Source organism: Stegastes partitus, unplaced genomic scaffold (genome assembly GCF_000690725.1).
Source record: "Stegastes partitus isolate 25-593 unplaced genomic scaffold, Stegastes_partitus-1.0.2 Scaffold161, whole genome shotgun sequence".
NCBI classification, from domain to species: Eukaryota; Metazoa; Chordata; class Actinopteri; family Pomacentridae; genus Stegastes; species Stegastes partitus.
This window is the reverse complement of record NW_007577892.1, coordinates 152,515-273,537: the sequence shown is the minus strand read 5'-3', so window position 1 is coordinate 273,537 and position 121,023 is coordinate 152,515. Positions and strand designations below refer to the sequence as shown.

At 41.2% G+C, this 121,023-nt stretch overlaps 2 protein-coding genes across 2 annotated transcripts; both read right to left on the bottom strand.

The window, feature by feature from the left end:
* Nucleotides 1-25,478: 25,478 nt before the first annotated feature.
* On the bottom strand, nucleotides 25,479-86,035 carry LOC103355637 (low density lipoprotein receptor adapter protein 1). Its single transcript, XM_008279505.1, has 10 exons — nucleotides 85,884-86,035; nucleotides 58,473-58,615; nucleotides 56,217-56,329; nucleotides 42,373-42,487; nucleotides 41,856-41,928; nucleotides 41,419-41,505; nucleotides 38,168-38,295; nucleotides 37,200-37,234; nucleotides 26,768-26,796; nucleotides 25,479-25,591 (listed from the first exon to the last, which is right to left on the bottom strand). Exons 1-10 carry the CDS (start codon nucleotides 85,966-85,968, stop codon nucleotides 25,545-25,547), a joined length of 855 nt encoding a protein of 284 aa, XP_008277727.1. The 5' UTR covers nucleotides 85,969-86,035; the 3' UTR covers nucleotides 25,479-25,544.
* Nucleotides 86,036-87,486: 1,451 nt separating this feature from the next.
* LOC103355636 (E3 ubiquitin-protein ligase RNF19A) lies at nucleotides 87,487-112,465 on the bottom strand. Its single transcript, XM_008279504.1, has 10 exons — nucleotides 112,281-112,465; nucleotides 104,851-105,417; nucleotides 103,857-104,338; nucleotides 101,615-101,820; nucleotides 100,348-100,495; nucleotides 96,881-97,043; nucleotides 96,219-96,333; nucleotides 92,192-92,323; nucleotides 90,266-90,536; nucleotides 87,487-89,174 (listed from the first exon to the last, which is right to left on the bottom strand). The coding sequence occupies exons 2-10, from the start codon at nucleotides 105,001-105,003 to the stop codon at nucleotides 88,874-88,876; spliced, it is 1,971 nt and encodes a 656-aa protein (XP_008277726.1). The 5' UTR covers nucleotides 105,004-105,417; nucleotides 112,281-112,465; the 3' UTR covers nucleotides 87,487-88,873.
* Nucleotides 112,466-121,023: the final 8,558 nt, after the last annotated feature.

Genomic DNA, 121,023 nt, shown 5'->3' with positions numbered 1-121,023 from the left:
TTTTTTCCATAATATACACACTCTTCAGTCTCTGCCTCCATTGGGATATGTCTGGTGGTTTAGCAGTCTTCCAGTTCGCTGAGATCATTTTCTTTGCAATCAGTGAAAGAATTCTAAATACATATTGTTCATCTGGATTATATTGTTCTTTGGATATGGCACCTAACAAAAACAGCTCTGGTTCCAGTGGGACCTCCACATTCAGGATATTTTCTATTTCTATTTTGACATTCTCCCAATATTCTTTAATAACTGAACAATCCCAAAAAATATGTGAGGTATCACCTATTTTTCCACAGTTTCGCCAACATAGTGCCACCGTAGGATCTTTTACAAGTGATGATATAATAAACGGAGTGCTAAAGTACCTAACCTTTATTTTCCAATCAAATTCTTTCCACAATTGACTTTTTATTCCTTTACGGCATCCTGCCAATATGTCCACCCATACAGCATCTTCAATTATTGCCAATTTTTTAATTTCAATTTCCAGTTCTTGTTGTTTAGCGAGCCTTTGTTTCTTTACTCTGGATCCTATAGAAATTATCCTTCCTCTTACTGTGGCCTTACCAGCATCCCATAAAATTGAGGGTGAAACAGAACCACTATCATTTATATCGAAATAGTCGAACAAAACTCCTCCTATTTCTTTTTTAACATTTGCGTCTGTTAATAAAGAGACATTCAGTCTCCAGTACCTGAAATGATTGTCAAATCCTAAGTTAATTTTCATACTGACTGGGCCATGATCTGAGATGGTGATTGGCTCGATTTTGCTTTCTTTTATTCTATTTAATTCATTTTTTGATAGTAACAATAGGTCTATTCTTGAATAGCTCCCATGTACTTGGGACATGAAAGTGAAGTCTCTCTCATTAGGATGGAAGTGCTGCCATACATCCACTAGCACAAGCTCTTTCATCATGTTAGATAACCCCTTTGACATTTTAGATTGGGATTTTGTTATTGCAGGTAGTCTGTCTAGTTTTGAATTTAATGTGCAGTTACAGTCACCCCCCATAAGTATTATTCCTTCACTTTTATCTGCCAGTAAGGCTGCCACTTTTTTGAAGAAATCTGGACAATCTTCGTTAGGGGCATAAACATTTAATATTTAAATTTAATTATTTTTATTCCACCTATTGTGCCAATCACCATCACATAACGACCTTCATTATCCTGATATATTTTCTCATTATTGTAATATATTGATTTGTTAAACAAAATGGCAACCCCTCTTTTCTTTTTCCCCTGAAATGATGAACTATAAACCTGTTCAACCCATTCACCCTTCAGTTTTAAATGCTCACTCTCAGATAAATGTGTTTCCTGAATCAGAGCCACAGAACAATTCATTTTCTTTAGTTGATTAAGAATTTTCTTTCTTTTAATTGGGTTATTAATTCCTTTTATATTATAACTAATCAAATTCAAATCAGCCATCATCTTTATGTGATGTCATATCGTAGCTCCATGCCTGTTTCAGCCTAAGTACCTGACTGTATAAAGGTGTCAACAATAAATCCCCCTTAACATATATGAAAAGAAAATAACACTTAACACAATTTACACAAAACCCAACTCCCACCTCACCAATCTGACACAAAAGCTGAGCTCCAGTTATGTCAAATCCTTGCTGGTGCTGAGGCAGATAGGTGTGACCTGCCCTCTCTGTGGGAAAAAGCACACATAGTGCAGATGCGACCAATATTACACTTATATGCAAAAAAGGTCTAGTTGAGTGCATTTCACTCATTCAATTTACGCATAGCCTCCGTCTGGACTGTATAGTAACTTTATTTTCTAATACGTTTGTGACATCAAAATAAACTGAGTATATTTTGAACTCCGATTGGTTTTATGGCATAAATGTTTAACATTCATAACATTCCCGCATTCATAAACTGAAAATTCACATCTCTATTTGCCGCTAGCAACTTAGCATCGTGCGTCTCTATTAGCCATTAGCTAATATCCCTATAACACAGTACAGCAACTCACCGGAGTCTTCATTCATGAACAACAAAAAAAAAAACATTCGCTCTGTCTACAGTCTTGTCTGCACTTCCTTGGGAAACTCAAAAGCATACAGTGTTGTAGCTATGAAAAATAAAGTGTACTCTTTCACAAAGCATTGGCAATTCATTTCTTCCCGTCTTCTTCCCAAAATGCAATGCACGTATGGCTAAATTCCCTCCATTCAGCAGAACATAAAGCTCCCTCCTCTGGTAACACAAAACAATTACAACCATGCCTCCTTCATGAATTTACACAAAAATGAACTGTTTAACATGAATTCAACCGAAATACATTTAATTAACCCACTGTATTTTTAAAGGAGTTACATTCCTCAAACATTTCTGGTTGTCAGTACCCTCTTTCCCTGATTTCTGAATCCAAGTACCCCCTTTCCCCGACTAGGATACAACATTTTACCTCGAAAACTGGAATAAAACTGATCAAACCATAGCTAGCATATGAAATGAATAATTCAATTCAGCTTTGGTTTTGGTTTTGTATTGTATAGTGACAACAGCAGATCTGCAAGCTGCTGGTGGATCATGAGGTTGTAGATCTATTTGGGGCTTCAGTGGTTAAACATAACACATACTATTAAGTTATTGTTATTGTGTCTTTTAACATTACTAAGTTGATATTTTTAATGAAATAATTAAAAAATTAGTAATACAGATGTTTAGTCTGCTTCTGTAAAGGCTGTGGCACATTTTGTGACACATACTAATTTGCTGTCTTACAGATATGACGAATACATGATGAGCAAAGGCATCACAACAGCCTTCAGTCTCATAGTTCCTGCTCATCCGTTTAGGCAGTATTCCATGAATCATCCACAGCAGAAAGATATTACCAGTGGAATACTGGAAAAATTGGCGATTGAATGCAATGTGTCCCTGTCTGTCGTGGAACACAAGCGTTTTCAGGATATCCTGAAAATCGTCCATCCTAAATACAGCCCAGTGTGCTGCAGAACATTTTGAGGCCATATGTCCATGGCCATATGAGTATGACATTAAAGGTAACTGGACTATGTTATTACTGACAATGCAGCCAACATGCGGAAGGCATTCACAGTGTGCTTCCCCAGTGAAGAAGGTGAAGTACAATCACCTTGATGACCCAGAGCTATGGCATGACCTCAGTCCAGACCATCAGGAGGCAGTAGATGCTGCTATGGCACGAAAACAGCGCTTGCAGTGTTTTGCACACACTCTTCAGCTGGTGGTGGGAGGCGGGTTGAAAGACACAAAGGTGACAACATCTTCTCTGTCAAAGTTGTCAAAACTCAGCTCACTCCTTCACATGAGCACAACATTCAAAGAGGAGTTTGAGGCTGCATATGGAGACGGAAACAGCATCTCTGCTGCTGTCAACACCAGATGAAACTCAACAATGCGGCAAGTGAAGGTAGCTCTGAAATGCGATCATCTAAAGCTCTCCAATGTCCTCGAAAAAGTGACACAGGGAATTCACAGGTCTTGCGAAGTGTTGTTAAGGTAATAAAAAAGTGCAGAAGAAAAGATTAGTGCCAAATTAAAGTTCAGTATCTGAGCATTAGATAAATGTAAACAATAAAAAATTTTTGATGAGGGATTTACAAAAAATGCATTTTGAAAATTATGGGTCTTTGCACCCAAATAAGGCAGTTTTGAGGTCATTGCAAAGGCAGAGTATTGTAAATTGTGGACCAAAATGGCATTTAAGACATGAAAATGGATGTTTTAAGGGCCACTTAGTGTAAATATTCTCAAAAGTGTTTGACTGGATTTAGTTCAGAGGAGTTTCATACCTCCTTAAGCCTATCTACCACATCAAGGTATCAAGGTACCAATCACAGACAGGGTTTTGTTTTGGTTTTATTTATTTTTTGGTTTTTCTATGTATTTTAAAAATTCTTAAACATGAAAAGAAACCAGAACAAAATTCTAACCAACAATAAAAAAATCACAAAAAGACAAGAAAATTCTCACACATAGGCTACAAAAAATTACTGGTGTCGTGAGTTGTAGGTTACAACACACTTGTGCAGTTGACTATTATAGTCCTTGTGGCTCGTGGCTCTGAAGCTGGAACACTTTCATCCAGAAAAATTGATAGCATTCATGGATGAGCCTTTCTTAAAGCAGACAAGGCAAACAAAAGATCGATTGACTTCATGAATTTTTGCTGGAGGCATGCTGAGTTCAGCTAAAGTGTCACTATTTACCTCACCTTTGGAAAGAGAAGCTTTTGAAAGAGTTAATAATGATTTCCTAATGGATACACCAAATGCTTTTGAAAGAGTTGATCGGTATGTAGCAACATCTACCTGTTCGATTACCAACATCTGTATATTGGTACAATACATTTGAAGCACATAAAATATCCCATGAGACAAAGACAGCCCAAAAATCATAATTTTCATGTCCTATAATGCCCCTTGATTTCAAAATTTGCAATAATGTACTTTGCAAAGACCTCAAAATCGCATTATTTGGATGAAAATAACCATAACTTTCAAAATGAAATATGTTAAGAATCCCTCATCAAAAAATGTATTGTTTTACATTTTTCAAATCCTCAAATACTGAATTTTAATTTGGCACTAATCTTTTCTGCTGCACTTTTTTATTACCTAAACAGTACTTTGCAAGACCTGTGAGTTGACATTCACAGCACAGGAGTGGAGTATGTTGAAGGAGCTGGTAGACATCCTGAAGTCATTTGCAGAAGCAACAGATTTGACACGGGGAGAAGTTGGTTACCATCAGTTATGTTGTTCCTTCAGATCTGGCCCTCAATCACCACCTTGACAAGATGATGCCTCGAGTTGGTTTCCTGGGCAGTCTGGTCAGAAGTCTCCAGGAATCCATGAAGAAAAGATTTCTCAGAATCACTGTCACTCTGGTCCTCTTTACCTGTTTACAGCTATTGCAGACAGCTATGACAATCAGCTCACCTGAGCCTGATCACGACAGTTCCATTAAAAACCAACTAATTTCACCAAGACCTGCCAGACCATAGACTTTCATTGCCTGTGTTTCTGTCAGTCACTGTTCTGTCTCCTGCCTGCCGTCTCTGAGCCACTACAACCTAAACCCCCTTGCATCAGCTATACACTCTCTACCCGGATCCTCACTGCAGCCAGCCTTCTCCTGCCACTGGTCCCCAACCTGCTTCCAGCCTGCATTCCCTGAGTCTGTCTGCCCCACTTCAGTTTTGTACTCTGTTCTCCTGCTCATACCTGCCACCAACTCCGCTCCTGCTTTTCCCCAGCCCTCACCAGACCCCGGATTCCCTGAGCCTGTTTTCCCTCCTCAGTTTTCTCCCCTTTTCTGTGAGTATCCCTGTTTTGTTAGTTTTAGCTTAGTTAATACATAGCAGTTTTCCTTAGGCTTCCCCCTACGTGTTAATTTTGAGTATTTCCTGGTTTTTGTAGTTTTGCCCCTTTTTGTATTAAGTTTGGTTAGTCCTCAGTTCTTCTCTGTTCTCTCAGCTAGTTATCTCCACTTTTGTTTGCATTCCTCCGCTCAGTTTTATTAGCCTTCCTTCTTGTTAGATCTGACCACTGTTATCTGCACATTTAAGTTTGTTAGTCAGTTCGGTTATTTTCCCTAAGTTCAGTTTCCCCCATCCTGAAGTCCTAAATCCTATAGTTTCAGTTTAATTTTCATTTTTTCAGTTTCATTCCTTTGTTTAATAAAATCTTTAATCCTGAAATACCTGTTTGATCTGTGTCCGCACCTGGGTTCCCAGGTGTTTTGCCAGAACTGGTCCTGTGCGATGCAGTGGAGGCTGACCAACCTGTGTCTCATGAGGAGGAAGATGAGGACCTTGAAGAAGTAGGTCTGTTTGTTGCATACTGTAAGAGACAGAGGAAGGATGCTAGCACCACTCCAACATTACAGCTAAGTCACTGTCTCGACTTGTGTGAAGGACAGAGTGTGCTGTCATTCTGAGCAATGCACATGTAGGCTCTTCCTTCAGTATTTTGAGTTGCCATCAGGGTCTTAGCAGTTCCTGCTACCAGTACCAGTTTTCAGCCATGGTGGCATCATAATGCAGCCCCATCAGAATTTTGGATAGTCTGTAGTCAAGCTCCACTACCATCAATATTGTCATTGCTGTTGGACCACAACCATTTACACCTTGAGGCTCATGAGTGCTGGGTTGTCGATGGGCCATTACCCATATGAGCTGTAGAGAGTATGAACATCTGAAACTCACCATCAGTCAGTTAGTCATGAAGAAGCTTCTCAAACACAAAGTGAAACATCTTTAAGAACCAACAAGTAAAGTTCAGTTGCTTTTTACTGAAGCTCCTAGGATTACCATCACCAGAGGGGTGCACTACGAAGCAAGTTTGACATAGCCAGGCTTTCTCTGTGTAAGCCGAATCGACAAAACCGAAAGCAGCCACAGACTATGCGTATCATGAAGGTGGTTCTAAACTTTCTTTGTCAACTCAGACTTTCTGCTTCAGACTCTGTGCACGTTCACATAAAAAGGGACGTTTAACGCGTCACGTGTCTTCTTCTGCACAAAATGAAACAATTGTGTGCAGCTGCTTCAGTCAACACGTTGTTTTAATGGAGAACAATGAGGAATATATATATTTTTAAAAATATGACGGTAAAAAGCACCGCTATTGCAAATGGTGCAAGACGGGAATGCTGATTGAAAACTGTTTAACATGTTAATATATAATATTTTACCGATGCAGCCAATTATTTCCCACTGGCAGCTGCACGCTAAAATTAAACTTTAAACTTCATACTTTTAAACATGATCTTGTATTGAAGTACATTTAGGTCTGACACTGTCTCATAATGCAGGATATCACTTTAATTTTTGGCCAAATCAGAGCGAAACTAATGTTTTTGATTGAATATTCTCTGTAATAAATACCAGTAGAATAATCTATTTTCTCATCTGTGTTCTATCAGCTGCAGTACCAGCAATTTAAACAGACTTCACAGCAAACAATGCCAAGAACCGTGACATCGCCTGGTATGGCGCAGCCGGGGCCTCACCCTGGAGCAAGGCCTGGGGTTGGGGCTCGTAGGCAAGCGCCTGGTGGTTGGGCCTTTGCCCACGGGGCCCGGCCGGGCACGGCCCGAAAGGACGACCTGGGCCCACCCTCCTGTGGACTCACCGGCCATAGAGGGAGTCATAGGGATCGGGTGCTGAGTGGACTGGGTGGCGGTTGAGGAGGGCTGCCTCGATGGCCTGGTCTGCATACATAGCCTCTGGTTGTCGGGAGTGGAACGTCACCTCACTAGGGGGGATGGAGCCTCAGCTTGTGCGGGAGGTTGAGCGATATCAGCTAGATATAGTTGGCCTCACCTCCACGCACAGCCTGGGCTCTGGAACCCAACTCCTGGAGAGAGGCTGGATGCTCCATTTCTCTGGCGTTGCCCGTGGGGTGAGGCGGCGGGCTGGAGTGGGCCTGCTCATTGCCCCCCAGCTTAGCCGCCACGTGTTGGAGTTCACCCCAGTGAATGAGAGGGTCGTGTCCCTACGCCTTTGGGTTGGGGACAGGTCTCTCACTGTTGTCTCGGCCTACGGGCCCAACAGCAGTGCAGAGTACCTGCCCTTTTTGGAGTCCCTGGGATGGGTTCTAGATAGTGCCCGGACTGGGGACTCCTTTGTTCTGCTGGGGGACTTCAACGCCCACGTGGGCAGTGACAGTGAGACCTGGAGAGGGGTGATCGGGAGGAACGGCCTCCCCGCTCTGAACCTGAGTGGTGTTCTGTTGTTGGACTTCTGTGCTAGTCACAGTTTGTCCATCACGAAAACCATGTTCAAGCACAAGGGTGTCCACATGCGCACCGGGCACCAGGACACCCTAGGCCAGAGGTCGATGATCGACCTCCGGCCGTGTGTCTCGGACACTCGGGTAAAGACAGGAGCAGAGCTGTCCACAACTCACCACCTGGTGGTGAGTTGGATCCGCTGGCAGGGGAAGAAGCTGGTCAGACCTGGCAGACCTAAGCGTATCGTGAAGGTCTGTTGGGAACGTCTGGCGGAACCCTCTGTCAGCGGGGTTTTCAACTCCCACCTCCAGGAGAGCTTCTCCCAGATTCTGAGGGAGGGTGGAGACATGGAGGCCGAGTGGTCCATGTTCTCCTCTTCCATTGTCACTGCGGCCGCTCGTAGCTGTGGTTGTAAGGTCTCTGGTGCCTGTCGCGGTGGCAATCCCCGAACCTGGTGGTGGCAGCCAGAAGTAAGGGATGCCGTCAAGTTGAAGAAGGAGTCCTACCTTTCATTTTTAGCTTGTGGGACTCCTGAGGCAGCTGGCAGGTACCAGCAGGCCAAGCGTGCGGCAGCTCGTGCGGTCGCAGAGGCAAAAACTCGAGTCTGGGGGGAGGACATGGAGGAGGACTATCGGTCAGACTGTCCGGCGCCTCAAGAGGGGAAAGCAGCTCTCCACCAACGCTGTCTACAGTGCGGGTGGGGACCTCCTGACCTCGACTGAGGAGGTTGTCGGGCGGTGGAAGGAATACTTCGAGGGTCTCCTCAATCCCGCTATCACGTCTTCCGAAGAGGAAGCAGAGACTGTGGACTCAGAGGCGGACTCGTCCATCAAAGCTCCACGGGTGGATGATGTCCGTCTTGAATACCTTAAGTCTCTGGATGTTGTGGGACTGTCCTGGTTGACATGTCTCTGCAACATCGTGTGGGGGTCGGGTACAGTGCCTCTGGATTGGCAGACCGGGATGGTGGTCCCTCTGTTTAAGAAGGGGGACCGGAGGGTGTGTTCCAACTGCAGAGGGATCACACTCCTCAGCCTCCCCGGTAAGGTCTATTCCAGGGTACTGGAGAGGAGGATCCGACCGATAGTCAAACCTCAGATTCAGGAGGAGCAGTCTGGTGTTCGTCTCGGTCACAGCACACTGGACCAGCTCTATACCCTCCATTGGGTGCTCGAGGGCTCATGGGAGTGCGTCCAACCTGTCCACATGTGTTTTGTGGATCTGGAGAAGGCGTTCGACCGTGTTACTTGTGGCATCCTGTGGGGGGTGCTTCAGGAGTATGGAGTCTTGGGCCCTCTGTTAAGGGCTGTCCATTCCCTTTACGGCTGCAGCAGGAGCATGGTTCGCATTGCCGGTAGTAAGTCAGACCTGTTCCCAGTGCACGGTGGTCTCCACCAGGGCTGGCCTTTGTCACCCATTCTGTTCATTATTTTTATGGACAGAATTTCTCGCCGCAGCCAGGGAGCAGAAGGGGTTTGGTTTGGGAACCCCAGAATTTCATCTCTGCTGTTTGCAGATGATGTTGTTCTGTTGGGTTCATTAAATCAGGACCTTCAGCGTGCACTGGGGCGGTTTGCAGCCGAGTGTGAGGATCAACACTTCCAAATATGAGGCCATGGTTCCGGAAAAAGGTGGCTTGCCCTCTCTGGGGCGGTGGAGAGTCCTTGCCTCAGGGGGAGGAGTTCAAGTATCTCGGGGTCTTGTTCACGAGTGAGGGGCGGATGAAGCGTGAGATTGACAGACAGATTGGTGCAGTGTCTGCAGTGTTGTGGTCGCTGTACTGGACCATTGTGGTGAAGAGAGAGCTGAGCAAGGGGGCAAAGCTCTTGATTTACCGAAGAGCTGGAGGAGGTGTGTGCGGATCGGGAAGTCTGGCCGGCTTTGCTAAGGCTGCTGCCTCCGCGACCCGACTCCAGATAAAGTGGAAGAAGATGGATGGATGGATGGATGGATGGATGGATGGACAGCAAATCAGAGCTAAACATAAAAATACATTTATGTGATTTCTGCATCGCCAACTTAAGATGTGGGGTTCCCATGGCAACGTGAGATTTACAGTAGGGCTGGACCCGAACATCCAAAAATCCGAATATTCTGTCATTGTCGTGGTATATGATATATTCGGCCACAATCTGCTCCAGCCTGCACACCCCCCGCCGCCACCACTGCTGCCGCCAATGGTGGCAATAGAATTGTGACCACCAACCTAAACTGGCATCAGCAGCCAAGTACTGCCTGTGCGGAGCGCTTGGTCTCCGTCTCCGCTGACTTTGCGGTATTGTAACTACATGGCTTCATTCAGTGATATAAGTAACGCACAACTCTGCATGTTTACAGATAAAACACATTTTCTCAGCTGAGAATTTGCATCGCTCATAAATAATAGTCAGAAATGATCTGGTTAAAGGGAGACGCTCTTTCCAGCTGATTTAAATCTGAAAGTCTGAACATAACCTGCTCCTGACCAGGTTAGCTCCACAGCACAAGTTACCATGGAGATTTTGCCAGGTAAAAAGAAAGCCACCTTCGTGATACTGAAAACTCCGGCTTTAAGCTCAACATACCTCGCTAACCCACTAATCTCGCTTCGTAGTACAGCACTCAGGATGACTGAAAATCTACACAAACAGGAAGTGCTTCAACACAAATAATAGACTTCAGCATGTGAATATCTCTATTTTGCAATATAGTACCAGTTCAACACAGTGAAATATTTGTACAAAGTCCTTTATTATGCATTAATATGTAGGAAACCAAAAGACTTAAAAAAATTTTGTACAACTTTTGACACAGATTAAAACAACTGATTATGTTTTGTACATGAACTGCCATTATTGTAATATCACAACACTGTAGGTCACCCACTAATTGCATAGACAGAAAATAAGCACCTTGTTAATGTAAACTGATACTGTAAACGTCGGGGATTCTTTTAGACAATACTAGCTTAGCAGAAAATTCTTGTTTTCTCAAATTTTTCTGCACATAAAACGTCACAGGCTGAATCATAGTCAGTGTGCTCATTTGCACATTATACCTCCAAGAGCTTGCCTTTCCAGCCTTCCATGCAAAATGCTGATCTTCTGTAATCTATCCATCCAATGTCTATACAATGCTTAGTACTCTGTAGGACGACTCCTCTGACTTATGCTGTGTTCACACCAGATGCAAATTCATCGCGCTTTTTGCGTAATTCGCGTGTATTTGGATGTGTGTATGCACAGAGTTTTCTCGCTTCATTCGCACGAATAATAAGCGTGATTTGTGCATTAAATGCGGAGAGATTCGTGTTTGAATTTGCGTCATTCACGCGACTCAAGCTAATCCACACACCGCCGTGTGGCAGGCGCTCACTAAGATAGAGCGATGTTTTTTCTGCGCCACATACAATAATAACACAGACGAGCGGCTGCCAGTGATGAGGAGCCAGCAGAGGTTTATCCCGCTAGCATTGTGATAGCGAGCAACTCAGCTCGCTAGCTTGCTAAGTTGAAGAGGTGGCATTCTTGTGTGTGGATTGGAGAAGAGGGACAGCCAGTTTGCTAAGCACTGAGATCTGCCTTGGCTAGTAATGCAGCTACTTATCTTCTGGGGTGAGTAAATCAATCAATATTAACGGTGTAGTTGCAAAAAAAAAAAAAAGAATGAATCATGTTCTTGACATCACCAGTGAATCTCAACACTGATTGGCCATCGCGGCATGAAAGATTGCTAAAGTTCAGATTTTTCAACTTGCGCGTCCAACGTGAATTCACATTCGCACGTTTCGCGCAGTGAGAATCACATCATTCACGCAAATAACTCGTTCATTTGCGTCATTCGTGCCGCAGGATGTTTACTCGCGGTTAATCGCATCTTCACATTGACTTTACGTGTAAATCATCACGCGAATGATTTTACTTGCATGTGGTGTGAACACAGCATTAGGGTGAAGGCAGGATACACCCTTGTCACCAGTCCATTACAAGGCCACACAAAGAGTTGCCAAACCTCAGCATGTTTTTGGACTGTGGGAGGAAGCTGGATCACCCAATGAGAACCAATGTAGGCAGAAATTAAAGTAAACTGAAGCAGATGTGAGACACCTCAAGATTTTAAGCACTAGAGATAGAAGGAAGACCACTCCTGATCTTCAGACAGAGATAATTGCTTCTACATCAGAGTCTGAGAAAGTCTCCAGAATGCCCATAAGCAGACGACTGATGGAACAAGGCTTAAAGGGAATAATAGAACTGGTTGTGGATCTGAGGAGGCCCAAGGTGCCAGTGACCCCTGTCTCCATCCAGGGGGTCAGTGTGGACATTGTGGAGGATTACAAGTATCTGGGGGTCCACATTGACAATAAACTGGACTGGGCAAAGAACACAGACGCACTCTACAGGAAGGGCCAGAGTTGTCTCTATCTTCTGAGGCAACTGAGGTCCTTCAACATCTGCCGGACTATGCTCAGGATGTTTTATGAATCTGTGGTAGCCAGCGCTACCCTGTATGCTGTGATGTGCTGGGGCAGCAGGCTGAGGGTAGCTGACAGCAAAAGACTGATTCGCAAGGCCAGTGACGTTGTGGGAGTGAAGCTGGACTCTCTGACGGAGGTGTCGGAAAGGAGGATGCTGTCCAAGCTGCATGACATCTTGGACAGTGTGTCACACCCACTCCATGACGTGCTGGTCAGCTACAGGAGTACTTTCAGTACAAGACTGATTTCACCAAAATGCACCCACAGAGCGCCACAGGAAATCATTCCTGCCTGTGACCATCAGATTGTACAACTCTTCACTCTGAGTGGCAGACACTCTGAGTGAATAGGTTTACCTTGGACTTTAGACTGTTTAACAATGTGCAATAACCATTCTATGTGCAATAATCCAAATGGTAGTACTAATATTATTACATTGTATATACACTTACAACAGTAGAATGTATATTTATTTTTGTGTTATATTTTCTTTTATTTTCACATGAATACTTTGTATTTTATTATATATATTTATACTTTTCTACTTCTTTTAAGACTTTGATTTTGAGCATCTCTAACTAAAAGCAATTCCCCCTAGGGGATCAATAAAATATTTCTGATTTTGATTCTGATTTTGAATAGCTGCTAAGAAGACACTATTGAGGCCTGCAAACATCCAGAAACACCTCAGATTTGCAGGGAGCACAAACACTGGACTGTTGATGACTGGAAGAAGATACTTTGGATGGACAAGTCCAAGTTTGAGCTCTTTGGTCAGCATTGTCATGTTTATGTTTGCATAAAAGCTGGAGAACATTTTGATGCGAGATGCATCTCACCCACAGTGAAACACAGTGGAGATTCCATTATGGTATGGGGTTCTGCTTGTGGAAACAGCGTGGGCACATCAACGGTATCGTGAACAACTACCACAATATCTTATTGCATCATGGAATCCCTTTTGGGCTGAATCTGATTGGTCATGGGTTCACATACCAACAAGACAATGAGCCCAAGCATACTTCAAAGCTGTGCAGAGACTATTTGACCAAGAAAAAAGAATCTGAAGTACTAGAACTGATGGACTGGCCCAGTCAAAGTCCGAATTTGAATCCTATTGAACTATTTTGGGATACAGTACACTCAAAAATTGATCGCACAAAGTTTAATCTAAAGCAAATCTGTGGGAACAGCTTAAACGTCGAAAAGTACATGAAAATGATGCCAGCAAGACTGCAAACTGTTATCAAGGCCAAAGGAGGCCATACAAAATAAGTTAACGGTTGTTTTTTTTGGTTGTTATGTGTATAAAAGGACATATTTAGTTATTTTAGCTTGTTATTTTCTGAATAAATAACAATAACATTTTTAGTTTTAAAGAAGTTTTTTGAAAGACTTCTAAAATATTTATGTTGTTATCATTTTTATGACAGGTAGTCTTATAAATTTGTAAAATACTGTATAACTTATACATGACTTGATTAATTCTTAATCCATCCATCCACTGCTTTATTCTCTGTAGGGCTGTGGGTAGGGGCTGAGCCTATCCTAGCTGACTAAAGCTGAAGGCAGGGTACATTCCGGACAAGCCACACAGACATTCATTCTTAATAACAATGCAAAAATAAATAAAATAAAATTAAAACAATTTAGATCCAGAGGGGCTTGGCTGCAAAATCAAATTACACTGCTTTATTTTTATTCTTTTTTCTTTCTTTCTTTTTTTTTTTTAAATGAATATCAATTAAAAGGAGCATAGACTTGTTTGAAACAACAATTGTATTTAGCTGATTGCGCCTCTCATAGGTCATTTGTACCATTCTTCAGCTCCTTACCATATCTTAACAGTGATGCCTCTTGTAAGAAAGCTGTGCAAAGATAAGTAAATTTACTTAAAACCTATCGTTTTGTTGGTCATTATTTAAAAAAAACCAAAAACAATACAAATCTGAGACTTCAGGACACCAGGTCATCTAAAAATATCCCTCCATTGCACTCAGTCAGCAGATACAAAACTATCTACAGAAGAATCAATTAGTTGAATAATTGTTGAGCTGAAAAGGTGTCATTCAAGAGAAAAGTCAATTGAAATGTCATGAATACAAAGAGGAAGACCACCTCAGCCAGACTGGGACACAGTATAACGTCCTTTTGACAATGAAATCCATCTCAGAAGAGGGTTAAAAAAAAAAAAAATCTGGACAGTCTAAGCAGAGGAACAATAGTTTCTTGATGGCTATTCCAAAAAAAATAAATCAATTCTTGCAGTAGTAAAATATAAATTAAATGTAAAACTGTACAAATTATTTAGCCTACTAAAAAACATACAAGCATGTAGACATTCTGATCTCAGCAAGAGTGATACATACTTAAAAAACAAAACAAAAAAACAACCCTGTGTGAAGCCCTAATTCTAGTCATCCTGCTTTATCTCCAGATCAACGCAGTGAAACCCAAGGAACTGGTGGTTGATTGTAGCAGGAACAGACACACTTCTCCTTCACCAGTGAACATCCAGGGAACAGACACTGAGATTGTTGACTCTGACAAATACCTGGGTGTTCACTTGAACAATAAACTGGACTGGACTGCTAACACCAATGCACTCTACAAGAAAGGTCTGAACAGACTGCACCTGCTCTGGAAACTGAGGTCTTTCAGGGTGCAGGGAGCACTCCTGAGGACCTTCTATGACTCTGTGGTAGCATCAGCCATCCTGTATGGAGTGACCTGCTGGAGCAGCAGCATCCTGGCTGCAGACAGAAAGAGACTAAATAAACTAATCAAGAAAGCCAGCTCTGTCCTGGGCTGCCCCCTTGATCCTGTGGAGGTGGTGAGAGAAAGAAGTATGATGACAAAACTTTTGTCCATCATGGAGGACACTTCCCACCCCCTGCAGGAAACAGTAAGATCGTTGGACAGCTCCTTCAGTGACAGAACGCTTCACCCGCGGTGTCTAAAGGAGAGATACCACAGGTCCTTTCTTCCTGCTGCAGTCAGACTGTTCAATCAAGCCTACTCCCAGTAGCTCAGTCACCCACCGTGCAATAATAATGCAAATAATGTAAATAAGGATACTGTGCAATTTCACAGAATTTTTTCTGTCAATCACTTATAATTCTCATAAAAGGAGAAAGTAAGCTGCTTTTGTGTCTTGTATCATTGTGTGCTGCTCTGTTTTTCCCCCTGTACTGTGTGTTATTTTGTATTTGCTGCTGTAACACTTAAAATTTCCCAGCTGCTGGATCAATAAAGGTTTACTCTATCTATCTATCTATCTATCTATCTATCTATCTATCTATCTATCTATCTATCTATCTATCTATCTATCTATACTTATCTGTAACGATACAATATCCATCCGTCCATTATCATTACGGGCGACCTTGCTGCGAGGCAACGGTGCTAACCACCGAGCCACCTTGCAGCCCAATGATACAATATGCATCCATTCATCCACTATCTATACACCGCTTAATCCTCACTAGAGTCACGGGGGGCTGGAGCCTATCCCAGCTGACTTATGGCGAAGGCAGGGGACACACTGAACAGGTCGCCAGTCTATCACAGGGCTACACTTACAGACAGACAACCAAGCACACTCACATTCACACCTACGGATTGACAATCAGTCAGTTAACCTCAACATGTTTTTGGACTGTGTGGGAGGAAGCCGGAGAACCCGGAGAGAACCCACGCTGCACGGGAAGAACATGCAAACTCCACGCAGAAAGATCCCGGTGCCCCCACCGGGACGCGAACCGGCAACCTTCTTGCTGCGAGGCAACAGTGCTACCAACTGCGCCAACTTGCAGACCTACAATATGCATAAATATAGTAAATGCATACAGCTTTGATACTGAAAAAATACAGCATAAGGAAATATGTTTATTCTATCTCTGAGTTTGGCCTTAAAATAAATTTCGCATAACATAACATCATTGTTACTCTTTAAAAGTGACATCATCCGTATGTACAGTGACAACTGATTGGGGAGATGATGATGTAAAATAGTCATTACAAATCAGCAATTTTCCAGTAAGATAGTGCTGAATCTGATTGTTAGATAAATGTCAGTCCGTTTCTGTAACATAGACTGTAGAAAAGATGGACGTAGCAACCGGCCCTGAAAAATGAATCCATGAAGTGTCAAAAACCTACGTCCGCTAGCTGCTGGCTCCAAAAAGACCTGGCTCCCATAGACTTGAATTGGAAATGAAGTGATCACAGATCATGAAATACTGCATTCCTACAGCTCAGGATTTTTTTCTTATTAGTTTTCATAGTCAAATTCAGGGATCAGGTGGCCAATCTGAAAATAAATCAATACAGAATTTTTAACAAATCGTCAACATTTTGTGGGGCAAGGGGCGGGGCTGGCTTGATTGACAGTCGGCAGCGACGATGCAGACGAAGTGAGCAGAAGGTGGTGAATGTGGGCGGGCAGAGAGGGCCTGCCTCTCAATCCGTCTGACCAATCGTTGCTCTTATGGTTCCGCCCCCCTCTGACGATTTTTGCATCACTGGCTCCAAAAATCCAAGATGTCAACCAGGAAGTAGTAAAACCCTAGCTTCATTTTCTGAAACCAGAAAACCATCGGGTGACGTCACGGTAGCTACGTCCATCTTTTATACAGTCTATGTTCTGTAAGAGAACATTTTGTAACATTTTGTGGTGAACACAAAATCTCTTGAAAAAGGACATCCTACTTGTATGGTTTACAAACAGCAAACAAACCAAATGAATATTATTTAATGGTTAATCTTGATTACTGATTCATCTGCAACAGTAATGCTGTGCTTACATTTAATTGTTAAAACCAGATTAAGTTTAGTTTATCTTAACTGGACACTTGTGCACATAAAGTTGAACATATTTGTCATGATAACTAGTGCTCAGGCTGTAAAAACTTGGGTCATTCACTTTGGATTGGACAATACAAACTGTTAATATGTAATACAAACTGGAAGTATGGTCAAATACAAGGGTGTTTACCAGGCAGGTAGCGACTAATAAAATATATCTTGCATTATGAGTGATAGGATCCAGGATTTTTAGAGCTTGCGCATTCCAGAGAAAGCAAAAGTTTTCTACTACAAAGCCAAATTCAGACATAACCTACATGGAGCCCATATCCCATCCATTAGGAATTTAAGGGTTAATTTTTTGGGGATGAACGTTACATGAACTCCTCTTTGAGAAACATTTTCTTGTTCCCAAAGGTTGACTGCAGTGTATCTTAACATATAAAAGGATGTCACAAGGATATGTTTGTATGCATCTGTTTCTACTTACCACATCACATGATGTTTAATTTTCCAAAGTAATCATTCATGATTAATTACTAAAGATATACAGTATGTGGTTCAAATACAGGTGAGGCACAGGTGAGGTACAGGTACTTTCTGTTTGAAGACAAACAACAGGTATTTATGTGGAATGTATACTTATCCATTTCAGTATTAATTATATTGAAAATGTAAACCCCACCCCTCATAATTTATGAAGAAGATTTAGATAAGCATCATGTGGTCCTATTAAACAGCAATGCATTACATGTTATTCTCAGCTAGGTTAGGTTTTTCAGTAATAATGAATACATTTTTGTTGATCTTATAAACCTGTATAGACATGATAATAAATTTATAATGAAGGGCTGTGTTTCATATCATATTTTGTTTTGTTGTAAATGTTCTCTATGATGATGATAACGGGAGAACACAAGCAGAGGTGGTGGCAGGAAGAAGTGCGCCTTGGTTCAAAATTGCTGACTGCCCATGATGCTTCCTCCTGTCCTTGGGAGTTTGTACTTTTGAGTTGCACTTGCCAAGTAACGCAAGTCTATACATAGCATACTTGGTACTGAGAAACTGCCTCTCTCTCTGTAGTCACTCTGTGGTTTCAAGCAATGTCACATCACTATCTGATTGGGTGCATGTCAGGAGTAACAGCCAATCACTGAGAGCTGTTGTTTACAAAGAGGGACAGAGAGTGCCATTGCAGAGCAGAGTGGCTCCAGTAAGTTAGCTGAGGTCTTTGGGAGGTGAAGTAATGCTCTAACATCATCACTCACTATTTCTATTGTATATATTAGATCCATTATCTATACGCCACCTTATCCTCTGTAGGGTTGTGGGGCAGCTGGAGCATATCCCAGCTGACTTAAGACAAAGGCAGGGGAAACCCTGGACAGGTGGCCAGATGATCACATAGGCTCTATCACGGGGCAAGCACAGAGAGGCAGACAACCAAGCACACTCACATTCACAATTTAGAATCACCAATTAGCCTAAGCTTGTGTTTTAACTGTGGGAGGAAGAAAAATTGTGAAAACCTACACAAGAACAATGACAACATGCAAACTCAACAAAGAAAGATCCCAGGCCAAGATCTGACCCAGGACTGTTTAACTGAGAGGCAACAGTGCTAATCACTGCACAACCACTCCACCCTTGTTATATATATGTAATTATAATAATCCTTATAAATAAAGTAACTGGTTCTGAAGTACAGGTTTCCTGTTGCCACATGCTGTCATTATATAACATCTAATTTGTAATTTATTTTACACAAGTATAAAATTGAATAATCATTAGTTAACATAGTCATGAATGATAGGTTCACTGCTATCACATGCTGTTAATATACAGTTCTGTGAAAAAGTATTTACCCTCTTCCTGATGTAATTAGTTTTTTTCATATTTCTAACGATTAAATATTCCAGATCGTCAAGGTAGTTTTAATGTTAGACAGAGATAACCCACAAAACACAAAGTGCAGTTTTAAAAATAAAATAAATAAATAAATAAATAAATGCAATTATTGAAGATTTATTGAAAACCTACATCAGCCCTGTGAAAATGTAATTGTCTCCCTAAACCTGATAACTGGTTGGGCCATCCTTGGCAGCAACAACTGCAATTAAATGTTTGTGATAGCTTGTTATCAGTCTTTTACATCACCATGAAGGAATTTTGGCCCACTCTTCTCTGCAAAATAGTTTTAATTTGGACACATTACATGGTGTTTCATGAACTGCCCTCTCATAGTCTTGCCACAGCATCTCAGTTGGATTCAAGTCCGGACTTTGACACTGCCACTCCAAAATCTTAATTTTGCTTTTTTAAATTTTTTATTTTTTTTTAACCATTTAGAGGTGGACTTGCTTGTGTGCTTTGACCGTTGTCATGCCGCATAACCTATTTGCGCTTGGACTTTAGGTCATGAACTGATGGGCGGATATTCTCCAAGACGATTTCCTGATAGGCTCCATCAGCAACTTTGTTTTGTAGCTATTCCTAAAACTCTTGTGATTCTTCATCATGTGATGCTTTTTGAGACCATTTAGCTACTTCACATTATGCCAGACAAGTTCTATTGAAGTGATGTTTAGATTCAACAAGCCTGACAGTAATCACAGGTGGGTGTAGCCGGTGAAGTTGTATCCAGTTATTAAATGAATCTGGTCATTTGGTAGATTGGTCGCTAAGTGGTGATTTTTTTTTTCACATTGAGCAAAGTGGGGCTGGATTACATTTTTTCTTGAATAAATAAAATAACCAAAGAAGATGGTGGCGCGTCCAGACGCAGTGGCTTGGCGTTCTCCATTTTTTTGTTTTTATTGTTTGGTTTGTGTGTTTCATGTGTCGTGATCGAGGCTCACAAACAGTAGGAGGGAGCTGAGATCCTTAGTCTGGGAAGCACAGTATTGGCAACATAACTCCACCGAAACACCGGACTTAATATCCCATCGGAGATCCTGCGCTCCAGAAACATCATTCTCATTGCACCTCTGAGGTGCTGCAGATAGCGCCTACACTGTCGCCAGAAGTGAGGGAAGAGAGCTAGCTAGGCTAAGAACTAACCTGCACAACCAGCGCTGCTGAATTTCTTCCTGTCCAACTGCCAGTCACACATCAACAAAATTGACGGGATAAGGCTGAGGCTACTCTGCAATAAAAACCTATATCTGCACCACGGTATTCACAGAGACTTGGCTGGACAATGGCATTCCTGGTGAGAGTATTGGGTTAGCCAGTTGTGCTGTTTACGGGGCAGACAGGACTGCATGCTCCAGTAAGAGCAGAGGCAGAGGTTTGTGTGTATATATAAACAACAACTGGTGTACAGCTATAAACATCATTGGGACTCATTGCTGTCCAATCTGGAGTATCTGGCTGTAAAATGCAGGCCATTTTACCGACAAAGAGAATTCTCTATCGTCCTCATCACAGCTGGTTACATCCCACCACACATTAATGCTAAGCGAGCCCTGGAGGAGCTGCACAGCACTGTAAACACTCAGCTAAATACCTGTCCAGAGGGAGTTGTGATTGTAGCAGGAGACCTCAACCACATCGAGCTCAAGACAGTGCTGCCCAAGCTTCATAAACACGTCAACTTCCCCACAAGAGACAATAAATTTTTGGACCAGGTGTACACAAACATCAGGGGAGCTTAAAATGCTGCAGCAGCCCCACACCGCGGCCTTTCAGACCACATCTCCCTGCTACTGACACCAGCCTACAGACCAGTAGTGTACAACAGAAGCAGACCCACCACAAAGGCTGTGCAGGTATGGAGTGAGGAGGTCACACCATCTCTAGAGCACTGCTTCGACATCACAGATCGGAATGTTTTCTCTGAGGGATCTGATCTGGAGGGTTACACCTCTGCTATCCTGGACTATATAAATATTTGTACTGAGGCTGTACTGCCCACCAAAACAACCAGGGTATTCACAAATCAGAAGCCCTGGTTTAATGGAAATGTACAGTCGCTGCTCAAAGCGAGGTACGTCGCCTACAGGTCAGGAGACCAGCTGGACTACAAAACTGCCAGAAAAAACTTGGCCAAGGGCATCAGAGCAGCCAAGAGCAAATAAAGGCAGCACATAAAGGGACACTTTGAGAACAATGACCCCCGCAGCATGTGGCAGGGTATTAAATCCCTGACTGACTACAAAAACAACATACAGGACAGCAAGGACAGAGATCTCCCCGACACCCTGACCCTTTTCTTTGCTCGCCTAAAGAACCCAGCACAGGGGGGGAGCCTGCACTGGGGTAACCAGATGTCCCACTTTGTGCAGGACAGTCACGCATTTCCATTACTTTTCACACGTCCCGCAAATTGAGACATTGTCCCGCATTGTTATTGACAGTCAGACTTGAAATGCTTGTTTTACAATCTGGCATTTATCAAATGGCTGTGTAGAGAAAGCAGTGAGGGCTGTCATCAGGGAGCTGAGCGGGCTGTTTAATTGTGTCAATCAAACTGGAATGCGGACGCAAGTAAAGGGCACGCCCACTAACAAGAAACAATGCAAATCAGATCAGAACTGCAGCGGTATGCAGCACAACACATGGAGGAAAGGGAGGCAAGGACGACTTATATGGCCAAGAAAAGGAAATGCAGCTACAACAAAGACTGGGACACTATCTATCCCTGGGTGAAACAAGTGCAAGATGAGTCTGGAAAAGTTTAGTGTGAAATTTGCTTGAGTCATTTTAGAGGAAAATGGCCTGCAAATGGACTTTCAGCTTACACTGCTGATAATGCTAGTGTCAACTATGGGATAAACAATTCTGTTTTCCAAAAGCTAAAGGCAGACAACAGTGGCATCATCAAGGCACACTGTATGGCCCACATAGTACATAACTGTGCAAAGCATGCTGGAGACATGTTGACACTGATTCTGATTTTGTAGTGAACAAAATATTCAATCACTTTTCAGTATCTGCACAGCACACAGAGGAATTGAAAGCAGTGTTCACCTTTGTGGAGGAAGATAATCATGTTGTATGGAGACATGTACCCACAAGATGGTTGAGTCTGTGGTCTGCTGTCCAGAGGCTACATGACAGCTGGGCTTCTATCAAGAGCTACTTCTTGTCACTGGGAGAGAATCAGTGCCCAAAATCACTGTGGCAGCTGTTCAAAACAGATCAGGATGGTGAGGGGCAACCCACTGAGCTACAGGCCTACCTGGCTTTCTTCAAGAACATACTGAAGATCTTCCATGATGCTGTGCTGCTGTTGGGGGGACAGGATGAGACCATCTTTGAGCTATATGATGTAATGCTCACTCTCATGCTAAGCTCCAACAGCAAAAAAATTATTCTTTCTTTGGAATGGAGACCAGTGCTATTCTTCAACAGTTTTCTGACCAAAAGGCAAAAAATCAAACATGATGTTTCCAACTTCTATAAGACTGCACTCAACAACCTGGAAAAATGGTATGACTTCACAGACAACAACTACCAGAAGAATGTTGCACGCTTGGCCCTGAAGAGCAGCTTCATATTTTCCAGCTCAGTGATGCCGTGGAGGTCCTACAGATAGGGGAGAAATTGGACATGGATGAACTGTATGAGGAGTACTGTGTGACTCTGCCACACCAGCAGGAAATTGTGGAGAGAAGTGCTCCTGTTGTGGAGAAGTGGTCGATCTTGCTTAAAAGTGCAAAGACACCAAATCTGACTGCTGTTGCATCTTTTCTCTTCAGCATCCCCTTTACCAATGCTTCTGTAGAGAGAATGTTTTCCCTCATGACTGCAGCCTGGAGTGACCAGAGGAACCGTTGCTCTGTGGAGCTTATCAAGAGTGAAATTCAAGTCAAGACCAACTTTGAATACAGTTGGAAGGAATTCTACAGCTATGCACTTCAGCTAAAGGCCTTATTAGAAGCTGCATGCTCAAGCAAAAAGTATAACGCAAAGAGGAACCTCTAAGGGAAGATAAATATTATCTAAGCTATAGATTAGAATACTGTGAGCACTGAGCCAGCGTGGTGCTAGATTTTAAGACAGTGCTCTATTCTTGTGTTTCACCGGCAGGTGCTTTCTGTGGTGCTGAAAGTGCATTGTCTGTGTGGGCTCAGCCTGCCTGCAGTTGTTGCTGTGATGGAGAGAACTGAAAGACTTTTGATGGACAAAACTTTTAGCCAGGTGCTGTCCTTGATGCTGGAGGATCATTGATTGTGTTACTACGATGGACAAAACTGAAAAAATATTGTTCTTTTTAATACACATTTTTGGTTCCTGCTGACCAGTTTTGATATGTATTTCTGGTTTTATGTAGTGCCTAGTTGTATACCCAGTGGTGCCTTTAGGTGGCATTGTCCAGTAAATGCAGATAATTTTAAAATGCATTTCTTTTGTGTAGTTAATCTATGTGATTCTGAGCTGAGTGAGTTTTATTTTGTTAAGATAATCAGCGTATGTACTCCATGTAGCCTAATCCATACATATTCTACTTGAATATGTGGTTCAGTATATTTTTCTACTAGAGCAAACACTTCAATGTGGTGTTTGGAGTTGTGCTGGAGTTGTGTTGTTGCTCTCTGTTGTTGGAGAAAATACAGGCAAGCCATACCCTTGTAAGGCACATTAAAACACTATACTTGAAAGAACAATTGTAGCCTTGACTGTCTGTTCTGTTGGATTGTTCACAGTCAAGTGTGTTAACTTGAGAGGCACTGTGAAATAGCATGAACGCTCCATACTTACTATGTTTTCTCAGGTGAGAGAACTTGGGGAAGTTCTATTTAAATAAGATATATTTGTTAAGTTTTTATTTACAGTCTGTTATGTGCTACCGAATCAACCAGATGGCAAAGCATAATAATGTTATAAGCTAAGGGGCAGAATGGAATTTTTATTTTATTTTATTTTATTTTTTAAAGTTATTTTAGACTACCTCGATGCATTGGTATCCCACATTGTCCTACACAAACGTAGTCTTTGTCCCACATCTGGTGAATTGGGATCTGGTCACCCTATAGCCTACACTCACCTTCCAGCAGCACCAGGTGAGATCCACCCTAATCCACCACAAAAGCAGCAGGACTGGATGGAGTGACAGGCCGCCTACTAAGGACCTATGCTGACCAGCTGGTTGAGGTGTTCAGAACAATCTTTAACTTCTCCCTACAACAAGCTGCAGTCCCCACCTGCCTCAACTCGACCACCATCGTCCTTGTGCCCAAATAGTCTGCTATTACAACCCTCAGTAACTACTGCCCAGTTGCCCTCACCCCAGTCATTATGAAGTGCTTCGAGAGGATGGTGCACATCAAGAGAAGAGATCAGATCTGGACAGTCATCAGTTTGCACAGATCTACAGAGGATGCTGTCTCAGTTGCATTCATACAGCCCTAACCCACCTGGAAGAGCCAAACACCTACAACAGGATGCTCTTTTTTTTAGCAGTGCCTTCAACACTGTAATCCCCCATAAACTGGTACACAAACTCACCAACCTTGGACCACACTATGCTCATGGATTATGGACTTTGTGACCAGCAGGCCTCAGAATGTCAGGATGGGGAACCTGACATCCAGCACTATAACCATGAACAAGGGCACCCTGCAGAGGTGTGTACTTAGTCCGGCATTCTTCACCCTCTTCACCCTCTTCACCCTCTTCACCATGGACTGTGTCCCCACCCACTCCTGTCAGACTGACTGACAGACCATAAACATGTTAATGTGCAATAACAATCTCAACCTAAGCCTTTTTTTTTTTAACACTTTGAAGCAGACATTGCACCATTACCCAAATTTCCCCAAGGGATTCATAAAGTATCTATCTATCTATCTATCTATCTATCTATCTATCTATCTATCTATCTATCTATCTATTACACTTTTTTGCACTTTTTTAAATACTTGTTTTTATTTTTTAATACTTGTTTTTTAAAGCTGTTTGTTGTTGTTTGTTATACTCTGTGTTGTTTTTCAAAAGTGCCAACAACGTTTCGTTAAAGAAATGCAATGACCATAAAAATCCTTGATCCTTTGATCCTCAAAAGTAGAAGGTATCTGTAAGGGGGCCAATACTTTTTCACAGCACTGTTTACCATTTAATGTACATTAGTTCCAAATATCATTTATCTGTCTTTCTTCATTAAAACAATCATACCAGCCATATCAAAAAATCCCTCCCATTTTGCACCCTATATGCCTCTTATTTCATCTGGCAATTTAAATATGGCATTAAACATCACACAGAGTGGAGTACGTATGTTGACTGGCAGGCAGTTACTGAAATTTTGTAGCATTTCGTGTCAGGGTTTTCAACTTGGCTTCTCTACAGCAGTCACAAAATATCAAACACAGCCTCCTTTGACTCAGTTTGTGCACCAGAGAGCATGGTTTGTTTTTCTGTATGATCTGATGGTGCATTTTGTTTGCTGTTGGTCTTGGGGAGTTGAGTATGCTTTCTGTTTAATTTTTGTATTGCTGAACATTAGGCATCTAAAGCCACTATGTGTTGTGCAAACTCATTGTTGCAATTAAGCAAACAACTCTCAGTGGAGACCTCCGAGGCCCTCAAAGCTGCATTGTCAAAGACGAGTTTGGAGCATGACTTGGCCAGTCTGACAAAAATAGAAAGAGAAAAAAAAGAAGACAGAATATTATTGGAGAGGACATTCAATACTTATTATGAGACAGGATTTTGAGAAAAGGTTCACAGGATATCTGGAGATTAAAAAAAAAAAAAAAAAGAAAGAAAGAAAGAAAGAAAGAAAGAAAGAATAAAATGTAGCAAACAAGTGCACACAGAGAATGTCAATCAGAATGAGTGAAATGACAAAAGGAGTGGGAGGGCAAATGTATAGAGTGCCATATGAAGGGTCATCAGTGGCAGACAAATAGTAGTAGTAGTGCTACTTCCCTTTACAATATATAAGTTGACTTAAGGATTTCTTTGTAATAGGAAAAATTTTATAAAGTTGTTAGCTAGGAGCACCAGCTGATAAAGACATGTCACACACGTCAGATGACACTTCTGAAGAAGGCGACAGATAAGACGCCAAAACATGTCAAGGTCCAGCTAACAACTTTATACCATTTGTCCTATTACAATGAAATCCTTAAGTCTATTTGTACATTGAAGACAAAATGAACATCTTTGCTACAATATATAAGTTGGTTCATACTGTATTTCCATTAACAATGGAATATGCATTACATAACTGCCGTGGCTATAATGCACAGTTGACTGAATAAAGTTAAGCCAAATAAACTTACTTAATTAAAAAGGAAAAAAAAAAAACTTTTGATTTGCAGTGACATTAATAAAGATTCAAAATGTATGTATGTATGTATGTATGTATGTATGTATGTATGTATGTATGCATGAATGCATGTATGCATGTATGCATGCATGTATGAGTTTATTATACTGTAAACTTCAACTAAACTACAGAATTTCATTCGAACAAAACCACTCAATACTATACTGTAATTTAGTTAAGGTTTCCAGTAAAATAAACTCTTCTCTCTTTAGCTATCAGGACTGCTTTTGACTACAGTCAAAAGGGTAAGTCACTTGTATGTTTTACCGTTCTCGTAACTACAGTCACAGACATCTAGATGTCAGTATTTTTCCTTTCAAAGATGGCCATAAGGCTTGTCAGCTCATAACAAACAAAGTGTTGAAAAAATTTGATATCCACTGATTTAGATGCTGGACAGCATGGATGATACAAAAAAACTGAGTGGTACAATATATCATTGACTGGTAAAATCACACCTATCGCATCACTTACCAGTGTCTGTCTCCTCCACTTCCATGTTGCTGCATTAAAAAGAGAAAGAAGAAGAAATGATGACAACATGATAAATGAAAGCACTTAGAATCTTTCAACATCTTTCAACTCTGGCTAGAAACTGTGCTCACAAAAGAGACCAAGACTGTACATACACAAAGGTGTGCCACCAATGCTCAGACAAGCATTAACTAAAATACCACTCAAACAGACCTAAATTACACACAAAAGAACTCATCATATTTGGAGGGGGCAAATTGTTTCACATACCTCACTACAATTCCCACCATTACATGAAGCTACTATTCATTTTAGAAATCCTACAAAGCAAACTGAATCATTTAGTTAAGTCCATTTGAATTAAATCTGATATCAACAAGATCATTTGTCCTAGTGGTAAGCACTGAAGCTCTGCTTGAATAACTTTTAAAATATTCTAGAAATATATCTTTTGCTTTTAACAGTTAAAAATAATTCTAATGAAGTTGGTTTAGCTTTATCAGATGCGAAACTAAAAAGCCTACTAGCTATCACAAGAGGCATTGCTGCTACTTAAGCCCAGGTTCATTAAAGTAGTCTACTGTGAATCACCAACTCTCAGACCAATACATTAACCATAATTGGGCAGCTGTGGTTCAGGTGGTAGAGCAGGTTGTCCACTAATTGTAAAGTTGGCACACCTCCACATGTTGAAGTGTCCTTGGACAAGACACTGAACCCTAAGTTGCTTCCAATGACAGGCAAGCACTTGTAGCTCTGCCACCATTGGTATGTGAACATGTGTGTGAATGAAACACAAATTGTAAAGTCCTTAGAGTACCACTAAGGTAGAAAATCTCTATTTTTACATGCACACACTGGCTTATAAGAGACTAAAACGAAGTAGAAAACCCAAAAGTACAGAGGGCCTGTTGGTGGTTGTCTGTACTACACTTGAGATCAGTAGTCAACAACAAATTCCTATTAACAACATAAGCTATACAAAGCCCTCAAAAGATATGGAGGTGAACAACATGATAAACAAGATCAGCATTCTCCCATGGTATCTTCAGGATCTTTTTCTTTCATAAAACTTTAATGTACTACTTTGTGATCAGAACAAAATCCAGTTTGTTTTCCTTGGCCCAACTCAGCAGTTTAATCCTTTGAGACTGCTCAAAAGACTGATTCATATACAGGAGTTTTTGTCACATGCTCATACAGTTTGTGCAGTGAAATGCAAAGTGACTGTTCTCAAGGCTGTGTAACAACACTGAGACATTATGTAAAGGACAATTCTTTAAAAGACAATAGAAAATTTGAGTCACAATGTCATAAACTATTATGGTAGGGATCTTAAACTAAAGCGCAGCAAACATTATGTAACAGTGCAGTTGTGTGTGTGTGTGTGTTTGTGCATAGACCAACGTGTTATATGTTATTTACATATCAGACTGAGATGCATCAGCATTTGTCTGAGCCTTATTTACAACGACAGGTCTTTCCACAAGTGGAAATAAAAAGAAGAATAAAGAAAATAAAAATAAATAATGTGGCAACATAAAGCAATATTAATCAAAAATGAATCCATAAAAGAAAAGGCCAATAAAAGTAGAAATATAAAGACAAAAAAATAAAATAATTAAAATAACAATAATTTATTTATTTTTATTAATTAATTAATATTTGCATTTTTATCTGTTTATTTATTTTTATTTTTTATAATGTCGCTTTTAAGGCAAAGGCACAAGGACATTCCTACTGGGCACATTTTTCTGCGCTTGCTCACATCTCCAAAATCGTTGAAGCTTAATTTTAGCAAGCTTCATCTTGATCCATTGACCACAGATTTGATGTTTATACCACTACTTTCTCGCCTAAAATGATCTTAAAACTACAATATGTGGCACAATAACAGTAGTAGTTATAAAACAAAAACCTGTGTTACCTTTGAAAGATTTCTCCTCTGCTTTTATCGCTGTTTGGCGAGAAATGCATTCTGGGATACTTGCTGTCCCAAGTCTACACAAGGTCGTTTCTCAATACTCAAGGCCGCAAATCCATACTTGCGTACTATTCCTTCTGCGCCTGCGCACGACATTCCTACTGCACACATTTCTCTGCACATATTTCCTTTGCTTTTAAAGCGACATTTAAGAAAACACTTTAACAGCAAAAAAATATATAAATAAATAAAAATAAAAAATAAATAAAAATAAAAAATAATTTAAGAAATATTAATAATTAAAAGAAATTCACTTTAAAATTTAAAAAAATTATTTAAAAAACAATTAACAAACTAAAAATAAATAAAAATGATAAATAAAAAGGGCTAGACTTATAGACAGACAGCCAAGCACACTCACATTCACACCTGCGGGCAATTTGAAATTACCAATTAACCTCAACATGTTTTTGAACCTTGTGGGAGGAAGCCGGAGAACCCCAAGAGAACCTACGCTGCAAGATCCCGGTGCCCCCCACTGGGACGCGAACCGGCGACCTTCTTGCTGCGAGGTAACAGTGCTAACCAACGGTGCCACCCTGCAGCCCAATAATAATAATAACAATAGCAATAATAATAATAATAATAATATTAATAATAATAATAACAATAGTTATGAACTTTATTTACATAGAACCTTTCACACAATAAATGCAGCTCAAAGTGCTTTACAACGGTGTTACATTTACTAAGTGCTTCACAATGAACATGAAACGTGAAAAAAAAAGAGATGAATGAAAATAAAGTGAAAGTAGAAAAATTACATGCACCCCATTTGTTAATGATGACTGTAAAATTTATTTTAAAAAAAAGAGATCACAGCATTTAAACATGGACTGACTTTTGGAGCCAGCACCGCATATTATGTGAAAATTCATTTTCCACTCTTAAAAATGTCTTCACATAGCATCGCCTAACTCTGCTTCATCAGCGCAAGGCCAACCTCATCCAGCTGGCATTTGAGAAGGACTTGACTCGGATATTTAGGAATGAGTGGAAGGACAGGATTTTGAGAAGGTTTCACACAGTCCACAAATGCTGCCTGCCACTCTACTAAAGGGATTAAACCTTGGGCCCCAACACACACCTCACAGATACTCCGTCGATACTCCTAGTCAAATTAACTTACATCACTTGCAGGCAGAAGGGTCACACTGCTTTGTTCTGCTCCTTGTGCTCCCTAGCTGCTGTAGCTACCTCCCCAAGCATGATTGTTTACTCCAGTGTTCATTTGACATCAGTGCTTACGTCTCTAAGAGAAGTGAAGCTGCATGGTGCTGCTCTCTGTACGCCCCAGCCCCTGTTGCTGTTCTTGACTTTTGAGTTGAATAAATGGACACAGCACTACACTACTGTATTTACTTTAAAGAAAAAAAAAATAAAGAAAAAATAATATATCTATATATACATATATTAGGATGAACTGCCCTTTTTGAGATTATTTGTCAATACTGTAGGAGTGGCCGCAGAGCTACTGTTCAGCCTGAGGCAGACAAAATGTAGGTTGAAAAAGTATGCCCCAGGGACATTGTTTTGGTCAAACATTTCCACACTGTGGGAAAAGCCCCCATAAAAAAAAAGGATAATCCACAAAAAAAAAAAAAAAGAAGTAGGGCTGCCTACATTTGGCTATCCAGACTACAATAGATGCTGCTAGTTGGCTGTACTTCACTCAGACATGTCTGACCAAATTTACCTTGAAAAGAGTGACATAAGGTGTTCTAATGTCAGATATACCCAAGTTAAGTCCAAGAAATTTACATATGCAATGTGCAATGTTTTCCATGTGTGAAGTGTATAAATGTCAATACCACGGTAAATTATGCTCATTAGGAAGATAGAATTATGATTGTGATTAGTTTTCGTGTAATTTTGAAGCAACGGTACTGCATTAGCTATTGTGAATCCACACGTGATTCCACACATTAGCTGTTCTGATTCCACACATCGAAACAGCTAGCTACTCTAGATGGCATTGTCTTGGTCTCCAGTTCTACTGTAAAGAACCTTGGAGTTATTTTTGACCAGGACATGTTGTTCAACAGACACATAAAACAAGTTTGTAGGACAGCCTTTCATCTACGTAATACTGTAAAAATTAGGAATATTCTGTCTCAGAGTGATGCTGAGAAACTAGCCCATGCATTCATATCTTCTAGACAGGACTATTGTAATTCCTTTTCCAAAATGCTGTGGCCAGGGTTCTGACAGGAACCAGTAAGAGAGATCATAGAGATCATATTTCTCCCATATTAGTTTCACTTCATTCCCTGTAAAATCCCGGATAGAATTTAAAATCCTGCTTTTAACATATAAAGCTCTTAATGACCAAGCTCCATTTTACCTAAAAACCTTATTGTGCAATACCATCCTGGCAGAGCCCTTCGCTCTCAGACTGCAGGTCTACTTGTGGTTCCTAGAATTTCCAGAAGTAGAATGAGAGGCAGAGCCTTCAGTTATCAGATCCTCTCTTATGGAATCAGCTCCCAGTTTGGGTCCGTGAGGCAGACACCCTCTCTACTTTTAAGGTTAGGCTTAAAACCTTTAAGCTTATAGTTTGGGCTGCTCAGGATCACCTGAACTGTCCCTTAGTTATGCTGCTATTCGATGGTTTCCTCCCACCAGTGCCGACTGCTTGCTCAGAGGAAGTCCAAAGGCATCTTTGGATTGTTGGGTTCCCTGTTTAAATTTATACGGTCTATTCCTTACCATGTTATGCGCTGTGAGATGGCATATGTTGTTAACTGCGCTATCAGTTATCAAAATAAAATTGACTTGACTTGATTGAATGTAGGCCTTTTTTTTTCCTTTACTGGGTCAGTTGTTCCCACCCTGCTTACACCTGCACTCCTTATCATAAGGAGTGTTTAAATCGGGACCTCTTGCTCTGAACGAGCCTCCTTCTCTTGCTCTTCGTTTTGTTTAGTTTTTTTAAATGATCACCTGCAGACTGCCTCATCATTAGAACTCACAACAGCTAAATGGATTGTTTCATACATCAGGTAGGGAGATTCAAGATCGCGCCGGTGACAACAAGCTGGACAAGCTGAGAGCCAGGATCAGGTATCAGAGGGACACAAGAGACTGCAACATCATCTACCTCACGTAGACATGGCTGACTCCCACCATAACGGACCATGCCGTTCAACCAGCAAAGTTCTTCACAGTTCATCGTATGGACAGAATGGCTGAGTCGGGAAGGTCTGGAGGCGCAGGTGTCTGTCACATGACCAACAACAACTAGTGCAGAAATGTGGTGTGTCTCTCTAAGTCCTGCTTGCCCAACCTGGAACTTTTAACCATTAAATGCTGGCCTTTCTACCTCCCCCGGGAATTCACCTCCATTATTTTCACTACTGTCTACATCCCCGGACACGGACACTGCATTAGCCGAGCGACATGAGGCTATCTCCAGCTACTAGGCGAACCACCGGGAGGCAGCCCTCATTGTGGCCGGGGATTTTAACAGTGCCAACCTGAGGAAGGTTCACCAGCACATTGCCTTCCCCACCAGAGGAGATAGAACTTTGGACCACTGTTATTCTCCCTTGAGAGACAGCTATACAGCAAAGACTCAACCACCATTTGGCAGGTCAGACCACGCCTCCATTCTCCTTCTGCCCAGGTACAAGCAAGGTGACGTGGACAGCCCCGTTGAAGAGAGAAGTGTCGTGTTGGTCTGACCAATCAGAGGTCGCTCTGCAGAACGCCTTGGAGACAGTGAACTGGCACTGGTTTCCAACACAACTCCGATGATGACGTCAGTTTGTTTACGGAGGAGGTTGTGGGATTAATTTGAAAACTACTGGAGGACACTGTCCCCAAAAGAACCATCAGGGAGTTTCCCAATCAGAAGCGATGGATGAACAAAGGCATCTGTGACATTTTGAAGTCCTGCACCGCCGCCTACAACACAGGACTCGCTACAGGAGACATGGGACTGTACCGGGCCGCTACGTACAGCGTCTGCAGAGCCATGAGGGAGGCCAAGCAGAGGTACGGGGAGAAGCTGGAGTCACAGCTGCAGCAGAGGAACATCAGGGGACTGTGGCAGGGACTGAGAACAATGAAGGACTACAGAGCAACACTGGTGCCCACGGTGAGTGCTGACATCTCTCTGGCCAACGAACTCAACAACTTTTATGCGCGCTTTGAGGCTCCCAGCCGACAGGCGCACATCCTGCCCGGCAGAGAGAAGGAGACACGCACCGTGACAGAGCATGATGTGAGGTGGATGTTTCAACGCATGAATACCAGGAAAGCTGCAGGACCTGACGGTATAACAGGCTGTGTCCTGTTTATGGAAATATTCAACCTCTCGCTCTCCAAGTGCGTCATCCCCAGGTGCTTTAAACAGTCTGTCATTGTTCCTGTTCCCAAGAAAGCCAAGCCCAGCTGTCTTACTACCGGCCCATTGCCCTTACCTCTGTAGCGATAAAATGTTTTGAAAGACTGGTCAGAAATTTCATCACCTCCTCCCTACCTGCCTCCCTTTACCCCCTACAGTTTGCATATCGGCCAAACAGATCCACAGACGACACCATCATAAATCACCTGCTACACAGAGCCCTGGTCCACCTGGACACTAGGAATGGGAATTATGTGTGAATGCTGTTCGTGGACTTCAGTTCAGCGTTCAACACCATAATCCCCTTCAGACTGGTCACTAAGCTGCAGGACCTCGGACTCACTTCCTCCCTGTACAGGTGGGTCCACAGCTTTTTGACCAGCAGACCACAGGTGGCTAGAGTGGGAAATCACCTGTCCCCCTCACGCACCCTGAACATCGATGACCCCCAGGGCTGTCTGCTGAGCCCTCTGCTGTACTCACTGTACACCAATGACTGTCTGTCCACATCAGACTCTAACACCATCATTAAGTTTGCTGATGACACAGCAGTGGTGGGTCTGACCTCCAACAACAACAAGGAGGACTATTTAATGGAGATCACCCACGTGAAGGACTGGTGCAGAGACAACAGCCTCCTCCTGAATGTCAGCAAGACTAAAGAGCTGATTGTGGACTACAGCAAGAAGCAATAGAGAGCATACCAACCACTCAGGATCAGCGGGACAGAGGTGGAGTGAGTGGAGAGTTTCAAATACCTGGATGTTAACATCACACAGGACCTGATGTGGTCCTGTCCATAGACTGTATAAAAGATGGACGTAGCTTCCGTGACGTCACCCGTTGGTTTCTGCACTGACAAAATGAAGCCAGGGTTTTGCTACTTCCTGGCTGACATCTTGGATTTTTGGAGCCAGTGACGCAAAAATCGTCGGAGGGGGGCGGAACCATAGGAGCAGCGATTGGTCAGACGGATTGAGAGGCAGGCCCTCTCTGCCCGCCCACATTTACCGCCTTCTGCTCGCTTCGTCTGCATCATCGCTGCCGACTGTCAATCAAGCCAGCCACGCCCCTTGTCCCGCAAAATGTTGATGATTTTTTTTAAAAATTCAGTATTGATTTATTTTCAGATTGGCCACCTGATCTCTGGACTTGACCATGAAAACACTAATTTTCAAAAAATCCTGAGCTGGAGGAATGCAGTATTTCATGATCTGTGATCACTTCTTTTCCAATTCATTTCTATGGGAGCCAGGGCTTTTTGCAGCCAGGACTAGCGGACGTTGTGATATTGCAGGTTTTTGACATTTCCAGGTTGGCTTCATTTTTCGGGGCCGGTTGCTACGTCCATCTTTTATACAGTCTATGGTCCTGTCACATCAACACCCCGGTGAAGAAAGTTCAACAGCGTCTCTACCTCCTCCGACACCTGAGGGACTTTAAGCTCCCTCTTAAGGTGCTCAGGAACTTTTACACCAGCACCATTGAGAGTCTTTTGCTGCCCACCCAGGTGGTGGGAGTATCACCACCTGGGTGGGCAGCAGCACCCAGCAGGACTTTTTGGCCCTGAGGAGGGTGGTCCGCTTGGCTGAGCGCACCATCAGAACCACCCTCCCCAACCTGCAGGACATTTACCACAAATGATGCAGGTTAAAGGCTAGGAAGATTGTGAGTGAGCCCACCCACCCCAGCCACAGACTGTTCTCTCTGCTGCCGTCAGGGCAGCGTTACTGCTGCCTGAAGGCAAACACAGAGAGGATGAAGAGGAGCTTCTTCCCTCAGGCTGTCCACCTGCCGAACCTGAAACAACAGAAAGCATCTGGTGGCCCCATGGGGTTCAGTCGGGCCCAGCCTGAAACAAGCAGCATGGGGTCATTGCCCAGAGGGCCAACCACCCATGGGGCAGTAAACTGGGTCAGGTGCTATGCCAACCGGGCGGTAGGCAGCGGCTGGCATCTGGTCACCCTGCACCCTGGTGGCATAGACTAGTTGTAGGGACGTGGAATGTCACTTCACTGGTGGGGAAGTAACCTGAGTTGGTGCGGGAGGTGGAGCAATAATGACTAGAAGGGTTCCATAACCAAATTCCTAAAGTGGGGTTGGACTCTCTCCTTTTCTGGAGTTGCTTAGGGTGACAGGGGATACTCACATGCCTCCTGCTTGACTTCTGTTGGAGTTCTCCCCGTACAACGAGAGGGTTGCCTCTCTGTGACTGCATGTTGCTGAGGGGAAAACTCTGACTGTTGTTCGTGCGTATGCACCAAACAGCAGTTCAGGGTATTCGGCCTTTGTGGAGTCTCTGGGTGGTGTTCTGGAAGGGGTGCCGCCTGGGAACTCCATAGTTCTCCTGGCAGATTTCAATGCTCACGTGGGCAACGACGGAGAAACCTGGAGGGGAGTGATTGGGAGGAATGGCTTGCCCAATTTGAACCCGAGCGGAGTTTTGCTTTGTTGGACTTCTGGGCTAGTCACAGACTGGCAATAAGAAACACCATGTTTCAACATAAGGTTGCTCATAAGTGTACCTGGTCCCAGAGCAGCCTAGGACGGGGGGTTTTCAACTCCCACCTCCGGAAGAATTTCTCCTGCATCCTGGGGAAGGTCGCACTGTCATGGCTGGCACGTCTCTTCAGTGTCATGTGGGCATCGGGTACGGTGCCTGTGGAGTGGCAGACGGGGATGGTGGTTCCCATTTTCAAAAAGGGGGACCAGAGAGTGTGTGCCAACTACCGGGGTATCACACTTCTCAGCCTCCCCAGGAAAGTTTACTCTAGGTGCTGGAAAGAAGGCACTGACCGACTGGCGAATCTCGGATTCAGGAGAAGCAATGCGGATTCTGTCCTGGTTGTGGAACAGTGGACCAGCGCTTTTCCCCTGCAGAGCTGCCAGCCAGTCCACATGTGTTTGGTGGATCTGGAGAAGGCCTATGACCATGTCCCCCGAGGTGCTCTGTTGTGGGCGGGTACTGAGAGAGTATGGGGTACCAGGCTTGCTGATACGAGCCACTCGGTCCCCGTACAACCAAACTGAGAGCTGTGTCTGCATTCTTGGCATAAAGTCAGACATATTTCCAGTGGGTGTTGGGTGCTGCCCCTTTCCTTTGATCTTCTTTGTGGTCCTCATAGACAGGTTTCAAGGTGCAGCTGAGGTGAGGAGGGTATCTGGTTTGGGGAACTCAGGATCGCGTCTCTGCTTTTTGCAGATGATGATGATGATGTGGTACTGATGGCTTCATCAGACCGTGACTTTCTGCACGCACTGGAGTGGTTTGGCCATGGTTCTCTGCTGGAAACCGGTGGATTGCTCCATCTGGGTCTTGTTCATGAGTGATGGGAAAATGGAGTGTGCGGTAGACAGGTGGCTGGGCGCGCCGTCAGCAGTAATGCGGGCGCTGTACCAGACCATCATGGTGAAAAGGGACCTAAGCCGCAAGGCTGCAGTTCATCTACGTTCCTACCCTCACCTATGGTCATGAGCTCTGGATAGTGATGGAAAAAACAAGATCACAGATACAAGCGGCTGAAATGAGCTTCCTTCCCAGGGTGGCTGGGCTCAGCCTTAAAGATAAGGTGAGAAGCTTGGAAATCCAGAGGGAGCTTGGAGTAGAGCCGCTGCTCCTTCATGTCTAAAGGAGCTGGTTAAGGTGATTTGGTCATCCTTTTTGGATGGCTCCGGGGAGGGTTCCTTTGGAGGTTTTCCGAGCACGTCCGCCTGGGAGGAGACCCTGCGGCAGACCAGAACCCGCTGGAGGGGTAATGTTTCTCAGCTGGCCTTGAAACCCAGGAAGAACTGAAAAGTGTTGCCGGGAGGAGGGAAATCTGGAATGACCTGCTCTGCCTGCTGCCTCCGCGACCTGACCCCGGACAAGTGGAAGAAAATGGATTGAATTTCCAAAAGCCAGTGTGTCAAAAGTTTTCTTATTCGAAACAGTGTAAAAAGTCTGATAGCTGACCATCATCCCCAGTGTAACTGGCATTATAATTAGACAACGATAACAAAAGGTAACCCATTTCTTCATATATATATATATATATATATATATATATATGTGTGTGTGTGTGTGTGTGTGTGTGTATGTGTGTGTGGTATGCAAACCTTACCTTGAGAATACATCATCTAGTCCATCCTCCACATCCTGACGAGACACAACATTATGAATAAATACACTCAATAAATGCTTTAAAGTATAATGCTGACCCTTCTGTACTTTCAAGCCACAAGGTATCAACACTGAGGCTGCTGTTGGTCATAACTTGTTTTATTCAAATGACACACAAAAAATTTGTCCACTAACAGTGTAAAATCAAACCCTGAAATAGGATCTTCCTGTTTCAGTTACTATAACTGTATCACAATCAATATTCATACTAATAAAAATAATCTGATGAACAGCATCTCCTCACTGACATTTTTTTAAAAAAATACTACAATTTCACCTTTTATATGGCAGACTAAATTATTATTTGCACAATTACCACAACTTCAAGATATGAATGTATAAAAGGTAAATCTGGACTAGCAGATGATATCTGACAAGGTGAAAACACAATTTCTCCCACTAAAAAGGAAAATCCTATAAAGTAAAATTAAGTAACAATGAATACAATGGCATACCACCTCATCAATTTGTAGGATAGACATTCTAATGAATCAGTGACATCTAGTGTTGAACACATGTAAACACCAGAACACCAGAAAGGTGACCGATAAACTTTTGCAGCAATAAATACATTTCGTGAAATTATCTCAAATCCTTTGATAATTAGAAAACATTCACTTAAAAATTATTTGCTAGCTGTTAACCTCTACTAACCAGAGCATAATGAAAGCCAGAAGAAGTTAGATCTTTTTGTGAAAGGCTTACTGCAGAGCATTATTAGCTCAAATATTAACTTTGTTAAACAGATATTAGCAGTGGTGCTTTAAATCAGAGTTAACTGCCAATTCTTTCCCAGTTTTATTATATAAAATATATGTATATATATATATAAAATATATGTTTTTTTCAAAATTAACTATTATCACTGTCAGTTCAATCAACAGCTTAAAAATTGAGTGTGCAACCTACCCAAGAGTCATGTTTGATTGGTCGCCTTTGAGTGATGTTACTATAAGGTGAAGATGAGCTGAGTGACACAGAGAAGAGGGGCCTGCGGAGTTTCTCCTCCATCCCAATTGGCTTATGTTCCTCTGGACCTGTGGAAGATGGCAGGTGCAGATAAGAGACTGACAAGGAATAGAGTAAAAGAGCAGAGAGTAAGAAACATACACACGTGGACAAAATTGTTGGTGCCTCTCGGTTAATGAAAGAAAAACCCACAATGGTCACAGAAATAACTTGAATCTGACTAAAGTAATAAATAAAAATTCTATGAAAATTAAGCAATGAAAATCAGACATTGCTTTTGAACCGTGGTTCAACAGAATTATTTCTAAAAATAAACTCATGAAACAGGCCTGGACAAAAATGATGGTACCCCTAGAAAAGACTGAAAATAATGTGACCATAGGGACATGTTCAATCAAGGTGTGTCCTCTAATCAGCATCACAGGTGACTACAAACTTCTAATCAGTCAGCCGGCCTATTTATAGGATTCCAAGTAGTCACTGTGCTTTTTGGTGACATGGTGTGTACCACACGAAACATAGACCAGAGGAAGCCAAGGAGAGAGTTGTCTCAGGAGATTAGAAAGAAAACTATAGACAAGCATGTTAAAGGTAAAGGCTATAAGACCATCTCCAAGCAGCTTGATGTTCCTGTGACTACAGTTGCACATATTATTCAGAAATTTAAGATCCATGCGACTGTAGCCAACCTCCCTGGATGTAGCTGCAGGAGGAAAATTGATGACAAATGGAAGAGACGGATAATACGAATGGTAACAAAAGAGCCCAGAACAACCTCTAAAGACATTAAAGGTGAACTCCAAGGTCAAGGTACATCAGTGTCAGATCGCACCATGCGTCGTTGTTTGAGCCAAAGTGGACTTCATGGGAGAGGACCAAGGAGGACACCATTGTTGAAAACAAACCATAAAAAAGCCAGACTGGAATTTGCCAAACTGCATGTTGACAAGCCACAAAGCTTCTGGGAGAATGTCCTATGGACAGATGAGACAAAACTGGAACTTTTTGGCAAGGCACATCAGCTCTATGTTCACAGACGCAAAAAGGAAGCATATCAAGAAAAGAACACTGTCCCTACTGTGAAACATGGAGGAGGCTCTGTTATGTTCTGGGGCTGTTTTGCTGCATCTGCCGTGTCTTGAATGTATGCAGGGTACTATGAAATCTCAAGACTATCAAGGTATTCTAGACAGAAATGTGCTGCCCAGTGTCAGAAAGCTTGGTCTCAGTCGCAGGTCATTAGTCTTGCAACAGGATAATGACCCAAAACACACAGCTAAAAACACCCAAGAATGGCTAAGAGGAAACATTGGACTATTCTGAAGTGGCCTTCTATGAGCCCTGATCTAAATCCTATTGAACATCTGTGGAAGGAGCTGAAACATGATGTCTGGAGAAGGCCCCCTTCCAACCTGAGACAACTGGAGCAGTCTGCTCATGATGAGTGGACCAGAATACCTGCTGAGAGGTGCAGAGGTCTCATTGACAGTTAGAGAAATCGTTGCAGTGATTGCCTCAAAAAGTTGTGAAAGAAAATATTAAGTTAAGGGTACCATCATTTTTGTCCAGGCCTGGAAAAAAATATAAAAAAATCTCTAAAATTGTTCTGTCTCATTATTCTAGCTTTTAGCAAATAGAATTAATTTTGGTAATCTTAACTGACCTAAAACAGGAAAAGTTTAGTCTGATTTAATGTCAGACAGTGAGAAAAAGATCATGAGTCTTTTTATACAGTGTATGTAAACTTCTGGTTTCAACTGTAGGTGCAACAAAAGGCAAGACAGAGGGAAACAGATGTAAGGTAAAGGATAGAACACAGAACAGAAGAGAGAGGAGGAGAGGCTAATCATCTTTCCTCTTAGGAATTCTGTCAGTCTGCAGAACAAATACAAAACATCATCTCATGCCCATGTCAATCACACACTTCTCTGTAACAGGAGGAATTTAAACCATCTCTGTAAAACTGTCATGTACATTTCTGTGTTGTGTTACTTCAGAGGTCCTTAAGGCTTTCCCCACTCTGGTTTCTCTATGCTCTCAGGCCACTACCACTGGGAGTGGAGGAAATAATTTTAAAGAATATTGAAAATAACTTAACAACAACATAACTGTAGGATAAGGTCTCATTTCACAGATCCTTTGACCCTATGAGAAACAGAAAACATTCTGACCTATAAATCCAAACCTATGTTTGTCATGGCCATAGGAAAATATTTAAAATCCGGTGTTCCCCTGAGTGTCTGATAAAGTGGTATAAAATGAAGTCATTTTTCCTAAGTGTATGTGAGATGTGACGATGCAGTTAAATTTGTGTGCCAGCAGGTACAATGTCCTAACACAAAACTAGTCTCATTCTCGTGGACACGTTATAACTGGAAAGATAACTGAAAATTAACATACAACTGATGAATGAAACCAGGCCTTCTAGTCTGGACGAATGTGCTTCTGTGAACATGTAAGAACTCTGTTAAAATCTGCATTTAATGATTACACACCGACCTATTTGGATGCCCACCTGTATCAGTCCATTGATAAAATCCAAAGAAAATCTGTAGGATCTATAGATGTTAGATATCAATACTTTATTTTAAAAAAATAACAAAATGCTATGCTCAACTGCATTGTTTTACCAGCCAGAATATGCACGCTAGACAATCTATATGTGAGACATCAGGGTTGCAGTTTCTGGTGTGTTTGATTCGAAGGAATCAAAAGAAAATTGATTTGCCACAGATAATGTCTGCACATTTCAATTCCAACGCTCTGGCAAATGTGATAAGTGCTGAAGTAATGCTTTAATACTTCATCGCACATCACAATGTGTCGATGACTGTAGTGGGTGACCTGACTGATACATTTGCAATATTTTTTGTATTATTCATTTAATTATATACCTTTTACAAGAATAAATTATAAATACCTGCCTTAAAAAAACACTTAATCTACCTGTGTACTTCTGTTCCCTCAATTGAAAATTGTGCTAAAATTCTCACAGTTAAACTGAGTGTGATAAAGATTTACCCTAGCTGTCTAGTTGTAATCGAAAATCTTGAAGGATTGTTCTTATAACCCTTATGCTCAGTGTTTTATGGTGCAACCTTTTCCTAACAGAATCGTGTCTGTTGTTGTTGCCAGTCCAGTGTGATATACAGACACACACTATGGATGAGGATACGATAAAATCAACTGACCTGCTGGGACACACTGAGTGTCTGCTGTCTCTGTCTGTCCATCACTTGCTGCACAGGAACAGCAGGTCCTGGACTTCCTGCTTTTGTCTGTGAACACAGAAAATATTAACAAAACCAAACCTGAGAGATACCCTAGGATTAACTCATTTTTATGTTATGCTCATTTTAATTAGCATTTATGTTTGGTTCTTTTTCATGATGAGGCATTTCAAGGTGCAGGAAGTGTAGCGCTGTACATTATTAAACACTGTTCAACAGTGTGAAGGTTGGAATGTTATTTGGCTTGAAAACCAATAGAATTTCACTTGTGCACCAGATGGATTTCTGATTTTTCTACTCGTATTATGTCTAAAAACAAAACAAAACAGAAAAAACCTTGAGGAACACAGTTAACAGAAATAGGCCAAAGTCACTTCTTCTTTGTTTGGGAAACTTACCTTCCTGAGCAATTTCCCAAAGATCTAGGGCTACTTTGAAAGCCTGGGCTACTGTTAATGTAACAGCCTGAGCCTGAAGGGGGGAGGAAAAAAAAGAACAGTAAGTCTGGAGCCTATCCCAGCTGACTGAGGGTGAAGGCAGGCACCCTGGACAGGTCACCAGTCTATCACAGGGCTACACTTAGAGACAGACAACCAAGCACACTCACATTTACACCTACAGGCAATTTAGAATCACCAATTAACCTCAGCATGTTTTTGGACTGCGGGAGAAAATCGGAGAACCTGGTGAGAACCCACGCTGCACAGGGAGAATGTGCAAACTCCACGCAGAAAGACCGCAGGTTGAGATTTCAACCTAGGATTCAGCTGTAAAGTGACAGTATGAACCACTACATAACCATGCTGCCCTTAAGTACAGCTTATTATACATAAATCTAACAGCATGTATTCAATACCAAAAAAAGATGTATATAGGTGTATACAGTAAAATTGCAGAAAAGTGTAGCAAACTCACAATTTTCCTCTTATGGCAGAGAAACGCATGGCACTCAAGCCTTTCATTGAACTGACACTGAGAAACATAGGCAAAGACCTTATCCTGAGTTTTATCTGCTGTGCAGTACGAAATTCTGGAAGAGACAGAAGAAGAAAACAGGAAAAATAAATTTTATCCTAGTTCAGCAACTCAACAATTCACCTGATATAATCCATTTACAATGAAAACTGAACAACTGCAGCAGACAGAAACCAGTTTGTTACAATAATGTCTTAAGGCAAGTATAACCTTTAACGTGTCTCACTTACAGAACAAAGGACATGTACATAACATTAGCTGTTAGCCTGTGTTGTAAATCATACATACAATCTTACATCAAGGCAAGCTATACTGCAGACAAGTCAATTTATGTTATAACGTTGCCTGTATGTGCTGAATCTTTTGTATATGTATAAGCACAATAAGCTGAGAGTGGTGGATATTAATATTATGCTGATTAATTCCCATAGCTAGAAAATGTGGAGCAGAAGATAAATGAGCAGGAGTAACATCCATAAGAGATACCTGAACTGTAGGTCCTTCATATTTTGGATAAAGCTTGTGTAATATGTAAAACACAAATGTGACCAATCTGTATGAAATCAGTCACATTGAGCCGTGGGTACATCCGAGATACACCCCAAATTATGTCAACACATTATATAATACTGATTTTGGGTTTATTACATAGATCAGTCCATTTAGTTGCTTTCTACATATAGGTAACATATAATATCACATAGCGTAATAATATTATATTTGGGCCACAATTTCATAGAGTTGAGCAGAGTAAAAGCTGAAAGAGTTGATCTATCTTAGGCCTCGGTCACAACCAGCCGTAAGCCTGTCTGCGTCCAAAATACATGCAAAATGGTACGTGTCACATAAGTCCTTCTTGCAAAATTTTGAGGTCGCAGACAGCCCGTAAGCACGTAGGGAGGATCTTTGACATGTCAAAAAGATTCTAGGAATTCTCTGCGAACAGCGACGCAGCAAGAGTAACTTGTTCCCCGAGTGAGACGTGCAAATTTTTAAGGCACAGTGGGAAGAAAATCCGTGGTCTAAGACACTCGTCACACGCAATGAGGGAGCAAGTGCCCCGTGTGTGTTAAGCATGGTGCACACACTCACAACTCATGAACAAAATCGAATGCAATCGGGCGCGCGTCACCCCATGCCCTGAGTATAAAAGGCGCGTTCACAGCGCACATTGGTGTTTCGCCAGTGATCGTCAATTGCATTGTTGCTTCAAACAAACAACGGATATATCATATATGTCATATATGTCAGTTTTTTACTGCTTTAAGTAAATCTACCTTTGCAAACGAGTTCATTTTAATATCTGAAGCAGCGGCAGGATTTTCTACAAATCCATGTGAGAAGATTAGAGACAAGAGCAGTAGCGTAACAAAGTCAGATTATTAAACTGAATTAATCTAATAGAATAAAACAAACATTAAAAAGGAAGTCATTTTGTCTTTGACTATGTTATTTCAAAAGCCTTTTTATACAGATGTGCAGTTCAAGACCCTGGACAGCACAGCGCTACCTGGTGAGGCTGCATGTCTCAGCGCAAGGGTCGTTTCTTCTGTCACTGCCTCAGTATGAATGGATGAAAACACCGCATCTCACACTCATTATTCATCATCAATGGCACAGCGGCCAAATGTTTTCACACTCACAGAATACAAGCAGCATTTTCTTACATTTCAGACACACACACACAGCACGACTGATGGCTTTATCGCTGATGCGCAGATCTCACATATATATATTGGGACAAAACGTGTTTTTAAGAGGTAGTCAGTAGCGAATATAGATATATATATATGTGTGTGTGTGTGTGTGTGTGTGTGTGTGTATAGGCGAGCGAGCTGTCACCACACCGCCAAGTTGTCAGGATCTGTGTGTCATGTCTGTCAAGTCTCTGTCCATGTGTGCACATTTTATGTCTCGTCTTTCCTGTTTCATTTTGAAGTCACTAATCGGTTGTCTTTGTCTTAGCTTTACTTCCTGCACCTGTCTTGTCACACCTGCTCCCTGATGGCTTTCCCTCACCTGTTTCCATTCTCCCCTCATTATCTCGTGTATATTACCTTTTGTGTCTCACAGTCTCGTTGCCAGTTTGTTGTACTTCACGGTCTTCGTCCCAGCGTTTTCTAGTGATAGTCAAGTCACAGTCAAGTCTGTTTGTTCATGACCTTGTTTCTGCTTTTTGGACCTTGCCTTTTTGCCTACCGTTTGTCTGGATAGCTCTGCCTGTCTGACTGACCTCTTGTATACCGAACCCTGTCTGATATTAAACCTGTCTTTTGCCTGAACCTATCTGTGTCGAGCATATGTGTCACCTGTCTGTCATCAGTGAGTTCATGACACTGTGTGTGTGCTACACAAAACATCCATCCATCCATTTTCTATACACCGCTTAATCCTCATTAGGGTCGCGGGGGGGCTGGAGCCTATCCCAGCCGACTTAGGGCGAAGGCAGGGGACACCCTGGACAGGTTGCCAGTCTATCACAGGGCTACACTTACAGACAGACAACCAAGCACACTCACAGTCACACCTACAGACAATTTAGAATCACCAATCAACCTCAACATGTTTTTGGACTGTGTGGGAGGAAGCCGGAGAACCCGGAGAGAACCCACGCTGCACGGGGAGAACATGCAAACTCCACGCAGAAAGATTCTGGTGCCCCCACCGGGACGCGAACCGGCAACCTTCTTGTGCGAGGCAACAGTGCTACCAACTGCGCCACCTTGCAGCCCCACAAAACATGAAATCATATTTATTTCCATCACCATTTGTTTAAGTAAAGTTTTAACTTTTGTCCTGAAATCAGTTTGTATCCTTCCGGATCTATTTTATTTATTTTCTTTATTGGCCCGTGATGACGGGACGTCCTGAAGCTCAAACCCTGTCAGTATGTTAACAGAATTTACAAGACAGCCTATCACCTGATCGCCGAAGTGTCTGTTTTTGTTTTTGTTTTTTGAAAATCACGCCAAACTGATGTACGCTGTCAGTACATCATCAGGAGCACGTGAGGCAGGTGTGACTGACTTTCCCCGTGCGTTGCATTCTCTTCATAAGTGGTGAGTGTGTGCCATGGACGTAGGTCGAACTCTTGAAGCACAATTTCCATCGCAATTGCACATTGCAATTGAACGGAATCTCACGTGTGGCAGGCTTGCTCCTCTCTTACGCATTTCTGACGGAGCCCTTGCAACCTTTCCTCTACGTCTACGACCTCCACAACCTCCAAGAGACCCAACATTTGCAGAGAACGCACAATCCCAAAAGTTGTGCGTCCGGTTGTGACTGAGGCCTAAGATTAGACAACAAACCTGATGTAACCTAAGTACTGCACCTGCTCAGTTTGAGCTCAGTAATCATCATATTGACAAATATTTATATATATATATTTATAATATTTTACAATATTTTGCATAACAACAATTTCTCTAATTTCACTGAACTAGTATTATTGAAGCCTCTGCACATTTGTTTTTCAACAAAATGTACACTGCATAAATAACTACTATTCAAATTATCATTAAAATGAAAATATACAATTACACAACCTTGCATAAGCAGTACTGTCAATGAAATTCAAATTAGCAGCTGTTAAAATGATAAAGTTGTGCGCTTAAAAAAAGATTAAATCAATGCTTTGGGTTTTCAATGAATATGTAAGGGAAGAAAATTTACATTGAAAAAATGTACAAGATTGGAAAAAAATAGCTCATTTGATCAGGACATTTAAGCTGAAATTCTGATGCCAAGTATTTCAAATGCCTTTTAACAAGAAAATATTTTTTACAATATGCTTTTAAATGTTCCCAAACATTATGCTGTAAGCAAAATGAGCAAATAGTTCACTGCACATACAATAAATGCCTCAAAAGGTTGTGCAACAAAATATTAAGGGTACCATCATTTTTGTCCAGGCCTGTTTCATGATTTTTTTTTTTTTTTTTTTAATAATTCTGTTCAAGAGCAATGTCTGTCTTTTCATTGCTTAATTTTCATTTATTGTTACTTTTGTCAGATTCAAGTTATTTCTGTGACCATTGTGGGTTTTTCTTTCATCAACTTACCCACAATTTTGTCCACGTGTGTGTTATATAGATACAGATATATATATCCTAACTGGAGTAAATAGGTGCTTAAAAGATTTTATCTTCTTGGTAAAAAACTAGTTTCTATAAATATGAATGGAATGCTTGTTTTTCCATTAAATCTGTCACTCATAGTCAGACAACTGGAACAAAAAATATTTTTAATATAAAAGTCTTCAGCTTAAAACCACAAAAGAAAAAAAACAGAGTATCTGAACTTTCACTAAGCTTGAACAACAGAAGCTAAGCTGTCAGTGTGGATCATATCTCCGAAGCAGCTTTCTGGACCACAAGCCTTTGATGTTCTCACTGAGTAGAGCACTGGCATGTGTGAAGCTGGGGAGGAATATCATTGGAAATATTCAAATATTTACAGAACAAAGTCTCAATAAAGCTTCATACATCAAAGCCTAAAATTTTCTGTGTACACTGACTATAATGGGTGTGTTGTTTAATATGTTTGTTCAACTTTCAGCCCAACATGAGTGCAAAAATAATAATAAAAAAATAATATAAAACAGCTGCTTTTGTTGCAGTGATGCAGTGAAGCAGTCATAAAAGCACTCTTTAAAATTGTGGAAAAAGAAATCTCTTAAACTAAAAACAGAAAAATCATGAATGTCTATGAGCACTGTCACATCACGTTTCCTCAGTTTAGACATCCTCCAGACACATCTTACAAATCTAGCAGCATATCAGAACAACACGCATCATGAGCAGGTGGGGTGTCAATCAGCATTTCAGCTCTCCTATTCTGACCCCCGTGCTTTGCTGATTGATATGCTATGTGGTCACTGAGCGCTCTAGTCAGAATATGAATCAGTCACTGTAGCCCAGCAACGGACAGCATCATCCTGTTTATTGTTTGTCAGACCAGTCCAGGCTGTTGGAACAAAAGCAAAGTCATTTTTGCACTAATTTCTAGTGCTGGTGGTAACGTAATGTTCAATGTATCATCAATATTGTTATTCAACCTTTTAATATTTTCTGTTTAAATTATTTGCCATGTATGAGGGAGGAAGCCGCCTGGACACACATTGCAGACGATTAAATCACTTGAATAAAAAGTACAAAATTTATTAACAGGTCACCACACAACTTATTTATATAAAAAAACAAACAAAAAAATGAATGAAATGAATGAATGAAATGAAAAATATTTTATTTATCCCAGAAAGGAAATTCAATGGGAAAAAAAATGACAATGTGTTATAAAATCATACAATCACAACCAGCTTAATAAAACCAGGATTGATATAGTAGTATCAAATGAAAATAAATAAAGGATAAGAGAATATAAGTAACTGTTAAAAGTGTTGCCACAGTGAATGACTTTGCACTGATCAAAAAAAAGCTCCCTCTGTTTCAGTTTTTGTCTCACTTATAGCCCCAGAATACCATAGGGTTCTCTGTTAATCTAATTATATTTCAGTATTTTTTTTATTTATTCAAACTTACAGAGTCTACAGGCATGCTAGCAGCTCTTTCAGACTGTACTCATAATGGTGCCTTGTGCTAAATGTCAATGACAGCATGCAACATTCACCATCTTAGCTTATGTGTTAGTGTGCTATCAATTGCTAAATATAGCTGAGGCTGAGTGGAATTTATTGTAAGGATGACAGGATGACATTAAATGAACAAGGGCCATTAATGCCCTACAAAATTTGTTGCCAATCTGAGGAGTAGATGTTCAGATATTTTCGTGAATATGCAAAAATTTTGACTTGCTAGTAGCACAAGAGAGAAGTTATGGAAGGGGAGTTCTTAGGGAAACATAAAAATGTGCAAATAATTTCATGGCAGTCAATCCAGTAGTTGTAAAGTTGCTGGACCAACAGACATACCCCTCCTCCTCATGTCTGTTTGTACAGTACATCTTCAGTTCCTTTCCTCATCTCTTATTCTCATAGCTTAGACCATAGGCCGCACACTGCATCAAATTGGTCTGCATGGCTGTCATCTAAGAAGGAAGCCTCTTTTTGTTACGGATCAGGTTCAGAGGGTCTGGTGCGGACAAAAGACACGGCAAACAGAACGTAAAGTACAAAAACAGTTTTATTTTACAATACAAGATCTTATTCATAAGATACTGAAAATGCAGCACAGAACAAGAACTAGCTCAAGACAGTCCTCTAGCAGATCGGTGGAATACTTACACTACTCAAAAAATATATCTCATAGAGATGCCAGCAGACAAAATGAGGATGAGACACAAGGATAGAGGAGCCGAGGCAAAAAGCATGAAAGAAAAAGCTGTTGATTTAGGCAGTATTCTGCTCTTGCTAGCACGATGATGGCTTGCTAGTTCAGTAGACAGCTAACAGGTACTCAAATAAAGAATCCAGTTTGAATTGGTTTCAGTCCTTTTACTTGAAGCATTGTAAAATTAAACACACAGAACAATATATCAGTCACAATGTAAAAATAATGACTAACATAAATTCTGCGTGACTTTACATGAAATAAAATATATAACCCCCAAATGCCCTAGCTAGATGCTAACTTATGTAGAAAAACACAGACATGCTAACGATTTGCATACACGGATTCACAATGGTTCTCTACCACACCCAAATTACATGACATAATAAGACAGCTAAGAAACATATTCCAACTGTTAATAAATCAAAATATCATACATTTACCGGCAAACACTTAAACAAGCCTGACAAGATACGAGAATGACATGTCCATTGCTTCATTCATTCCAGTGAGTGACTGCGGCGCGCTTGCTATGGCAACACTACTGGGACACACTGTGCAAAATATGCGAAACTATGAGAGAGTGTGAGACATCGCAAACACAAATAATTAGTTCTCAATAGAATAAAACTCAAATTTTACAACTAGACAGCACACTCCCAGTCTGTTATGATATATTATAACACTATTTCTCTTTCATGAGCAATACAACATCAGAAACTGGCCAACAGTAAACCTTTTGGTTGCACTGTTTAAACACTAGCACATCCACCTTCCGCACTTTGTTGTCCTGACTGAGAATGACGTTCTCTAGCACACCAACAGGCTACTGATTCCTCTTGACCTGTGCATCCTTAAGAAGAACAACGTCCTGTTTGGCAAGACTTGTTCTTTCCATAGACCACTTGCATCGTGGTTGAAGATTTGCCAGATATTCTTGCCGCAAGCGTTTCCAGAAAGCTTCTGCCAGCGTTTGCACCTGCTTCCAATGTTTACTGTAGAGGTCTTGTATGTCACAGTCCACTGGAGGTGCTGAAACTTCCTCTAGTTTCTGCATTAAAAGCATAGCAGGAGTGAGTACAGTCGGCATGTCTGAATCAGATGACACTGGAACCAAAGGGCTGGCATTGATGACAGCCATTACTTCAGACATGAAGGCAACGAGAATCTCACGAGACACATGAATAGTTTTTGTCTTGAGCAGAAGAGGACTGTCCAACGTTTGTTCTTTGCAGCGCCTCCTCTTGTTCGACGAGAACTGACAATCCAGGGCCCAAACACATTGACGCCCACATTAGTGAATGGAGGACTTGGGATGACTCTGTCAGGTGGCAAGCTTGACATCTTTTGTTCCTCTGCTCGTCCTTTTAGTTTCAGCTCACACGCCTTTGATGGATGATCAGCACCAGCTTCTTACCACCCATAAGCCACAAGCCCGCAACACGAATAGCACCTTTTGTAAGATGTCTTCCTTGATGTGCAACCTGCTTGTGGTTGTATCTTACTAGCAAGATACCAATGTGATGTTTCTTGGGAACAATGATGGGGTGTTTCTCTTCCCAGGGAATATCAGCAGAGGAAAGTCGCACCCCAACACTCAGTAGCCCATCTGTGTCAATAATGGGATTCAGCTTTCTCAGCACACTTGTCTTTAAGACAACACCACTTGTGGTAAGACTCTTGATGTTGTCAGCGAACGCATCCTGCTGTGCACTTCTGATGATTATCATCCTTGCTTGCCTTGTGTGTGACCCGATTCTTTGGAGGATTCTGGATGTAGCTCGACAAAGTATCTTCCAACTTGAAAACCATTCGAATAGATGTGAACCAAGTCCAGACACGGAGACCTTTGTGGTGAAAACAGTAACTTTGGGACGTACCTCTACATCGGTGCCCGGTTCCACAAGAGCATAGGAGTCTGGTCCTTTAAACCAGTTGGTGTTCCTCAAATGAGCTGCCGGAACAGACTGTGTGCCATGATCTGCAGGGTTGTGTTCTGTACTGATGTAGTGCCATTGCTCTGGACACATGGATTTTCTGATGCAAGCAACTCTGTTAGCCACATACACATAAAATCTTTTGCTGGTGTTGTGGATGTAGCCTAACACAATGCGGCTGTTTGTGTAAAATGTGACTTTATGGAAGTCAGTGTCCATTTCTTCTGTGATTAAGTCCTTCACTTCTATGCCAGAACAGCAGCACAAAGTTCCAACCGTGGAATTGTATGTGGAGGATGAGGAGCCAGCTCCGCTTTGCCCATTATGAATCCAACAAGAATGTGTCCTTCCATGTCTGTTGTGAGAGTGTGTGAGATATCAATTTGACCAAATTTTCTCGACGACAAAACTGGGCAAAGGAGAGCCCGCCTGCCCTGACGGAACGCTTGCAGAGGGATACATGATAGACTCCTGGCAGGAGTGGAGGATCGTGTGCCTCTCTATACTTTCCGTGCAGGATGTTGAAGACGTCTACATAATTGGATAACAGGCTTCTTGCTGTTTGGAGTTTGTGGGTTCCTGCTTTATCGCAAAGTTCGGAAGACGATGGAAACACTTTCGGCAATTGAGAAGCTGCCCGTCATTGAGGGAATGGTTTGGGCTGCCAACACACAGACTCAGGCAATATTCGTAAGATGGGTACCAACTTGGAGCAGTTGGACAGACTGATCCGGATGTAATGGGCCATCAAATTTGGCTTTTTGGATCACAGAGAGAACCAGTGGGACTTCAAGACTGACGGTAAATTGCAGAGTCGGTCTGACCCAAACAATCTTCTTTATCTTCATTCTGCTCCCCTACTTCGGCCTTGGAAGGCTGATATCTCTCCATTTCTCCTGGATGTTATGCAGACAGATGCTCGGCCCCTCCCCACCCCCCTGCTTCTCCTGTGAACTTTGTCTCTGGATCAGAATTCTTCGAGGTTGTCTCCATGGCAACGGCCATGTCTCATCACCAGCATCAGACGGCAGAGACAATGTTGAGTCTGAGCGGCGATGAAGTCCATGGGCTTACACATACACATACACAAAGACACATGACACAGACACACCTCCTGGACTCAACGCCTGGTTGACTCCCAAACCCTGTCCCTCCCACGTCACAGACCAGTATGCTGCGGGCTGATGTGACGTGCCTCGTGGCTGCGCGCTCCCCCCAGTGTCTGAGCTGTGACACCTCCCCTCCCCAACACCCTCCCCCCTCCCATATGTGCAAGTCTTGAGTTTTTTGTTGTGATGTTTTATTATGCTGCTTATGTGCTGAGGTGTTTTTTTCCTAATCCCACTGTGCCCCCCCTAGAGGAGTCTAGTTTGGGAATTGCCTTTTTTTCCCCTCGTTTTTCCTCTTGTTTTCCTTTTCTTATCCAATGATTAGGGGCGCTGCTCATGCTGGCTGACCCAACAGTTCTCCCTCCTGTCTCCCCCTGTTATTGGTCATTGTCTTTTTATGTTTCTTGGACAGGCTGTAACTGTAAACACAATTTCCCTGAGGTACCCTACCAAAGGGATCAATAAAGTTTTATCTTATATTATCTCTTATCTGATCGCAAGAACAAAGAATCAGTTCTCAATAGAATAAAACTCAAATGTTGCAACTCGACATCACAAGCAGTGTCAGCTAAATATGGCATGTGGCATAGCTGGATCATATCTTCATTGTGTTGTTATATCCTACCGCTGTATTTTTTTCTCTGTCAGATGAGGAGAAAAATGCTCATGACAACTTACAGCATGTACTTACCTATAATTCCATTCAAAATGTGACTTTTATTTACAAATGTATTCTTGGACTTCTGCCTACATATTTGTGTTCACACGTGTAGAAACCTCAGCTGACATGGCCTGCACTCTCAGGGCATTATACAGTTGCAGGTCCCGAGAGTCAGAACCAAACTGGGCAAAAAGGATTTTAAATTTTGTGCCTTATCTTCCTGGAATGATGTGCAGAAGGATTTGAAATGGACACATCTTGTATGTCTGAGGAAATTCAAGACGATTATAAAAAACAGAGAAATCAGCAAAATTGGATCTGCACTGTGTAATCATGTAATCCCACTCTTGTTCTTCTGTAGTGTGTACACTGTATTTTATTTGTCTTTTGTGTGTTTGTTGTAATCCGTTTTGTGCTGCCCTCTTGGCCAGGTCACTCTTGAAAAAGAGGTTTTAAATCTCAATGAGTTTTTTACCTGGTTAAATAAAGGATATTGATCAATCGATATTAACATGACATAATATGATGAGAATGTATAGATGTCATAGATTTTTAGTTTTTATTCAACACACACGTGTGCTGTGAAGTATATAAAAGTCATTACACAGAAAAAAAGTACTATACAAATAGAAAGTGTTTGTATAGTGAGTGCACAGCTTGTATAACAGTGTAAATTTACTGTACCCTCAAAATAACTCAATGCACAGCTATTAATGTCTAAACCGCTGGCAACAAAAGTGAATACACCCCTAAGTGAAAATGTCCAAACTGGGCCCAAAGTGTCAATATATTGTGTAACGGCCATTATTTTCCAGCACTACCTTAACCCACTTGGGCATGGAGTTCACCACAGTTTCACAGGTTGCTACCGGAATCCTCCTCCACTGCTCCATGACGACATCACGGAGCTGGTGGATGTTAGTACTCCTCCACTTTCCATTTGAGGATGCCCCACAGATGCTCAATAGGGTTTAGGTCTGGAGACATGCTTCGCCAGTACATCATGTTCACCCTCAACTTCTTTAGCAAGGCAGTGGTTGTCTTGGAGGTGTGTTTGGGGTCGTTATCATGTTGGAATACTGCCCTGCGGCCCAGTTTCCGAAGGATCATGCTCTGCTTCAGGATGTCACAGTACATGTTGGCATTCATGGTTCCCTCAATAAACTGTAGCTCCCAGTGCCGGCAGCACTCATGCAGCCCCAGACCATGACACTCCCACCACAAGATACACTTGTCTTTATACTCCTCACCTGGTTTCCGCCATATAAGCTTGACACAATCTGACCAAATAAGTTTATCTTGGTCCCATCAGACCACAAGACATGGTTCCAGTAATCCATGTCCTCAATCTGCTTGTCTTCAGCAAACTGTTTGTGGGTTTTCTTGTACATCATCTTTAGAAGTGTCAGGCCCATTACCAAGCAACGTTATCCATCTCAGTTCTGACGCTCCCTGCTATCCGAAGAATCCATCACACTTCGACTCTCCTGCTGTCATCATTGGCTCCTTCCATCAGCAAGACCCCGACTCAGTTTCACCTGCCTGGAAAATCCACCATTCTTCCAGAAGACTCATGTGCCTCACCATCCTCCACCTGCCTCCCCATTCCCCAGTCATTCTGTTCATAAGCTGATCTCTTGCTAAACCTTAGTTAAAACCTTGAGTAATTTTTGATAACGCTTAGTTAACACTTAGAGAACATTCTTAGATCAGACAAGGATTAAACTTGTTGGGCTCAGATGGAGTCCAGCGTGTTTAGGGTGAGTCTGAAGCGAACCATCCTGACAGTGAAGCATGGAGGATGATATGAGGCTGCATGAGTGTAAAAGATGTTGTGGAGATGATATTTATAGATGAATGTCTGTGGATGAACCAAACACCGTCTGACTAGAAGACTCTCAGGCTGCAGGAGCTGGAAGAAGAGGAATATGAGAGAGCATGAGAGTCACACAGGAGTTTGTACGAGGTGGGTCAGAAGAGTTTCAGGACTGGTGTCACGAAAGATACGTTTCAAATCCAAACTACGAGTCTAACACACTCTTCCGGCCTTCTCTGCCACGCCGCCATGCTCTCCTGGAAGGATTCTGTGCCGCTCCGTCGTCACAGCCATCTTGATGTTGTCTCCAAAACGGGTCCCCTTGATGAGCCCCTTGAGCTTGGGGAAGAGGAAACAACCCCACGGAGCCAGGTGGGGTGAGGAGGGAGGTTCTTCTCAGCCAGGAACTGTGGGATGCTCAGGGCGTTGTGAGCGTTGTCATGGTTAAGCATCCACAACTCGAACCAGGCAAATGGATCTCTTGGTAGACGAGCTGGTTGATCGTCTGAAGGAGAAAACTTGTAGATTGTAGTTTGAAATATGTCTTTTATGACGCCTGTGTTGACAAATGGCACGATCCCACCATGTTTGTAGTTTTTGACAGCTGCCAGTGCTACCCATACTACCTCATCAAGTACAAAGACCTGCCCAGAGAGATTTATATTTAACGAGATAAAGTTCACAGGCAACCAACCCGTTCATTGTTCAGACAGGAGTAACAATGCCATTAGTTCGGCTTAGTTTCTGTTTATATTTTTTGAGTAGTGTAAGTATTCCACCGGTCTGCTAGAGGACTGTCTTGAGCTAGTTCTTGTTCTGTGCTGCATTTTCAGTATCTTATGAATAAGATCTTGTATTGTAAAATAAAACTGTTTTTGTGCTTTACGTTCCGTTTGCCGTGTCTTTTGTCCGCACGAGACCCTCTGAACCTGATCCATAACAAAAAGAGGCTTCCTTCTTAGGTGACAGCCATGCAGACCAATTTGATGCAGTGTGCGGCCTATGGTCTGAGCACTGACAGGCTGACCTCCCATCCCTTCAACCTCTGCAGCAATGCTGGCAGCACTCATACGTCTATTTTCCAACGACAACCTCTGGATACGATGCTGAGCACGGGCACTAAACTCCTTTAGTTGACCATGGCGAGGCCTGTTCTGAGTGGAACCTGTCCTGTTAAACCACTGTATAGTCTTGGCCACCGTGCCGCTGCTCAGTTTCAGGGTGTTTGCAATCTTCTTATAGCCGAGGCCATCTATATGTAGAGCAACGATTCTTTTTTTTTCGGGTCCTCAGAGAGTTCTTTGCCATGAGGCGCCATGTTAAACTTCCAGTGACCGCTATCAGAGTGTGAGAGCGATAACGCCAAATGTAAAACACCTGTTCCCCATTCACACCTGAGACCTTTTAACTCTAACGAGTCATATGACACCAGGGAGGGGAATGGCTAATTGGGCCCAATTTGGACATTTTCACTTAGGAGTGTATTCACTTTTGTTGCCACTGGTTTAGACATTAATGTTTGTGTAATGAGTTATTTTGAGGGGACAGTAAATTTACACAGCTATACAAACTGTACACTGCTGCTTTACATTGTAGCAAAGTGTCATTTCTTCAGTGTTGCCCCATGAAAAAATATAATGAAATATTTTCAGAAATGTAAAGGATGAACTCACTTTTGTGACAGCTGTGTGTCACACCCCTTTTATGCGTCAGGCATATGAAAAAGCATCCGCCAAGGGGATAGCAAGGATAAATCTGTACATCCACATTAATAGCTGCTCTGACAAACTTCCTCGTTCCTCTCTCCTCAAGATGCATTTTAAGAATTGATACACCTTTAAAGATGGCACACAGAGTTTGATCTCTGGGTCACAGGCTGGAGGACAGAGGAGACAAGAAGACTCAAAATAGAGAAATTTCAAAAGAATTGCCATGCCATGACGTATACCACTGGTGTGGCTAAAAATGTACCTATATATGGAGACATTCTCTATGAGGTCTGCAGTCTCTGTGTCTGTGATGATGATGCCTTTTGGTGAGACAGTCAGTGTTACTTTCCGAAACTTCTTAGCACTGGCTCTGGCCTGTAAATGATAAACACAATGATACACATCAATCAGATGGTAAAACACACTACTAATGTAGGATATGCATAAATGAGAACAAAATGGGGGGAGAAAAGCTGCAAGTATATAGCCCAGAATGAATACTTGAGGTCAAGCTGGCAGCCACTGACTCGTCCTGCTACTTTGTACCATCTGGAGTTTAAGAAAATACAGCCATAGTGCTGAACTTGCACCTCTTGACAAAGGCAATGACCACCTTATCATGCAATTAAATAGCAAATCAGAATAGTTCAGTTTCACCCTCAAATGATTAATATCAGTAGGGTGATTGTAAAGGAATACAAACAGGAAAAGAAAGGAAGAAGGGCAAACTAAAGGAAATGATTTCACAATTTATAGCGGCCAAACATTTGAATTGTCTAAGAACACTTATTTTTGCAAAAGGTTATATGAAGGCCAAAGACAACGAGAAGCTGAGAATGAAAAGGAGCCAGATCTGATGCAACAAACTAGGCGTTCTCAAGGACAACAGGAATGGTACCATGGCTTGCTGCAGGAATCAAAATGCCCTACAGATGGTGACAATAAATAGTAGATTTCAAAATGTGGAAAAATTACAGTATTAAAGGAAGAAAAAGGGCACTGTAGCTGACTTCATGTGGAAGTGCTAACAGCTATAGTTTCTCCTGTCAAGAAACTAGACAAAATCCCTCTCTTAGCTTGAGAAATGTCAAGTTCAGCATTTAACTCTATGTTTGTCCCCCTGTCTTGTCTTATATTGTCTGACTGATAAACGAAGGAAATAGAAAAGTCGCAAATGTATTAGCTGATCACATTCTGGGTGAGTGGTTATCCATGAGAACAAACAACTTAGACTCTTTTTTGCCTTGATGTTAATAAATTGAATGTCAATCCTGCTATTAGGTTCAGTGTGTCTGTGATGTTGTGATTAAAAGGCTAGTGTCAGGCTGTTTTTTCTTCATACATAAAAAAAATTTAAAAAAATAAAATGCTATACATATATATATACACACACACACACATATATATATATATATACACACACACATATATATATACAGTATATTGTTTTTGTTTTAAAAAAAATAGATATATCTGCAATTTATACTCTGCATTATTGCACTTGTTGCTCTGTTGCTTTGTACTTGTACATGTGTAATGACAATAAAGTTGAATCTAATATAATCTAATATAATCTAACTGCAACTGTCTATGTGAAGCACTGCAAAAATTGACACCATTCTAAACTGATGTGGAAAAATATGCCTCGAAATCCCCAGTATGGATCAATGTTAAGTACACATCATAATAGTGATTTGACTGTTACATGTGTGCAACCCCTAATAATTTTGGATAAGCAGCTCTATTTTCAGGCAAATATACTGACCTTGACATAATTCTAACCCATAAAATGTACAACTATATATGAAGCAAATTACATAAAGTTGAAAGTGAATGACACTGACTACACATTTTACAAGTAGATCTCGAAGGCAGTTAAATGTTTCACAAACATCTGAATCAGAGTATTTCATTAAAAATGTCAATTTGTTTTATATGATGACTTAAAAGTGACGAATTAATAAATTGATTGATTGATTGATTGATTGATTGATTGATTGATTGATTGATTGATTGATTGATTGATTATGACAAGTGTCCACAATGGAATTGCCGAGAATGTATTTGCTGGTGGTATATTATATTCAAATTCACTCTCCCTTTTACTGCTTACTATAAATAACCATCCTGACAAAATATTGTCCTGGGTCATGAGGATAACATCTACAAGTCTTCTTTTTTAAAGCACTGGGACAATATCTATTGCAGTCTCAGGCTTTAATTTCACAAATCCAAGAAGGAATTTCTAAAAAGAAAAAACAAGCATGGCAATTGGGATCTTCACAGTGTCATTTTTGACATTTTGTATTGCAATTGAACGTGCTAATTTAGCTTCCATACATTTTTGCAAACATTTGTAAATATCACAATCAGTCCAATAATGTGGATTGTAATCAGTGGATATAATGAAATCCAAACCTGCAAGATAGTGAGGATAATGTGTCTGACTCAGTAACATAGCTGAAACTCATTATAAAGTCACTCAATACAAAGAGTCATAAGGGGCCCAGCCACTCACCATGGCAACTATTCTGTGAATGGCAGCTGAGGCCATGTCCTCTCCTTTTGGCTGGCCCACCAGAGTCATACCCAGGTACTTCACGTTGAACACCATCCCTTCCAGCAGAGTCTCCTTGGTGTCTGTCCAGTTCTCTGGCAGCTCTGATTGGAACAAAGGACGGAAGTCACTAAAATGTTCTGATGTAACTAAACATGGGTACATAATCAGAAATATTTAGTAGTGAAAACCAGGATATCTACATGAGCTTTTTATATACTGCAACTGATAAATAAACATGTCATAATCTACTTGAACAGGCATATTGCTCAATGTGAGAGATCAAATTTTAGGTTGGGTTAGGGGTGTAAGCACAAGCCCCGCTTGTGGACGTCAGGCCCTCATACCACCCTCATGGAGTCTGTTTCTGACAGTTTGAGCAGAAACATGCATATTAGTGGCCTGCTGGAGGTCATTTTGCAGGGCTCTGGCAGTGCTCCTCCTGTTCCTCCTTGTACAAAGGAGGAGGTAGGGTTGTTGCCCTCTTGTGGCCCCCTCCATGTCTCCTGGTGTTCTGGCCTGTCTCCTGGTATCTCCTTCATGTTCTGGACACTGTGCTGAGAGATACAGCAAACCTTCTTGCCACAGCTCGCATTGACGTGCCATCATGGATGAGCTGCACTACCTGAGTAACTTCTATGGGTTGTAGACAGCGCCTCATTCTACCTCTAGGGGTGAGACCACTGACAAAATTCAAAAGTGACCAAAACATCAGCCAGAAAGGATGAGAACAGAGACATGGTCTGTGGAGAACCACTCCTTTATAAGAGTTGTCTTGCTAATTGCCTCTCCTTTCCACCTGTTGTCTGTTCCATTTGCACAACAGCAGGTGAAACTGATTCACAATCAGTGTTCCTCACTGGACAGGTTGATTTCACAAAAGTGTCATTGACTTAGAGTTACACTGTACTGTTCAGGTGTTCCCTTTATTTATTTATTTATTTTTTTGAGCAGTGCACTTCGGACATCTACCATTAATCTTTAGGAGAGAGGATGTACTGATGACATATTTGCTTCTCTACACTTTCACACTCCAGATATTTCAGCAAGTGCACTGATTTCATTATGTTCATACAAAATACTTACAGTTGGGACACTGACTAAAAGGCAATTGGACTTGTTGCCGCACAGGGCCTATATTCACATCAAGTTGCAATACCACTGGCCAAAGATGTTAAGCACAGGAAAAAATTCAACACTGTGTTGCGCAAACAACTGACAAGTGTAACATTTCACTATTGCTAATCTGACTCTGGAAACTGCTGTTATGGTATAATATGTACCATATGTTCTGCAGGCCTTTGGGTACATAAAGTGATTACCAGCTGTTTCTTTAAGTTCCGTGATCAATAATTTAATTTGACGAATTCTGCCCTATCTGAACATAGTGATAGCCTATTAATAACACAGACAGCAGTCCACATATATATGCACTCAGAAAATTAGAGCAAGTGAGGGAATATGCACAGACAAGCAGGGGAAAGGCAGACAGTTTCTGAAAGATACCTTAACAGCAATCCGAGTTATTTGCCAAAACTCCCCCAGGCCAAAATAACAACCCTCTTGATTTGGGTCAATGGAATGACTATAATGTCCGCATATGAGTGAGGAAATATTCAGCTTCCTTTTAAAACCCCAATTACATCCCCATCCTCCATTTCCCTCCCATATAATCACTTTACCTTACTGTTTTACTCATCTAATGGAACTCAGAATCTAGGACACCACCTTCACAGGGAAAATAGGCCACACATTCAGGGAGGATGGGGACTAGATGGTGTGTGTGTGTGTGTGTGTGTGTGTGTGTGTGTGTGTGTGAAGGGGAAGGATAACTGGTTTCCAGAATCTGCCCTATGGGGAAACCCAGTACAGCTAAGTCTTTCTATTCATGCTCTCATTCTCATGGTTTTGCTAAATCTGTCCCTTAACTCACCTCTCTTCGCATTTTTTATTTTTAAAAGTTCTTTTTTTCCTCTGGATCTGATTGAACACCCAGGAAAAAAAGCAGTCCCTCCCGAACTTCAGAATCTGTTCATGTTGCATCATACTTAAAAAGAGAAACTCTACAGCTATGCTTCTCTCTGCTCTTCACTATGCACACATTGCAAAACTGGAAAATAATAGCATATCACACACTACATGATGTTGTTAAAATTATTGTGCAAAGGGAGCAGTGCACCGACTTAATGGGATGAAGATGTAACAAATGGAGAATGGGGACCAATCCTTGCTGCTACTTTAATAGTACATTGTAGTGAAAAAAACAAAACAAAACCAGAATGATAAACAAGTCTGGATGAGAAAATAGTTGGGAAGATGTGGTCACATGGTTTGTTCATTCTTCAAAGAGAAGTGGAGGTAAGGTGAAGGTTTAACTAGGTTTAACTATCACTTTTAATTCCTGTGGCTGACATTGACTCCAAGGGTCAAACTGTTTAGTCCTGCTTGGCAACAGCATTTTCTGCTTTAGGTGATATTATGATAATTGCAACCATCCAGATATGTCAAACTATTCAGATTTTATTGGGTCTGCAAGCAGTTTTGGAGATTTCAGACTGAATCACATTTCACAAAACCAAATAATCTGGACCCAACATCAGGTCAGATCAAGCTCCCACACCAAATTTCGCTTCTGATTGTTGAGAAGTGTGAAACTGGGGTAAATTAGCCCGAAAGTCCTGAAGTGAGCGTAAGATATGATACATATCAACAATATGGAATCATACAGCTGATGTTGCTATGTAATCACAGGCTCTATCATCACCAGCCCAGCACATTGGTTTCATATACAGTTGAAACCAGAAGTGTACATACGCTGTAAAAAAAGACAGACAACCTTTTGTTTTCTCACTGTCTGACAGTAAATCAGACCAAACATTTACTGTTTAAAATCAGTTAGGATTACCAAAATTATTTCTATTTGATAAATGCCCCCCCCCCCTAGAAGTTTACATACACTGAGATTACTACGTCTTCAAGCCAGGTGATGACATCATGGCTTTGGAAGCTTTTGATCGATTAACTGACAACAATTGAGTTAATTGGAGCAACACCTGTGGATGTATTTTAATGCACACCTCAAACACACTGCTTCCTTTCGTGACAACATGGAAAATCTAAAGAAATCAGCCAATATATCAGAAAGAGAATTGTGGACCTCCATAAGTGTGGTTCTTTCTTGGGCACAATTTCCAGATGCCTGAAGGTTCCACGTTCATCTGTTCAAACAATTATACGCAAGTATAAACACCACGGGAATGTCCAGCCATCATACTGCTCAGGAAGGAAACGGGTTCTGTGTCCCAGAGAGGAAGTGTTTTGGTGCAAAATGTGTGTATCAACCCCAGAACAAAAGTAAAAGACCTTGTGAAGATGCCGGCTGAAGCTGGTAAGAGAGTGTCATTATCCACAGTGAAACAAGTCCTGTACCGACATGGGCTGAAAGGCTACTTAGAGAGGAAGAAACCACTACTCCAAAAGCAACATAAAAAAGCCAGATTATAGTTTACAAATGCACACAGGGACAAAGACCTTAATTTTTGGAGACACGTCTTGTGGTTCAGTGAAACTAAAATTAAACTGTTTCCTTTCAGAGCACTAAAAGATGCTTTTCAACAAGGGTAAAAACAATAACAAAAAACAACAAATGACGATATAACAGCAGATAAAAACATCACACAAAAAAATGAAGATGGAGAAGCAAAGTAAAGAAGGAGGCAGTTCTAAACAGATGGGTTTTGATTTTGGATTTGAAGAGAGGCAGTGAATCGGTAGTACGTATATGTGGTGGCAGCGAATTCCAGAGTTGGGGGGCAGAATACGAGAAGGATCTATAACCCATGGTGGTGAGATGAGTGGAAGGGACAGTGAGGTGGATGGAGGAAGATAATCTGAGGGAGCAGGAAGGGGTGGCGATGTGGATGAGCTCTGACAGACAGGGAGAGGCGAGGTTGTAACAGAAGGATTTTAAAATTGATTCAGAATTCGGACATGTCAAATTTCTTTTCCAGCAGGACTTAGCACCTGCCCACAGTGCCAAAATTCCTAACAAATGGCTTGCTGACCATGATATTACTGTGTTTGATTGGCCAGCCAACTCATCTGAATCCCTTAGAACCCCATATGGACTACTGCGAAAAGAAAGATAAAAAACACCCAACCCAAAAATACAGACAAGCTAAAGACTGCTATCAAAGCAGCCTTGGCATTAAATAACACCTCAGCAGTGCCACAGGATGGTCTCCACTATGCCACACTGTACTGATGCATCATCAGAAAGAAAAAGAAAGGACACTAAAGCACAGTATGAAAAAAAAAAACGTAAAATAGACGCAGAGCTAGAAACGTTAAAGCTTCAATGTGAAGCAGAGGCAACTGCAGCAGAAGCTCAGGTGTTGGAAAAGGCTGAAAGGTTGCAAATTGTGGATGAAGTTGATGCAAAGACCTCCAAAAATAGCTAAATGGAACGCACTAGTGCACATATGTCAAACTCAAGGCCCGCGAGCCAAATCCGGCCCGTCACGTCATTTTATGTGGCTTGCGAGAGATGTGTGTTTCCTAATCTGATAAATTAGTGGGATTTACCTGATATAATATATCGTAATATAATGTTACAATTTATGTTATAATAACACAGCAATGTGCCTACACAGGGTTCCAGACTGTGACCAAAATGTTCTCATACAGTATGTGACCATTTTTGAGTGTGTGCGAGCTAACAGAAAACTTTTCAACTTGGGCAAATTAGTGTAGAACGCGCAGACACCTGGTAGCATTTAGCCAGAGCAGCATGTGAGGCATTTAGGTAAAATTGGTAAAATGTAGCATCTACTGGAGCAGCACGTGAGGCGTTTAGGGCACATCGGTAAAATGTACCATCAACTCATACACATGCTCAGCAAGTGTTTAGCCTGTGTCCTGTTAATGACTGATATCAGAAGAGGATTGATGACAAAATAAATATATTTTCAGGTTAAAACATTTTACAAAGATCAAGTCTTGTATCACTGAAAATCATTGCAACATATCTAAGTTATGCAAAAACAACTATTCATCAGCATGTATGGTGGATTAATAATTAATACTTGTTTTTTCAAGATGGCGCAGCAGATGGCAGCCTCGGCGAGGAGCTCCCTGGTATTTTTGTCGTTTTTGTTTGTTTATCTGCCTTGAGCCACTCTGTACGTCTCACTTTCACTAGAAGACAAACTTCTAAATATCAGACCAAGAATTACAGAACTTATGTGAAGGAAGAGACAGTTACACCAGACCGTTTTAAGCACTTCACTAGCTTGTGCTTACTCCTCAGAGGCATTGCCTTTCTCATCCACGCTGGCAGGTCTTTCAAACGCATCAAGAAAGACAGTGAGCGTGTAGTTTGGCACAGGTGCAAACATTCTCATACACCAGAGGAATTGGACCAGGCCATGTGTGTTGTTCTTCGAGTGACTCAAAGCTTTGCCTTTTCAAAGGAAATTGCAGCTCTCCAAGCTCAAAGAACAATTCCCAAAAACAGTTGTCTTCGAAAGCTTATTGCAGTCCTGATGAACAACATGATTGTTGTAGGGGTCGGCTCCAACATTCCAAACTAAAGACTGGTGAAAAGCATCCCATTATCCTGCCGAGAGACGGTCGCATATCCCTACTGCTGATGTGTCACCATCATGAGAAAGTGAAGCATCAGGGATGTCACATTACAGAAGGTGCTGTCAGAGCTGCAGGAAAATGGATACTCGTGGGCAAGAGGCTCATAAACTCAGTCATTTACAACTGTGTGACGTGCAGGAAACTCAGAGGAAACTTGGTGAACAACACGACTGACTTACCCTCCGAACAACTTCAAGCTTGTCCTCCATTTAAGTATGTTGGACTGGATGTCTTAGGACCATGGTCAGTCTCAATCAGACAGACCAGAGTGGAACACGCAGAGAGCAAAAGATCAGCTTTCATGTTCAGTTACATGAGCTCACGAGCTGTTCATGCTGAGCCAATGGAAACATCAAGTTGTATAAATGCACTAAGGTGCTCCTTTGCTATCAGAGGCTCAGCAAAGTTGTTGAAGTCAGATTGCAGAAGCAATGTCCTTGGTGCAAGTAATGAACTTGGAATTGGAAAACCCAGCAGGACCCAACTATGCAGCATTGTCTGAGTGAGCAAGGGTGTGTTTGAGAACGTAAGCCACTACACGCTTCCCATGTGGGTGGAAGCAAGCAGAATCCTCGATTCTATGCTGCTCCAGCTTAAGACTCACCTCGCTCATGAGGTGCTCTCTACACTCATGAGTGAGACTTCTACCATTACAAAAGCACCACCACTCGTACCAGATTCTGCAGATCCAGAAAACCTTCTGATTCTCTCCTTCAATGCTCCTTACACAGAAAACTGGAGTTCCACCACCTTCAGGTAACCTCATAGAGAAAGACTTTTACACTAAACAGTCGAGTCAAGTGCAAGCTCTTGCGACTCAGTTTTGGACATGCTGGCAACAGGAGTATCTTCCCTATTTACAGCGCAGACTTAAGTGGACAGTGCCTCGTAGATACTTTCGAGTTGGAGATGATGTTCTGCTCAAAGACAAGCAAGCCAAACACAACTCCTGGTGAGGGTTTCTGCCATGTTTCTCAATGAGGATGGACATGTCAGAAAGGTAGAGATTACAACATCCGAACAAGGCGCTGCATACACCTTCCTCAGACTCATCACGGAAGTTGTCTTGCTTCTTCCAGAAGACAAGCAAAAGAACTGATTTATACTCCAGAGTTACTTGAAATGGTGACCTCACAGAGGTCAGGCAGAGAGTGTGATGTCTGTTAGAAATCCATCCATACATCCATCCATTATCTAGACACCGCTTAATCCTCACTAGGGTCGCGGGGGGCTGGAGCCTATCCCAGCTGACTCAGGGCGAAGACAGGGGACACCTTGGGCAGGTCACCAGTCTGTCACAGGGCTACACTTAGTGACAGACAACCAAGCACACTCACATTCACACTTACGGACAATTTAGAATCACCAATTAACCTCAACATGTTTTTGGACTGTGGGAGGAAGCCGGAGAACCCGGAGACAACCAATGCTGCACGTGGAGAACATGCAAACTCCACGCAGAAAGATCCCAGCGTCCTAACTGGGACGTGAACTGGGGATCTTCTCGCTGCGAGGCAACGGTGCTAACTACCGACCCACCTTGCAGCCCTCTGTTAGACATGTTGTATTTATTTTATTTTCCATACCATTGTTTTGACAAATATTTTATTTTGAAGGCTCAGGTAAGATGTTCTTTTTGTGCTATTCATGCTGGAGTTACATTCAGATAGAGCAGTATGGGAGAGTTCATGTCAGGTGAATAAGGATCCATTTACATCCATGTCAGGACGGCCTTATCCATGTTGTAATTTTTGTTTGTTCATTTTGTATACTAAACGAATATATATCATGCATCATTGTTTAAAAATACAAGTTAAGGTTTAAAAATGTACATTTAAAAACTTGGTGAACATGTGCCTTCTGTGACAAATGTTTGCTTTAAAATGGCACTTGTAGTTTATCCTTTTGTATTTTGTTTTGTCGTTTTCACTCCATGTCACCATGAAAGAGTCCAGTAAAAGGAAGTTAAAATCCACCTCAACAACTCAGCAATTCATTTTGAGTGGAGTTTATTTACATGTTTAGTATGTGGTTGCATTTCCATTTCTTCCATTCTTCACTTTTAGGTAAAGAAATTACCACACTTTTTTATAGTATTTTCACTGTGCGGTATGAATAGCATTACTTAATAGCAGAACAGTTAGAGTACCGTTTCTACCACTGTGAGCACTAACAGAGTAAAGAATAAAAATGAGGGAGAATGAAAGTTTATCTGCAGCCCCCAAATCACTAAATCCCCTGTGCTCTAAGTACTCTGAATAACAGTTTCAGCTCAGACTGAACTTCTGAAAGCATCAGTTGCTGAACAATCAGCTGACTAATGGTTACTTTTTATCATTAACCCACATTTGCAAAATTTGGTCGACTTCATGAGAGACTGCAAGCATAGATAACATACCTGGAGCAACAAGAGACGAATTATGAGCTGGACAATCAAACTATGAATGCCTCTGTGTGGTGAATTTTCTCTGCATGTTCCCACAGATTGAACCTGTTTCTGCTCTTACATGCTAAAGAATTGTTACACTGGTGTCAACGAGGATTGTCAGCATTCAGTCTTGTAAAGTGTAACCACACTTAAGAATGTTTACTTCTCTCTGCCATATCACGGAGGGGTCGCCATCAAGTCAATTTGCAGTTAACATTACCAAAGACTCTCTTGATTAGCAAAGTCACAGAGCGAGCTAATAACCTGGACTTGTCTTTGCAATAAGTTATCTCAATTAAGTTGTTCACAGGTTAACAGTCACCTTTTCTAAGACAGTGGGGAAAAGGTAGTCAACTTAGCAAAAAGTGAAAAAATGTAAAACTGTCTCATAAATAAGAAATAAAACACTGACCTTTTGTTACATGTTACCCTTTGTTACTGATTTTTTGTTGTCCTTTTACTTAGAGTTTCACAAAACCATTTACTGCAGATCAATTATTGTAAATGGATTTACAGTATAGAAAAATTACACAAGTGAGCATTAATTTTCCCATTATTCTTTGCTATTTACCATAATTTTCTAGTACCTTACCAGTAGATATTACAGTAAAATGCAGTTCAGATTACAAAAGTTGTTTACAGTGTTGTTAGTCACCTGAAATACAATTTCAACTAACCGCTCATGTTTTCATGTCAGCTAGACATTTAACGAAGCTCCTGATTTGCTAGCACTTTTTTAATAGGAACGTTATGAGGTGATAATAAGTCAATGTTGTGTTAACAGTTTGTCATGCTGCCCTCAAACTGTCAGTGGATACAACATACGGTTTTGTAGGGCAGGTTGGTAGGATAAAAGGCATCTGTGCCAAAGCTATACATTTGGTAATGACTCATTTCAGACTGAATTATACATATACTTGGGTGAATTTCCCATTTGCCTAGAGAAGGCTGTAGGCGATCTACACACAAGGGCAATGTGTTGGTCTGTTTCCACAAAATACTAGCTATTGACATTATGTGCAAATGACATTATACAGTTGATTACAGCCATATTATGCTTTTAAGAACCATGGAGTAAAGGCAAAATAACAATAAGAATGCTACGTAAATGGCAGCATGGTTAATCTATTCCCCCCAACAAGGTCATTAGCTTTCAGAAGATCAATACCACTCTCATATACAGTAAAAGTAGCTTTAAAAAGACATGGGAAATGGATTGAAATAGCTTGTTACAGCGCACAGCTCAAAATTGAGCATGTTATATCTTGATTTTTTTTTTTAACTGTAAAGAATACAAAGTACAAATTCAAAAATTTGGAGTTTTATAAGGGGTCTATGTATTGTTGTTTTCATTTTAGAATAGTGACATCCTGATACAGTTCTGCCTACTTAATATCATACCACTTTATAGAATATCCCGTTTATGATCATAAAATATCAAAGTCCCGAATCATTTCTGATATAACTTATAGTAAAACAGTCCGTTTATTGTCATAGAATAATGTCATAATCCTGGTTTTTGTCAAAACGAAATTCCCCGAAATTGATTCCAGGAACAACTTTTGCCCGTTTGAAGTCATGGTCAGCCGATCGTTATGGCTCATGGGCCAGATTATCACACTCTGGTCAGCCACGGAAGGCAGTGTGTTTGGTTGTTTGTCAGTTACTGTACCTGCTCACCTGAGATCTGCTTCACAGAGTTATTCACACACTGTCTGACATTATTTAGGGCACATCAAGGAGAATTGCATTGTTGCAGAGCATGTCGTCACTCATAACTGAACTGCTCAGCTAGTTAATCATGATGAGTTTATCCTCTGTATATCCTCTGATTAAAGGAAATAACTTTTATTGCTTTTTGTACCGACAAAGGTGAAATTTCACTGAAGCAAAAACATAAAGCTCCATTTGAATAAACATTTCTTTATCTTCAAAGAAACTGTCCCTTTGACCTTGTGTAAACATTCCCATTTTGGCTTTATAAACCCCCGTTTTTCATCACACAGACACAATTTTCTTAGTGCTCTATTGTTGCGGACACTTTGATACGCTAATCTTGAAGCCCGCTTATTGAAATATCCCAGATATTGTCATAATTCCATCCTGGACCGAGGGTATGATAATAAACAGGCAGCACTGTATCTCCTCTTTACTGTATGGTTGCTGCAGAGACTGGATTTTCCTCTGCTTGGCCAAGAAATGTGCAGTAACATTGTCACCTTGTTTCTCTAAGTGAAGAGACTGTAATAGACTAATTGAATGTGCCAAACATTTCATAAATAACAGTCGAACGACAGCCACTGCTTTTCAGGATACGTGGATATTTCTTCATGACACATTGGTTTTCCCGATCACGCCTTGTGTTTTACCTATAAAAGCACCTGTATGGGAGTGGAATCAATGACAATTTGATTGAAACCTCACTCAGTGTGACCAGAAAAAACAGAAAGATAGTCTCTTCGCTTGAAAAACCACGGTTACAATGTAACTGCACATTCTCCGTCATCTTAACACTATCACTCGACTCAGTTACATATTCAGTATGTACAGGGTAACACTTTAAGACACCTCCATGAGAAGACAGTGCAGCCAAGCCCATAAGAATTTGTGACAAACGAGTTTTAATTGAACAGATTTACGCAATTTACAAATGTACACTATGGAACACTATGTACATACCAACCAGGACGAGTCCCTGCAAGATGCAAAGGGTTAAGCCTGGGAGGTGGGAGAGCTGCTTAGGCCTGTCTGTAAGATGCAAGGAACACCTGAGACACTTATAGTGGCTCTGTGAGACGGAAAAGCCAAACTTCTGAACAGAGTGGGCACTCAGCTCAAAGTGCAAATCACTAAGCTGACTGAAGGAAACAACGAAAGTGGTCAAAGGCTGGATATTACATTCAGATGGGAAAAAAAATTAAATCAGAAAACTGCTGAATGTGATTACCACATGGTTGCTACACATATGACAGCGAGAGGGGCTCCCTGCTACAGGGATGATGAAGTAGCCTCACTACAAGGTGAGTGTCCCTGAACCCTGGACAGGCACATCTGGGAACACACACATCCACCAAATTGTGTCCACAATCAGCTCAACTGCCTGAGACAGGTGAAACTCAGATGAACCTCAGGCAGTGATAGCAGGGACACCTAACCCAGACACCGTTAGCTTAACAGTGCAGTTTAAGGAAATTCCACTTCAGTTCAGCAACTCCAGGAGTCTCAAAACAGGTGCCTGTGTTATAGCAAACTTTCCCGTTGACCTTAATGAAGTGAATTTATCATATAAGAACCATAAACCTTAGCCTCCAAAAGACTCCACGGCTGAGGAGTTCCTGTTATCTGCATGATGAAGGCTGTATTGTTTGAAGGACAGATGCTACTATAGGTCTCGATTGTCTTGCTTGAATCGAGGTCAGAAATTGGAACACAAGCCTGGTGTCACAGCTCTGCCCTTTAGCTGAAATATTTAATCTAACATGTCTATTCTTTATTATTCATTGTTAGTCCTTTAATTTTCAATGAAATACAAAAGACAAATACTGTTGTACTTTGATTGCTTTTGCTGAGGCACATTCAAATTTCAACAACAGTCTCCAGCTAGAACAGTATGGACAGCAGAAGTCCCAGGGCAGTGTGTAGGGAATCGCTGGGACCACATCAAGTGATGCCAAAGAGGTGCCACCAAAATGTACTTTACTGCTTCTGCTTGCATCCTTGGGAGAAGGGGCTTGAGAAGTGTGAAAGGAGAGACAGCTCAGAGCAGACCCTTGGGCAAATGGTTTAGAGTCCCACACCACAGGTGGATTGTGTGCAGATAAAGTCAACTGACAAAACAGCACAAAGTCTCCTCAACCCACTGAGGATGGAGTTGCCACTCCCCTGAGTGTGAACATCTTCTTGACATTATATCTGCTGCAATGTTCAGTGGCTCTAGGACATGGACAGCTCCACAGTAGAAGAAGGGGTGAGCCTACTTCCACATTGTGGATAACAGCCTGCCTATTGATGTAAGCGGCAGTCGCTGTGCTGTCTGTCCTGATTGTGATGTGGTGACCTTGCAATCTTAGAAGCAAATGCTGGAGGGCAAGGCTGCAGGATTTTATGCACTGGCTCATTCAACAGCTGATCTAGAGTCTGTTGACTCTGCAGCCATCGTGGACCACAGCCAAGTGTCTCGGGACACATCTCTGAAGACTAACTGGTAATACATCAAAGCACCTCCCTTAGCTCCCCCAGCAGAGGGCTCTGTGAAGCTCCTGAAAAACATCAGGTTCATCCTTGTGGTTTGGTGAGACCCCTGTGGACTAAGCACTGAGTAGTTGCTGCTCTTTGTCCTTTCGATTGACTACAATTATCATGTCCATGAAAAGCCTCCAACTGGGGTTAAGTTCCCCTAGTTCCCACTGTGCTTCCTCAGGCATGGCCTAAGTTATAGGCACTCTTGCTCACCTTGGGCCTCTAGCTTATGAAAGCCACCTGATACTTCTCAAGCAGAGCAGATACTTTCTTGTGCCTGCAGCAGCAACTTGCCTGCATCTGGTCCAACCATAGCTGAACAATACACAGACAGCTTTAATAATAAGTAAACAGTCTGCCTGCAGTCTCTGCCTGCTACTTCATATTGGAGGAGAGAGATGAAGTGGCTAACTAAAGCCCATCCACCATGCAAAAACTTCCAGAACCGTCCTGCAGTTGATGAGACAAGTGACAAAGGTAGAGGGACATAATAGCTCTAGGTGCTAACCAGCTGGCTCTGCATACTTGCCAAGCTCTGCGCAGTGTAGCAAGTAGGCTATCCCCAACACTGCAGGTGGCTGTGCCCAGAATGGAACTGATCCACCAGAGGGAGTGGACTGCTGGCACTCTTTGGAACAGCAGACAGTCTCTACATTCAAGTAATCATCCTCCTACTCCACCCCCAACCCTGAAACGGGAGGTGGAAAAGAGCTAGTATGGACTTCACAACAGGAGCATCTCTTTAGTTGAAGGCACTATAGAACAGTCAATGCAAGTGCATGCTGGTGGCTCGAAAACAGCAGCGTGTGCTGTGTTCGAGCCACCAACATGCACTTGCAGTTTCCGGGAGAAGCTGCTGTTTGCAAACTTTCCCAAAGTCTCGCTGAGTCAAAAGTGACTTGTTTATCTCCTCATTACGGATGTGTAGTGCATCTCCCGCCAGCATCGCTGTGTTTTGATGACGATCCTCCAAAGGAATGGAAACTCCACAAAACCACACAAACATGGGCTATGTGGTGCTTCTACATAGGACACATGAGAATTTAGTCAGTTTTGTGCTAATAAATCTAACTTTGTGAAGTACATTGTCTAAGCCAGAGAGGCAGTTTGAGAACCAGAGTTACAACGTAACTGTGTGCTCTCGATCGTATGGGTCTCTAAAGAGGAAAGAGAGGTCTTAGCTTACCCAGTCTGTGCTCAACACAGAAAACCACCTGAGCGTTTTAGCTGACCACCAAGGCAAGCCGCTTCAGGGACTTTACGCATTTGCAGAGAGATGCCAACAGGGCTGAAGGCCACGAGCTGACCGGGAAGCCCAGTCTCAGCAGGGATCCGACCAGCATTAGGTCGTGAAACCACTAGCACTGCACTGGTAAAGAATCCCAGTCATCATGAATGTCTTTCTTTTTTCACTTTGAGGGATGCGAGGTTCATTGGGCTGGAACAGAGTTTCAACCTGCTGTTGAGTGATGTGAAATACCACACTTAGCATGGGCCACACCAAATGTGTCAGCTCACAATACCACAAGCAATACGCTAGTAAAGGTAATTATAGCGGCAGGAGACATGATCTACCAAGGAATAAATCTAAAGAAAATCTGACCAGGAAAACAGCAATCTAGGGTGGCTGTCTGCAGACATATACCCAAAATATCATACAACAGGTAAGCGGATTAATGCACTAAACCTCACACACAGGCTTGGCGTATCAAAAAAAAAAAAAGCCCACATACCCAGATGAGCAAGAGAGTTATTTCCAGTACATCTTAAATATGTAAATGAGTGAAAAGATATTCATCAACTGCCGTAGACGAAAGAAAAAGGATGCTCAAGATAAAACAAGACCATATTTATGAAGCTGAAAGCAGCACAGTAATTGTTGCATCTTAATAAGCTTGTTTGTACAATTGTTGTAGACCAAAATGTAATCAAAATTAAAACTTTACCAATCCGCAAAGCCCTCTTCGTTTCTAATGCTGTTCAGTTTCCTTGATACACACCTGGTATTTTCAGAAAATGCATTTACATCTTTAGTCTACCACATGCACAATCAAACACAGACCCAATACACAGAGTGGCAGAACAAGAATCTAATCAGTCAGACTCGAGTCAGACATGTCTGTGCAGACTGTAAGAGTTAAACATACCATCTTCGCAGTTATTGATAAAACAGTTGTAGAAGTTCAGGCTTATAGCTTAGATTTTACATTGCTGTTCCCTCTATAATGCACAGATCTGCCTCACTGACCCCTCCCCACTTGCTGCAGCTTCAGTACACCAGCTCACCTACAAACACTGTAAAACTATTCTACACTATACAATGACAACTTGTAAAATTGGAATAATTCATCACACATGTTCAAACTGGAAACTGATTCTGAAGAAGAAGAATGATACATAAAGCTCCATATTGACATGCTGACATGAAAAAAAAAAAAAACCCTTTTCATCAGAGGAGGTCTTTAAGGAACCCAGAAGACCATGACCATTTTCAGTACAAACTATGCTGGTCTGCAAACACAGATGTCCTGCTGTTCCTCCTCAATGGAATAAGACCCTTTGACATATGCAGTGAAATCCTACATATGTTGTACCAGTCAGTGGTGGCCAGTGTTGTGGTCTGTTGGGTTGCCACATGACTGAGAGGAACATTAGGCAGCTGAATAAGCTGGTAGGCAGAAACTAAAATCTGCAAAGCCTGTCGTTAAAACTGTGAGGAAATGAACCACTGAGCAGGAACTACAAGACTGTTTTGAATGTACAGACTGGAGTGTTTTTGAAGCTGCCAACAACAACGTGGATGACCTGACAGACACTGTGACTGCTTATATCAGTTTCTGTGAGGACATGTGTGTGCCAACCAGAACCTTCAGGACCTTCAATAACAACAAGCCATGGTTCACCACCAAACGGCGACAGCTCCGACATGCCAAGGAGGAGGCTTACAGGAGTGGGGACAGAGACCTGTTTGAGAAGGCCAGAAACACACTGAGCAAAGAGATCAGAGTGGCTAAATGCTTCAGTGTGGAGAGGCCTTCAACACATCACCAACAACAGGAGACCATCCCCCCTGTTGAGGCAAGTAAAGACCTGGCCAAAAACCTCAACTCCTTCTACTGCAGGTTGGAGAGGGACACATTCACACCCCTCACCCTCCACAGTCCACCTCTAACCTGTGATGACCAGCTGGCTTCAATTTTCACCAGGATCTTTAACAGGTCCCTGGAGCAATGTGAAGTCCCCTCTACTTTTAAACATTCCACAATCATACTGGTTCCCAAGAAACCCTCCATCACAGGACTGAATGACTACAGATCAGTGGCTCTGTCATGAAGTCATTTGAGAGACTGGTGTTGAGACACTTGAGGTCCATAATAGGTCCTGTTAGTCTGGGGCTGCACTACATCCTGCAACATCTAGATGGCCCCTGGAGTTATGCAAGGATCTTGTTAATGGACCTCAGCTCGGCTTTCAACTCCATCATCCCTGGAACCCTGGCCACCAAGCACTCCCTCTTCAATGTGTCTCCATCCATCTGTCAGTGGATCACCAGCTTCCTGACAGACATGAGTGGGAGCAGGTGAGGATGGGAGACATCACCTGTACAACCAGGACTGTCAGCACTGGCACCCCCCAGGGGTGTGTCCTGTCTCCACTTCTCTTCTTCCTCGACACCAACGACTGCACCTCCAAGCACCCAGCTGTCAAACTCCTGAAGTTTGCAGACAACATTCCAGTCATCGACCTGATCCAGGATGGTGACGACGCTGCATATTGGCAGGAGGTTGAGCGGCTGGTGTTTTGGTGCAGCCAGAACAACCTGGAGCTGAACAAGCTCAAGATTGTGGAGATGAGAGTGGACTTCAGGAGAAAGCCCTTGCCACTGCTCCCCCTCACCATCAGCACCAGCCCTGTGTCAGCTGTAGAGTCCTTCAAGCTCCTGGGGACTACAATCACTCAGGACCTGGAGTGGGAGAAGAACATCTGCTGCATCCTCAAAAAGGCTCAGCAGAGGATGTATTTCCTGCAACAGCTGAGGAGACACGGTATGCCACAGGAGCTGTTGATTCAGTTCTACATTGCCGTCATTGAAGCTGTCCTCTGCAGCTCTGTCACTGTGTGGTTTGGAGCAGTCACATTGCAGGACAGAAACAGACTGCAGTGCACAGGAAGAATTAGCGAAAAAAAATTCTGATAACCGATTAATCGGCCGATTAATTTAAAAAATGAATAATGAAAATGCTTACAACAACAAAGATATGAATCACATGTAGAACATTTTACTATTTTACAATACTTTGTCGTTTAGTATTTGTTTGACTTTACAACAGAGAGGAATTTCATTAATTTCACTAGGGCTACACTTAGAGACAGACAACCAGGCACACTCACATTCATACCTACGGACAATTTAGAATCACCAATTAACCTCAACATGTTTTTGGACTGTTTGGGAGGAAGCCGCAGAAACCAGAGAGAACCCACGCTGCACGGGAAGAACATGGAGACTCCACACAGAAAGATTCCAGGCGTCCTAACTGGGACGGGGATCTTCTAGCTGTGAGGTGATGGTGCTAACCATCGAGCCACCGTGCAGCCCAACTCAGTTTATTTAATGAAAAACAATGAACTAATCTATTTTCTAATCTGTGTTGTATTGGCTGCAGTACCAGCAGTGTAAAGCAGTCATGGCAGCAAATTAGGGCCAAACATAAATGCATATGTATGCGTTTGCTGCATCACTACCTCAATACATGTGGGATTTTCATGGCAACACAATGCATACAGTGTGTAATACTGTAACTGCACAGCTCCATTCAGTGGTATTATTAACGTAGCAATCAATAGGTTTGCAGATGTAGCATATTCCCTCAGCTGAGAATCTGAATCATTCATGAAGATGAAACGATTTGGTTAAAGTAAAATGAGTTACCATGGTGATCAGGCAAGGTTCAAAAAAAGCCACCTTCATGACACTAAAAACTCCTTGTCTTTGAACTCAACATACCTTGCCAGCCTACATATCTTGCTTCATGGTACAGCCCTCCGGTGTGTGCACATCAATGTTGTTGATCAAAAATGCTGCTCTTAGCAAGCATTGGTAAGCACTTAAAATACTGATACTGAAATAGGACTTGGTATAGTTTTTAATGGCAGGGTATTGCGATGTTATTCTTGCATTGGTATACTTTGCAGCACTTGGCTGCACCCACTTCAGGAAGCAAAAAAAAAGAATCTCTGGTTTGTTTGTACGAGGTGTATTGGAAAAGTTTCAGAACTGGTATCACTGGAGTCTCACGCATTTTCCTAGCCTTCTCTGCTATACCACCATGCACTCCTGGAAGGATTCTTCTAGGATCCTCCACAGCTCCATTGTCACAGCCATCTTGATGTTGTCAATGCCTTCAAAATGGGTCTCTTGATGATCCCTTGAGCTTGGGAAAGAGGAAAAAATCCCACGGAGCCAGGTCGGGTGAGTAGGGAGGTTGCTCCAGCACGGCGATGTTCTTCTAAGCTAGGAACTGTCGGATGCTCAGGGCATTGTGAGCAGGTGTGTTGTCATGGTGAAGCAGCCACGACTTGTCCTGCCACACCTCTTCACTGAACGAAGCAAATGCCACAGGACCTCTTTGTAGACGTACTGGCTGATCGCCTGAAGGAGAAAACTCATAGTTTGTAGTTTGGGTTTGAAATATATATTTTGTGACATCAGTCCTGGAACTTTTCTGACACATCTTGTATTTCCTTAAACCTATCACGACTGTTTAAGCCTAGAATGTAGAAATGGTGGGCTGTATGGTGGCTCGCTGGTTAGAATCGTCGCCTCGCAGCTAGAAGATCCCCAGGGATCTTTCTGTGTGGAGTTTGCATGTTCTTCCTGTGCAACGTGGGTTCCCACCAGGCTCTCTGGCTTCCTCCCCCGGCCCAAAAACATATTGTGGTTAATTGGTGAAACCATACCAAGTGAATTGTGAATGTGTGTGTGTGCTTGTTTGTCTGTCTCTAAGTGTAGCCCTGTTATAGACTGGCGACCTGTCCAGGGTGTCCCTTGCCTTTGCCCTGATTTAGCTGGGATAGGTTCCAGCCCCCCATGACCCTAGTGAGGATTAAGTGGAGTATAGATAATGGATGGATGTAGCAATGGTGCTCTTGCAAATAAGTGTCAAGTGGAATTGTTCCACTGCAAAATTTGCGGGTAGTCGTTAAAAATGCTGGTGCACCGAAAGAAACCAGCCTTTTTGCATGATCCACATTTTCTTTAAAATCTAACATTTTCAGTATGTCATTTGCTGCACTGAGGTTGTTGTTGTTTTTCATAAAACAGGAATTCCAAAATGATACTGCGCAGTTGGAGTAAGGCTAGCGAATCCCAAATACACACACTAATGTCAGACTATTGCCATCACAAATATTCTGGATGGGATTACACTTCCTTAAGAATATTTACTGTTGCAAATTAGTCACATACAGATGTATACAGGGTTGTGTTCTGTTTCCAGTTATATACCTTTTCTACTAGATGTGTAAATTCTTATATATTTGTCTTATTATCTTGTTTTATTTTTTTATTAATATTTATTGTGTTTTATTCTTTTCTTTCTGTAGTTATTTTTACTTTATTTTATTTTATTTTTTAATTTTCCTATTTCTATTATTTGTGCAAATTCCTAGGGCAACACCAACAGCCGAAACCAAATTCCTTGTATGTTGTGTATGTACTTGGCCATTAAAGCTGATTCTGGTTCTGATTCTGATACATTTAAAAATACTGGTTAGTATTTAAAAGGTGCAAATTGGTGGTATTTACAATAAAATAGAATGTTATGAGAGTAGAGAATAAAATAAAAGTAGAACTAATAACAATACTGAGTATATGGGTCCTGGTGGGCCCAGGGTAAGTAGTTTATTGCAGCCAACAGTCTAGGTCATGAGCAACTGTCCTTGGCCAAGGTGTTACAGTGCCTGACGTGGGGACATAGGATCGCCTGTACCGTCGTGTCCTGCAGCACAGTGAGATGAGCAGCTCACTGTAGTTGCTCGTCTGTCCAGCCAGGATGCTGTGATGAGGATGGCTAGTGTTGTTAATAATGGACTGTAGCCACTAGGCATAGAGAAAATAAATATTTTGTATATTTTACTCTATAAATAGGCTTTGAAGCCTTCGCAACCAGATGATACTATTTTTGGTACTTTGTAATGCTGCATAGATAGCACTTAATGCTGCATCATAACACAACTCCAACTACTCCATCAGCACGTAATTATCAGCTTGACATCTTATTTATCACAACTGAAGACCAGAAATCCTGTGTAATTTGCTACATACTAATCACCAGCTTCATCCTTTTCTTTGACACTCCTTAATTATTCCCCAGTGGTGGAAAAGGCGCTGTTCCTCCTCTTCACTGGTACCCTGTCAGGTTTCATAGAAACAAAGACTATATTCACTACCAGAATCAAACCTAATTACTGTTGAGTCCACTAACGTCATATTCAATTCTGACATGTACAGTAAAGCACAGCAGTAAAAGCTGCATATTCAGATTTCTTTTGCAAAGAGAGGCAGCAGAAGCAAGACATGACATATGGACAACTAAAAGTTTTACAAAAAATACAATACTAAATTTAATGACAGTCTTGCTGGATTCAACTCAGTCTATCCCAAAATAACTCAATTTTGAAAACTGATGCAGAGTGCACCATAGGGACATCCTTGGTGCAAAGGGCAAGCATGCCTGACTTTTAAGTTACAGTAAAGGCCCGCTGCTTCTGTATGACATCATCCAAAGGGATGGTTTGTACTAGGGCCCAACCGATTTATTGGCTGGCCAATTAAATCGGCCGATTATAGCCCTTTTTTAAAAATACTCATCATCGGCTGGAGTTTTGCCGATTACTCGCTGATATATTCTTAATTTCTCATAAAACAGTAAATGCTGTTAAGTGTCACAGTCGTTTTCATACATTAATTTTGTACAATTTGATTTTGTACAAAGACAAATATTCTCCAAGGCAAAAGCGTGTGAAAATCACTTCAGCAACACCACGAAAAGCTCCATTTTTGCTTCTGCTTGTTGTAAACAAGTCAAACTTGGTTCACGGAGATGACAAAGAGTTGAGATAGCTTATGAACATACAGCGGTAAGATCACTCACTCTCCCGCAAATTCTGAAACCAAAACAGCGCATAGAGCGCTCACTCTGATGGGTTTTCAGAGAACTACAGAAAACAACTTTTTAAACTTTTTATTCAACTTTTTCAACGAACTTATTTAACTTACATTTTTATGAACTTATTCTCATCAACTTTAAAGATAGCACAGTCTTTGAGAGTACACAACGAGCGTTCATCACTCCGTCAGCTGCGTGTTGAAGCGCATTAAGGAGGATAGATAGATAGATAGATAGATAGATAGATAGATAGATAGATAGATAGATAGATAGATAGATAGATAGATAGATAGATAGATAGATAGATAGATAGATGGGTTTTATTCAGTGCAGGCCCGAAAAGTAATGAAAATGTTCAAATGATGAACATTACTGTCTGTCTTCAGCAACCGTCAAGATGTCATGTCACACTTAGTTTTACTTTGTCAGAAAATAGACACAGACTGTAACAGCAACTCAGTGTGTGTTGTTATGGAGTAACATTAGTGCCAGACTGTTTGTGACCATTATATATTTCAAATGCAGCTCTGTCAAAGATGACACGTTATGACATCTGAGAAAGGCGTCTCTGGTTTGTATTCATATCTCTTGTATGCATTAAGGGACCCAAAAAGAAGCTATTTTATTCATTATATATTTTTTTCAATTGGTCAGCCGATTAACCGGTTATCTGAATTTTTTTTTGCCAAATTTTGGAATCAACGTCAGCCTCAAAAAATCCATATCGGTTGGGCCCTAGTTTTTACTCCAAGTGCAGGATGGGTCCTTCTTCACCCTGCCAGTGGTTTTGAGCTCACCAGATGACAACAAGCAGCCACAAGGGGCTATGGGAAAGTGTTGCACATGTCAGCTCTAAGCTGGCTAAAAAGATGGAAAACCGACCACAAAAATTGTCAGACAAAGAGATTGTGGTATATTATTAAGGTAGCATGACAATACAATTCTACTGCCTGGTCACACTCCAGGGTAGAATCATTCTTTTTTGACATTTTTAAAGATGGACTGGTTATTGACCAAAGTGTTTGTTAAGGTAAAAGTTTGACTTTACAGTGGTGTTAGCAGAGAAAATCTATTTTATCATGTCAGTGTATTTAGTAAACACTTTGCCAATCTGATTTTGGATAGCATTGCCCCCTAAAACTAACACCCAAGGCATCATTATCCAATTAAATGCTTTTTTATCATCTTAACCTAACACTACAGCGTCATTTAAAACATAGCACTACAACTAAGACATTAATATTGATTTTTGTGGCATATTTTAAAATCTTTCAAAAGAAACTCAAATGTCCTTATGGGATGGTAAAATTGACTTTCTGTCTCATTACTAAGTGTCTTTATGCTCTCATTTTTAAAAGTTGATTCAGCACAAATAATATACAGACTAACAGTATATTGTCATTACAGGCGATTATTTTACCACCGTGACTTAACATTCTCATTTTGTATGCGATTTCATTCATTCAGTTGACAGGACACAAATTATTCATCACTTTTTAAAAAAAATTTAATCACACCTCATTTGTGTGAGTGCGCCAAGCAGCTGCAGTGTTATCTCATTTGCATTATGAAAGCCAGCTTTGATGTATCCCAACATGCTGGCATATGGATGATGTCCTCTCTTAAAATTGCCAGCTAAGTCACTTCTTGACATCAGCAACCACCCTTACCATCTGTGCTGTTAGTGACTGCTGTGCTCATATTTTTTCCCCCAGCCTTTGTGCTGGCTCTCAGACACAAGCTACCTCTGTCATCAGGTGCTGAAATCCAGCTGGATTCTGCTTTGACAGTGCCAGTCAGATGTTTTCCCCCCATCTTTCTGGCACCAACAACAGTAAGAGAAGAAAAGCACAAAGCATTGCACTCTGCTGTCAATGTGCAACAGACAGATAATATGCTGATAAAATCTTTGTCAGCTTTCATTAATTTAAAGTCATGTTGTGGTCAGTATTGTGATGTTGCAGAAAATAACAACTTCTACCCATTAGTGTTTGGACAGAAGCCATGATCAGAAGTTTTAGCCCAGCAGTTATCAAAAGTGAACAATTTAAACCACTTAGGACAAGTTGTCACTTGAAACTTGTTTTTTTGTGCTAAAGCAACCACAGACATTATTGGATTAAAATACTGATCCAGTTAGACAATGTTTAAATCCAACATATGTATGCCCAATATTCAATCATTCATTAAACTGAAAACATCTTCCTGTCTTTAAAATGTTTAAGTCAAGTTTATGAAAAGTGGTATGGATGGGTGATTATTCACTAAGCAGGAATTCATGACATGGGAAAACCAGCATGCTGGCATTCACGGCAGTGAGAAGCTTACAGACAACGTAACTGCAGGGAGGGAGCATTCAAGACAACACTTAACACATCAGTGAGACAGCAGTAATGCAGGCAACAAAGCAGTCCGTCACTGATGGTGTGACAAGTTTTGTTTCTCTGACTCAGATTCAGTTTGTTCTACAAAAAGCCTCTTGGATAATAATGGCTTTTTCCATAATTTGCATAATGTGAAAAACAGGAAAGTCACCTTTTTTGTCTTGACAGTGTAGTTACAGTCAGGAGTACAGATTCACCAGGGACTGGACCTTCCAGTTATCCACCCCAACAATGAGTTTTATGAAAGTAACCTTTTGTTAATTCAGTCTGCCTGTCTGCTGTGTGTTGACTTTACTATGAAAATGTTGGTTTCAGAAGGTAGTAACATGTATACTAGTGGTGGACAGCCCATCTGTCTACCAAGAGAAGAAGTGGGGCACATGGCTAGACAGTGTACCACCCCACATAAACCAGCAAATCATTCTCCTGCAATGTAGGGAAATGCAAGGGCCACATTGCTATGAGCTGAGCAATGCAATCCAAGTCAGTGGGCACTTTTTAAAAAAGAGCATTTTTCGGAACAGGCTGTAGGGGAATGTCCTGAAATAGATGTTGAGATGTGGGGTGCTCCCCTTACTGGACAGAGGAACCAATACAGCACACTGAGTAAAAGCTTTTTCAGAGACAACCTTCATGGAGAAGATGAGGACACGTAATTTACTGTTAAATGGCTCAAAATAACAGTAGCCAACAAGCTCCCACTACCTTACTTTGGCTATGTTGAGCTAGACATGAAGACTGTCCCAGAGTGTGGTTTCTTAATAATCAAAGATTATTACAGCAAAGAACCAGATGTATCCTTACCTGGCATTATTGGTTGCTAAACAATGTAGACAGTATTTTTTGAGGTAGATGCAGCTCATGAAGGGAAAAGTAAGATTCTGTTTGGAGAGAGGCCATCAAAAAAGTACAGAACGCAGAGCTTGTTGAAAAGTTGTCCATAGCATGCGTGACAGGCAAATGCAGAGTTCATGTACACACCTCGCCATTGCTACAATCTTGGCAAGGGGACCAAAGTTTGATGAAAGTCCCAGCATGTTGGTGGAGCTAGGAAACAACACCTTATCTGGTGGTTTGATCATTGTAACTACAGCCACATTATTCAATAATCAAGTGTTTCCAGTGTAGGTTGTTGACTTCTCACAGGAGGATGTTTGGTTGTGCCCTAAGACTAAGCTAGGTATCCTCAGAATCAGCGTGTTGAGCCCTATGAAGTGAGATTTCAGTGGAAAGACGGTAAAGGATCAGACAGCAGCATACAGGGCTTTTGGGACCAACTACACCTAGGAGGTACACTAGCACACCAGGAGAAGCTTGGGGACCTCCTTATAAAGCTTATAAATGCTACTTAACAAGAGTTAGAACTACTTAAGATAAATATTACATTAAGAAAGCTGTTGAACTCAAGTTCATGACAATCTCCCCAGCTTCTGTTTTTAAATGTAAATATGCAGAAATAAATAGTTTGAGCAAAATAACAGAATATCTTAAATCCTACTATAGCTCGGTAATGCAAGACAGTTTGATTATTTTTCGAGCTGTAACATCAATAATGTGTGTGTATATTTTAAAACTACTGTAGGACTACTACTGTACTACTACTGTAAATGAATTCCCTTTTATTTAAATCACTGAAAAGACTGGTCGATGGACTCCTTCATGTTAATATTCTCTCCTCCTTTAGTTGCAGCCTAGCACCACTATTCCTATATTTAATATTGATACACAGGAGAGTACGCTTACAGAGACTTGCTTGTCATTAGCTGGTCTTGTTCCACACTGTCACACTCAGAGCAGAATGGTATCAGCACAGATTAGAACTTGTTATAGTTTATGTACAATCTGCCAAATGATATCAATCATATTCCAACTGTTTAAAGTTGACAAATTATTTTTGATTCAAATGCTGGCCTTTGTATGTGGAAGTATTAGAAATTTCAATTTATTCCCTCTTTACAAGAAAAGAAAAAGTTTAAAATAACACAAAGCTTAGTTGTGATTCACATAAACTTTAACCATCATGTGCCCATGAGGACATTTTTGTCCTTTTCATTTTTGATTTTTTAGATATTTTTGGCTGTCTATGCATTTGCCATAGAATTTGGTAAAGGTATGTATTTTAAGGATCATTTTGAAATTTTAACTTCAACACCCCATAGCACATTAATAATATACTGTGTAAGCAAAACTGTGCCACTCAGGCCCTTAAAGGCAAAAATGGCCCAATTCAAACCTATGATAACTGCTATTTTTGATCCCTCTGCCATTACATCCTGAAATGATGCATTCTATGTTATTATTACTTCATTCTGGGGCTTTTGCTTGAAAATTGTCATTTTACCTTTTTTAAACTATATCGTGTCTTTTTTTCATATTTGGCCGATGTAATAATGTAATAATACAGGCATTATTTGTTTTGTCACTTCCTGCTGTACTATAGAGCTCTGCAGGTCAGTGGTAAAAAGTTTACAACTAAAATGTTTTGGGGATGTTGGTAGGGATGTCACAGTGTGATGTGTATGTGTGTATTCAAAATGTTGTGTGTAAGTGTGCATTCGGAGATAGAGAAGTTATAATGTACTACAGAATACAAATTCCACATTTCTCACTCACTCACTCACTCACTCACTCACCTATACAGAGGTCAATACACACCCACACATGTACTCCTTCAAGAAATGTAACTGGGATTAAATCCCCAAAACTTTTGAATATTTGGTTTCTATGATCACAAGTAATGTTGGTTAAAATAATTTATGTATCAAATATGAAAAAGTGACAGAAAAAACTAGTAATATATAGGCCTGAATTTGAGTTTTTGTTAAAAAAAAAAAAAAAGAAGAAGAAAAAGAAAAAAAAAAGAAAAGAAAGAAAAGAAAAAAAAAAGAATCTGACAGTGCATAAAAAATAATAATGCATTAAAATCAATGTTGGTGTTAATCATTGAGACATCCTAGCCCGTGATAGCCAAAAATAAGATTTTTCCATGTAGCTCTTATTATATGCACAATAATTCATTTTTGTATTTTATCTTCAGGGCCCGACCTGTCCAGGGTGTCCCCTGCCTTCGCCCTAAGTCAGCTGGGATAGGCTCCAGCTCCCCCTGCAACCCTAGTGTGGATCAAGTGGTGTACAGATAATGGATGGATGGATTTTATCTTCATAAAAAACAACAATGGCATTTTATGGGTTAAAATCCTGAAAATGAATTAATATTTTGTAAGTATGATCAGAACTCATGGTGGTTGAAATAAATTAGTCATTTAAAGTGGAAAATAATATTAACATATGACATTTTTAAGGCAGGACAAGAGACAGTAGGGTGGAATTTGTGGTCTGCAGTCCATTAGAACTTCTATATCTCCAAATGTACACAAACACATAAACAGACGCACACAAAATTTTCAATACACACAACAATGGGACATCCCTACCAACACCCCCAAAACTTTTAGTTGTAAACTTTTTACCATTGGCCTGCAGAGCTCTATAATACAGCAGGATGCAACAAAACAAATAAAGCCTGTATTCGCTACATAAGCCAAATAAAAAAAAACAAACAAAATCTAGTGCAAAACAGTAAAAATGACAATTTGGAAGCCAAAGCTCCAGAATGAAAGCCTATAACATAGATTACTTAATTTCATGATATAATAGCGGAGGGATCAAAAATAATAGTTAGCATTGGTTTCAATGGGGATATTTTTGTCCTTAGGACATCAGTGTAACTGTTTTCAATTGAGGCCTAAGGATTAACATCCTTTAATGGCATGAAGATGAATTTTAAATGTTATCTCATAGGTGTAGTGGCCCTGAAGAAAGCAAAATGTATAATTAAACGCCCTAAACGTACAATTAATCGTAAAGTGTTGCCCCACTGGGATTTCTACTATTTGGAGCACTTGGAGCCAGTCCAACGCACTTCCTGACGGGTGAGGTGGCTGAGGTGTGGGAGGTGGCTGAGGTGTGGGAGGTGGCTGAGGTGGTTGAGGTGTGGGAGGTGGCTGAGGTGTGGGAGGTGGCTGAGGTGTGTGAGGTGGCTGAGGTGGCTGAGGTGCGGGAGGTGGCTGAGGTGTGGGAGGTGGCTGAGGTGTGGGCGGCTCCGTGGCGGTGTGGAGCTGCAGGTGGAGGTGGACGCTGGTCACGAACGTGCACAGCTGCGCCAACCCCCGATCATCGCTACCTGCAGCCTTGATCTAGTTTAAATGTATGCTACAGTTGTCGTGGTGAGGAACAACCGGCAGCAATAGTCATGTCACTCACAAAGAAGTAAAAGTAGTACTGGGACTTAACATAACGAAGCGGCATGTGATTCTTTTGCTGTTTTCACGCCATGCATCCAGCCCTACAAAAATAAGAGACAACACTCCACTAGCTTGCTGCGAAAAGCCAGCGGCACACATCGCCTCCCTTCACCTCCCCTCTGAGGCTAACACTACCGGTGCTACATCGCAAAATCATTTGCAACATCGCAACCATTTCTAAACATTTGAGGCTCACTCACTTTCATGCTTTGAAGTTCCCCATGTGTGCCGTGGAACTCCGGGGCTCTTGATAATCGCTCTGCCGGCGGATTTCAGGGCGTCCATCCCGCGGTGTCTGCTCTCCGGCAGGTGGGATCCTCGTCTCGTAAATACACCAGTCAGCGCACGACAGCAGATTCGCCACAGATACAAGGGCGAGGAGAGAGAACATTGACTCAACTTCCAGCCCAGTCTCTTTCTGTTTTCTTTCCCCCAGAAGGACGTGAGCAGCCGAGGGCAAATACACGCATCCACTGCACCGTAGTCAGAGTTAAGGGCGTGTCCTTGTGTGGAGCTCCCTCCAAGCGCTCCGGTTTGAAGAAGCGACTTAAGGAGAAATCATTACAGTATGATTGCAGTGTTGACGAATTACACTGTGCCAAACAAGCTTACATTTTTATAGTCTCGGAGATTTCTTGTCTATTCTGTTTGTTTTGCTGCCAAGTTACTTTTTCCAAAATAAAGCTTACCTTTATTTCTTTTACATTTTGGCCTGAACCTGAAACAACACGCTCCAGTTGTAATTGAAGATAGATTTCAGTAAACAATAAGTTTTGTGCTAAAAACAGTTTTCACAAACAATCATGGAGCAACTCAGTCACATTGCAAACGTTTAAAGGAACATATTTGCATTCTAATGTCTGTGTGCTGGCGCCCTCTATTGATTGTAACTTGATCTTGCCATATTGTTTTGACCCATCTGCACATCCATCCATCCATTATCTATACACCGCTTAATCCTCACAAGGGTCGCGGGGGGGCTGGAGCCTATCCCAGCTGACTCAGGGCGAAGGCAGGGGACACCCTGGACAGGTCACCAGTCTATCACAGGGCTACACTTAGAGACAGACAACCAAGCACACTCACATTCACACCTACAGACAATTTAGAATCACCAATTAACCTCAACATGTTTTTGGACTGCGTGGGAGGAAGCCGGAGAACCCGGAGAGAACCCACACTGCACGGGGAGAACATGGAGACTCCACGCAGAAAGATTCCAGTGCCCCCACCGGGACGCGAACCGGCAACTTTTTTGCTGCGAGGCAACAGTGCTAACACCTTGCAGCCCCCATCTGCACTTACTGCACGTAACATTTGAGGAGGTTGTGTGGCAGTAATTACATTTAAACTAAATAAACTGTAAATGTTCAAATCACTTATTACAGACAGGATGACCTGGCGGTGTAATACAAATGTGCATCTTGTAGCCCCAACAAGAGTTCAAACAAGCATAACATATGTAATTACTTGTAACTGATTTGTGCTCAGTTGCACTGGATTGCAAGAAGACATTGGTTCAGTTTAGGTGCTCAAAGAGGTCAAAAAGGTTAGAAAGCCCTGGCTTGAGATGTCAAGATATACCTTAACATCCCCACCTCACTTTTGACTGGGTGCTTTTGTTATGCTCTTCCTAGTTCTCCTATTTTCATCTTTTTAATAGAAATAGATAGTGAATGTCCAGGGCCCGACACTGGTAATGATCTCCTTGTTTTGTTTTTTTTGTTTAGTTTTTTTTATTTGGTCTCCCAATAACACCATCAAAGAAAAAATATTTCTGAGACATAGAAAACAGGGATTTTGTTTTTTTTTTGTCCGTCATGGTGAAATCTTTATTCAGTTTTTCTCCACAACCCAGCACAGGGTATCATGTCGAGTCCAAGTTCATCTCACAAGTATTTCACACTCAGGAAACAAAGCAGCGCCATACTGTATAGTCATGTATTTCTTACAAATCACCTAGAAGGGGTTATTACAGTTTAGCCAGCAATGGCATGCTGCTGTTGTAATTTTGGTGCTCTGTGGTTATTCGAGAGGGTCTTTATTTTATATTTAATGCTGTCAGCAGTGCACACTACTGCAGCTACACTAACTGCTGTTGAACATGTGAGTGTGTATGTGCAAATCTTCTTGTGTTCATAGATTATTCTGGATACACAGCGACTAGTAGAATCATGCAGCTTTTCAAATTTAAGACCCCTCAGAAAAAGACTGTTGTGTTGCTGCCATATTGTCCTGCATTAGACTGAACATTTTTACAAACTAAAGCTAAATCTCCCTCTTCATTTTAAAAGGAAATAGTGTAGTGAAGGGTAAAAGCTGCACTAAAACAAGTAAAAAAATGAGACTTTAACCACCTGCTTTTATGGAAGACTGTGGATCGTTGATTAAGTTATAATTCATGGAGTTTAAAAGCCCTCTAGTCAGTTCAAACAATCACTGTCACACTATCACAGAGCACCTTCTCTAATAGAGAACAACAGTTACAGGCATAAACAAGTTTGATTGGGATTTTCCATTGGACTTCGTTCAAAAAGAATAATCAAACAGCGTAGAATGCATCACTTGTTTAAAGCAGCCCAATTCAGGTGTGTGAATATTGGACATATTTGTTCAGATTAAAAAAAAAAAAAAAAGAAATTCTGTTGTAGCATGGCATGGGTGTGTTTTATATTTAGTCACAGACAAGACATTTGTTAGATTCTTAGTCCCCCATTAAAGATATCATGCTTGTGATGGTCTCTTTTTTTGTAAAAGTTGAGGGAAGAGTGATGTGAAGTCACTGAAAGAACAGCCAGATGAAGAAAGGACTTCAGGAAATAGATTTATAATAGAGGGAAAGAAAGGTAGTTTCTTTCAGGAAGTATAACAGAAAAATGTACCAAACTAGTTGGGAAACATGCTCTCCTGTCTGCCTTATAGCTATCCAGTTTTTGTCATTCTCATGCTATTAGTCTCATCACACATACTCATACACACTCATCTTTTACATTTGCTCTCTCTAAACCCACATCTTCCTTAGACGGTGGAGCTAGAAGGCATCTGGTGGGAGGAACTGTCTTGGAAAGAGGAGGTGACGTTGGCCAACAATTCTCAGGTCAGTCCAGTGTCATGTCAGCTCATGGATTGGTATATTTCCATAATACCTGACTAAATCTTCAACCAAATACAAAACCTGTATGTAATGATCTCATACACCATCTGTTTGAAAGACTGGGAAAATTGTCCCTTTGTCTCCTGCTTCCCCTCCTGGTTTCACTCTTCCCTCCTGCTCCTCTCCTTCTCTTCCTCCCTGCTCTCGTCTTTCTTCTAGTTCAGAGGCACACGAGTAGTCTTGGGATTGGGACTGTGAGTGTCCCATTGACTCCAATGACAAGCTTCGGCTAGACAGAATGCTACTTAGGCTGGACTGGCGTGCACCTCTGGGATGGGTCTCAATTTCCACACGAACCTCAATATTGGTTCCATCCTTGTGGATATTGGTTCTTTCCCTGTGTTTGCAATAGACATATTAGTATCAATAAACAGTACTGTGCAAAACATTCATATCCATCATACCTGACTGTATTAATCAGGGAGGTGGCTCATCAATCCAAAATTAATTCTACAGCAGAAAACCATAATCTGAAACATACATCTTGAATTATAAAGAATTATCTTTCGTGACAAGAAGATTAAGGAGTCCCACAACAAATGATATAGCCTCCACAGAACACTGATCTCAATACCATTTCGTAAGCCTGGGATAACATATACAAAAGAAAGAAGTGAATGAGACCAAATCAGGTAAGTTTTCAAAGATGTTTAGAACAATCAACCTGTGAGGTACCTTGGAAAACTGTAAGGGCCCTAAACAGTACTTGAACTGTTTTAAAGACAAATACTGATACACCAAACACTGACATTTAGTTTTTAATTTACCACACTTTGCATAGACTTCAATTTACCCTGTGGAGTTTCTTAACTCTAATATTACTGAATGGTTACCCTTGTTGTTTGTTTTATGTGCACGATGGATGCCGCAAAACACAATCCTAGCAATCAGGTAGCAGTAACGCACCAAGGAATGCAGCACCAGCAAAGACTGCAGAATAAGACTGCGTGCCAGTAAACATAAATGGGAACAATGTGAGCTTCACTTCCAAGAGACTTTTAAGAAACATTGGTTTGGCAAGTGTTTTATGAGAAAGGAAGTGCATTCATTGCATTTGTTGGATCTCAATGCATTTTGGTGCAGAACACTGAAAGTGTACTTAAGCTACTTACAAGAAAACTTCTGAGAATATCTTAAATGGATCAATGAAAATAACTGATGTCTTCATTTTTTGTAAGCATCCTTATTTTACTTTAAGTACCTAAAATCTTAGAGCATAGAATTGTATAGGTGCAATATCATTAGACGATGCAGATTTTATCAGTGAGTTACAAACTTTTGATAATTCTGTAATTGTAACAGCAGGACTAATAAATACCAATAAATACAGTTATTACATCAGAAAAAAAATGTTTGTAAAAATATATAACAATCCTTAGCAAAGTACGATTTTTAAAAGAAAAAGAGCAATCTAGAGGCAACATTTACCTTAAAGTAAGCGCTTGTGTGTCATCAAGCTTACTGTCAGGCACACTAACCACCTCACAGTCAGACTGGCTGTCCTGCTGAGTGTATCCATGGCGTTTTGTGGCTTCATCCAGTCCAACATATCTATCTTGCTCCGGGGGTGTGGTGCTTGTACTTGGGAGGACACCCACATCCTGTACACTGACTCTGACTTCCTGGACACTGGTATCGCTGAGTGTTGGGTTGTTCTGACCCATCCAGTGATCACTGACTACATGAGAGAATAGAAGATCTAATAGAGAAGTTGAAACTTTATCAGATCAGGCCAAAATCTGGAGGAAAAGTCACAATCAATTACTAATGTAAATTATCTTAGAGTTAAATGATATCCCTAAGCCTCAGTCACAACTGGATGCACATCTTTTGGGATCGTAGGTCCTCTGCAAATTTTGAGTGCCGTGAAGGCCATGGAGGTCGTAGAGGTAGAGGAAAGGTTGCAAGGGTCCGTCCAGAAAGGCACAAGTCTGCCCTGTCAGGGGTGACGTGAGATGTCTGTGGAAATTGTGCTCACTTATTGAGTTTGTCTTGCCACCTGCGTACATGGCACACACTCACCACTTATAAAGAGAATGGAGTGCACAGCAAAAGTAAGTCACACTTGCCACACGCGCTTGTGATGACGTATTGACGGTGTGCATTACATTACAAACAAAGCAAAAACAAAAAACAAAACAGAGACACTTCGGCGATCAGACAATAGGCTGTCTTATAAATTCTGTTAACATACTGACAGGGTTTGAGCTTCAGGACGTCTCATCATCCCGGGGCAACAAAAAATAGATCTGGGATGATACAAATTGATTTCAGGACAAAAGTTAAAACTATATAACAAATGGTGATGAAAATAAATATGATTTAATGCTTTGTGTAGTACACACACAGAACCTGACAACTTGGCGGTGACAGGTCGCCTGTCACCCCAGTACTGACTTCCAGCTGATACTGGCCAGCAGCATCTCCAGTGACCGACCCGCTCCTCCAACAGAGACACGTACTAGCTGTAAACACATATTTTCATAAATGTATCTTTTTACACATATTCGCTAATGATTACCTCTTAAAAACATTAATGTTATGTCCCAATTAGTGTGAGATCTGTGCATCAGCGATAAAGCCAAGAGTCGCGCTGTGTGTGTATGTGTATGTGTGTGTGTGTGTGTGTCTCCAGCTCCTGTCAGTCTGCTCAGCTCTCTGTTTATCAGGCTGGACAGTCAGTAACTTAAATAACTCTTAAGTGATAACAAGAGGACCTTAAGCTCAGAAACAATGAAGTCAGAGCAAAAGTGACTTTTCATATGGATTTGTAGAAAATGCTGCTTCAGACATTAAAATGAACTCTAGTTTGCAAAGGTAGATTTACTTAAAGCAATACAAAGCTGATTATAATATGGTATATCCATTATTTGTTTGAAGCAATAATATAATCAGCGATCACTGGCAAAACGTGAGTGGGCACTCTGAGCATGTCGACTATACTCCAGGCGAGGGGTAATGCGCACCCGCCATGCGTTCGATTTTGTTCATGAGTTGTGAGTGTGTGCATCATACATAACACACAAGGGGCACTTGTTCCCACATTGTGTGTGAGACGTCCCTCTTAGACCACGGATTTTCTTCCCACGGTAAAATTGCTCGCAAACTTCTTGGGGAGCAAGTTACACCTGCAGCATTGCTGTTCGCAGAGAATTCGTAACATTTTTTTGACATGTCAGAAATCCTTCACACGTGTTTGCAGACTGTCTGCAACCTCAAAATTTTGCAAGATGGACTTGCGTGGCACGAGCCATTCTGCGCGTAATTTGGACGCAGACAGGCCGTAGGAGCCCGTACAGCTGGTTGTGACCAAGGCTTTACTTACATTACAGAGTGATTTAATTTTGTACTCACAGCTGGCTAAGTCTTCCAGTTGGATTTTGTGTGTTTCAGGGGGCTCACTCTGCGGTCGACACCAGCCGTTCCTACACAGTGACATGGGGACAACCCCATAGACGTAAGTCAGCATTAGAGGCACACCCACACCTAAAAGAAAACAGAGAAGTATGAGGACCTCATTCATAAAATATTTGCCATTATTTGCCTAGTTTGGCCAAAAACTTTTCATTTCTATACACCGCTTAATCCTCACTAGGGTCGCGGGGGGGCTGGAGCCTATCCCAGCCAACTTAGGGCGAAGGCAGGGGACACCCTGGACAGGTCACCAGTCTGTCACAGGGCTACACTTAGAGACAGACAACCAAGCACACTCACATTCACACCTACAGACAATTTAGAATCACCAATTAACCTCAACATGTTTTTGGACTGTGTGGGAGGAAGCCGGAGAACCCGGAGAGAACCCACGCTGCACGGGGAGAACATGCAAACTCCACGCAGAATGATTCCGGTGCCCCCACCGGGACGCGAAGCCAAAAACTTTTTCTTTAAAATATTATTTAAAAGCCTTTGCAGCAATTAAACATTGGGCCTTAATTAATTTGAGGATTTTTTTTTTTCAAACGTAAAAACTTGTGGTGTAAATAGGCCAAAATTCTCAGTTGTATGGGTTTATCTTAACCCTAATACCGGATCCTACACTTCCCATAGTGTAACTGGATACCACCTTTTGATTCGTCATGCCCGATAATCCTTGTGTCTTTCATACTCCACACTGCACATTTTTGTCTTTCTTTCTGTCTTTTAGTTTCAGTAATTTTCTTCCTTCTTCACGTCCTCAAATTATTACAAAACTGATTACACATGCTGAGCAGCACTTACAGCGACTAATACATTCCCTTTTAAAGACTTTTTCAATTTCCATTATACAGTCATGACTCAATAATCGAACCCTGAACAATCCAAAAACCTTGCTATCCGAAAGGTTTTTTATGAATAACAAACTCAACCCATGAAAAATAGCCTTAACATACCGACAGCCTTGGATTCCAACTCCAACATGACATTTTATGTCACAAATAAGGATAACGCCATATTTTCTGACTTACCAATCCAACAGATTGGCTACTGCAGGACTTAATGCTCAATTCTGATATTTTTTATGACTTGTATGTGATCTGCTGTGTGAACTTCATACGACCCAGAAGTGTCCCGCACGCACAGAAGAGGGCACGATGACGTCACACGCAGTGAGCGTGCTCAGTGTTTACGAAAGTGAAAACACATGGTGGTGCCACCACTGCTGCCAACGATGGTGGAAACAGAACGGGGAACGCTATCCTAAACCAGCACCAGCAGCCAAGTACTGCCAGTCCTATTTGTTATTATAACAACTATGAACAACAATGAACAACAAATTACCCTTCAAGCATCAAGCCCTCCTTGTATCTCGACCTCCATCTTGACAATCCGACAGCCTTGTTGTCCAATACAAAAGAAGGTTTTACATTTAGTGTCGGATTATAGAGTCATGGCTGTATATCGCAATAACACAAAACAAACACAAGAGGGAGCCTCTCCTACTTCACGCTGTATCAGAGAGACAGTAAAGTTTCATGTAGATACTGATTGATAATGCTTTTCTTGGCATCTTACTATGCTGTGTGTTTGTGTAATATGTGACTGTGGTAGGAATGTGGGACCACAAAGCACAATGCCAACCAAACAAAGGGAGGCAGACATCATTAACGCAGTGGAAACACTAGGACACTATCTACTCAGCAACAGGGTGAAACCAGGGTGAGAGAATGAGCCTGCCAGCCAAACACTCTGCACAGAGAGAGGAATGAATGCAAAAAACAATTGTAGAGCAGTGAGAGCATAAAGTAGAAGAGGTATGATTAAACATATGGCAGAGAGTAATTGAAGCCAAAGTGATTAATGAAATGACACAGAGACAGAGATGCAAACACATGGTATATGCAGCGGTTGGAGGTGAGGGAGAGTCCAGTGTGACTACATTTGGGTTTGATTGAGTGTGTGCCAAGGGAGGACCCATCAGTGTGTGATGCAGAGATGGCCATGACGCTGTAGAGGAAAGCTTAAGTCTTAAGAAATTCTGTAAGGCATGGATATTACTCACAATGGGAATAGGAAGTGATGACTTTAAATTGAATGTCTGTGTGCAGAAACCTATGTTGTGAGTAGTCATATGGCTGTACACTTCTTGATGTGCAAGGTATGCTCTACATAACATTCAGGTTTATGGAGATCATATCTTGATGTATATTCGGATATGTATAACTCATGACTTATTAAAGGAATAGTTTGACATGCTGGAAAACAACCTCCTCACTTTTTTGTCGAGATATACAGTGCTTAACAAATGTATTAGACCACCATCCACTGTAAGGTTTATGCCACAGCTGCCCTAAATTGACAGCATTGGTAATTACCAAAATCATTTTTATGTTTCTGTTATGGTTAACACTCCAGTATGTAGAAGCTCATAGAGATAAAAATATCATGCTGTAGATGTATAGGGTAAAATTTGTATTGTTTTTTTAACAGATTAAACAAAAGCGATAAATTATTAATGAATACGTTGTAGAGGTGCTGTAAGGCTAGTCAGTCTTGTGGTAACATCAAATTTAACACACAAACATTAGATTAGTATTAGCTTTCCTTATCTAACCATGCACCAAAAAAGTGAATAGGAGTATTTGATGAAATGCTAAACTATGTCTTTAATTTAGGCTTGAAATTGTGCATGTAGTTTGTGAAAACATTAAGATGATCTCTCTTATCTTGATCTTACAGTCTTTACTCTGTATACAACGTAAGGGATTATTCCAGACACCTCACAGGTAGCTGCCAGTGTCAAATCCAAATGGATTGATTGATTTTTTTATTTTGTTTTCCAAAAATAAGTTTCTGAATACTGCCTTTGATGACTGCATTTTAGTCAAATTAGCATGTTTAGCATATGAGAGCTCTTTTTTGTCTTTCCTAACTCATTTGGACATTGTGAGGTTTTTCTCTCCTTTCATAAAAATAAGTGTGAATAATTACAGTTGTGACCAAAAGTTCACATGTACTTGTACAAAGCATGTATATCATGGCAGTCTTGAGTTTCCAACTCTGAATTTTCTATGATGGGTATCATTGTGGAACTGGTGCTTTACACAAAGTGATTGGAATAATAAAGAAAAAGGATTACCTCCACATTCTTCAAGAAATCCTAAATTCATTAGCCAAAAGGTTGGGTCTTGGATAAAGCTGGGTGTTCCAACAAGACATCAACCCCAAACACACATTAAAAGTTTAAACTAACCTCCCCAAAGTCCTGACTTAAACAAGAAGAACCTGTAATGAAGAACCTGTGGACTGTGATGAAGAAAATCTGTCCCAGAAAGCCAACAAATTTAGTTTTACTGTACCAATTCAGTTAAGAGGAGCAGTCAAAGATACAACCACACCACCTTGAGCCTATCCCAGCTGACTTAGGGTGAAGGCAGGGGCCACCCTGGACAGGTCGCCCGTCTATCACAGGGCCACACTTAGAGACAGACAACCAAGCACACTCACATTCACACCTACGGACAATTTTAGAATCACCAATTAACCTCAACATGTTTTTGAACTGTGTGGGAGGAAGTCAGAGAACCCGGAGAGGACCCACGCTGCACTAGGAGAACATGGAAATTCCACGCAGAAAGATCCCGGGTGTCCTCACCGGGACGCGAACCGGCATGCTTTTTGCTGCAAGGCAACAATGTATGTATATTTTTGGCCAAGCAGATTTTCTCATATTTTCAGAAGATCCATACTAAATCTATGAAATAACCTGAATGCAATGCTTGCTTTCTTGTGACAAAGACCCATGTTTCAATGATTCCATCAGAAAATGTAGAGTTACAGGAGTCATTGGAAACTCTTGTTTTTGTTCATGACTGTATGTAGAATACTAAATCAGCAAAAACAAAGCAATTATTTCTTGATTTGCTGGAAAGAACGTATCATGTTGTTGTTTGTTTCTTACCCACAGTCACAGCTGCTATGACCGGCGATACAAACACTGACATCATCACCCCACTTGCCACAGTCAAGTAGTGTTTACTTCCTGAGATATTGGTTTTCTTACAACGACCATGGACCTGGAAGGTAACAAATAGTACATAAATGACATAGTGGAAATTTTATTTGTTTCTTGTTCTCCACCTCTAAAACCATTTATTTATGTTCAACAACACATTTATTCCAGCATGCGTAAGGGCAAAGGCCAACTGCATGTGAAGCTATCACAGTGTTTTAAAACAAAACTATTCACATCTAATGGCATTTTACTTGCAGATTTGTTTCCCCGAGATGCATTATTAGTTTCTAATAATGTGAAAAACCCACATAGATCATCCATCTAACCTTACATGCATTCAATCATCAACTAACAAAATATTCTTAGCTTCTTATTTCTTAAGGAGAATGCCAGAATTATATACACGAAGGTACGCAAACATCTGCATAGCATTTACTTTATTAGTTTACTTTGATTAGTTTATTTGTTTACTATGAACAGTACATGCCAATGTGGAAGCAATATGAAAATTAGTCTGTTTCTTAATGTAATGCACAAACTTAAAATGACACAATTCTAATTAATTACATAATATCACACAGGCTTAACTGACAGGCTGTCGTACTGACCTTGCGGCCCATGTATATTGGTATGCCTACAATGATGACTGGGATGGCGATGCCCGCTATAAGGGAGATGACCACAGGTGCTCCAAGCAACATGCCCACCTGCCATAGTACCTTGCGGGTTTGAGACCATGGCTTTTTCCCCCAGAATGTACATCCTGAGGGACTGAAGCACAGACAAGAGATTGTTAAGGGTTTAAACTATAGGAATTCCCAGAGTTCTGAAAAAAAAAAAAACGTTCCACCATAAAACATTGTATTAGTCACATTAGCATGGCTTTATGGATGGCACTGTCAGTCAAACAGTAAGTTGACTGCTTTGATCCAGAAAAAAAATATTTAACCTTATTAGATGGATTTCCATAAAATTTTGCAAAGACATTAATGGCCCCAAGAGGAAAAATTCTGCTCATTTTGGTTTTCCCTTGACTTTATACCTAGTGTCATTTTAAGGGCAAAAAAAGGTAATTTGTTGGGTACAATCCCTAAAGCTCATGAAATTCCCATCACAATCACTTCTGTTTTGTGTTTGTGGTGTTTCTGTTCTTTGTCTGATACAATCTAAAACATACACAACAGTATGTACATAGTCACACTGACACATTTACATTTTTTTGCTGTTAAAGGGAAGTTTTTTTTCTCCTTTGAACTAAATGTAGGTAATGACACAGACTCCCAGCCTCAACCAAATATGGCACAACAAACTTCTGAATGATTATGAGCAGTGAGCTGTCTCATTCCCATCATTGCATCCTTTCATTATTTGAATGCATTTGTTTACATATCTATTAATCTTAGATATTGCTTACAGAGAAATGGGAAAGTTGGGTTAACGAAGTTTGTGTATGAGGGGTCAACATTCTGGTACATAATATGATTGTGAGTACCAAGTAAATGTCCCTGTAGGTGCGTATTTGGTAACAGCCCTTGGTGATGTGGTGTAATTCTAACTGCCTTGAAGAGTAGTACAACTGACTAATGTTGTTTTTCTTATTTAAGCAACAAATAATGTGTATCAGCAGAAGTGACAATGTAAGAAACAAATAGCACCTAAGGGCTATGCTACTTTTGCTAAAAAAAATTTTTATAGAGCACCAAACATCACGTTGAGGTTCTTAAAGGTAAATTATCACATTATGGTTGTGCTCTGCTGCTCTGAACTGACAGATTTGCCGTGAGATGCTAAAAGCTCTGCTGCTCTTTCAGATGTTCACTGCAACTTGTAATACAGGAGATAGACAAGGTTGAAAGGAGAGGAAATTAGTGAAGGTGAGAGGGGAAGGAGGAGAGACAGTGCAGGAAGCCAATATACCTTGCACATAGGGATAAGTAAAAGTACTCATTTGTAAGATGAATGTGTATAGAACAAGTGCTTTTCTTTATGCCTAAATATAGAAATGGATACTGAGCCCTGGTATTAAATGACGGACTGGTGCACTTGACAAAATAGATGGCTTCATGAGAAAACAACATTATGTGGAAATATTGAAGCAGCATCTGAAGACATCAGCCAGGAAGTTAAAGCTTGGTCGCAAATGGGTCTTTCAAATGGACAATGATCCTAAACATACCGCCAAATTAGCTACAAAGTGCATTAAGGACAAAAAGTCAATGTTTTGGAGTGGCCATCACAAAGCCCTGATCTCAGTCCCATAGTCCCATTTGAATATCCAAAACATTTGACCCAAGTCATACAGTTTAAAGGCAATGCTACCAAATACTAAGGAAATGTATGGAAACTTCTGACTTTGAAGAAAGTAATAAAAACAATCTCTAAAAAAAATCTCTCTTTCATTATTCTGGCATTTAACAAATAGAAATAATTTTGGTAATCCTAACTGACTTAAAACTGTAAAAATTTAGTCATATTTAACGTCAGACAGCAAGAAAAAAAGGTTATGTTTCTTTTATATAGTATATGTGAACTTCTGGCTTTGACTGTATGTGCCTTGCTGAGTGACTCAGTTTTTACCTCGAACTAAGTCTTGCCTTACAGACAATAGTGGCGTAAATGCAGGTGTTCATAGTGAGGCTAGTTATGAAGTATAAGGTCTCTAGGATAGATGTAAGTATTTTAGAGAGCTGGATTTGAGCTATTAAGCATTATTTAACTTCATGCTGCTATGAGCCTACAATGACATATGCTGCTCTGGGACTTGTAATTTTACTGTATTGGCCCCAAAAACCAAAACTTTTCATTTTAGCACAATACGTATTTTCATTATCAGTTACAGAGTCATTAATGTTTCTGAATAACTGCTTGATATAAAAAAATGAAGAAATCTGCAGCCATTTTCTCAATCCATGGTGAAATACTAGCATCATACTGGCACTCCTGGCACTCCACCGCCGAAGGATACTGCGTCACTTTGAATGTACACTCTTAAGAAAGAAGACTCTTAGTACTACTCAACTGCAAAGAAGATTGACTGGTGGCTACAGCTTGGTTGGGCTGCCAAATTGAGGCAAGAGGCTAGGAGATTTCAAAACTGTGACTGCAACAGCAGTTGAAGATTCGTTTTGAATTAATAGAACATCTGCAAGAACTGAGTGAATCTTTGACTCTTTGATCGCCACACCTCATAACTTTCAAAAATGTTGTGATTAGAAAAGGGACAATAGGCAAAATAGGGAAGGGATAATCTGATCATTGATTACAGTCATTGAGTCAAGTTTTACTGCTTATTGCTGTTAGCTTCTACAAGTATTAAATCAGGCACATTATCTGCATTTAAAGTAAAGGTTTTGGGGCGCTCTGGTAGCTCAACCAGATAAGATGGCGACCCACAAACAGGAGCTATAGTCTCTGACGCAGCAATAGTGGGATCGAGTCCCAACAACGGCCATTTGCTACAGTTCTTTTCACACACTTCTCCCTGCTTTCCTGTCTCTCTCCACTGCTCTGATAAATAAAGGCAAAAACCAAAAAGAAAAGAAAAGAAAAAAGTAAAGGTTTCTAGCTTTATTGTATTTCGTATGAAGTGATGTAAAAGTATGTGACCAGGCCAGGTCCATAGACAAATTATCTTGTCAGTTGATGAAGACTCTGAAATTAACTTTGCAGCTCAAATAATGTCCAGCAACTATACTAGTTGTTACATACAGACGGATGGTATCATGAATCAAAATGTTTTTATTAAGTATTCGTTTGGTTGGCCAATAAGAGAGTGTGTGGAAAGGTAGTGAGGTAGCTTTGAGAATGGGACAGCTGGCAGCTGGACAAATCTCCTCTGCTTGAGCCTTTATTTTGTAATTAGAATTTTGTTCTGGTATTCACTCAAGCAAGCAAATATTCCCACTTTAATGTTATCCTGTACTGGAAGGCTTGGTTGACAGCACCAACGACTATTCAACATTTTTCCAGATAAATACCTCAAAAGATGTAGTAATTGTTACATTTTGTTAATGCCTGTTGAGGTTTGTAACAGCTTTAGAGTGGTATGCTTGTGTAGTGAGGGTGAAAAGGATACCTGAGGTAGTGCACGTCCGTGATCTCCTGCATACAAAGCCAGCAGAACTGACAGGCACATACTGTGCAATTCATACGGTTACAGCTGCCATCATTGGTCTTCATGATATAAGCACCACAGCGAGGGCATGCTTTGATTTCTTCTGCTTCTGCAACAGTGTAAATAAGTAAAAAAAAAAAAAAAAAAAACACCCACATGTTGCAATAAATATTTCACTTTACTGCAGTTTGTGCTAATTTTGAGCTTCAGCAATACTTGTAGAAGTTTGTTACCGATAAACAGTCAAGCTAGCTGTTCCTCGTGATTCAAGTCAATTTACTATGGTAAGCTAAACAGCTGCTGGCTATAGCCTTATATCAATGGAGAGATGTAACAGTGTTATCAGTCTTCTTGTTTAACTCTTCACCAGAGAGTAAATGGAAAGTTAAGTGTATTTCCAAAATTGTTTAGGTTTGCTTGAAGTTGCTGTCCCTGTAAAAAAAATGATGGAGATTAAAGAAATAAATGACAGAGTATTCTAAAAAGACTTTCCTCATTTCTGGCACTAATGTACAGTCGTGACTCGATAATCCGACACTAAATGCAAAACCTTCTTTTATGTCAGATAGCAAGGCTGTTGGATTGTCAAGATGGAGGCCGAGATACAAGGAGGGCTTGATGCTTGAAGGGTAATTTGTTGTTAATTATTGTTCATAGTTGTTATAATAACTCATAGGGCTGATCTGAATAGCACTTTCTGGTCTTTGGATATTCAGGCCCAATTAAAGATGAATATCCCAATATTCGGCGTGGTTGGGGGGGCACTTCCACCCCGGGGGAGTGCTCCAACAGGGTGGAAGTGGCCGGAATGCGCAGGCTGCTGCTGGTGCTAGTTTAGGATAGCAGTCTCTGTTCTGTTTCCACCACAAGTGGCAGCAGCGGCGGCAGTGGCACCACCATGTTAACTTCTGTCAACACTGAGCACGCTCACTGCGTGTGAGGTCATTGTGTCTTCTTCTGCACATGAGGGACACTTTTGGGTCGTTATCCTTATTTGTGACATAAAATGTCACGTCAGAGTCGGAATTCAAGGCTGTTGGTATGTTAAGGCTATTTTTCATGGGTTCTGTTTGTTTTTCCTAAAAACCTGTCGGATAGCGAGCTTTTCGGATTGTTAAGGGTCGAATTATTGAGTCACGACTGCAATCATCACACATGACCACACTCCATGACGCACAGCTCAAGCTAAAAGACTGGCTACAAAGGTAGCAATAGCTCCTAATCTTACCTCCTCCAGGTTCTTCATTGAAGATGTATAGCATGGAGGCATCATTGCCACCTGAGGTGTGGCGGGCTCGCAGACGCCGGGCCTGGTCACACGTCTGGTTGGGGTGCCACAGCTGCCGACAGTGGTAGCAGAACTCGGTATCACATCCTTTACGGCCACAGATCAGCTTGGGACACTCTGCACAGCCGTAAGCTATCACTGCATAGCTAGAGAGATACAGAGAGAAGCTACAGATAAAAATGATAGAACAGACAAAATTATTAGCTTGACTGATAGAGGTTTAAATCCAAGTTCCTTACTCACCTCTCCTTGTGGCTATGATTTCTAAAGGACTGAAATGCACAGAAGCCAGTTTTATTTAAATACCATAGATTTGGTTGACTGACTGGAACTTCTATGGAAAGCTGTCACTTCTATTACCTAATGTGACTGTATTGGTTTGCTGTTCATCCAGGTCAAGCACAATGAAAAGTTTATTGTTGATTTTGCTCAGAAGCAGAACATTTGTTGACTGTGTGGCTCAGTGAATCACCATTCATAGAGAGACACAGCTATCTGTGGGACTGTCTCTGTGCTATCTGCTTAATTATATGTGGGAAAGGTGGTAGAGCAGGTTGTCCACTAATCTCAAAGTTGGTGGTTTGATTCCTGGCATGCTGAAGTGCCGTAGGTAAGACACTGAACCGGAAATTGCTGACAAAAGCAGGCAAGTGCCTGCATGGCAGCTCTGTCGCTATTGGTGGCCGAGTTCGCATGAACAGGAAACCAGTGCTTTGAATACAACTATTATTTTGACAAAATTTTTATGATAAAAGATCACGTGATTAATCATCAAGTACAAGTGAAAGTAAATGTGAGTGATTCATCAGGCATCTAGAATCCAGCTCTCCTGCAAAGAGCTACTTCAAAGGCTGTGTCAGGTTTTTACACTTGCATTTTCAGCCATGTGTGGTTTTCAGGTTTGTCTGAAGGGTAGGTGAATCAAACATCCTGAGGTCCACACACAGAGAGGATAATCACACCCCTGCATTGATTCCACTTTTGAATCAGACCAAATTTGAAGTGACTCTGTGTGATTCTCAAGTCACCAACCTTTGATCAACGGGGTGGGTACTTGTGTATTAAATATTTCCAGGCATCAATGAGTACCTTTTCAATTCAATTAAATTTTTAAATTCAATTTTATTTGTATAGCGCAGTTTACAACATATGTCATCACACAGCGCTTAACATAGTAAATCGCCACAGAAAATTGCAACGATTGGATTATTTAGATCCTTAACACCTGTTTTAATTTGTTCAAGTTAAAATATTTGAAGAAGGTTTAAAAAATAGTAGTTATGTCATAGACTGCTGACATTATATGCATTAGTCAAATTTTATTTTATTACCAGTGCTGAACATTTTATTTCTTGCACACAAAATAGACTGTAGATTGCTCAAAGTTTACCAAAGTCTTTTAGAAAACACTTCATGATGCATATTCATATAAATTACAAAGCTTAAGACATCTAAAGCCATCTGCATGAAATAATGCTTTGTGTCTGATATGGCTTCATCTCAAAAAAGTATTTGTTCGATAGTTATCGCCCTATTATTCGCTTTGTCAATGTTCTGTGATTCGCATCCCAGTGAGGACACCCGGGATCTTTCTGCGTGGAGTTTACATGTTCTTCCCGTGCAGCGTGGGTTCTCTCCAGGTTCTCCGGCTTCCTCCCACACAGTCCAAAAACATGTTGAGGTTAATTGGTGAATCTAAATTATCCCTAAGTGTGAATGTGAGTGTGCTTGGTTGTCTGTCTCTAAGTGCAACCTCAAACTGACATGAATCTTAAGCTAGTGTTACATTAGCACAGGCACAAATATATTTTGACATGAAACCCTTGTATTGCAGATTGTCTCTGCTGAAAAATTCTGCACTGATTCTTATTCAAAACCGCCGGTGGTGGAATGACACAGATTTGACAGGACCTGTAATAATGTAGTGTTGCATTCGGTCTTTAATATTTTTCAAGATATTCAAGATGTCTGTGAAATTTTAGACAATCCAGACAAGTCATTATTTATTATTGTTATGCTTCCCAAATAAATTATTTTATGTCCATGTGGACAGTTAATTAGTTATTTACTCAAAAGACATTTGAATTTTCAAAGATGTTTTTGAATACTAATGTGTTCTTGGAAAACTGGTTTGCACCTAAATCTAAGTGGTGGCATGTGGTAGTACAGGCTCCATTCTCACCTGCAGTCAGGCGCAGGGCACCAGCGTGTATCTGAATCAGAAGCCAGAAAACGCCTCAACTGGTACTCCTCGAACCTCTCCAGCAGTGCCTGGTCATCCAGAATGGCACGAACATCCAGTGGTGCCAGTGTTTCAGAACACTGTGGGCAAGCAATGCCTACTCGGCTCTCAGATATCTCAATGCGCAAGTACTGACGGAGGCAGTCGGAGCATGACCTATGGGAACAGGAGGTGAGTCGTGGGAAGTGGCACCGCGGTTGACTGAGCAGGCACAGTGGGCACTCCTCCAGATGTTCATCCAGTAGCTGCTCTTGACTGGAGGAAGAGAGGGACAGGACACCAGTGGAGCCGCTGCCCATGCACTCGCCTGTGGCAGCCCCATTCTCATCAACCTCATCTGCTGCTGGCAGACCTCCTCCTTCTCCTTTTTCTGCTCCAGAAACTCTTAAGTCTCCAACCTCTTCTGCTCTGAAGTTGAGATCCTGAGAACAGTTTACACACCATGTTTACTGACCAAACCCAGCCATATGATTTAAAAATGTCCTTGTATTCAAGATGATGTTCAGAGACAGCAAACTTGAAAGAAGGGTTCTCATTGCTTGTAGCATCAGTGAGTGTGTACATAGGTGGGTCACATTTGATGTACTTTATTGGGTTTCCTCCCAACATAAATTCTAGAAATTATCAGTTAATCAAATTAACACAACTGAATCTGGGCAGCAGCAGTATATGAGGTGGAGAAAGCAAACAGAAGGTGATACATCCCAAGTTAATGATCTACGTCTTCTACATCCTCTTTATGTACCTACGTACTGCTTAAAGATAAAGTTGAAATTGGAAAACATGAATACCAAAATTACTTATATAAATCTGAACATTTAATCAAAACTCAGGAGACCAAAACAAGGAAATGAAACAACACAACGTGGCCTTATTTCCTTGCTTTTGCTCACTCTAAGACAAGACAAATAGGTAGTGGAAGCTACAGTCTAACCTGCTCTGGATGCTCGCTCGGAGTCAGGGTAATGGCTACTTCCTCTTTGGGCCACGCTTCCACAGGCCTCTCGGACCTTGGTTCTGATTTGGGCTTTCGGCTGAAAAAGTTTAGAAAGCTCAGGGGCCCTGTCTGCTGCTTTGGCCTCTTCATGGTCTATAAGTAGAGCAGGAGCAGCAGCTGGGGAGGACAAGCCAACGACCATGAGCAGGACGCAGTGTGAGTGTGAGAGTGTGTGTGTGTGTGTGTGTGTGGGTGTGTGTGCGTGCGTGCGTGTGTGTTTGTGGGCAAATCAGCACAATGCGCTCTCACAGCTCAGACTCTTGGAGTTGGATGCCTACTTGGCTGTATGAGGGAGGAGAAGAGGGAGAGATGGAGAGATGGAGAAGGAGACGGTGGGGAGTAGGTAATCTCTGCCTGTGGAAAACATCACTATCAGGTTTACTGTGCCTCTCTTCAGTCTTCTTTTCCTTCAGCTCCACTGCAGTACGCTAGATGTGAGTTAGTCCAGAATTGGTTGACTACCCATCATTTAAGGCCTCCTGTCGAGTGTTTGCAGTCCTTTACCTTGAAAACAAAAGCATATTGTGATTAAGTCGTAGAACCAGAACCAGCGAATTGTATTCATCTTTGATGCATTGGTAAATACATTTTTAGTAGAATGGTAATATTGTCATTCCAGTTATTTCAACCAATGCGTAATTAAAAACTAACATAAAAAATAATAGCTTTTAAAAATTTACACATTTAAAGAGATTCCTCTGAGGGAACACATTACAATACATTGATAGCAGAGACTATCAATTTAACTATCATGTTGTATATGTAAGTGTGCACAGTTTTGCATATATCATAATATCATAGTTGCCCCATGATTTACAACTCTGCAACAGCAAATGTTACTTGACACCGAATCACCCATCTGCCCTAGAGTAGAACGCAATTAATCAATTAATGATTAATCATTAGCATTCCTAGCTCAATACATAAGGAAAGCCACAGCAACAACACACTGTTGAAAACAACAAAACCACATGGGCAGAAAGTAAAACAAAACAAATCGTGAAATACAAGGACAGAGAATTCCAAAACCAAACCAAATCAAATTCATTCAATTCAGTTCTCACTAGGGCTTCGGGGGGGCTGGAGCCTATCCCAGCTGACTCAGGGTGAAGGCAGGGGACACACAGAAAGATCCCAGGCAACCTAACTGGGACGTAAACCGGGGATCTTCTAGCTGTGAGGCGACGGTGCTCACCACTGAGCAACCGTGCAGCCCATTCAATTCAGTTCCATTGTATATATATATTTTTTCTCTCTCTACTGTTAAGTTTAGCCATAAAACCTTCCTCTTTGATAAACTTATAGTCAGTTCTGCTCAGAGCACCTGAGTCATGCCTTAGTGATGCTGCTATTGGTTTAGACTCCCATGATGCACTGGGCTCCTCTCTTCTTCTCCTCTCTTCTTCCACACAGTTAGATACCACCATTAAATGTCACAAACTCTGTGTTTCCCCTGAGGTCCTGTGTTTGTTCTCTCTGCAGATGTCTCTGGATCTGGAATTTCACGTCTCTAATCTGCAGTCACTGGCCTCACCGGCCTTTAAAATGTTCAGTGTTCTGTTTGTATTGTTTGTCTGTTCTCCATCTGCTATCCCCCTCACCTCCGTCCTCACCGCAACTGGTCGACGCACATAACCACCCTCTCTGAGTCTGGTTCCATCTGAGGTTTTGTCTTTCCTGGTAAAGGACTTTTTTTTTTGTTCCTCTCCACTGTTACCACGTTCTTGCCTAAAGAAAATCCAAACTAATATCTTGGATTTGTTGGGGAATTCCCCTTACAATGTGAAATGCTATGAGATGACATACACTCATGGACAAAATTGTTGGTACCCCTTTCATTGGTTAATGAAAGAAAAACCCACAATGGTCACAGAAATAACTTGAATCTGAAAAAAGTAACAATAAATGAAAATTCTATGAAAGTTAACCAATGAAAATCAGACATTGCTTTTGAACCGTGGTTCAACAGAATTATTTTTAAAAATAAACTCGTGAAACAGGCCTGGACAAAAATGATGGAACCCCTAGAAAAGACTGAAAATAATGTGACCATAGGGACATGTTCAATCAAGGTGTGTCCTCTAATTAGCATCACAGGTGTCTACAAACTTGTAATCAGTCAGTCGGCCTATTTATAGGGTTACAAGTAGTCACTGTACCACACTAAACATGGACCAGAGGAAGCAAAGGAGAGAGTTGTCTCAGGAAATTAGAAAGAAACATATATTGCACATATTGTTCAGAAATTTAACATCCATGGGACTGTAGCCAACCTCCCTGGAGGTTGGAGGAGGGAAACTGATGACAAATCCAAGAAACAGATAATACGAATGGTAACAAAAGAGCCCAGAACAACTTCTAAAGACATTAAAGGTGAACTCCAAGGTCAAGCTACATCAGTGTCAGATCGCACCATCTGTCGTTGTTTGAGCCAAAGTGAACTTCATGGGAGACGACCACTGTTTACAATTCTACGTTTGCACTGTTACAGAAGCATCTTGACAAAAGGAGTGTAATTCGTTATATTCTACCTCAAGAATGTTTAATAAAAAGGTGATTTTTTTTCCTCTGTGGTATCGAAATCGGTATTGAGTATCAAGTCTTTTTCCCAGTATCAAAATCAAGTTTAAATGTGACTTGCTGAATATTTTCTTATCAATAGATGCTATGATTCACTGATGCTCCCTGAACATCCCACATAGCAGGCTGTGGTAGATGCTGCTTGGTGGCTGTGATATGCTCTGACAGGTGTGTGACAAAAATGGACTTTAAAAATAATAAACTAGGGCGTTCTCATGTCAGATTTGTCCGAGGTTAAACCCAGTTACATGTATTCAACACACGGTCTGTTCTATGAGCGGAAAAACAGCGAATGCAGGTGTGCTCCGTTTTCCACGAGAAGACCTCATTTTTAAGCGTAAATACTGCAGTATCCTGAAGTTATAAAAGTACTACTTTCCACCACTGTGGTTAACACAGCAGCTTCCTGTGTCAGTTACAGAGACACTATAACAGTTAAATGATCATCATGCTCATCAATTCACACACTCTCAAAAACAAAAAAAAGGTCGCAAAGGTAGCCCTTCTATTTGAACAAAAATTTAGCTCTTCTCTCTTTCTGCTCTGCAAAATTCTCTTTTACATTTCGGTTGAAGTCACTCATCTCTGTGACCAGCCTTTTCTCCATTGATAGCATGGCCGATGCATTTAGCCACCACCACAGTCGCTGTCATCTAGTCAGAGAGGAGGGGAAAGGTCGTGTGACGGTGTCTGAAAGCGCAGTCGTAAGAACATCAAGGGACACTTCTGATATCCAACCACAGAAGACAAAAGCAAATAAAGACAAACTTAACTGGCTTAAAGCAAAAGTGGGAGGGTCCGGGACACGCCGAGCTGCGCCCCATGAGAAAATCTGCAATTGCCAATCAGAGCCTGGGCCAAGGTCACATGATCACGAAATGTTTTTCAAGCTACATACACTAATGTGGCTGGCGCCCCGCATCCAGGAAGTGTAAAATTAGGAAACACACAGTAAAGACTCATTTTAAATCTGTTTATTACACAAATATTGGTAATGTGGCAAAAGAATATGAACGTTATTATTAATTTTATTATTATTTTGTTTGAGAACTACTTTTTAATCTGGTCATTGGTCGTGGGGCGGCGCCCCTGCACTAGCCGCCACTGCTTATACAGTTGTGATCGAAAGTTTGTGAACCCTTTAGAATTTTCTGTATTTCTGTTTAAGTATGGCGCTGCAAGGTGGCGCAGTTGGTAGCACTGTTACCTCGCAGCATGAAGGTTGCCGGTTCGCGTCCTTTCTGCGTGGAGTTTGCATGTTCTCCCCGTGCAGCGTGGGTTCTCTCCGGGTTCCCCGGCTTCCTCCCACACAGTCCAAAAACATGTTGAGGTTAATTGGTGATTCTAAATTGTCCGTAGGTGTGAATGTGAGTGTGCTTGGTTGTCTGTCTCTAAGTGTAGCCCTGTGATAGACTGGTGTCCCCTGCCTTCGCCCTAAGTCGACTGGGATGGGCTCCAGCCCCCCCCGCGACCCTAGTGAGGATTAAGCGGTGTATAGATAATGGATGGATGTTTAAGTATGACCTGAAACATCATCAGAAGTCTTAAAAGCCCAGTTAAACAAATAAAACAAAAATATCATACTTGATCATTGTGGAAAATGACCCACTAGCACATATCTAGTAGGACCTGATGTGACCACCTTGTGCAATAACTGCAGCTAAATGTTTATCGTAACTGTTGATCAGTCATGCACTTCAGCTTGGAGGAATTTCAGTTCATCCCTCTGTGCAGAGTACTTTCAACTCTAAATTGTTGTTGGGTTTTGTCACATAAACTGCTGGCTTTAGTCTCTTTCAAAATATTTCTATCAAGGTCAAGACTTTGACTTGGTCATTCCAATAAATTAACCTTAACAGATGTGGAGTTTAGACTTTGATAAATCTGAGAAATCAATGCACTTTAAATAAAACAAAGCACCACTGAAAACTCCTGACAATAATTTCATCTTCAAATCAACTTCTAATTCTAGAGGTTGAAACACTGACCACACACAGATATGTAATATTGGATTATTTTCCTCTGTAAATACATTTCCAAATGCAACATTTTTGTCTCATTCGCTTACTTAGGTAAGCCTTCTGATGATGCTTTAGGCCATTTGAAAGAGTTCGCCAACTTTCAAGCACCAATGCACATTTTTGGTAAACACCAAGGCTAATCTTTCTGAGAGTTAAGGAGCCACACAACTGAAGAAGGAAGAAAGAAATCACATTGAACTGAGTCCAATAGGGGTTAAAATAGTAGTACTACATTACTGTTATTGCAGTCAAAAATATATTGAGATCTAATTGAGAAATAATACCAGAAATCCTAAATCTCAGTAAGTCTCAACAGTAGTGTGCAGGTAGGAGGAATGAGTTAACCAAAGGTGAGCATTCACTGCCAAAGTTAATTTTAACAAGATGCCACCTTGTAACCTGCTCAAGCTCATCACAACTTTTTGGCAAGCAAAGAAAGTGATACCAAGAAATGACACTTCTTTCCTGTGCTATCAGCTACAAAAACAAAAGCTTCAGCTTCAGCCTTCACCTCAGTCTAAATTCACAGCAGCAAGCCCCGTTTTTCAATTTATTTCCAACAGGCAAAGAACACTGATCCCTCAGCCAACAGTTGACTCTCACCCAGAGTTTTTTCCTGTATAAAGGATTTTTTGGTTTTCCGAAAGAGGTTTAAGTCAGCACCACAGGCAACTAGTAGCACAACAATTGAGAATTTAAAAAATAGAGGGAAAAAGTAACCTGCTTTGTTATGGACAGCATAGTAGTCATCGTGTAAATAGAATAGTCACCAATAACAGAAAAATGCATAGATTTTGGTCAAATGCAGTAAGTTAGAGCAATTGCCTTTACTGTGCACAGACCAATCAGGCTTACTTTTGTGCTTACTCATCCCCCAAAGACCTCCATTCTGAGCCAGGAAAAACCCTGTATCACTGGAAGTCATAAGGTCCAAAGGCATGCTACAAAGGCATGTTGATTCATACCAATTTCAACGTGACATCAAAAGCAGCACATACCCAAGTATGGTTTCACTGAAAATGTAACATAGGCAAAAAGTTCGTAAACAGTCATTTAAAAGTGGCATTCCAGAAATTTTACACATAAAATATGTCAATTCATTCACAGTCTTCTGTGGTTTTGGAGGAACCTCACAAAGTCTTGACAGATATTATAAAATGAAAGCCAGCATTTGCTTTTTTAATTTTGAGCATTCTTGTTTTTAAATCTGTCTCTTGTAAATCCCACAACTTCATGGAAGTGCAATAACAAATTGCTTGACTAGCCCTTTAGGATCCATCCATCCATTATGTAAACACCACTTAATCTTCACTAGGGTCGCGGGGGGGCTGGAGCCTGTCCCAGCTGACTTAGGGCAAAGGCAGGGGACACCCTGGACAGGTCACCAGTCTATCACAGGGCTACACTTAGAGACAGACAACCAAGCACACTCACATTCACACCTACGGACAATTTAGAATCACCAATTAACCTCAACATTTTTGGACTGTGTGGGAGGAAGCCAGAGAACCCGGAGAGAACCCATGCTGCACAGGGAGAACATGCAAACTCCACGCAGAAAGATCCCGGGTGCGACGGTGCTAACCATCGAGCCACATTGCAGACCGCCCTTTAGGTTGCCCATTTAAAATACTAAAAGCATTGGTTATAGTGAAGCAGTTTGTACAGATTATTCTAAAAATGGTGTACTACCATTGTTTTATTTACATGCAGACTCACATCACAAACACTTCAAGGTAGTCCTGAACTATTACTGTAACAAACAGTTATAGATAACCTGCTTGTGTAACTTCTTCACTCATGTGGGAGCTCATGCCGTTAGTGTCAATTGTTTGTCTTTGGCAAGTGATGTAATGCATGTGCTAGTTATTCTTAACTCTAATTTCACATTAATTACATACCTATATGACCTCTTCTGCCCCTTTAGATGCATTTCAGACCATGTGACACCTGTTAACGAGTTGGATTAAAAAGCTTAGTTTTTAGCTTGACTTTGAGTTCAACCTCAGTAAACCTGACGATACACCCTATTAAATATCCATCTACTAGACAGATGCTGACATCAGCAATGCGGCTTTCAGAGGCATGACAGTGACCTCAGTCTGCCCACACATATTCCTGCCCCATGGCATCCCTGACCAAAATATACCATTTCTGTACCATGTGGAGCTCGACATTGGAATCTGAACGATTTCTGATAGCCTATAATCTGTTTAATGATGCTGAAGAACATCAATAGAAGATATTGGGTTTGAAAGCCTATGCTGTTGAAGACTTTCATGAAAAAGCTGTGTGTCTCCTCAGTCCTCATCCATATGTTAGAACTCAGCACCGTGAACAGTAGTAGCGTATAATAATTATTGTGCAACCAAACCTCCCTCAACCACAGGCCTATAGGCTGTAGCCTATATTAGTAGTGCAACTGGAAATTAGATTATGCAGACTATTAAACAGGCTTCTTGTGCAACCTCCACACGTACTTAGAAGTTATGTACACACTTTCCTACATCATTTTTAGTCGTTTAAGGAGGGGTTTGTCCATAGGATCAGAAAGCTATTGCAGGGAGTGGCATGTTTAATAGGCTATTTGTTCGCCTGTACAGTATCTCCGCCTCCTTGTATCCCTTATGGACACGAATAAGAACAGCAATACAAAAAATAAAAATTTAAAAATAAAAAAAAAAGCCGTGCGAATCCGCATCTGTAAGTCTGTCCAGGCAGCAGAAAAATGACACGATAATTTCTATTACGTAAACGGTATCTTACCTCGGTACGGCGCCTTATTTTTGCAGCGCAGAATCAACAACTGGCTCCTCCCCTTGAGGACGAAACCGCAGCACAGAATGACAGCCCTTCTCCTCCACTTCACTGCTGCGCAGAAAACAAAGCTGTGTAGGGGCTATGTATGGCGGTCAAGACGTGTCCGGGGTAGAACCGAGCCGAGATAAAGAGAGCGGCGGTGAGGCCAGTCTTCCCTGATGCAGCGGCCTGGGGGAGGCACACTGCGGTGACATGGACCAATGAGATGACGCAGAATCGCAGCATCTCCTATTCATAAATGCCCAGTTCCTCCAAAACATGGATTTTTACACGTTGGGTTTTTTTGTTTGTTTGTTTGTTTTGTTTGTTTGCTTGTTTTAGTTTTATCCTTTCTTTTATTAGTCCCAGTCAACCTTTGGCAGCCTATTTTTAATTATTATTTTTGTGTTTTTTGTTATTTTTTCGTGTTGTTTATTTCTATGTCATTTCAGGTCAAATGCTCACAATAGAGAAATATGAGAGTGATTCTCTCTCTTCCTTAAGTGTACAGTAACATTAATTCCCGAGAAACCACACTCACCCATTGTCTTCTCCTGTGTCTCTTGAAGCTCTAGCAGACCTGGGGACTCGGGGCTTAACTGTAAAAATCACAGTCACTTTGAAGTATGTGCCATTTATATTAATACAAAAGACTCACACAATAAAGTTGTGAGCCGTACTGAAAATACCATTCATAGCTTTTTAGGAAGACAGCCTTGAATAAATGTTGTTTTGGAAGCCTAGTAGATGTCTGCCTACTATGGTAATGGACTGAGACTTTAAGCCTGTTTAAGTAGTCAATTTCCCACATGTCTACATTGTCTATCTATAAACTGACATGTAAATAACAGACTCTGTAAAATAATTCAGTCATAGTCATAGAATCATAATTTGGTCAAATCAGTTACTATATACATACAAACTGCCACTATGATGACTCAGTCAGATATAGCAACAGGAAGCTATTTTTTTGGAAATATACAATGGGTCAATATTCAGCTCACCAGGATCAGTAAAACATCTGATGTGCTTTAGGCCCTTAGAATACCCTTTGAGGAATTTACACTTTAAAAAGCTTTAAAGTATTGGAATTTGGTACTATACCAATGAAATAAAAATTAAGATCACTAACAACTGTCAAAAAATATCTTTCTTTTTTTTTTTACCCTACAGATAAAAATTTACTTCATGTGTAGCCTTTCCCATTTCCCCTTAACAGCTTTATTTTCTTTTTCAAGTCTATTTTACAGCATTGGACCCAGTAATCCGTTGGCTATTGTCATGGTTTGTACTGAGACCCAAATGCATACAGAGAGACACCGCACACAGAACAACAATTTATATAAAAAAAAATTCACCCAAGACAAAAAGGGACAAGAGATACTCGGGAACTGAGATGAGAGCGACACTCGGAGGCAAGGCAGGGAATTACAACACAGACGATCTCACGACACAGGAGATCTACATAAACCGAGAAGGGACACAAAGCTAAAGACGTGAATCGTAAATCACAAGGCAGACCTAAACACAAGATATTATATATACATTTACAGGCAGGGAAAATTAACCAGAACTGTGTATCACAGGCCTACACAAAATTATAAACGTGCACGGACAGTGCAGAACAAAGAAGCCAAATACAAGACAGGTGAACCACTCCCCATCACAGGTGTCCTCAGTCAGCTGATAATCCAATCACCTATTCAGGGAGAAGCACAGGCACACACACACACACACACACACACACACACACACACACACACACACACTGGAAGTGGGGGGTATGGCACAGTGTTACAAAAGGACAATATATAGATGTTATTCTGAACTGAGGCTGGACCAGGGACTGGAAACAACAGAAAATAAATGTCCTGGTTATTTCTGTGTTTGAACCGCTATATACTAGGAACTAGATGAAAGCCTGAAATTTTTATTTCTCTTTTATATCTCAGCATACCAGGTCATAATCTGCAATACTGGACAAAGATTAAATAATCTTGTGACAGCCCACAGACTTTCTGTTTGGGCTGTCTTGGTTGGCTGGAGTTCAAGCTCCCTTAGAAGAACAGAAAGTCCATCAGCTGATGGCTGACACCTGTGCTGGCTGTTCATCAGCTTTTTAAGCTGACTGGAATCAGCAGCTCATTCTCTCTCTGGGCCAGGATTTCCATCAAGTTGTATGGATTCTTGTGTTTTCTACACAGTACTGATGGCACTGATCCAGATATTTAGCTTGTTTGGGTAAATTATGTTTGCTTAAAATAAATTTAAGTTTCTCTGATCATGTGTGGTCTTCTCCTCTTTGTCCTTCCTGGAGCCGGGTCGTGACAATCTTTAATTATGGTCAAGATAAAATATATTTTAAATAGTTAAAGCCGTCATGAAAAGCCCCATCTTGAGCACACACGACCAAAAAATACTGATAATGTAGAAGTCAACTAATGATATTTTCTGAGCAATATGTAGTTGAATGTGACAATAACAAAAAACAAAATATACATAATATACATTTAAGTATGAAATACTTGGTAACAAATTACAGAGAAAAAAAAGTACTTTTAATCTAACTTTCATAGCTGTATGACGAGTTGTACCACAAAAACAAAAATGTCACTATATAGCCTAATCCAAGTAGAACTGAGTTCTGGAGTTTCAAAATGTTTTTTTAAACTAAGACATTGTTTTTAATATGGGCCTTTTAAAAAAAAAAAAGATTTCGAGACAGAGTGAACTGTTACCTTACCTATTATAACTCCTAAATTCATATACATATGGAAGAGATGCTTAAAGGTAAACTCTTGAGCAGTTACTATAAGGATACATGTACTCTCACTTGAACTTTCTGCACATTGTCTAGCTTGTGACAATGGTTTTGAGACATTGTAGTTCAAATATAGCCTCAAATTTTAATACGTGAAAAAGTGTCCTGAAAGTGGGTCAACAGGCAAATGAAAAATGAAAAATCGCAGGAATTACTTGTTATCTCTATCTAGAAGTCTGAGAAGTAGGGTAGGAACTGTGTCTGTGGCAAAACAAATGACGAACACACTCACACACTGATGCAACACAAGCCAGGTAAGTAAAAACAGAAAAAATGATCTTTAAATTAAATCCTCCATGGTCCTTAAGAGATCAACTCGAGGAGTACAGCTTTGTGTGTGTGTGTGCGTGTATGTGTGTGTGTATGTGTGTGTGTGTGTGTGTGTGTGTGTGTATGTGTGTGTATGTGTGTGTATGTGTGTGTGTGGTTTTGCAACAGTTCAAAATAACATTTCTAAAACACTTTGTATTGTGGCATTGAATTCAATAAACTAACTCTCAATATAACTTTTTGTCAAGTCACAGCACAGGAAATTTTTACAGATACAATTTCAGGATTTGAAAACACGACAGCATTACCCTGAGCTGTGGCTATAGATTCTTCAAAGCAGATTTGACATTTGATTTGATGATACTTCTCATAAACTCCACTGAAAACACAGACAGTTTATTAGTTGGTCTGTTTATCACAACTGTTTTTACTCTTTATATCTATTCCTGTGTTTGAACTGGTTCCACTCTAACTCTGAACTTTTTAGACTTTGTGAAAAGCCTGAGGTTGAAAGAACCTCCTGTACAAGGAGCTGGTTGAGAGCCTTCATTTAACTACACGGAATCACAGCACACAAAGTGATCTCCATTGTGTTTCACACTATCTGCTTACTTCTGCCAGTCTTTGCTGACGAGACATCTCCAAAATTTGCTCATCTTCAAGTGAGACATTGTTGGTGATGTTGCAACTGAGGTCCACAGTGTGTGTCTGTCCACCGTAACTGTAGGTGTTGTTGTTGTTGTCATTGCTGTCACGTAAACGACACCTCATCTTCTTCAGAGGAGCCACACCATCATCAGTGGCCTTCCTCTTGTTTATGCATGGTGACAGATCCTCTATGTTTGGCCTAGTCAACAACGTGGGTCTTGTGGACTGCACACAGCTCATTTTATTTAATGATGAACCTGCACCTAATTTAGGAATGAAAGTTACAGGTTACAAACATGGAAGATTCCTAATTTAAATGCTCTCCAATCCTTATTCACGAGCACACAAGAGTAATGTGTATTTACCAGAGAAAATTTAAAAGCACTCCAGTTGCGTAGGAATTTAAGCTATATCCTGACAGAGATGTATATGAATATATGAATATTTATCTAAAACTTTGTGTGTGTGTGTATGTGTGTGTGTGTGTGTGTGTGTGTGTGTGTGTGTGTGTGTGTGTGTGTGTGTGTGTGTGTGTTTGCATCAATTCTTCTTGTATAAGGAATGTGGGGCCAATCTGCAGGATCCTATTTTTCTGATGCTGTCACAGCATTTCATTCTTGTTAGCCTGGAAATGGGGACGAGGTCGCACAGAGATCCCATTATGAGCAGAAGCTGTCCCACTGGAGTGTAACAGAACAGGCTGGGATGTAGAGATGGAGGGAGGGATGCTTGAAGAGGGTTTTAGAGGTTGAGGGGTTGGTTGGTAGCACTGCAGGTCCAGGTCAGGCACAAAAACCCGTCTCCTCTTTTGTGCTCCAGTCAGGCCTCCATTGTTCAAACCCTCATTAGCACTAGTTAGAAGAGGCTGTTGTCCAGGACAGGCGGCGTCATTCTGCGTCGCTCCCTAGGTTATTCACAGCAGAACCGTCAAACTGCGACGCAACTTCTTCTCTTCTTCATTACAAATTGAAAATTGCCAACCGACTACATAAACAACAGTACAGGACAGCAGAGGGCTACTCAGAGGCACCAGAATGAACCCTTTGGATCATGGAATTGCAGCAATGAGGAGAGGAAGCTGTGATGATGCTGCAGTTTCATTGCGTCCTGTGAGTATTGTGTCACTATCCACTAGCAAAGGTGAACAAGATCTTGTTGGGGATGATGTATTGAGTGAGAATGTGTTACCAGACCCCAAATTTAACATGTTTCAAAGAGTCCCAGCCTGATATGTGCCAATATTCAGTTACATTATTAGCACCACCTACTGCCAGCAGGAACGACACGTTTGACTGATGTACTGCTCGTAGTGGGTTAAAAACAATGCTTAAAGCTAGGATAGTCCGTTTTTTGGTTTTTGGCATCATTGTCCAAAAATTCCATAAACCACATTACAACATACTTTCAGCATATGTTTGCAGCATATTGTAATGCAAGCAATATGAGAGGAAACTAGACTTCTGCATCTCCTTTTGGCACTTTTGAGGCTTTAAAAATGTATTCCATGGCTGGAGATTTTAGCCAAACATAGGGCTTTTCACTGATCATATGAGATGGTATAAAAAACAAATTCCACAGTGAAAATAGAATCTGGCAGTGCAGTGGATTAGATTGAGAACTTTCACTTGGGAGGTCAGGGTTGAAAACATAGTTAAACTCACAGGTGAATATTGACTTTTAGCTTGAAGTGCATGCTTGTGTGGTGGAAGGGACAAAAAACAAAGCGAGAAAAGAGGTTGAGGACTGTATGTTTTCAAATTCTGCCATTTTTTCTTTTTGGGTTTGTTCAGTTTTGACATGCTGGCAATAAAATCCCTCAACTTTGGCATGTTGTGATGTGCATGGCAGTGTGAGGGCACAATCATTGTTGCTTGTTGCAGCTGTAATTTTGCTTAGGCATCACTTGCATTAGGTTACATAAGCTGTTGTAATTGGTAGAGGCACATAAAAACACCCATCCATCCATTTTCTATACACCTCTTTAACCTCTTCATGATCACAGGGGGGCTGGAGCCTATGCTAGTTGACTTAATGCAAAGGCAGGGTTCACCCTGGACAGGTCGCCAGTCTATCACAGGGCCACACAGAGATACAGAAAACCAAGCACCCACTCTTTCAGGCAAATTGAGAATCACCAGTTAACCTCAGCATGTCTTTGGACTGTGGGAGAAAGCTGAAGACCCCAGTGAAAATCCTAAGTCAGGACTTTGGAGAGCCAGTGTAAAACCTTAAGTGCTTGATTTATCCATTTCTGTATCATTTTCGATGTGTGTTTGGGGTTAAAACACCCAACTACATCAGAATGTGAAGGCACTCCCCCTTCTTCAGTATTCCATTGACTTTATGTAAAGCATCAGCTCCGCTGGCACCAAAACAGCTGAACACCACAATATTACCACCATCTTCCTTGACGGTAGATGTTCTTGGTTTTAAAGGCCTCACCTTTTTTTCTCAACATAGGCCCTCTTCCATGTCCATGTGATCAGCAGCAAGCTTCAGTTGAGCTTTTAGGTGCTTCCTTCCTGCATGGCAGCTTCTCAGTCTGTTGTAACCTAAGACACTGTGGACACTGAGCCCTGTGTTCAAACAGCTTCTAATTTATTGCAGACCTGCTTTTTGGTGTTCTTGGTTGACTCTTGACCATTCTGACCAATTTTCTCTCAGTAGCAAGTGATAGCTTGTGTTTTCCTACTGATTGTGGCAGTGGCACAATTGTACCATTCACTTACAGATGCACAGATAGTTTGGGAATTTGTAGCTGCCTTAAAATGGCTCCAAGTGTCTTTCATGACTTGTTTAAGTCAGTGATTTCCTTTTTCAGATTTTTGCTGAGTTTCTCAGACTTTCCCACTGTAGTAGCTGTGGCTGAGTTTAATGAGTGTAATAAATACACCCTATTTAGATTGGCTCAGAGGAGTTACTAGCTGTAGTCAGTGTAGGCACTATTATTACACACACACGTGTGTGTGTGTGTGTGTGTGTGTGTGTGTGTGTGTGTGTGTGTGTGTGTATTACATGCCTTCTGTCTTCTTACAGCACTTCAGACACTTGGCTCAGCGACGGCGATCTGCTCCATCACTGGTTTTTGGGAAAGCTTTGGGGATGCCATGGTCTCCTATCAGGTGTGCACATCATTGTTTTACACTTTTACCATCCTCTGAACATTTGCTAATTGTTAAGTAGCTGCATTTGAACTTTTCCATCTGTCGTGACGTTTTTTGTAACGTGTGTCTCATTGGCACACTCCCAACACGGAGCATACACAATTGAGGAAGGAAGTGGGTCTTGACATGTAAATTAATCTTGTCAAACCTAGCTCTGAGTTAGTTTCTCAACAACAGTTTGTGACAACTCTAAGCATTAGAATAATATTTTCAGCATTGTTACACAAGGAAAGACAAGAAGAAATTAATGTAGCAAACATCAGAGAGAGGAAAGCCATTTAGGTTAAAACCAAGTTTAATGTGGTTCAAAAGAGAAAGTTTACTAGCCCATCTTGCTCTCATCTTGTGTTATTTCAGCGGCAATACATTATGCTAAAATTAAGTCATTTAAGCACACATATCTAATGGACATGAAAGTTGATGATAAAAATAATTATTAGTGGATTCAAAGAATGCAGGAAATTCCTGCCCAGGAAAAATCCATAGCTACACATTTATGGTGGAATTGTTAACTGCACTATTTATTATTTCACAGTTATTGTCTAATAAATTCTATGAACTTCCGTATCACATTATTCTAGTAGGTTTTTTTTTCAGGTTTCTTCAATCTGATTTATTTAGTATTCATGGATCAGCCAAGCAGGAGTTTGAAATGAATCATAATGGCCTCTGAGAGGATATATTCTAGTTCAGTAAAGGATGGGAAGCCAGCATTTCATATTATTTCAATTTACATTGAAACAATCATTTGTTTAAAATATCAATTGTGAACTCTGAAGCTGTACAGTATCACTTCACTGAGAGTACGTAAAGTTTAGAAACAAATTTGAATTAACTATTTGTACTTTTGAATTAAATTAAACATTTAATTTGACTTTCTTGTTAAATTAAAAATGCAATTTAGGGCTGTAGCTACTATTGAGAACAGGTGAGGTTATGTCCTATAGGACATCTGGGTTTTAGCAACCAAGGGAAGTTTAACTGACACACTTTAATTTGATATAATAAACAGAGAAATAATGAAAAGGATTATATACAATCTCTGTTATTTATGTTGTCAGGTAGTGTGGAGCAGTGGTTCTCAACAGGCTGGCCACAGCCCACTAGGGGGCCACATAGAGCTGCCAGGGGGGCCTTGAGATGGCTGTGAATGTTATTAGGAAAAATACAAAAAAAAAAATCAAATAAAAAATTGTAATGACAAAATAACAAGAGAAACTATCTAACTGAACAAATACTCAAGCTGTAGTGTTTATTAGTATAAACTGACTGCCTGACCCAGGGGTCAGCAACCCGCGGCTCCAGAGTCGCATGTGGCTCTTTCATACTTCTGCTGCAGCTCCTTGTGGCTTTGGAAAATAAATACTGAGTATGTTCGTTTTAAAAATGTAATTCTAAATTCGAAGATTATGGTGATCTTGTAACATTAAAATTAAACGTGTTTCATTTTTTGCTGTTCAAAATATGAGTCACAACCGTCAATGTGCGACACCCGCCGGCATGCACAGTGCTGTCAATTTGGGGTCTTTCTTGCTAAATCTGGAGACTTTCCAAATCCTCTTGGCGACTTCTTTGTCAAAAGTGACTGACAACAAATCTAGTGAGTCTTTCTGGTGTTTTGGAGACTCTGACGTGACAACACGTATTGTTCTGCAGTTACTGTCCTCAGCAAGTAGCGGCCAGGAGTCTGGCGCATCAGTCCCAGCTGCAGTCAACAAGCCAACCAGACGTCATTTTTACTTTGCTGCAGGTGGATAATTTAAATTCAGCTTTTATTTCATGTACACAAGGAGGATTTAAATAGACA

What these genes read in the sequence shown, in the direction of transcription:
- LOC103355637 (XM_008279505.1), bottom strand. Translation starts at nt 85,968, where the DNA reads ATGGACGCCCTGAAATCCGCCGGCAGAGCGATTATCAAGAGCCCCGGA. An exon ending in TTCACAGAATAGTTGCCATG is followed by an intron (nt 56,330 to 58,472) that starts GTGAGTGGCTGG and finishes TATCATTTACAG; the next exon opens with GCCAGAGCCAGTGCTAAGAA. An exon ending in TCTGCCATAAGAGGAAAATT is followed by an intron (nt 41,929 to 42,372) that starts GTGAGTTTGCTA and finishes TCCCCCCTTCAG; the next exon opens with GCTCAGGCTGTTACATTAAC.
- LOC103355636 (XM_008279504.1), bottom strand. Translation starts at nt 105,003, where the DNA reads ATGAAGAGGCCAAAGCAGCAGACAGGGCCCCTGAGCTTTCTAAACTTT. An exon ending in TGCCCTGCGCCTGACTGCAG is followed by an intron (nt 101,821 to 103,856) that starts GTGAGAATGGAG and finishes GTATCTCTCTAG; the next exon opens with CTATGCAGTGATAGCTTACG. An exon ending in CATAGCAGCTGTGACTGTGG is followed by an intron (nt 92,324 to 96,218) that starts GTAAGAAACAAA and finishes GTTTTCTTTTAG; the next exon opens with GTGTGGGTGTGCCTCTAATG.